The sequence below is a fragment of the Pseudorca crassidens genome, chromosome 6 (assembly GCF_039906515.1).
Source record: "Pseudorca crassidens isolate mPseCra1 chromosome 6, mPseCra1.hap1, whole genome shotgun sequence".
Taxonomy (NCBI): domain Eukaryota; kingdom Metazoa; phylum Chordata; class Mammalia; order Artiodactyla; family Delphinidae; genus Pseudorca; species Pseudorca crassidens.
In genome coordinates, this window is record NC_090301.1 from 123,932,971 (window position 1) to 124,075,997 (window position 143,027).

At 52.0% G+C, this 143,027-nt stretch overlaps 1 protein-coding gene across 28 annotated transcripts; it reads right to left on the minus strand.

Annotated features, from left to right (window-relative positions):
• Positions 1–12,257: 12,257 nt before the first annotated feature.
• On the minus strand, positions 12,258–68,012 carry BIN1 (bridging integrator 1). Of its 28 annotated transcripts, none has more exons than XM_067742222.1 (20): positions 67,773–68,012; positions 39,303–39,383; positions 33,841–33,895; positions 33,527–33,621; positions 32,971–33,066; positions 31,824–31,931; positions 30,883–30,975; positions 26,914–26,999; positions 26,642–26,717; positions 25,208–25,290; positions 23,851–23,931; positions 22,201–22,348; positions 20,822–20,950; positions 17,647–17,754; positions 17,073–17,096; positions 16,072–16,179; positions 15,230–15,319; positions 14,900–15,010; positions 14,551–14,652; positions 12,258–12,908 (listed from the first exon to the last, which is right to left on the minus strand). In XM_067742222.1, exons 1-20 carry the CDS (start codon positions 67,854–67,856, stop codon positions 12,801–12,803), a joined length of 1,866 nt encoding a protein of 621 aa, XP_067598323.1. In that variant the 5' UTR covers positions 67,857–68,012; the 3' UTR covers positions 12,258–12,800. The 28 variants fall into 28 exon arrangements, with proteins under 28 accessions (XP_067598323.1, XP_067598325.1, XP_067598331.1 ...); XM_067742224.1 differs by having other exon boundaries at positions 23,860–23,904; positions 67,773–68,010; XM_067742230.1 differs by lacking the exon at positions 67,773–68,012 and adding an exon at positions 66,453–66,720.
• Between the last annotated feature and the right edge of the window lie 75,015 nt (positions 68,013–143,027).

Sequence of the window (143,027 nt, forward strand, 5' to 3'; positions counted from 1 at the left end):
ATGATATCACATATGTGGAATTTTTTAAAATGATACAAATGAACTTATTTACAAAAGAGAAACAGACTCACAGACATAGGAAACAAGCTTATGGTTACCAAAGGGGAAAGGTGGTGGGGAGGGATAAATTAGGAGTCTGGGATTAACATGTACACACTGCTATATATAAAATAGATAACCAGCAAGGACCTACTGTATAGCACAGGGAACTCTGCTCAGTACTCTGTAGTGACCTATATGAGAAAAGAATCTGAAAAAGAATGGATACATGTATATGTATAACCGAATCACTTTGCTGTACACCTGAAACTAACACAGTATTGTAAATCAACTAGACTCCGATATAAAATGAAAATTAAATTTTAAAAACATTGGCCAAGTTCACTCCCTATGGACGAGTTGCTGCCTTTGTTTACTGACTAGCGCCTTTGTCTACAATACGAAAGGTGACTCTTTACCTTGCATGTAACCTGCCCAGATAACAGATAGTCTGGGTCTTACCATAAAAATTACTGTGCTTTATGTTGACTTTATGATGTCCTTGATTATGAACAAACAAAACACACACAAAGCCTCACTTGGGAAAGAGATGCAGCTCTTCAGAATCATCCCACCTTCTAGGTTGGCTTCACAGTTTTGTATTATTCCCAAGTAGGAGAGCAAGAATTGTTTCTCAGTGCCTGATATTCTCTTAATCACATGCCCAGATCCTCTCTGACAACTCTTTTGATTTCTCTGTCCCAAGATCAGATCCTAAATACAGAAACAGTAAAATAAAACTTTGAGATATCTTTAAAACATTCTTTGAAACTTCTCAGAGGGGCCCTAGAAACTCACAAAGATTTGTTCTTTCACCTTATGAAACAAGAGAGTGAGATGCCAGAAGGAATTGTGTGTTTGATGGGTTCCACATTCCTTCATCAGAGCTGCACTGGAGGAGCTGAAACATCAGAGGAGCCCCTCAGCCTTCCGCAGGCTAAGTTGGTATCGGTAAACGTCATCAATATAAATATTCCCGACATTGCACGCCTTATGGGAAGGCCCTGAAGGTTTGTCAGTGACCTTGCTTTTCATAATTCATTTTACCTTCAGGGAAACACTGATCAAAACTCTTATGAAATAGTTGTTTCCCAATAGAGATTTTTACTCTCCTCCATTTTTGCATTGCTAGTTGCTGTCATAAATGAACCACAGCTTTTGTCATCGACAAAACTAGTCTTTAGTTTGCTGTTGGTCTGGAAGTTCTGCTATCAGCTACAGACCGGATGCTTTGACTTCGGCAGTGAAGTGCAGCCTGAGAGCCCCGTGAAAAGACCACTGATGCCTCATGGAACCACCTCCTGGGGACAGACTGGTGAGCTGACCTCCCCTGCACAGCCATCAGACCACACCAACCCGTAGATCAGGATTTCTAGGACTCTATGTTCAGAGGAGACCGTTCTTGAAAGCAGACTGTTGACCCAGGGTGCAAGGAACGAGAATTAATTACTTAGGATTGAATGAGGCCATTTTATTGTGGGTAATTTTTTTTTTTTTTGGAAAATTCCTGACGTTGCTTTCGCCTTTTCCATTTATAGATTCTCTGACAGAGGCCTTTCTCTTCCTCCTTAACCTACAGTTTAATTCACTTTGCTTTCGTAAATTGAAAAGAGACATTTTTTTTCCAGAGATGACTTAAGTCCCTGGATAACCCCTCCCCACCTTCCTCCCTCCTCAGCGGTACTTATTCATCTAAATTTGATATATGTTACTCCCATGCATTTTTAAACACTTTGTTATATATGGATATCCATTAGCGATATATGGCATAGTTTTTTGCAAGCTTTCAATCTTCCTAAAGTTGGAATCATAACTCTCCTCTTGCAGTTTACTTTGTTGGGGAGAGTGTGGTGGACATTGTTTTTGAGATGACTCCGTATTGGTCTATATAGTTCTTGCTTATTCTTTTTCCTGTCTGTATATTCCATCGTGTGACTACACTTTAATCATTTTTTGTTGGTAGACATTTAGGTTGTTTCCAGTTTTTACCCATATATGGTACACTAAACGTCTTGTACAGGTCTGATGACCTATGTACTGAGTAGAACCACCTCAGATGGAAAACGGGCATTGTTTTTAGCTGCTGAACAGTTCATAGCTGGGCATGGAAAGAAACATTTTCATCCAATTATTTCTGACCCCCTCAACTCCAGGATTCAGAGTCTCTTGCTTAGTGCCCTGAACTTTGCATGGAAATGCAGTTATTGTCATATGTTCAATGGGAAACTGTCCTCCTTTTTCCTGGAATATAATTGGACTGTGTAGTTGGGATGTCATACTTGGGGACGATTCTCATTTCATCAGGTGTGATGAGCCACTTTATAGATACAATCAATGCCACAAAGCCCATCCCAGCCTCACAGGTGGTGAAGAAGTTCGCTTCCTGCAGATCGGGAGGATTCCCCAATCGGAGAAGCTTTGAGAAAAGAGGAAATATATCCAATCATCCAGTGGCAACAGTTCCTTGGGGTCTGTTTCCCAGCAAATAATAGAAGCTTTGAAAAACCCAGCCTGGATCATATTCCAATATGACCCAGCAATATAGCCAGACAAAACTGTAATTCAAAAAGATACATGCACCATTATGTTCATAGCAGCACTATTCACAATAGCCAAGACATGGAAGCAACCTAAGTGTCCATCGACAGATGAATGGACAAGAAGATGTGGTCTATATATACAATGGAGTATTACTCAGCCATAAAAAATTGCAATAATGCAATTTGTAGGAACATAGATGGACCTAGAGATTATCATACTAAGCGAAGTAAGTCAGACAGAGAAAGACAAATACCATGTGATATCATTTATAGGTGGAAACTAAAATATGACACAAATGAAACAAACAATCTCACAGACATAGAGAACAGACTTGTGGTTGCCAAGGGGGAAGGGGGTGGGGGAGGGATGGATTGGGAGTTTGGGATTAGCAGATGCAAACTATTAGATATAAAATGTAGAATGGATAAACAACAAGGTCCTACTGTATAGCACAGGGAACTGTGTTTAATATCCTGTGATAAACTATAATGGAAAATAATATAAAAAAGCAAGTATATGTATGTATAACAATCACTTTGCTGTACAACAGAAATTAACACAACATTGGAAATCAACTATACTTCAATAAAAAAAGAAAAATCCAGGCTGAGACTCATGAAAACTTCCCACAAAGGCTAATTCCAGGGCCTTGGCTGTTACTCGATGGCTCACAGAAAATTTAAGGAGGTCCGTAAATTAATGAACATTCTTACTGCATCTAAGTAAATAATCAGGCCAGACCTAATGAGACCGTAGTTTTGTGACCGAGAGGAATTGAAGGTGAAGCTTATGGCCCCAAAAATTGTGAGAAACTTTATTGCGCAGAAAAAAAAAAATTACTGAGTGTCCCTTCATGGCATTCTGGGTGTCACCCAGTGAGAGGGTTGTCTGATTGTAAGAGGTGCGTGCCTGCAACCAACCTGGTGCTCCCGTTCTGGGGAGACTGAGTTAGTTCATGCAGGACTGACAGAATACATGTGATTCCTGGTCACAGGGCACGTGAATTTTGTCCAGGAGAGACCGTGAATCTCTGTGAATCCAGTGCCCATTGAAACTACCTTGTAGCATCTCGCTGGTTCCTCATTAATTACGTAAAATGTGTCGCTTTTTTATTTGTATGATATGTATGTATATATGTATGTATGATTTTACCTTTTAAAAACTATTCTTTAATACTTCTTAGTTCATGCAACAACCCTGCGACTTAAGCGTTGTCACCACTCTTTCGTAGAAAACAGTCTGAGGCCCAAGGCAATGTCCCACCATCAAGGCCACATGCCTGGAGCCCAGAGGCAGGCTGCAAACCGGCCCATCACCAGCTTCCGGGGGCCTGAATGCAACCCAAACGTCTGCCCTCTCATTGCCCAGGGCCCCTGCCCCTTTGGGAACCACCCTTTCCTTTGCTCCCAAGTGGAGTGGCCCTCTGTCCTTTCCTACAGCTTTTGAACATTTCAGACCCTGCCCCACCGTCTCCTAGGGCCTCTGCGGGACGGAGGGCTGGGGGGAGATGGTGCTCTTCTCCACACTCTGCTCTCAGCACTTCCTGCTCCTTGATTTCCTCAAAGCAGATTTGACACATAAAAGGTTCAGGATCGAAGGTGGGATTTTTTCAGCCCAGCACAGAATTAGAAACAAATTGAATATTCGTCTTCAGTGTCCTACAGACTTAAGGGTTCACTGCCGGGGATGTTCTGGCCGCTGGGTCCTTGGGCCTGGCTTCTCTCCATTCTCAGGCCCCTTTCCCTCTAGACTCCTCCTCTCCTTCTCTTTCCACGACCCCACCACCACCACCACCACCACCCCCACACCTCCCACACCCCCCTCAACCCCCACACCCACACACCCACACCCCCACACCCCCACACCCCCACACACCCCTCACCCCACACCCCCACACCCCACACACCCCCACACACCCCCACACACCCCTCAGCCCACACCCCCACACCCCACACACCCAACGCACACCCCCACACCCCCACACCCCCGTCCTCCCCGACAGGCAGAGGGAAGGTATTCAATACTTCCTTCTTCAAAACAATTCACCTCTTTGTCTCCTCCCATCCAGGCCGTGATTGGGGAAGGAATCATGATTAGAACCAAACAAACCAAACGTGATCTAAAGACATTATTTTTCCAACAAATGACCTTTTTCCTCATTTAAAGGAATTTTTTGCTTCCTCTCAGTTTAATCCATTCCAACTTCAAACTGTAGACAACATTTCTGATAGAAGTCGTTTTCTTCCTATTACACAAAAAATGGAATTCCCCGACAGAAGAGGATAATCTTCCAGCACAGAAAGCTTCCACACACAGCTGCCCTGGCCTGAAGACGCTCCCCGAGAAATCCTAGAACATGCTGGACAACCGTAGTCTTTTGTTGGAATGAGGACACGTACACCAAACACACTATTTTGAAAGATAAATGTTCATTTGGAGAAACTGTTGGCTGAAAAAATAATGGACACACATCTTAAAATGCAATTCTTGGGCTTCCCTGGTGGCGCAGTGGTTGAGAGTCCACCTGCCGATGCAGGGGACGCGGGCTCGTGTCCTGGTCCGGGAAGATCCCACGTGCCGCGGAGCGGCTGGGCCCGTGAGCCATGGCCGCTGGGCCTGCGCGTCCGGAGCCTGTGCTCCGCAACGGGAGAGGCCACAGCAGCGAAAGGCCCATGTATCGCAAAAAAAAGAAACAAAAACAAAACAAAACAAAAAAATGCAATTCTTGCCTTAGGATCTCATGGGCTCTCAAGAAATTCTTGTGAACAAAATAGAGAAAGATTAGCAGCTGGCAGGACGATGGGTATTGGGAGGGGGTGTCTAACTGGGGAAACTGGCGTTCCAGAAGAGACCATCTGAGGAGAGTGGGACTCTGCAGAGGGGGCTGGTGGTGTAGGGTTCAGCAATTTTATCACAACCTCCTGACTTAAACATGGGGAAGATGTGTTCAAGGCCTCTACGCGGACTGGGGGAGGTCCCCTGAGGGCTCTGAGCAGATGGGGACTTGCTCCTGTCCTTCTGTCTGTCCACCACCCTCAGAGCCAGGCACTGCCCACTTTAGGACGTGGGCTGACACGGACGGAAGTCAGCCATGGCAGGATCGAAGCCCACTGAGGGCCAACGCGTCTCAGCCATGGTGACCAATGCTGAAACGGGAGGAAAGGGGACAGGGCATAACCTTTAAAAGCATGGCATAGCCTGAGGACATGACATATAAGCTGATTAGAACCAAATAGGTCCAAGATGGCAGATGAGTCGACTTCCAGTAGCCCCTGAGCCTCATTATACTCTCATTGTAATACATTAGCTAAGTGACACACCCCCACGTGCCGTGACAGTTCCAAGGCCAACCATAAAGGTCAAAAAGTGGGTGGTGGCACAGTTCCTGGAAACCCCCACCCCTTCCCGAAATAGCTAGAATGCTCCTCCCACCCATTAGCCTATGAAATTACCCAGCCCTATAAAAACTGACAACCCCATACCCTGGTGCCTTTCTTGCCTTCTGAGATGGCCCACACTCTGTCTGTGGAGTGTGTGTTTCTCTCTGAATAAATCCACTTCTTACCTATCACTTTGTCTCTCACTGAATTCTTTCTGCTACGAGACATCAAGAACCTGAGCTTTGGGCTTCCCTGGTGGCACAGTGGTTGAGAGTCCACCTGCCAATGCAGGGGACACAGGTTTGTGCCCCGGTCCGGGAGAATCCCACATGCCGCGGAGCGGCTGGGCCCGTGAGCCATGGCCACTGAGCCTGCGCGTCCGGAGCCTGTGCTCCGCGACGGGAGAGGCCACAACAGGGAGAGGCCTGCGTACCCAAAAAAAAAAAGAACCTGAGCTGCATTAAGTCCTGAGACCAGGTATATGATCTCAGTTAAAAGACCGTGGGTTCAAGTCCCAATCTGAGTTGCATGGTTTCAACACCACCAGCAGACATGTGGCCAAGAGAATCGCCAGTCTGCCCTGGAGTTTTAAAAACTGCAGATCGAAACAGGAAAACAGGCAAAAATGAAACAGGTGACCAGGCTGTGGTGATAGGAGTATGACTCATTTCTTCCAGTTTTACTAAACAACACCCTCTGTCTTCTGCAACAAGCAGAAGTGGTAGTCGCTTGGTAGGGACTGTGCAGAGTGTGGAGGACTGCAGCACCCTGGACCCCGAGCGGGAGCCAGGGCGGAGGAGCGGGCAGCTCCATCCCGTACATGCAGCACTAGCACCAAGCACCCCTGACAGACAGATGGACAGGGCGTGGGAGAGAGCCAGAGGAGGCAGCCAACACCTAGGGCTGAGCACGCGAGTCCTACAGGGAGCAGGGTCAGCGGAGGGGAGAGCGCATCTCTGCAGGGCGCTGGGCCACAGCAGGGCAGAGAAGTCACAGCGGAAGAGGTCAGGCAGCTCGGCTGTGTTCCAGGGACAGTAGATTCAAGGCAGGGAGTGGAAGAAGATGGGTAGAGAGACGGTCAGGATGGGAGATTTAAACAAGAGAGCGATTTAATCAGAAATGAGTTTCTGGGGCTTCCCGGAGGTCCAGTGGTCAGGACTCTGCACTTCCACTGCAGGGGGCATGGGTTCAAGCCCTGGTCCAGGAAGATCCCACGTGCTGCGGAACAACTAAGCCCGTGCGCCACAACTACTGAGCCTGTGCTCTAGAGCCCACGAGCCACAACTACTGAGCTCACGTGCCACAACTACTGAAGTCCGAGCGCCGGAGAGCCCGTGCTCCGCGGTAAGAGAAGCCACCGCAATGGGAAGCCCGCGCACCGCAGCAAAAAGTAGCCCCCGCTCGCCGCAACTAGAGAAAGCCCACGCGCAGCAACGAAGACCCAGTGCAGCCAAAAAATAATTTAAAAATAAAAAATAAATAAAATGGGTCCTTGAAATAATGAGACTTAACACTATAATCAATAAACTGATAAAAAAAAAAAGGAAGGAAGGAAGGGAGGGAGGGAGGAAAGGAAGAAAGGAAAGAAAGAAATGAGTTTCTGAAAAATTGCCCTGGCAGCCCTGGTCCACTCCAGGCATTGACTAAAGGGAGACACCACAGACAGGCCAGGACACTGTCACATTCCTGCAGGAAAAGGTGACAGGCCTGACCTGGGAGGAGGGGGAGATAAAAGGATTTAGAGCTCTTTAAGAAGCCGGTCAGAGGACTTGGTGACAGACACCGGAGCACGGAACAACCAGGACCCTTCTGGTAACAGAAACCCCATGAACGTGACGGGCTTGTTTCATTCCAGGCAAGGAAGGAGGCGAAGGCCCTGCTCTTTTTTTTTTTCTTCCGGTTGACCAAGTCGCACGGCTTGCAGGATCCTAATTCCCAACCAGGGATGGAGTCCAGTGAGAGCACCAAGTCCTAACCACTGGACCGCCAGGGAATTCCCAGGGCCCTTGTCTTAAGAAGGATTTGACTCTACGGGGAGAGGATGCCCTCCCTCTTCTCGCTGGCCAGGATTGTGTCAAAGGGTCACCCATAGCTGCATGGAAGTCTGAGTGATTTCAGTGGAGTTGATTGGTACCCTGGACAAAATCAGAGTTCAGTTAGGGGGCAGGGGCAGGTGAGTACCGGGTGAGCACGAAGTGGCGTCAGGGGGACGCCCCGGGTTTGACAAGCCCGTCTGAGAGGTGCCGCGGCCATCGGGGAAGATGGGCAGTTAGACACCTCCACCTGAAGCTTGGGTGAGGTCACTGGCCTGAAGCCATGAATTCAGGCTTGCCAGCTCATCATGAAGGGTGACCTTCTACAAACTTCCCAGCCCATTTTGTGACTCTGCCCCATAGACCTCCCAAAGTAAGAATGGGACGTCGCATCAGGCTTCCAAAGGAGGAATCCCACTGCCTCCACGCTGGGATGGTCTCTATGTGCGAACCTTGGCCCACCACGAGCTCATCACCTCTTTGGGGAAAGAGCTGGGCCTCCTTCCTGGTCACCCCGGCAGTTCACACAAGGCAGGTCACTGTGGGGACGTGAGATGAGCCTCTGCCCACCCTGGGATTCCAGGACTTGGCATCCGTCTCTGCCCACTGTGCGTTGACCTTGGCGGGCTGGGAGGCAAGGAAGGTCTCTTACCCCCTCCCCCACCAGCAGTCGGGACCCTCATCTGTAATCAGGGGCTGGCTTCCTGCCTCATTGTTAACTATCCTTCTTTATTATACCGAGAAGTGTCTTCCTCAGTGATTTGCTTGTCCGCACAACCAGAGCCGGGCCTGGAACGTTGTTGGCAGTGGCCTGCCCGTGTTGTCTGGCAGGCCCACGGCAGCCTCTCCCCAGAGCCCCGGGGACCCAAGAGCAGCCCAGGCAAGGCTGTCTTGACTGCCCTTCACATCCTCTCTGGCCTCACTGGCCACAGTGGCTTTCTTTTTTTTTCTTTTTTTTTTTTGCAGTATGCGGGCCTCTCACTGCTGTGGCCTCTCCCATTGCGGAGCACAGGCTCCGGACGCGCAGGCTCAGCGGCCATGGCTCACGGGCCCAGCCGCTCCGCGGCATGTGGGATCTTCCCGGACCGGGGCAGGAACCCGCGTCTCCTGCATCGGCAGGCAGACTCTCAACCACTGCGCCACCAGGGAAGCCCCGGTAATGTTTCGCAACTCCATAGCATTCTGTGCCCGCAAAACTTCTTCCTCCCTCCTCTTGAGGCTGTGCTCAGGCCGCACCCCCAGGGCCCTCCCCCTCCCAGGTGCCCTCGTTTCTCCCCCGGGCCATCTCCACCTCGCTGCCCCTCAGCCCAGACCTCTCTCCTGAGCTCCAGGCCCCCTGCGAGAGCCTGAGCCCTCACAGGCCCCTCCACCTCCACTGACCTCGCCCCCAGACTCACCTCCTCTTCTGCCCGCTTCTCTCTGCCTGAGGTAGGCCCCCCAGACGTCAGCTCCTGGGGACCCCCGTTAACTCTAAAGGCTCAGCGCAGACACCCCCTCCCGTGTGAAGCCAGGTGGTGGCGCCTTTCTGTCTCCAGAACCTTGGACTCACCACCGCGAGAGCACCTGTTGTGGTCTTAACTGTACCCGTCTGCTTCTCCCCAGACTGAGCACAGCGGGGTAGGAGCTGCACTGAATGATCTCTGTAATCTCCTGTGGGAGATGCGAGGAACGAATCAGTGAACGGATGAACAGTGAATGAACGGTCAGGAGACTGGATCTATGCAGACACAGGCGCATCCCCAGCCACACGTCTCCAAGCGGCTGGGGAAGGTCACAGTCTACACGGGTCTCCAGTAGTGGGACAGGTCCTATCTCCAGCGGGAGAGCGGGGGACGGTCGGTGAACATTACTCCTGGAACATGGAGGAACAGCCCTGCGTGGGTTGTGTTCACCGGTCACACACTGACCTTGAGATAGATTGGATGTGGTGAATAAAGCCAGGGTCTCCCACATGTCACACACATACACTTACGGTCTCCATCAGGTACGTTCCCTGGTCTCTCGGCCCTTTCTGGAAGCCACCATGGTGTGCACAGTCACTGGTTCCAGTTCCTAGAAACCATCCCTCTTCTCCTTGGAAGCTATATCCAAATTTTTGTTCAGGTGTCCTCTCTCCCCAGCTCCCCAGCCCAACCCCACCTCCATCTCAAGGCCTTGTAAGTTTGGGGCCAATCCTGAGGTCCCACCCCTGGCCACACGGCTGATTCAGCACTGGGGACCCGACCCAGTTCTGGCCAATGAGACAAAGGAGCTTTGCTGGGGTGTTTTTGGGAAGGAAGTCCCCCGCCGCTCTGGGTGGGGTGTGCAGACATCAAACCTGAAACCGTTGAGGACGCAGCCCAAAGATGAAGCTGACGCTCAGGGCACAGGGGAGCCGGGAGCATCTCGGAGGGCCTGAGCTGCAGCCCAACTGCCCACCCACCTCAGGCGCTGAAGACTCTACCAGCTGAGGTTTGCTGAGCCAACAAACCCAACGTTCGGTCACAGAGTCCCTGCATAGAGCCTGGTGTTTGGGGTGGTGAGGCTAGAGGTGTGAACACTTGAATTCCCAGAGGCAGAGCCGAGGGTCTGCAGGCCAGTGGAACCAAGAGAAGCAATGCCAGCCTGGTTCCCAAATCCAACCGAGGAGGAAAAACAGGAGGCCAGCCGGCAGGGGACAGCGTCCGAGTCACTGTGGAAGGCCTCCTGGGGAGCCGGTCGGAAGGAGGGGAGGCCGGGGGAGTCCATGAGATGAGCCAGGGGCGTCTGTGGCCTCGAGGATGGGGAGGGGAGGCCGACAAGGTGTGAGCTGACTGGCTCTGAGCTCTCTTGGACTGACGCACACCTGGAGATGTCCCAGCTCCCAGACACTCGGCGCAGCCCAGGCCTCGAGCTAGCTACTTATTCGCTTGGGCTGGAGCTGTCCCTGCAGGGCCGGCTCCCTCCCCACTCCCACGAGGAGCTCCCTGCAGGCCCCACCCGACACAAAGCAGGGCTCTTCCTGCCAAAGTGCCCCAGCTGCAAGGGAGGGGACCCCCTTGAGGGTCAGCCACCAGCTGATACCTCTCTGAATCTCACCTTGTGAGAAACCTAACGCAAATACTTTCTCCTGAATAATGTCTTTAAATTTCTCATCATGAAATAAAAGTGAAGCCTCTCGTGTTGGCACCGTGGCTGCACGCCTCCACAGACCCCAGGGCGCACACACCCCAGGTTTGGAAGCTCAGTGGAGCTCGCCTGGTCTGGGCTTCAAGCTTGGCTCCAACAACAATGATCTGAGTGGCTTTGGGCAAGAGAATTAACCTGTCAACCTGGAAGGGAGGGAGGGAGGGAAGGAGGAAATGCTAAAGCTTGCAAAGCAGGGGCAATAGAAATCAACTTCCTGTGCCCCACTCTCATAACTTCCTTGCTCACAGAAATTTTGGTTGACAGAGCAGACACTGTCAGACACAGGACAAGGCAGAACCACGGCAGTGACCATCCCGCCACCCGAAACAAAGCTCAGGAGTTATACTCAAAAATAAAGCTAAGACTCCAACATTCAGCCCTTTCACCTGCTTTTTCTGCAGAAGAGATTTATGCAGAGATAAATCCTTGCCACCTGGAAGTCCAGGCTGGTCCCTGGGCCCAAGAGCACAACTCCAGCGGCCCCCGGGAAGGACCCAGGCCACTGCTGCATGTGCCACATGCCACTCAGAGCAGCCCGCGTCCACTGATGGAGCTGGAGAGCCGGGCTGCGTGCAGTGGGGGCCTTGATGCCAGAAAGAGAGGCAGGTGGGGAGCGGGGGGGAGCCAGCCCGTCAGGCCTTCCCGCGCCCGGGGGCCAACTGCTCCGGTTCAGCCCCTGCCCCTACTCCCGCCCCTGTCCCACCACTCACCAGCAAAACCCCCAAATCCCTCGAGCCTGACTCCTCACCTGTGCAATGCTGCCTTGGTACCGCCCCCGAGTTCTCACACGCACTAAATAGGGTCACTGAGGGCGGCACCCAGCAGACTCCTGGGCACAGAGCTGGCTCTTCGAGCCCCTTGTCTGCCCTTCCCGTCACCTGGCCCCCATCTCCTGCATCCCCACCAACAGCCAGTGAAAACATCACGGAACAGGGCCGAAGCCCCTGCCGGGTCCGGGCCCAGGTGAGCCCCAAAGGACGCGGAGGTCACGCACGGGCAGGGGTGCTGGTCAGGGCAGAGGGCCTGCTGGGTGGGCTGTCTCAGGACAAAAGCACAGATAATCGCGGCTGCACTGCATAGCAGACAGAAATGGAGGGACACACACACACACTTTGAGTACTTTTGTCATTTTTGTTTGTTTCATTTTGTTTTGAACACTAAGATTTATTTTCAAACAGCACACAGACGTCTGCGGGGCAGGGCCAGGCCAGGCTGGTGTCTGGGCCCGAGGTCTCAGGGGACGCTGGACGCCACCCGCGGCAGCTGCCAGGAAAGGAGGGCCCCGGCCCGGGCGGCCGGCCCAAGCTTCAGGCAAGAGCGGTGCGCGGCGGCCCCCAGGACCCGCCCCGCGGCCGGGCACCCAGGCGGCGGCAGTGGCGCCACCCAGCGGGCGCGGGCGGGGGAGGCGGCCGGGAACTCAACTAGGGGATACAGCAGCTTCAGGAACACTGGCGATTCCGCCGGACTCGCCGAAACCAGGCTCTTTGGAAAACCACCTCATCTTTGGGAAGACACCTCCTGGCTTAGGTCTCTCCCCTCAATTTCCCTTTGCTTTTCAAAAGTTTAAAAACAAAAACGGAAAAAAAAAAAAAGAAACACACATTTTTCGGGAAAAGGTGCTGCTGTTCACGCATCCGCAGCACCACCAGCCGCTCTGCTCTCACTGCACCCTCGCGGTGAAGTTCTCGGGGAAGACGCCCCGGCACTTCTCCAGTTCCTTGTGCAGATTCCAGTCGCTCTCCTTCACACCCATGAGCCAGCCTTCATCCTGAGGGGAAGCCAGCGCGTTGCATGGGGCTGGGGGAGGACGACGTCCACCCCGACAGGGCGAGCCCTCCTTCTGGCCGCTCATTTCCTCTAGACCGTCACACCCGCCTTAAAGGACGCCTCCTCCAGGCAGCATTCCCTGCTCTTCTCTTGAGACCCAAACCGGGCCCCCCAGCCCAGGAGCCATCCCTCCCTGCAGCAGGTGCATTTAACTCTTTATTGTTTGGTGAGTCCTCAGGCGGGAAGGCAGCCTGACTGCTGCACTGGTCCAAACGCCTCTAAACGACTCCTTCAATCCCCCACCAAAGAGCTTCCCACCAGCTGGTGCCCACAGAGGCCACATCACCGAGGAGGACATTAACTGTTCTTCCGGCCTTCCACAAAAAATGCCAGAAAGTTATGCTGAGCACTGACCACTTGAAAGCTTCTAGAGTGACCTGAGGCCATCCCACCAAGCCCTCCGAGTCGAACCTGACCTTTGCTTTAATAGTGACCCCTCAGAAGGATCATCTACCCAAGCCGTGACAAGCCCTGACCCCTGGGCCTGCAGTGACCACACACCCCCTGCCATTGCTGCCCCTGCAGCAGGGCTATGCCTGGGACCCACCTGCAGGATTACCTGGCTTGTCCTAGACCCTGAGCCACACCCACCCACCCCAGATGGCTCCCACTGTGGGCTGGGAGGCCAGGAGTCTGCTCCTACAAACCCCACCTAGCCCGGGGCTGGCCCCCCGGGGAGATCGGCGGGGACCTGGGGCTTTAGGAAAATGGGCTGATTCAGCGCCAGGCCCAGGAAATCCTTGTTACTCAAACCTCCCAGCCCACGGTGGCCTCAGTAAGTACCTACTGTCCTCAAGCCCCAGCCCAGGACGCCCCAGCCAGGTTGGCCTCACCCCAATCCAGCCCTCCTCCCACCCTCGGCCACTCTGACAATTACACCACAGGGACATGTTGGTGACTGAACGGACTAGAGTCCCACTAGGTCTCCTCTGCACTGTGGCTGCCACCTGGATACCCATGTGGGCAGCCCCACTGGACCGCCAGCACCCCACAAACAGGGGCTCCTGCTGCGGGGCCACAGCGACCTGAATTAAGCAGCCCATCCAGACCTGGGGGGGGAGGAGAGGGGGCAGTTCTGCTCAGCAAAGCCCACTCTGAGGCCCTTCACAGCAAGGAGAGGCCACAGCAGGAGAAGGGTCTGCGAGGCACAGGGTGAGGACCAGCTGGGGACAGGGCTGTGGACTCGGGGGTCTGTCACATGGGCAGGGAAGGGCGGGGCCAGCCTGGAGGGTGGCACCTGGGGCCAACAGGAGGCTGCAGAGCGGCGGGTGGGGGGCAGCCTGGGATGCGGTCCTGGAGGAGGGGGGCCCGGGTTGGAGGGGCCTGGAAGGGAGAAGGGGCCCAAGGAACTAGGATGCAGAGAATCGAGAGAAAGGCAGAGGCTGAGGAAAGGAGGAAGCAAGAAGCAGGAAGTGAGAAACTGAGGGGGGCAGACAGGGTGAGAGCAGAAAAGGGGAACTGTGCCGGCCGCAGGGAAGGGAGGCGGAAGCAAAGGCGAGGCCGTGGGGAGAGGCCGCGGGTCGGCTGGCGTGGCTCTGCTGCCCCCTGCTGGCCGCGCCGCCTCCCTGCAGACCGGGCCTCACCTGCTCCTCTGGGTTCTGGAAGGGGATCACCAGCACCACGTCCCCAGCTTTGAGCTGCAGCTCGTCCGTGTCAGTGGCCGTGTAGTCGTGCTGGGCCTGCACCTGCAGAGGGTGGGGAGAGCTGACACCCTCTCCTCGGCAGCCTCTGTCCCACCTGCAGCCCCGTGGGCGCCGGGAGAAGGTGAAAGTAGCAGGAGCGGGGCTCGGAAGCCACCTCGCAGATTGGGGAGCAGAGGACGGGTAGTCAGGGAGGGACGGCTTTGGGCCCCCCACATAGCCTCGGGCCCAGCGTCCTCCCCCCCCCCCCACGGAGGCAGCCGAAGGCTGCGGGTCAGCAGGCCAGGCTCACCTTGAACATGAACCCCGGGGGCAGGTCCAGGCGCCCTGCCCCGCTGCCGCCCTCCACAGTGCCGTTCACAGCTGCCGAGAAGGTCTCCACCACCAGCGCGGGGAGAGAGCTCTGGCGGGAGGAGGCGCAGGTTAGCGAGGGCGGGGAGTGGGTCCCGGAGGGCGGGGCCGCGCGGGCAGAGAAGGGGGTGTCTGTGCCCAATGCCAGACCAGCCTGCCTCCAGGTTCCTCACCAGGAACCATGACCTGGACCAGCACAGAGCAAGACACGGGGCTAGGGAGCCGCGGGCGGCGGGGAGAAAAGACAGGGCCTTGGTCCCTGTCATCTTACGGAGGCTGCTTCACTTGCTGCCGTCTCCCCGGGCTCCTGGGCTCCAGCCGCAGGGTGGGTCCCACACGTCACCTCCGAGGCCTCTGCTGGCTGCAACATAAATGCCAGCATGGGGTCAGACACAGGATGGGGCGCTGAGACCGGGACAAGGAGAGGGGCCACGGAGAGCCAGTGCCTCTGCCTGGTACAGGGAGCCCCTCAAAGAAAGGCTCCGGGCACGGAAGCGGCTGGAGAAGGTGCTGGCAGACACATGGACCCCGAGTGACATGCTGCTGAGAAGCCCAGCGCAGGCCCGTGGCTGCCACCCCTGAGCCTCCCTCACAGGCCCTGCCCTCTAAGCCCAAGCCCTGGCCAAGCCTCGGCTTCCTGCCACCCGCCTGGTCCCGCTGGCCCCTCACAGGTGGCTCCCGTGGCGAGGGCCCAGACAGGGCACCCCGGACACTGCCCGGCTGCAGTCAGGCTGCAGCCACTTCTGAGCTCTGGGAGCAATCACTCGGCCCTCCCAGCCCCCACCTCCTCATCTGCAGGAGGAAATGTCTAGGTCAGGCTGCAGGTTAAAGAATTCTGGAGAGTGCCCACCATGGACCTGGAGGTGCTCGAGACATGCCTCCCTCCCACCGTGGGAGTCCTGAGCTGGGAAGCTGGGGCGGGGGTCGGCGAGCGGGTGAGGGGCTGACCTGACTGAGCCACAGCCCTGCCCCGGGGCCTCCTGGCTCAGGGCCCTAGCCTCACCCTCAGTCCCACGGTGGCCTTGTCCGTCCTGTGCCCCCTCCTCCGGGCTCTTCCTCCATGCTAGACCCCCAGAGGCCAGGGGCGGGTGAGGGGCTGGCGGGGGCACTTACTTGGGCAGGCCCCGGCTCGGCCGTCTGGCTGGGCCAGGCCACGGCAAAGGTGCCCTCGGCAGCGCTGGGCTCCCTGGAAGGCAGGCTGCCAGCTGGACTCTCTGTGGGCTAGTGATGGGCCACCAGGGAGAACAGGGTGGGAGGGGCGGGGGACGAGGGGGGGGGGCGGGAGACAAGAGAAGAAGGTCGTGAGCAGCCCAGCGTGGGCCCACGGGAGCAGATGGGCACCTGCAGCCTGGCCGCCCCACGGGGCACAGACAGAGACTCCCCAGAGGGACACCTCCTCCCACCACTGCGCAGGGGACAGGAAGGTGTGAATGTGTCACACGCAGCTCAGCACGTGGCTCTCTCTGGCCTCCTCCAGGGAAATACCCTGGAGCTTGCGAGCCCCGGAGCCTGGGCTGCAGGCGCCTTCTCGCCAGCCCCTCCTGGTCCTGCGGGAGCCGCGTCACCAGCTGTGGGGTATCCCGTGTCCTCCCTGAGGGCGTGGATGTCTGAGCCACCAGGTGATGGCAGCACCTGTCGGGCAGGCGCCTGGCCTCACTCTGTCTGTCCTGTTTCTCGAATCATCTCTCCCCCCTCCTCTGTCCCAGCAGCTCCCTGGTGCCACTGCCCTGCGGGGCCCCTGCTGACAGAAAGCTCCTCGGAGGCAAGGACCCTCCACCCCAGGGCCCCCCTACCCAGCAGGCCTTGGCCCAGCAGGGGGACACCCCATCCACCCTCGGGGACCAGTTGGTCACTGTCTACGCCACTCACAGGCCCTGACAACTGGGCTGCACCACGGGGGACTCTTCAGAGGCTAAGCTGAGGAGCCTTTTCCCACAGGGCCTGGCTGAAGGCCCAGTGTCTCCATGGGGGGGGGCGGGGGGGGAAGCAGACGAGCTGGAGGCCCGACAGCTCCCTGTGCGCGTGGGCACGGCCAGGCGTGCGTGTGCGTGTGCACCTGTGAACCAGCCAGGTGCAAGACGAGGCAGGGTGGGCACAGAGCAAACACAGCTTACCTCCCAGAGGTCCCACGGAATTGACTGAGCACAGCAGAGGGGAGAAGGACAGAGTTAGCACGGAGGTTAGAGGCGGCGGCAGGCAAGCAGTCCCCAGGGACCCCCACCCCGCACCCGTCCCAGGGCCCTCGAGCCCAGCAGGCACAGGGCAGGCAGAACAGAGCCGGGCTCTGCGGTCCCCAGAGCACCAAGTCCTGGACACCTTCCAGGCTACTGAGACCCCCAGGCCAGGGAGTGCCCGAACCCGGGGCTGCCACCACGAGAGGGGCAGGAGGGTGCTGAGATGGACCGTGTAAGCTGCCAGGTGAGTGTTCAGCTGACCTCGTCCCGAAGGTCCTCTTGCTGACCTGTGTCCGCCCTCTTCCCTTTCCCATGGTCAGGACCAGGGGAGGTGACAAGAGCTGGGGACCAGGGCTCCAGGGGAAGGGCAGTGAGTGGGCGGGGAGCCTGGTGACCCCAGGACCCCCAAAGGCCTGGGCCTAGATGGGCCCACATGGCCGGAGGGCAGACATGAACCCAGGCCCCGGGGCCCAGAGGCCGGTGGGCCCGTGGGCAGTGGTGGGCTCACACCAACCTGACCAGAGGGCGTGGGCGCCTTCACAGGGCTTGCCACAGGTGGGAGGGGGTCAAAGTCCAGGTCCAGCAGACTGGCCTGCTCCGAGAAAGGCCCCGGGGCCTCAAACTTGGCAACAGCGGCAGAGAAGGAAGGCAGTTAGTGCCAGGCTGTGAGCACTCGGCCAGGGCGGCACAGCAGGCCCCGCTCCCAGACACACCCACCAACACGAGGGCACGCCCCCCACCACACCCCCGGCACAAGCCCCGCCCACACGAGGACACACCTGGGGCGGGGCCAGCCGCCAGGCAGTCACCCGCCAGACCAAGGCCGAGCCCTCAACTGTCTCGCGTCTGTCCCATCCTGCAGGCCGAGGAGGCCTCCCCGGGCCTGCGCCCCCCAGCAGCAGCCCAGGCCAAGGCACGGGCTGGACAAGACCACACTCAGTCCCCCGGCTCCGAGGGCCCCTGGACGGGCACAGGCCTCCCCGTGCTGCCGCAGACTGAGAGGCAGTCCTGTGGTGACACCCACCACCAGCCAGCTCAGGGCCGAGCCAGCACACAGAGCCCAGGAGCCCCGTCGTAACGGAGGGGGCAGGGGGGGGTCCCCAACACCTGAGCACCCGTGTTCACACTGCACGTCCCTCCCCAGCCCCCCCAAGTTTCCCATTCAGCGGGGCTGAGTGCAGCCCTGGGATGTGCATGTAACAGGAATGGCCCCAGGAGACGGGCCGCAGTGGCCCCGTCCACACTGTGAGAAGCCAGCCCTTCAGTAAGCTGGGCCAGACGATCGTGGAAGAAAAGGGTCTTTCCCAGAGCCACCCTGGAGGACAAGCCGCCTGGCACCAGTGCCCAGCGGACACGCTGCCTTCCTGGGAGGAGGGCTTGCTCCCCTGTGGCCCCATCTCACACAAGGGGCTTCCCCGGGGACAGGGAGGGCTATGCCTGCCCTGGCTCAGCCCAGGGTCCTCCCCTCAGGCAGGGCTGGGAGCGCCACAGCCCCGCAAGCCCAGGCCAGCCAGCTTCCCTCCCCACCCCCTTGATGGGGCCCAGAACTGACGGAACACACTCTCCAGCCCAAAGCACCTGAGGTCCTCCATTTAGAAGGACCCGAGACCTGGAAGCATGGGCAGAGGTCCCCAGGGGGGGCCTTCCCACCTGAGCTGCGGCCTGTGTGGGGAGACCCAACACCCGCAGTCCTGAGAAGGGCTGGTGCCGCCAGCGCACAGCTCAGGGGATGAGGCGCAGAGCGCAGAGGGCCCAGGCCCAAGCTCAGGGGACTCACTCCCGCCCCACACTCATCCCCAGCCACAGACTCTCCTTCAAGTCAAGCCCTGTCCAACGAGCCTGGGAGGAAGGTCACTGCCATCTCTAGGGGACCAAGTGTCCGGGAGGCCGCGCAGGCTGGGCCTGGGTGCCCTCACCGGCTGCAGGCAGCATTTCTCTGCCCCTCACGGCCCCACCACCCACCCCTCTAAGAAGCCAGCCAGGCCCAGGCAGCCGCCGCCCCACCCACCAGACTCCAAGGGTACAGGGTCACCAGGCCAAGGGCAGACCGCGCACGCTCTGCTCACCTCCCAGCAGGCCAGCCTCCCACCATGCAGGCCCGGAACCGGCCTCGGGGGCAGGCACGCAGGCTACTCACCACAGCCCAGCAGAGCAGCGCTGTCGGCACAGCAGCCTAGGGGGACCAGCCCACCCCAGCCCCATGCAAAGCACCCCGGCGAGCGCTCTCCAACCCCGCTGGGCGGGGCCCCGGCTCCGAGGAGTGGGCGGAAGGACAGACGGGAGGCATGCAGAGAGCACGGAGGGGCGCAAGGGCCACGCTCAACGGGCAGCCTGGCTGCAGGTGAGGCCCTCAATTCCTCACCTGTGAAGTGGGGACAGCCCCTCCCAGAGGGGACTGAAAACCGAACCAGGCCCCGTAGGTCAGCGGCTGGCTCCACCCCCTGCAGTGTCTACTAGCCCTCGAGTGCACCCCAAGGCGAAGGTAGGCTCCAGGCGGCAAGCGTCCCAGCCACAAGCTGCCCTGAGGCCGCGGTTCCCCAAGGCCCCGGGAGTGCCCGGGGCCAGCCTCAGCCAGGCTCTCCAGGAAGGCTCCCTCCCGGTCCCCCGAGGCAGGGCAACCCCCACCCTCCCCCAGCCGCCCTGCCCTGAAAGTTCCTAGCTCCGACCCGAAGTCCTCCCATGGGGGCTTGAAGCCCACTCACCCCACGGTCCCTCATCGTGGAGAGCACAGTCCTCCGCTCCTAACTGCCTCTCCCCCGACGTGCCAGCCCCAGCCCTGCCCCTCCCTGCAGGCCTCTGAGCTTGTGCAAAGGAGCCTGCACAAGGCAGGACCCGGAGACCCGGGCAGGACAAGCCCACAGCAGTGCTGCAACGTGGGCCCAGCACAGCCTGGGACTAGCCAGCCTGCACGAATGGCGAGGCCCGGCGGGGACAGGGCAGCCCGGCTGTGAGGCCCGGAGGCCAGGCTTGGAGTGGTCGGCGCACTGCGGCCTCTGTGAGCTGACCCGACCATGTGCGGCCCACCCCCCTGCCACCACAGTGACCTCGCCTGCTCCGCCCTCCCTCCGTCCCCCTGGGGATGGGCATTACGTGCCTCCTAGGGCACGGACAGCAGGAGCCGGGCTCTGCGGCCCAGCCACAGCCCCGGCTCCAAGTCGGGTCAGCAGCTCTGGGAGCTCAAGTCTCAGCGCCTTGCAGGTGTTCCCAACCCTGCGAGTCACCTCCTCACCGCCGCCCAAGCAGTGCTCTTCTGACGCGCACGGAACTCCCGGCAGATCCTGAGCCTGTCCCTCACCCGTCCTGACCTACACGCTCGCACGCTACCACCTCTGGCCAACGCACGGTGTCTGCTCGTAGGCAAACGTCACCTGCTCCAGGAAGCCTTCCCTAATTGGCCCAGGTCCTCCGTGCTCCCTGCCCCTTTTGGCCACAGCATCAATGGAACGGAGAGGCCACTGCGCAGCTGACGGTCTCTACTAGGACTGTTTGCCCGTGTCCCTAGGTCTGGCCACGTGCTCAGAGATGAGGGATGACGGGTGGAGAGACGGAGGGACGTGCGAGAGAGAGGCCCAGAGCCGACCCCTGCTCCTGAGGCAGAGGCACCGGGGGTGGGAGGGGGGGAAGGCCATGCGCACCCTGAAAGAGCGAGAGAAGGGAGAGAGAGCTGGGCCGCGGCGGCCGCGGCTGACCTGGGAGGGGGTGGTCACGCTGATCTCAGGGACAGTTGTGTCCTCAAACAGGCTGAGGGTCTGCTGCTGCTTGACCTCCGTGCACGGGGTGTGTTTGGGAGGCGGAGGGACCGGTGGGCCTTTCCGGAGCTGGGGGTCGGCAGCAGTTGGGGGGCCGCACAGCAGAGCGTGGGGGCCAGGGAGACAGACAGAGACAAAGCCACGTTAGTCACACCCCCAGCCGCCGAGGAGGACGAAACAAGGAGAGCCACTGCTCCCCGAGACACGGACACCGAGACCACAGGGGCCCCCGGGAGGGGCCGAAGCAGGCGGTCGGAAACCCTGTGCAGAGAGAGGGGAGGGCGGAGGGCGAGGGAGCGAAAGAAGAGAGAATAGGAGAGAACAGGACAGAAAAGAAGGAAAGAAGGGCCTGCGGGGCCACCAGGGGCTGGCATCGGAGGATCTGGCCCTCACCGCCCTCGGGGGAGGCTGAGGAGAGAAACAGGAGCTGAGAGAGAGCCGGGCGTCCAGCCCCGGCCTCTGCTCCTGCACGCCCGGGCCCTCTGCCCACCCCAACCCCTGGAGGAGCTGCAGCCCAGCCTCTGGCCGTCACCCCCGAGGCCAGCACACAGCCAGGGCCCCGCAGAGGGCCACGCACCTGCCCACTCGGGGACCTCAGCAAGTCACCCCCCCGCCCAGGCCTGGGTTTCATCGCTTGTCGTTGGGGTGATAACAGCGTCTGCCTTACAGGCTGGTTGTGAGGACAATGAATGAAAATACAGAAAGGCTGGCGCGGGGTTCGGCCCCGAGCAAGTGCTCGAGTCAAGTGCAGGCTCTCAACACCCTCTTAGCGTCGCTCTCCTAATCAGCTGTCCAGCGGGCCAGGAGCCGAAGGGCCAGGGGACAGCCCAGCAGGGCTCAGATGGTCCTGCCTGGCGGACCCCACCCCTCCTTCCTCCCTTTGCAGCCCCTGGGGACGCTGCAGAAACCTGGAGAAAACTGACGGGGGGAGCGGGCTTCCCCCTCCCTCTCCCCTCACTGAGCCCCTCCTCGCGATGCCCCTTTCAGGGTCCCGCATGGCCCCCCGGCAAGGAAGAAGGCAAGGAAGAGGGGGAGGCAGCCAGCTGCACGGATCTGGATGCAGTCTCCCCTGGAGACTGTCTCGGGAGGAAAGGAAGACGGAGAAGGTCAAGCAGCCCAAAGGCCAGGGGAAAGGAGAGAAGGGGATGCTACAGCAGGTGCGGGTGGGGGGACACTTAAGGAGGAGACAGACGGTCACAGATGCCCCTGTGACCCTGGCAGGGGCCGGCAGGGACAGGGGACAGGGATGGAGGGGAACGGCGGCAGAGCAGGAGGCAGAGGAAGGAAGGGAGGGACGGGCCACCGAGACACGTTCCTACCTGAGACGGGGATTTGGGGAGGGCGGCCCCGGGGGTGGCCGCAGCAGCCGGCTCGGGCTCGTGGTTGACTCTGATCTCGGGGGTGGCGGCAGGGGAGCCATCAGGCGGAGGAGAGGGGCTCTTGTTCCCTTTCGCAGGGGCGTTGTCACTGCGGAGGCGAGACAAGAGAGGGGCCCGGATGCAGGGAGGCCGCGGCATCCAGGAAGGTGTGCGTGTGACAGGGTGTGTGCACGTGCCAGTGCCCCGGGGACCCGTGTGTGAAAATGTGCACGCACGTGTGTGTGTCCACGTAGATCCTGGGAAACTGAGGGTGCACGTGTGTGTCCAGACTCACTGGAAAAACGTGACGCCCACGTGTGCACAAGTGTGTCCCTGTGCACCCACGTGTGAAACTGCACATTCGTGTGCAGAAGGACAGGTGGAAATGAGGCGACACAGGCGTGAACACTGGGAACAGGCAGGTGTCCGCAGCAGGGCCTGCCCTGGACACAGTGACAACCACACCCGGAGCTGAGGTCTGCGGGCCCCAGGGGGGAAGCTGAGATCTGCGGGGCCCCGGGGGCGGGGGGACCAGGGCGGGAGCCGGGAGCCGCCGCCAGGGGCCGGCCAGCCTCCCTCAGGCCTCCACCAGGTGCAGGGGCGCCGAGCCCCACAGCAGGAGAAAGCCACGCATCCTAGAAGCAAGGTGAGTCTCACCCCCACGCGTCACGCAGCAGCCTTTGCGCTCAGGGCGGCCCCGCTCCTCAGCCCGAGCCCACGGGCCTCCGGGCCAGCTTGCCTGCCGTCCACCCCTCACGCCAGCGCACAGCCAGCCCCGCTCCCCAGGCCCCGAGCCTTTGCTCCCACGGGTCCTCCCGGGGAACCCGGGGAACCGGCAGAGGCAACGGGCAGAGGGGGTAAATAAACGGGGGGGGGGTCTTCACAGAGGGGACGAGAGGGTGAGGCCCCCAAGTCGAGTCTCCGTACCAACAAGGACAAACGGTGTGCAGGGCCCGCTACTGGGTGCAAAACAAAAATCTATGCTGTACTTGCCTAAAGAAACTCTAGAACAGTGCTGACTGAGACCAGCCACCAGCTACAGGTGGCTGTTTAAATTAAATAAACTAAAAATTCAGCTCCTCAGTCACCCTGGCTACATTTCCAGTGTTCGCCAGCCACATGAGGCAGGCGGCCACTGTGCTGGACCGGGCAGGTCTAGAAGGACAGACAGAAACTAGTGACCCCATCACCTGCCCGAGCATGGCGGGGGGCCAGACAATGGCACAGATGCGTGGGAGACTCGCTGGTTCCTTCTCACCTTTACTGAATGTGTTTTATGGGAACGTCTTTGCCTCCTTAAAGAATACACATACATCCAGCGTATGTACACACACGCACACACACAGAATTCCTACACACCGCGGGGCTACAGCAGCCCTCTCCCCGAGCCTCCGGACCTCCCTTCCTCCACTCCTGGTCAGGCCGCAGCCCAAGAGGAACGTGCTGAGGCGGTCTGCCCGCCCTCCGTTCCCACCGACACCCCTCTGCCCCCCAACACGCACACCACACACAGGAAGGCAAGTTAGGGGTTAGTGGCGCCCTCGGCAGGGCCAGGCGCATGCACAGGGGCCGGGGTGCTGGGCTCCGAGGCCCCCACCACACAGCACTCACTGCCGGTACCTGTTCTTCTTTCTGCGCAGCCGCGAGAACAGTTTAGTTTTCTTTCTGTGGGGACGGGCGGGACGTTGAGGCCTTTGTTTGGGGGAAATGCAGATGTGGGCCCGGCCTTTTCCCTTCCCTCATCGGCAGCCCCTCTGCTCAGAGGAGGGCTGAGAGCAGAAGCCCTCCTAACTGCCGGAGGCCGGGAAGAGGGCCCAGTCCTGCCCACGGCCCCGGCTGTCCCGTCCTGGGGCCCCCGCTGGCCTCCGTGTCCTGCCAGGCACGCTGAGGTGGTGCCCACGGAACAAGCAAAAATTGGATGCTGCCCTGAAGCAGGACCTGGCGGGCGGCAGGCGGCTCAGGCCGGGACAGCGCTGGCCACCCGCCCTGCCCGGGGTCCAGCCACAGGAGCTCTGGGGCCCAAGAAGGACCGGGGTCAGTGGGGGGCCCTGGGAGAGGTGGCAACCTGGCTGCCCGCTTTGCTGCAAAGGGGGCTCACGAGCCTCCAAGGCCCTTCCTCTCCCCTCAGACCAGCCCTTTCCCAAGGCGGCCTGGCCCCCGCTGCCTGCACTGCCTGGGTGGGCGGCGCCCTCCACCCTCCTCACCCATCCTGGACGCGCCACCATGACCTCCAGGCCAGGCGGTGACCTGGGAAACACGTTTTGGCCTTTATTGCCCCCAGGGCACCCTGTGGGCCGCCCCCTCCCTCATACATACTGTGTTTGCAGGGGACAAGAGGGACAGTGACGTTCACTGAATACTGACTGCCTTCCTCCTCCTAGGGGACACCCTAATTACCCCAAGAACCAGATGCAATCACCCCGCCTTGTAGCCGAGGAGGGCGAGGTGCATCGCTGCTCTCCACACTGTGCTGCGATGCAGGGCAGCTCACGGATGGAAAGGAAGGGGAATCTCAGACTTGCTGTGGTTTCCCACGGGCCACAGCCGAGGCCCAGGCGTTTCCCCTCCTCCCTGGAGCTCTCCCCCCAGGAAGCAGGGCTCCCCTCTGGGCAGAGGGCAGGAACAAGGGCACCCCCCCTCCCCGCCATCCGGGGCCTCGGATAAGGTTGGGACCAGGCCCCCGTTCTACGAGGAGGCTCCCTTCCCATTGGGCTGAATCATTTAGTCCCCGGGCCCACCTGCAAAGCTGCACAGATAGGGAAGCCAGGCCCAGGCAGGGGAGCTGCAGGCTGCCCGGGCAGCTCCTTCCCAGAGGGGACACGGGGTGGAGGAGGAGGGGGGCCCTCACCTGCTCCCCTGAGCACAGGGAGGCCCAGCCAGAAAGGACCTCAGCAAAGAGCCCAGCCCCAGACCTCACCTCCCTGAGCCCCCAGCGGCCCTCGGCAGGGGAGGGGGGGGCATCACACACCTGGGCTGGGCCTTGATCGTGAAGGTGTTGCTCCCGTGCTCCTTCTCCAGGCTGACCAGCACGTCGTTGAGGTTCTGGTTGAGCTGCAGGAGGGACAGCAAGCCGCTTGGCTGGGGGCCACCAAACAGCCCCCCTCTCCCTAACAACATCCCTGATTCTCTTCCTCCCCACCAGCCCCTGCCCTGTGCCCCTGCCCCAACCAGGAGCAAGCTCTTCTCTTCCCATCACTGGGGGCAGGGAACCAGCACACCTGTCCCAGAAAACCCACAGGAAAAAAGGAGGAGGCAGTGGGCTGCCCTGAGAACAGCTACTGTTTCTGGGACCACCTTTTTCTTCTTCCTACTTACGGGGCGTTTCTTAAAATGCCCCATAGAGCTTGTACTGTTTTTAATTTTTTTCAATTGTTTTGGCAAATTAACTGTTGATCCTAATTGCTGAAGTCACTTGCCAAGATGCTTTCAGGCCACGTTACAACTGCCAGAGGTTTCACCAAAAGCCCAGGCAAGACGAGGGGCTTACCCCACGCACCTCGTGATTCTCTTTACTGAGTATACTTCCCTCTGCTTTAGCCACTAGGAAGCCCAGAACTGAATTTTCCTCCCACCTTACATAAATGTTTTCTTCCCAAAACACCTCTCTCTGTTTTTTTAAATTTTTTTTACAAGTTGTCTCAAATCTTTGAAGGGAAGAAGAAAAAGTAGGAAGGAAAGGGAAGGCCTACCAGGCAAGAAACCATACTGAGGGTGGTCACTCAGGACAGGCCCCAAGCTGGCAAAAGCCCTCCTCCTGCCCTGGGCCTGGAATGCCCCACAATCACTTCATTCCTCTGGGCCCAGGAGACAAAGTCAGGTCCACCCAGGGCACAGGGAGGGAGGGAGCTGCCAACGCCACGTTTCTCCAAAGCAGCTTTGCAGCTTAACTGCCAGTTCAATCAGAATGAAGACAACACAACATAGGAATTTAAGCTAATCAGACCCAGATTAGCTTGCGCCGGATTCTGTAGGTAGAGCAAACTTAAAACATTTTCTTAATTGGGAAAATTTTAGTAATTTATTTCTTATCTGCCTACAAATTGGAAAACTGCCACCATTTTCTGACACTGAGCTCCCTGGGCCAAGGCTGCCTGAGAGCACGTTTCCAGTTTGAGGGTGGTGGGCTTCACCCAGGCAAGGAGAATAGAACTGGGAGCTGGGAGGGGGCCGGGGCTGGACCCCTGGGGCCCACTCGCAGCCTCCCCAGAGCACCCAGCAGCTCCCACTGGGCCCTGACACTCTGTTCCTTGCGGACTGGGCCCTGACACTGTTTCTCAGGGGCCCAGAGGGTCCCCCTGTGGTCACCAGCACGTGTCCAACCCCAGCAGGGAAGAGGAAGCTCGGCCCACCCATGCCTCTGACCCTGGCCCTTGGCAGGTGGAGCACAGCCCAGGGGCACTACCTTACTCATCTCCTTGTGGAAGTTCTCCTCCAGGCCTGCGATGCTCTGAAATGTGTTGACATAGAAACCCACACGGCTGCAGCGGGGAGGGAAGAAGGGCCAGGTGAACTGCAGACCAGGGCGGGCACCCCAGGAGAGCCACACGGGCTGCTTCGCCTCCACCCTCACCGGACCCAGCCCTGGGAGGGCACGGAGCAGGGCACGCAGAATGCCCATGCCGCCTCAGGAGGGGAGGGCGGCCGAGGCTCGGCCCGCCACCCCCCGCCCCTCACCTGTTCCACAGGGACGGCAGCTCCTCCTGCAGATCCACATTCATCTCCTCAAACACCTTCTGGGCTTTGACGAGCTCCTCCTCGGCCTGGAGGGCGGGACGGGTCATTCCCCTCTGCCAGGCCTCCGTCCCAGCCCACCCAGGCTAGGCCACACCCACCCAGGCTAGGCCACGCCCATTCCCAAGACCCGCCCCCCCCGCCCCAGTGCACGGGGACCAGGGCTCGGGCAAGATGGAGGTTGAAGTGGATGTGGACGCCCGGGCAGACCTCCCCATGCAGCCCTTCGGGCCCCTACAGCCAGGCCCGTCGGGGGCATTCCGGGCAGAGCAGCCACGGCCAAAGGGAGAACCCGCCCCGCCCCCCCAGCATCTGGCCCAGATGCGCCAAGATGGAGGTGAGAGGAGCACAGCAAGAAAGCATGAGACAAGGGACAAAGGGGGCTGGGGCACAGGAAGGGCAGAGGCCCCAGACCCAGCCAGGTGGGATCCTGCTCGCTTCCAGGGGAGCCTCTCTCAGGCGAGGAGTCCGCATGCCGCCAGCTCTCGTGCCGGCCCCTCTGACTCTTCCTTCCCTCCTCTCCCAGGTCTGGCCCCTACTCAGCCTCAACCACCAGCCTGACTTGGCCTCCCTGGGAGAGTCTTTCCTACCCTCTCCCGACCCCTCTCTCCTCTGTAACCCTTCCCCACCAGACTGAGGCCAGAGGCAGCAGATCGGGCACATCCATGAGAGGCAGGGGAGGAGGGAGCCGGGCTGCTGGGCAGGGGGCCTGCACCCACTCCCGAGGCCAGGGGACCGGGCGCCGGCCGGGCGCCCTCCAGGCCTGCCCACACCCACCAGGCGGTGGCGCTAAGACCCCATCACAGAGCCCAAGAAAGAAGCTTGGCGCGGGCTGAGACGAGGGTAGGGGTGAGTCACAGACCCCGGCCCCAGAAAGGGCTCGGCTAACACATTCCGGAAGGCGCTGCAGGAAACAGTGACTCAGAGGGGGGGTGACTTGGATTCAGGCTCTGAGTCACAGACCAGGAACGAACGTGGAGGCCCCGCCCAGGAGAAAACTCTCCTCCGGCAGCCTCACGTTCGCAGGCCAACTGGCCGGAACCGCCAGCTGCCACAGAGCACACCCAAGCTGCCCCATCCAACCTGAGCCCCCCCAGCTGTCCCATCCAGCTTCAGGCACCAGCATCAGCCCGAGTCAGGGCCTACCCGCCGCTGTGCCGGGGCCGAGCCGTGGTGAATGTGGGGGTGGGCTTTGGAGGGAAGAAGGGCCACCATGCCCCTGACTACATGGCCTTCAGGTTGCTGGAACTTGCTAGAGTGAGCAAGGGCTCCTCGCCTCACTTTTTAAAATCTCACTTAAAAATTAAAGGGAGTCCACAGAATACTAATAAAAACAAATATTATCAAAAAAAATTAAAGGGCGAATAGGAAATAAACGTCTCTAAGCATGCATGCCTCAGGCCACTCCTCGAATGGGTCAGATCTGCGGTGCCCTCCAGGCCATGGGCCGCATCGTCCCTGCTTTAGTCCTCTGAGAATCCCAGTGCCTGATGGGGGGCCACCACCCACACTTCCAGCCTCCAGCACCTCGCACTGTCACGTGGGCCTCCCACCCAAGTACCCACAGGCCAGCTCAAGTCCCACATCCTCCAGGACCACCTTGACCGCCCCGGCTCCTGCAGCCACAGAGACCACCACTCCGGTCCCCACGATGCTCGTCCTAACTCCCCAAATGGACAAGCGGAGCCAAGACGGTGGCGGACGGCACAGCAGCTCGTAGCTGTGCACCAAGCGCTGTTCACACACCCAGCAATGCTGCAGAGGACAAGGTGGCTCCATTTCAGAGTTCCTAGAAGTCAGGGCCTGTGTCTTTTATTCCCTTTGAGTCACATTCCTCATATCCTGTCTCTTTCAGAAACACTAGGGGTAGCAGGAGGTGGGGGGAGAGCTGTCCATTGTTGGGGAGACCCTGCAGCCCTGGCGGCTCCACTACACGCCGCTGGCGGACATGGAGAGCAGTGGGAAAGCTCGCCATGCAGCAGGGCCCCGGGGCCCTGCAGGCAGGTTTGGGGAGGCCCCAGCACACATGGAGAGCAGCTCGGAAGCAGCCCAGGGGACATCCAGAGCTGGCCGGCTCAGGAGAGCACAGCCTCAGGAGGTGGCACTGTCTCCCCAAAGTCAAGTCAGCCAGCAGGGCAGCCCCAGGACCCCAAGTGCCCCAGCTCACTGCCAGCCAAAGGCCTGAAGGCTCCCCAGCCTCCAGCCAGGCGTGAGGCAGGGTGGGGCAGAAGGAGGAGAAGCTCAAATGAAAAGGATCCAAATGGGAATGTCAATTTGGCCGGAAGGCGAAACATCTGCAATCCAACATGCAAAGATGAGATCCCAGTGCCTTGGCCTGCCCCGGCCATCCTCCAGGACCGATCCTCCAGGGCGGGGGCTTGGGGGCCCTCCAGCAGGATCCCCAACCACACCCATCCCGGGAGCCCCAAAGCGGCCACGGCCACCACCCCAAGCCCCACAGTCTCCCAGGGGCTTCTCCCACAGAACAAAAATGTTCACCTGGCAACTGTGCCAAACCCGTCTCAGGGAAAATTATGCAGAAATCCTGGCTCTGGGTGAGTGGCCCCATTCCCCCTCCAGCCAGAAGTCCTGAACTCTACAGGCAGGACAGGCCACTCCAGCCCCTCGGCCCTCCTCCACCTCCTGCAGCAGGGGAGGACACGGGCCTGTCCAAGATTCCCCCGGCCATTTACCGCAGACCCTGGAGAGGTAAGGCTGTCAACAGCTCAGTGCCTCCAAAGTCGGCCCACAGCTTTGGCCTAAAAGACATCGGGCAACAGGTAGCCACAAGCCCACGCGGAGCCCAGAGTTCTCCATATCACAGGCATTCAATACGTGTGGGCTGAAGGTGAGGAAATCAGAAGGTGGCCCAGATAAAAGGGGGCAGCTGCCCAGAGCGAAACCCCACCTCCTGGGTGGGGCCTCTGTCACCTGCCCCCACCCCAGGACCACGAAGGGGTGCTACAGCCTGGTCAGTTTCACCGGACTGAGAACCACGAGGCCACCTCTCCCAGGGCACTGCATCGTGGTCCTCGGCCACACTGTGTTCACCCAGGGCCCGGCCCATTCCGAGGTATTGCCAGGATAGTAGTCATCACTCATGACTTTCGTACAAAGAGCCTCCTCCAGGAAGCCCTCAGGGACCACTGTGACGCGGACTGTTTGCCCTCCATGAAATTCCCAAAGAGCCAAGCCTCTCGGCCCCAGGTCTCAGCATCCCAGCCAGACTGAAGAGCCTTCCCAGCGTCCCCTCCAGAGGCACCATGGGGCCTACAGGTCCACTTACAAGGGTCACCATGACTCTGGCCAGCTGTGGCAGGACCACCCACGTGGAGCCCCGGGCCAGGGAGCCAGGATAATGACCCAGGGCTTGAGTCGGGTGAGCCCCAACTCAGACACTAAGCGGCTCTGAGACCTTGGGCAGGAGATTCTGCCTCTCTGGGCAGGTTTGTCTCCTCTGTACATTCAGGGCAACCTCACAGTTCTTATGAAGCTTGAAGGACAATGCATTAAAGACACCACATCCCTCCCCGCAAAAGCCCTCACAGAGGACAAAGGTTCCGAGGCTTTCCTGGGCTCCTGGAGGCTAGGATTTCAGAGCCGGTCCCAGGACGACCAGAGCCCCGGGCACCACGCAAACAGAGGTGGGCCCATCCCAGGTCAAGCAGAGCCCCCAGCCTCTATCCGCTTCCTGCATTGGACCTCAGATCTCAGAAGCAGGAGCTCTCGCAGCAGAGACATAATGAAAACAGCCCTGCCTCCCAACCCGGGAGGAGCCCGCCCCCGCCCCCGCCCCCGCCCCTCCCCCCCCCAGGGCGTCTGGGCAGATGGGCGCCCAGCACCACCCAGCACCAAGGACAGGACGACAAACCAGAAGGCGCCAGCACGTGCAAGGTTAGAAGCCAGTGTCACCTGATTTCGGAGCAGGTTAGTTTGAGCTACGAGATGAGCCTGCAGTTTGCCTTGGCACCACTGGGGGGCGGCTTTCTCAAGCAGCGAGACAGGCTGGGGGGGGGGAGGGGAGGTCAAGGTCAAGGCCAAGGAGAGTAGAGAAACAGGAGGGAGGTGGGGAGAAAGAAACAGAGACACAGACATTAAACACCACGTCCAAACAGTCTCCAGTGCAGTGACAGACACCTGCCACCCTCCAGAGGGCCGGCCCCCCAGAGCAGGTAAAGGCCCCGAGGCTGAGAATTAAGGGGTGCCCCGAGCGGGGCGGAGAAGGGGGTGAACTCCAACTGCAAAGCAAAATGTGAGAATCGTTAGCAGGGGCAGAGGGGCTCAGCAAGCACAGTCCTGCCCCGGGCTGGGCGGGGGGCTCCGCCCGCAGACCCTCACCTGGAGAGTGTGTGTGCAACCTCCGCCCCACCCCCGCCCGGCTTGTTCCAGCTGTGGCAGGGTCGCTTGGGATCCGGTGAAGGAATTCCAGCCAGAGCGCGCCAGGCCGGGAGGGGCCGGGCCAGTGAAACCCACGCCAGGCCTGTTCTCATCTTGGAAAGCAGCCTCAGAGCAGGCGGAGGGGCCAGGGGACAGGGCGGCACTACAGGGTGGGCCAGGAGGGGGGCCTCGCCCAGGGGCCCACAAGAGCCTCTCACTCAGGCCCTGGGCCCAGTGCCGTCCCCACCCCGGCTCTTCGGCCAGACCTACCGGGACTAGTCCCCAGCCGTGAAGCCATCTGGCAAGGGGGTTGAGGATGCCCGCGGGCCAGGGTGCAGTGACAAACAAGCCCGCCAAGGGTGCGGTGAACGCAGCACAGAAGAAGGCTCCCCGGGGGAGGGCTTGGGACCCCTGCGGCCCTGCTGCCTGCCACTCCCTGAAGACTCCCCGGCAGCACCCAACACCCCCAGCCTTACCTTAGCAATTTTGGCTTCATCCTTCTTCTTGGCGGTTTGGAGGGACTCGTAATGGTGCCGGGCACTGTCGTAGTCAACCAGCTTCCGCCCACGCTTGGCGATGCGTGACTGGGGGACAGAAGGAGGAGAGGGCTGAACAGGGCCTGGCGCCCACGCTGAGATGCTGACCCGGGGAAACTGGGTCACGGGCACGGTGACCTAGATGCACCCGGAGGGCTCAGGGCAGCCGACTCCAGGCTCAAGTCCGTCTAAGACGTGCCTGCGACTGTCTCTGGGACATTTCTGGTGGCAAAGAGCTCACCCTTCGAGGCAGTCCGTGCCCTCTGCGGTCCTTTCTTCTCTGGAGGTCCTCGCAACAGTGAACCATTTTTGTCAGTTCCTGCCAGCCGCGTCCGGCGAGCCCCCTCCCTTGGCCCTCAGCTCCTTAAAGAGGCCTCCTGGGCCTCGGGCTTCTCTCCGCCCGGGCCACCACCACCTGCCTCCCTCCTACTCTCCCCGTAAGGCACCTGCGGGAGCCTGAGGCATCTGCACTGGGTGGCCGAGGTGGCCAGCGTGGACCGGGACCCCCGCACCCACCCACCCAGGGGATCGGGTCCAGCACTACGGTCACCACCTGAACTCCAGACAACTCTGCTTGCATGTCCGGAGCACCTGGGGTCCCAGTCACCTCGGCGGCGATCCTGGCACACCGACGGGTCCTAACTCACCCAGGCCCAGCAAAGGCAGCTGGCTTTTTGAACACGCGAAGTCGCACAAACACACCCAGGTGAGAGGCGACACGCACAACTATACACCTTCCCTTCCAAGCACACAGAGCCTAACACGGGGCACACATACCCAGGCCTTCCAGCCCCTTAATACACCTCGTCAACCCTACAGGCACTCCACAGGGACACGGCCACACACTTACATGCCCCATGAGGTCTCTTTCCCTAGTCTGGAGACCCAAAGGGACAGGGCTTCCAGCTCAGAAAGGCCCAGGTCTGGGGGCTGGCAGGCTGGTCTCAGAGGGAGCAGCCCTGGAGGACAAAGTGCCAGGCGAGTGGGGGAGGCCTGCCTTCAGCCCGGGGCTGCCCTCTCGCCCTCTCCAGCTCCCCGACACAGGCTGCCAGGCCACAGCAGGGTGGACAGACCAAGCGCCTCTCACCTTGATGTCAGGGAACTGGCCCAGGTACGTGTCCATGGTCAGCAGCGCCTGGTCCACCAGCTTCTGGTGGTAATCCACCCAGAGCAGGTCATTGTTCTGCGGGAGACGAGAACACAGCAGCGCGCACCAGGGGAGCCGGCCCACAGCCGGTCCGGCTCTCACCTCCCAGGGACCCAGGGGCCAGCTCTGCCCCATCGCTTCACGGCTAGGCGGCTCCTCAGAACCTCAGCCCCCTTATCTATGAAATGGGGTCACACCTCCTGCCTTTTCAAAACGTGACCCTGAGGATCAGATAGGCCCAGGGCTGGTAGGGCCAGGGAGGGAGGCTTCCCGAGCCAGGAGACACAGCGCAGAGAGGAGAGGTGCCTCAGGACCGCATCAGGAAACCCATCTCAGTGCGAGGGCTGTCAGAGAGGGAGGTGGACTTGTCCAAGAGCACACAGCACGTGAGGACCAGAAGGGCTGGTCCCAGAGGGCGCCGCAGGGTGCGACGGGCGGCCAGCTGAGGTCAGAAGGGCCCTTGGGGAACGGCCCAGGCCACCGGTCCCATACTCACCTCAGCGATCTTGTTCGCTTCATCCCTGCCAGGCCAGTCAGGCTCGTACACCTCCTGCAGACACTCGTTCAGCTTCTTGGAGGCCTCGTGCATGGCTGTGGGGCAGAAGGGCCATGCTGCAGCTAGGGCCATGGGGACCCCTGATTGGGGGGGGGGGTTACCCTTGCCCCACCCCTGAAGTCCCAGGAGATAGGTGGACATCCCTGACAGCCCTGCTGCCCCTTCCCAGCTCTGCGCCCATCAGCTCCACGTGGGGAGGGCCCCCTCTCTGCGTCCCAGGAAGCCCGCCCATCCAGGCCAGGTCTGCCCCTTACCTTTGACCGAGGCCAGGTAGGTCCGGAGATCCTTCTGCAGCCGGGTGCCCTCGGTCTGCAAAGAGGCAGACGAGAAGAAGGTGAGGGCCTGGGGCACAGCCCACACCTGCCCTCTGCCTCCTGCACCTCACGGACACCTGCCACGGATGGGCTGTCCACGGCAAGGCACTGGGGGCCTACAGGATACCGCGCCGGGGCACGGCTGCTATCTCCTCTCTGGCCACTAACACACTGAGCTCCCTCTCGGGAGCCTGTGCCCGAAGGAACATTCACCCAAGGGTGTCAGCACCTTCTCTCTCAGACAGTATTCTCAGCCCTGTAAGGAAGGCAAGAAGACAGAGACCCCTCCACCCTGGAAGAGACACTGGAGCACGGCCGAAAGACACACGCACGCACAGCCCAGGTGTAGGATGGGACCAGCGTGTGGCAGGCCTGCCCTCGGGTAACCATGAACCAGGCGACCAACAAGCCCAGGAACACGACCGGGGGCACAGGAACCACCCAGCACCTTGTCCTGAAAGCTTAGGTGGTTGGTACCTGAGGCCAGCGGACTCCCACTGCATCCCACCAGGGTCAGGAGGGTTCTGATGGGGAGAGGAGAGGTCCGGAGGGGGAGGCCTTTGGAAGGAGCGCAGAGAAGTATGGGGGTCATGTCCAGGCCTCTCGGGACACTGGCCCAGCTGAGAGGGAAGATGTAGGAGGAAAGGGTGATGAGGGAGAATGGGCCAGGGAGTGAAGCACCCTGAGCTGGGAGGGCAGCTTCCGGGGCTTCCTGGAACAGCAGGCAGGGCCAGCAGAGAGGGTGGAACCACAGGCACAGCCTCAACTCCCTCTGGCCATCAGTACCGCAGAAGGCAGGAGCAGGACAGCTGAGCTCCAGGTGCGAGGAGGGGCGAGCAGGCCGAGGCCAGCGGGGAAAGTCTGAGACCACCGCCAGGGAGATGCTGCAGTTTTCAGAAGCCGCGTGGAAAGTGGGAGAAAGCACACAGAGGCTTTGGGGCCGTGAAGACCCAGCTCTGTCCCTTACTAGACACGTAGCCTCTCTGAGCCTCGGTCTCCTTGCCTGCCAACTGGGTCGAACGACCCCAGCCTGGGAGACCACAAGCAAATGTGCGTGGAGTGCCTGCAGGGGCGCCTGGCACATCACAGGCCTTCAGGGAAATGGCTTAAGTGAGCTGGGCCGGGCCCGAGGTCGTGAAGGCCAGCCTCAGGAAGTGGGCTGTACACTGAGAACAATGATGGGGGACCTAGGGGGACACAGGAGACCGGGGCCTCTGGAGGGCCGTGACGGCAGACCTCCTGGGCTCTCCCTACCCTGACACCAGCCTACGCCTCAGTGACACCTTGTTTTGAAGTCCCTCCCCCTGGTGGAGGGTTAGATAGATGACAGCATCGAGCCACAGTCCCAGGAGACCTGAGTCCCTACAGAGCTCCACCCGGCCAGCCTGGAGCTCCCGCAGGAGACGGAAGGTGGTGGTCCACCCCCGCAGGTCAAGGCTCCAGCCGAGGGCAGCTGGAGGACCGAGGACCCAGCCCCCCTGCACAGGCTCACGCCCAGCACCCTCAAACCTCTCCTATCCCCCTGCAAACAGGCCCCCCTCTTTACAGCCAGAGCCCTTTCCTCCTGCCCTGGTGTCCTCAGAGCTCCGGGCAGCAGCTCCTCACTGGGGCCGGCACTTTCCACACACCAGCTCTCAACACCACTGTTTCCACCTAATGAAGAGGAAACTCAGAGGTTGCATGACGTGCCCAGGGTCACACAGGCACTGAGAGAGCCGGCGAGAACCTCCAATACCTGGCCACTCAGGCCCCAGTTTGCCGAATGGGTCACGAAGGGGCCGGAACAGGCAGCTGCCTATTCGTTATGACGACAGCAGAGACACTGTGCAAGGAGGGTTTCAGCACATCGCATTTAAAAGAAGGAAACCCTGGCCACATATCATTCTTAGGAACATCCAAGTTTGAGGTGTGTGCTGATTAAAGATTAAAGTACGAAACAAAAGGACAATCCACAAGCATTCAGACCTCTCTGAAATTCCCTCAGGGATCGCATGTGGACCCCATGGGACTGGGGCACGAGGAAGGGTCCACCCCATTCCTGACGCAGCCACGCCCAGTCTTCACAACTCAGTGCTTTGGTGGTAGAGATGAAGACTCGAGTATGTTTGTGATGTGATGTCATTGTGTTCATCTGATGTCACAGCATCTTCCAGACCCAGCTTAGCCTCCATCACCTCGCTCCCCTCCCCAGAGTCCCCCCGCGTCTGTCTCCAATGCACCCTGAGAAAGGGGTCGCCCGTGGGGGGGAGGGGGGTTGCCACGCTTGCCCAGGCTTCAGGCCGTACCAGGGTCCCTTGTGCTTCCCAAACAAGGCCACGCTGTGAGCAGGCACGCTGGGTACAGATGTGCAAGGCCCACCCTGTGCCAACTGCAGCTGGGCCCAGGGTCGACGCCCCCCGCCCCAGGGCCCCCAGCCAGCTGTCTCCTCAGGCGGGCGCCCAAGCCACCTCCCCTCCACGCTGGCTCTGATAAACAACTCGGCGGAGGCTCCTGGGCGCTAACAAACGCCCTGCAGAGCAGCTGGGGAAGGATGAAGTCCTGGAGCCCCTGCCCCTCGGCCTGCTCTCCTGGCTCCCGACTTGGGAGTCTCGGAAGGGCACCACAGCCTGGGACCGACGGCAGGGGCGGCTCCATGGGGCGGCCAGCAGGCAGCCCATGTCCCCCGAACCTCCCTCCAGAGGCTCTCCCTGCCTCCCTGACGTCAGCCCCCATCTTCCCAGGGAATCCAGGGGGCAGGGAAGTCCTCCCCTGCATGGACCTCTCTGGCTCCAGCTGACTCTTGCCCCTCTGCAATCAATGCCACAGGAGCTTCAAACGACAGATAGCCAGCAATGCCCCCTTGGAGCAGAGGCCTGGGTGGATCCTGGGGGATGAGAAGGAATCAGACCTGCCCCACCTCAGTGACAGATACACAGCAACGATGAGCCCTGGGGTGCAAGGTCCAGGTGGCTCCCAGGATGAAGAGCTTGGGCCACCTGGAGGACCCAGGATGGCTTCCGGGAGGGCCTGAGCTGGGTTTGAAGCACTCAGGTGGGCGGGAGTGTGAGTGGGCCCTCCAGGGTTTCACAGTGCAGGGACGGGACGCAGGGGCAGGGATGTCGCAACTAACACTGAGCAGGCCCAGAGGAGCTATGTAAACTGGGTCCCTGTGAGAGCAGGTGACAGCAAGGTGACCGACACCCTCTCCTAGGACCCACCCCCATAGGAAGGGGTGGGAGATTCACTTCCTTGAAGCCCAAACTCCCTGCCATCCTGAACTCAGCTAGGGCTGGCCCACTAGGCCTGGTGTTCCCAGGTGAAAAGCAGGGTTCCCCGTGCTCAAGCGTCACCTGGCCTTTCCCAAGCCGTCCGCCCCCGCCCCCCGCCAAGCCCTGCAGCTCCCCTGAGAATAGTGACCCTCACACCTTTGTAAATCCTGAACCCCACCCCCAGGTCCTAGTCATCTCCACACACCCATCAAATCCAGAACTGCCCAGCTGCCCTAACTCCTAAGGGAGGGTTACCCCGAGCCTCAAACGAGACCTTCAATTTGCCCGCCCTGCTTCCACCCTTGGCCCCTGAGAAGGCGACCACCCCACCCAGCCTGAGGGCAGAGCACCAGCTCAAATGACCGCCCATGTCCACAGCCAGGGAGCCACCAGCACTGGCTATCTTTAGCCCTGGCCTCACTCCCCAGCCCCTCTGGGCAAAGATCAGTGGGTGACTCCTTGCCCAGAGCCAGCGACCCAGAGGGAACTTCAGGGTTCTTGTCCAAACCTCTACTTTGCAAGTGAGAAACGTGAGGCCCAAGGGGCAAGGGCTCACGCACAGCCACACAGCCAGCAGGTGTCTCTGTTCTGGGCCTTGAAACGTTCCTGGCCTGGGGGACAAGCAGCCATGGGGGCTCCCAGCCCTGTTCTGGGGAACCCCTCAGTTCAGCTTCTCTGGCAGGTGAGGGTAGACTTGGTCCTGGGCCCTTTCCCAGCTGGCACCCCGGCCCTCTCCCAGCAGGCTCCCCAGCCCTCTCCCAGCTGCTCCCCTGCCCTCTCCCAGCATGCACCCCTGCCCTCTCCCAGCTGCTCCCCTGCCCTCTCCCAGCATGCTCCCGGCCCTCTCCCAGCATGCACCCCTACCCTCTTTCAGCTGCTCCCCTGCCCTCTCCCAGCATGCACCCCTGCCCTCTCCCAGCATGCTCTTCGGCCCTCTCCCAGCTGCTCCCAGCCCCTGGCCAGCGGGCTGTCAGAGTTTTCCAAAGGAGGCCCCTTCCGCCAGAGGTTCCATTCCAGCCGCAGAGGCTGTGGTGGGTACCTTCCGTGCTTTCTGAGGCGTCAGGTGTGGACAAGCAGGAAGAGGCCTGGGCCCTCCCAGCCCCTGTCTAGGCCCACCTGGCCCCTTTCCTAGCAGAGCTGAGACCCTGACCTCACTCCCCACAGCCATGCCCATTCCTGTGGCCTCCTCTGGCCCCCATCCCCATCTGTCACTCACTGGGGCTGGTCTGCAGAAGCCACAGAGCCGTGGCCCAGCTCTCTCTCCCTGCCTCCTTGGCCCTGCCCAGTGAGGGCACCCTTGCCAGGGTCGTTTCATCCCCTCTTCTACAACACTCAGACACAGCCACCAAAGTAGCTTATTCTAGACTTAGCAGACCTGAGCGGGGAAGGTCTCAGGTACAACCCAGTCAGGGTATTTAGAGCCCTTTGGCCAGGAAGTCCTCCCCTGGATCTAACCACTGCCCCCAGGCTGCCAACATAATTAAGGCCCTCCTGTCACCGGTCCCTGGCCTGTAAAAGGAATTGCTAAGGATGCCCTTCAAGTCCCTTGCAGTTTTTGGAATCAGACAAGTATGGGTCTGAATCCACTCCCAAAGCTGGATGGCCTTGGGCAAATCACCCAACTTCTCTGAGCCTCAACTGCTTCATCTGTGAAAGGGGCACAGTGACACCAGCTGCCTTACAGGGTTGTTACAGGCACCCACAGCCATCTACAAATGGCCAGGCCTGGAGCTTGCCACTCAGCCAGGCACGGTCGACACTTTGATCGAGGTGCCCAAGTCAAAGCCAGTCTGCTCTGCTCCCACATTAAACCCTGCAGCTACCACTCTCCTCACAAGAAGCTTCTAGAGATCCCACTTGCCTGGACATTCAAGGTTTCCCAGAGCCTGGGCACAATCTAACGCCAGCTCCCACCCCAACCTGAAGTGTTACCAAGGACCTAAGGTATACCCCTGCCCCTCCTTCCTCTCCCCCACGGTCCACACCCAGGGCCGATGCTCCCTCTTCCAAGAAGTCTTCCGTGACCTCGCCAGCCCACACTGACGCTCTTCTCAAGTTCCCCTAGCCCACAAATTCAGCTCTTGACATTTTCCACCTGGCAGCCGCAGTTCCATTTTCACAAGCTCCCTGAGGCCAAGGGCCACCCACACTCACCAGCTGCTTGTTGAAATTCTGGACGCACTGTTCAAACTGCTCATCCTTTGTCTCATCCGCCTTCCCCAGTTTCTGGAGGACCTGCCGAGGCAGAGGGGGAAAGAAAGTGTGTTACTCTGAGAAGGGAAGTGGCCAAACCAAGAGGGCCCTGTCACCGATACCGCAGACCCCTCCCCACCCCAGCCAGGGTCGGGTCTGGGAGGCCCATGGCCAATGTCACCCAGCCCAGGGCACCGGGACCTTCGGAGGTCTTGTGGCTGCTGGGACCCCCAAGGGCAGGGCTGAGACCCTCTTCATCCTCTACACAGGGCTCACCCATCAGTCAAGAGGAGGAACTTAGGACAGACTTGCTGTAGTAACCGAAACAGCAGTATGAGGGGTCGGGCGCCCCTCCTAGCTGAACTTACACTGCACCCCTGGGTGCTCCCCCCAACCCTGGCAGCTGAACATGAGGGGGCCAGTAAGGGCAGCCCCACCTCCCCACATGACTCCTTTTCCTGGGCCCAAGGCTCATAAATACCAGACCGCGGGGCAGGGAAGTGACCGCCCCAGGACCAGGAGGGCAGGGAGGGTGGCTGGGCGTCAGGCTCTTGCGGTCCCTGGGAGTCAGCTCCCAATCTGACCAGAGTTTCAGTTATGACCCATTCTAGCCCATATCTAGACTCCCTCCCACCCCTGGCACTCACACTGGCACACGTGCATTCACACACACAGGCACACAAGGGCACACACACGTGGGCTCACGGCCACACACTCTACTCCCCAAATCCCAGAGGCAGACTCGCCCCTCTGTGAGTCACAGCTGTCCCTTCTCAGCTGTGTCAGCAGAGAGGGCATTGAGGACACAGATGGGGAGGTGGGTGGGTAAAGGCAGAGAGAGAGAGAGAGGGAGAGAGACCCAAGGCCGAGAGAGGGGGGAAAGATCTAGAAAAAGAGGGAGCCAGACCAGGAGCCTGAGAGGAAGCCCTGGCCCACCAGGTTCTCCCAGACTCCCCTCTCCCAGCTTCTGTCCCTCCAATCCCAGAGTTCTCTATGAGCAGAGAGAGAATAAAGAAGCAAGGAAGGGTGAGGGCAATGGGAAGACAGCAGAGAAAAACATGAGATGGGGGTACAGGAAGGGGCTACTGAGGGAGACAGGAGGTGGGGTGTGCAGGGGTAGAGGGAGGCAAAGACGCCCCTCCACAGGCCTGGGCAGGCAAGCAAAAAGGACAACACCGCGATGATGGTCGGCAGAGACGGCGGCCAAGACCCAACAAGAATAACAAGTCAGCAGGTGGTAGTGGGTGAGGGTGGCAGGTGGAGGAGACAAACAGGTGGGCCCCTGGCAGGGATGAGTACCAGATGGGGCTGGAATGCCAAGCCAGGGTCCTAGACCGAGGGATGCCCAGTCCCAGAACACAGCCTGGACCCTTCCCACCCCTGACTGACCCTAGGATGGCCTGTGCTGCCCTGCTCCCCCTCCCCCAGCTGCCCAGGAGCCAGGGCGAGGCCAGTCAGCTCTCAGACCCTCTCTCTCATCATGCAATGCATTCGGCCATCTCTTGCCAAACGCCCGCTCTGTGCCCAGCCCTGTTCATCTCTGCTGGGTCAGCAAATCATTCAGACGTGTGCCCAGTCCCAAGAGAGAGGGAGGTACATGAGTCTGCGGGAGCCCAGGTTGGAGATCCTATCCAGTCCGGGCAATCAAGGAAGACTTCCAGGGGGAAGGGGCAGCTCAGAAGGAGGGGAGAGCTTGCAGCAAAGGCGAGGAGGACCAGAAAGATGAGGTCCGTTACCAGGGAATTTCAAGTCGCTCAAGATGACTAAAGGTCGCAAAGGATGGAGAGGAAAGGTGAGAGTGGCGGGTGCGGGGGCAGCGGCGCACACTGGGGAGCAGCCTGCCAACAACTTCGTGCTACAACAGTCAGGACACTCCATGGGTGAAGTGCAGCTGGATGCCAAGGGCCGACAAGGGACTGAGAGGAGAAAAGCAAAACCACGAGCAGGAAAACAGGCACTTGGGAATTCCCTGGCAGTCCCGTGGTTAAGACTCTGCGCTTCCAATGCATGGCGGGAGCGCAGGTTCGATCCCTGGTCAGGGAACTAAGATCCCACGTGCCGCACAGTGTGGCCAAGAAAAGATTTTAAAAAAGAAGAAAAAAGTAAAAGAAAGAAAACGGGCACTTCCCTCAATCCACAGGCTCCCCATTCCCCTGGCAGCCACATGCGGCTGGCCCCATGGGAACAGGGTGGAGCTGTGGGGATGCCCAGCCCACTCGACACTGAGCACAGGTAGGTGACTCACCCCATCAACGCCCACCCCACAGCCCCGCCACCTCCAGAGAAAGAAATGGACCACCAGGTGGGAAAGAACCTGCAGAAGTCAGCAGGGGCCACTGGAGCAAACCATCAGGCAGGAGAACTGGAAAGTGAGCCTGTCCACCCCCTGCCTCTCCTTCTCCCTGAGGAGATGCCCTCCATCAGTGGAGTCACCAGTGCCCGCCCGGCTATCAGGGCTCCTGAGAAGGCCAAGGCCCCGATGTACACACAGACATGTACACCTGGCCCCAGGCATCCAACACAGCTGTGGGTTTCCCCCAGCCAGCGGAAGCCACCAGAGAGAGCTTCAGGCCTCGAGAAAGAGGCCAGCCATGGTGAGACTACACCAGGTGGTGAGAAGAACCCTGAGAAAAGGGACTCTGACCACGTCTCTCAACCTCAAGTGCCTTGTCGGAAAATAAAAAGGACGTTAGCGGGCTTCCCTGGTGGCGCTGTTGTTAAGAATCCTTCTGCCAATGCAGGGGACATGGGTTCGAGCCCTGGTCCGGGAAGATCCCACATGCCGCGGAGCAACTAAGCCCGTGTGCCACAACTACTGAGCCTGCGCTCTAGAGTCCGCGAGCCGCAACTACTAAGCCTGCGTGCCACAACTACTGAAGCCCGCGCACCTAGAGCCCGTGCTTCGCAACAAAAGAAGTCACCGCAATGAGAAGCCTGAGCACCTCAACGAAGAGTAGTCCCTGCTCGCCGCAACTAGAGAAAGCCCGTGCACAGCAACAAAGACCCAATGCAACCAAGAAATTAATTAATTTTTTTTTAAATAAAGGACATTAGCGCCCACCTTAAGGCTCAGGTCTGTAAACCATCTCTGTACCTGGCCCATAGTAGGTACCCAAGTACAGGTGATCCCCTAAAAGACTTTCAGAACAGCCTTCACACAGTTGATGGCTGGACCTGACACAAACCCACCCTCCCAGTCCAGACAGATGGCATCCCAAGATGTCAGACAGAAGGCATGCATGTGCACACAGCAGACTCCTATTCATCCTCCAAAATCTCGCTCAGGTGACACCTCCTCTGTGAAGCTGCCCCTGCCCTTTCCCTCCTCCACCCCACTCTGTACCACTTAGGGCCTGTACCAACTCTCCTCATTGCCTGAGTGTCTGCCTCTGGCCTGGCCCAAGCCTGCACAGCCTGAGAGCCAGGACAGTGTCCAGCCCTCTCTGTGTCCCCAGCTCCGTTACAGGGCTGGGCACAGGGTCGACACAAAACTCGTTCTCATCTGAGCTTTGAACTTTGAGATCAGAGTCTTGAACTTGAACAAAACAGTCCACTTCTCAGTTTCCTGTTATGCAAAATGAGAGGGTCGTGTATGGAAAGGCCTCAGCCTGACACGCAGAGAGCTCACCATGAAGGTGGCTGTTAGGATCGGGGTGAGGTCTGGCATTCACACGAATTTGAGGTCTGGTCTTGGCTAACGTGTGTTGGCTCCAGTGGGTCCCAGCCCTGCAAAGTCAGTGTGGAGGGCGGTGACCAGCACGGCTCCATGTGACCTCAGGCTAACTGCTTAACTCGCTACACCTCAGTGCCTGCCTCTGACACGGGAGTAACTGTACCCACGGCACCGTCGAGGCTCAGGGCGTCGCCCAGTGAGTGTGTGCTGGCCTTGGCCTTGTTTATGGCTCACTGTACCCATCCCACTTTACAGACAAGGGGAGGAGGGCACACAGCCTGGGTCCTCGTCCTCAGGGGGAGCTCCCAGTGTGGCTACTGGGGGAAAAACAAGCTGGGCACCTCCTGCCCCAGGCCAGGGACCAGGACAAAATTTGTTGCAGTACAGCTCCACAGCACCGATGGCTACCTGTTTGCCACCCTCCATAGCTGGGCCTCCTGCCACGCCCCAGACACTGGGGAAGAGGCCTTTCTGACCAGCCTCTGGGGTGCCCAGACTGCACCCGATCACCCTGCCAGCTAAAAGCCGCTGGGCCATGCCCGATCTGTCCCCACCCCCACAGAGGCCCCAGGGTGGCTCTGTCCAGCCCTCACATACACAAGCTCACAGCCCTCTCCTCGCCGAGAGCGGAGCCCCAGACTCTCCTGTGTCACGCTAAGCACACGCTCATCATGCATGTCTCCCCTGTAATAAACAAAGGGGAGCCTTTTGGACGATGCGACAGATGACACCAAGGTCGCAGTTGCTCAGCCCAAGCCCAGCGGTCCAGGAAGCCTTATCGGTGCCACCCCGTCTGCTCTCACCACATCCTCAGTGCAGCTAGATAGCAGAGGGTATGGAGAGCCTCGGAAGGACCAGCCCCGGGCAGGGCAGAAAAAGGGGAGCTGGTGGCAGAACGAACCTCCCCGACAGCGTCCCTGGGTCAGCCTGTCCGGGCTGGGCCGTGACCCAGGGCCAGTGGCCCCTCCCTGGCTGGGGCAGGAGGCTCACAGGACACGGCTGAGTGCCTCTAGGTGCCAGGGCTCAGCGACAGCTTCCTGTGGCCGGGGTGCTGCAGGGGGAGGGGGGCGCCCCTTCCCCAGCCCCTCTCACGGCCCAGAGGCCTCGTCCGGGCCATCTCGCCAGGCCACCTCCTCTCCTCCTGGATGGCCAGTGGCCCCAGGGGACAGACCAGCTGTGCCACACACCCGGCCACCAAACCCAGAAGAACAGAAAGGGCACCCGGGGCCAGTCTCGTTCGAACTAGGGACCAATTATCGCTCACTGCCCACCGAGCACAGCACTTTACAGACACCACGGGCCCCCTCCTCACAGGGAAGTGTCCTTGGCTCCACGCGACAGATGGCAGGCAAATCAGGACACACAGCCTAGGGCCTCACAGTCAGGCGTGAGCACAGGGCTGCTCCCAAGCTCCAGACTGGAGGAGGGGCACCCAGCAGACCTGGCCCCCTCCAAGCCACCCCAGCCCAGCCAACACAGCGAGGGGAGCAAGCGTGCAGGCACTCACCCCTCGGCTGACCCCAGGGGTCCCGCTTGGACTCCTCCCTCCTCCCAGAGCGTGGCCCGCCCCCTGCATGTGTGGGACACATGCCCACATCTGAACATGCAGCACAGGGCTGGCGAGAAAAGCCCAGCCCAGGGGCCCAGGACGGAAGCCCTGGTCCCCAGGCTCTGGACCAGGCTAGAAAAGCCCTTCTAGAGACCAGCAGAGATGGAGACCTCCCCCCGCCTCCCCCAGCACCCGGAGCCCTCACGCTCACACACACAGAGGAGCGTTCAGCTCCCCCGGGCACCCACCACCCAGCCGCTGAGACCCCAGCAGGCCTTCACCTTCCTCATCATCTCCTCCGGCACCTCCACGGCCACGGCCTCAGTTGAGGCCGGTCACGGAATGAGCTGCGCCCGGGCGGCTGGGCCTCACCACTGCACTTCCTCCTCCGGGCAGGGCCTGCGGTCAGGGGACCACAGCGACAGGATGCACGTCCTTGCAGCCTCACAGAGGCTCCCGGGCAGGCAGGGGCACACAGACAGACAGGCAGATGGGCAGGTGGAAGGCCAGGTTTTCCCAGGGGTCACACAGCAGGGACCCATTCGGATGGAGACACGCCAAGAGGCAAAAATGAAGAGGTGGCCATCAGAATTGGGCCAAAGGCCACCTGGTGGCTGGAGCTGCCCCCTCCCAGGATATTCTGCCCCAACTTTCCACAGCCTCAGGGTCTCTGGCTCATTCCCCGACACCCTGGGGTGACCCCCTGACTCCTGCCCGACGGCTCCATCCTCTGTTCCAAACAGCGGGATGGGCCGGCTTCATGGTCCTCGAGCCCAGATGCTGCCCGGGCCCACCGGGCCCCCTGTGATGGACGCCTGTCCCCACACTCCTCCCAACCCTCTAGTAACCTAGGAGCCAGGTGGGCAGGGCCTCAGCAGAGCAAGGAGGGAGAGGGGAGAGGTAAGCCCCAGCCCACCAGGCACGGCCACATTGCATAGGCCCCCTCCTGACTTCTAGTTTGAAATATAACCCACATAAATGGCAAAACAAGTTGAAAGAAGAGTACAACAGACTGCTCTCTGCCCTTCCCCAAACTCACCAATTGTTACCACAGGCCACAATTTTTCTCTCTTTTCTCTATTGAAACAGTTTAGTTCGTTTGTTTGTACGTCAGCCCAACCACTGGAAAGTAGGCTGCAAACATCATGACCCTGTACCCCGAGTCCTTCACCCCTAACGACGTCGGCACACTTACGTCGGCACATTTCCAAGAATAAGAATGTTCTCCTAAATCCCCGTGGTACCATGGCACCCCCGATGTTTACTCTTTACTTATTACTATTACCCAATATACGTCCATATACAAACATGCCTAGTTGTCCCCCAAATCTCCCTTAGGTCTGGGTTATTTGTTTTTTGATCTGGGATCCAAACACAGTTCATAGTTCACACATTGCTTTTTTTTTTTAATTGAAGTATAGTTGACTTACAATGTTGTGTTAATTTCTGCTGTAGAGCAAATTGATTCAGTTATACATATGTATACTTTTTCATATTCTTTTCCATTATGGTTTATCACAGGCTATTGAATAGAGTTCCCTGTGCTATACAGTAGGAACTTGTTTATCCCTCCTTTATATAATAGTTTGCATCTGCTAATCCCAAACTCCGAATCCATCCCTCCCCCTCTCCACCCTGGCAACCACAAGTCTGTTCTCTATGTCTGTGAGTCTGTTTCTGTTTCGTAGATATGTTCATTTGTGTCATATTTAGATTCCACATATAAGTGATATCTCTTTCTGACTTACTTCACTTAGTACACACTTTGCTTTTTCTTGTCATGTCTCCTGTCTCCTTTAGTCTAAAATATTCCCCCACATACCTATTCCCTGTACATATTTGTTTCTCTTTCAAGATATTGACATTTTTTTTATTGCAGTACAGTTGATTGACAATGTTGTGTTAGTTTCAGGTGTACAGCACAGTGATTCAGTTATACATATATATCTATTCTTTTTCAGATCATTTTCCCTTATAGGTTATTACAAAATACTGAGTATGGTTCCCTGGGCCACACATTTTTTTAAGAGTACAAACCAGTCCCATGGAGCATGCCCTACACTCCAGATTCATCTGCTCATTCCCTCATGATTAAGTCCAGGTTAAACATTGTTTTGGCAAGCATACTACAGAGGTAATGTGTCCAACAGCATCACCTCAGGATGCCCCCTGCTTCCGGTGCTGAGCTTGACCACTTGGTCGGGCAGTGTTTGCCAGACCTCTGCCGTAGAGATGACTTGTCCCTAGATAATTGACTAGTCATCTGAAAGGCGATACATCGCCACTGTGTGACAGTCCACGGCCAATAACTTTTTACCCGATGTCTTTATGTCCATTTAATACTTTACTACTCAAAGTGGGGTCCACGGACCAGCGGCATCACAGCCCTCTGGGAGCCCGGCAGAAATACAGAATTTCAGGCTCCACCCCAGACCTGCTGGATTCCATGACGCATTTTAACAAGTCCCCTAGGGCTCTGCGTGCATTAAAGTCTGAGAAGCTCTGTGCCTCTCATCTTTGCCTGAACCAACTGTTATCGCGGGCTTCTATCACCTCCTCTATATTACCTCGCGTGCTATAAAGAAGTCCTTCCCCTGGTCTCGCCTTTATGGGGATATTGTTATGGACTCTTGCCTCCGTTTTGCATTCAATGTGCTATAGTCTATTACCATCATTATTCTTTTTCACGCTCAAACTCTCCTAAATTCTGCCAGTGGGAGCCTGTGGACACGCCTCCACTAGTCTTTGAGCACTTCCTTGCTTCCTGACACTACGAGATGCTCCAGGCTCAGCGGGTCCCTGCCCCGGCCCTAGAATCAGCCATTCCTCCAAGAAGCCCAGGGTCCCTTTAGGGGAGACGTGTGCTCACTGCTTCTGGGCGTCCGGTTCCTAGGTCTTTCTTTTCATCTTTATGCCAGGCCTAGAGCTATGTATTCTCACCACCACTTTAGAGATGAGAAAAGGAAGGAATTTGGCCACAGGGCAAAGAAGGAGCAGAGCCAGGACCCCGTGGCTGAGCAAGTGTGGCCCAGATCTCGTCTGCTGTGGAAAGTGAGCGAGACTCAAGGCCCTGCAGCTGCCCACTGGGTCCGTCCCTGCCGAGGCCAAGGCCACACCACCCAGTGACTGAGCCCTGGGGATGCAGAGGCGATGGGCTCCTCCGACAGTCGACCCTAGCCCAGGGATGCCCTGCTGGCCTGGCCGAACCCTTCTTGGCACTGTGCAGCCGTCTGGACCCCTTGGGCCTCTTCTTCCAGTGGGCCTTGGCACCCCCATTTCATGAATGAGAATGAGACAGCCTGGGACCGGGGACCCTTTGCTGCAATGCTTGCACCTGGACATACCTCTCCACGAGCAACAAAATATAAAGAAACTATATGGGACTAAAAGTAACTGCGTGCATGCACAGTTGGGGCAAAATTATGGACAAAAGATACAAAGAGACCAAAAAACCCAGCTGCCACTTTTGAAGAGCCCGGAGCAAAAGCAGGGGGTCAGGAGCAAAAGCAGGGTACTGCGCATGCCCCCTGCACACAGCACCACCAAGGGGGTGGGCAAAGCACCTCAGCCACCCCTCCGGCCAGACCCCTGGACACACCTCTACCCTCACCCCATATAAGGAACAAGCTCTCCCCCCTCAGGAAGCAAGCGAGCAAGGGAAGCTGTTGTGTGTTCTCGCTCCCACCAGCTGCAGCGGAGGGGGGTGGGGGGAGGGCCCGTAAAGCCTTGCCTGAATTTCTGGTCTGGCCCCTAGTCAGTTTCTATTGCTTGCGGAAGGCCAAGAACCCCGGTCTGTATCAAGGAGACTGTGGGCCGGCCAGGACTGGACCCAGGGCTCCTGACTCCTCGGTCCTTTTCCCTGGCTGCCGCTCCTGCACTGCAGCCCCTGCCCCCGGCTGGCCGGTGACTACACCAAGGCTGCCTCTCCCGCCGAGGGCCCGTGAACTCACTCACGCAGATGCATCAGGCACCTCTGCCTCAGAACCACAGTGCTCACGCCCAAGGCTGGCGATCTGCTGGCCAGTGTGACACGGCTACAGCCCCAGAGCGGCCGCTGCACCCTGGCGTTGGGTGGGCACCAGGCAGAGAGCGGCTAGAATGAGGGGTCTGGCCTCCTTGGCCCGGCTGTGACCGGCAGCGGTGGGGAGCGGCTCAGGCTCCTGCCTGGGAGCAGAGCCCAGGGCCCGGAAAGCTGGTCCAGAACACAAGGCTTCCAGAACGCATGGCAAGGGGCCTCCAACAGCACTCCTCAGCCCTCCTGCGGTGCCAGGCTGGCCATACATCAGGCCCAGCCTGACGACTTCCCCAACAGGCGATAACTTTTTAAGAAAGATAAATGTTAAAACGCCGGCCTTGGGCAAGAGCCAGGAACAGCATTCCAACCCCAGCAGACAAGAATGCCCCCCAACGCAGGCCCGTGTGCACACTCGCGTGTCCGCGTGCCGGTGCTCGCCCACGTGTCTGCACACAGCCCCACACACGCTCCCGGACACGGCTCCTGCCCCGGCCCTTCAGTTGCCTCCGGACACAGGAGAAAGGTGGCAGGAACCACACGGAGGCCACAGAGCCAGGCAAGAAGCAGAGCGGAGGCCAGGAGACGGTGTGGAACAAAAATCCGGAATGCAGAAGGGAGCTGGGGAGAAAACAAGAGAAAGGGAAAGCAACAGTCTCCCAGGGGGGCAAGCCAGGCTCCAGGCCCAGGAAGGGCCACCTCTGGGCCGGCGGGTCTCAGGAGAGGGTGTCCCAACTCCAGCTCCCTCTCCCCAGCCCGGCACACACGCAGGGCTGCCCCCAAGAGACAGCCCCCTTCCCTGGTTCCTCTGTGCCCCCATCTTCGCTCGGCACCTCCGTCACCCCAGGCTGGCTGGAGGAGGTGACAGGAGAGGCTGCCACCCGCCTTCCTTTCAGGGGAAGTCCGTGAGCTCAGCTCACACCCGGGGGGGGTATCCCTCACCATCGGATGTCATCTCCCAGCCATGCACCCGCCCAGCCAAGCTCCCCATGGACTGCATCTGCCCCTCCTTCGAAGCTCCACAAAGATCATAGTGTAAGGCATGACCCCAGGGAGCCCTGGCCAAGGACCCAACTTGAGGGGAGCCCACCACCCCTGACACTGCCTTACAGGTGGGCTCATATCACCAGGACATCCCAAGGTGTGACTGTTGGTCCCATGTTACAGATGAAGAAACAGGCTCAGAGAGGTCACTCAGCTAATGAGTGGCAGAGCCAGGACCCCGAACCTGATGGATTTCAAAACCGAAACCCAACTTGTGATTCTTTTTTTTTTTTTCTTTTGGCCGCACCACTGGGCTTGCAGGATCTTAGTTCCCCAAACAGTGATTGAACCCGGGCCCTCAGGGCAGTGAAAGCTCGGAGTCCTAACCACTGGACCGGAGGCCTAACCACTGGACCGCCAGGGAAATCCCTCAACTTGTGATCCATAAACAGGGATACAGAGCCGCCTGGGGGTAACAGGAAGCGTGTCTGTTTACTACAAAAGATTCCTGCTCCACTTTGCAGCATTCCAAAGATTTGACTGGTAAAGAAACCACTTTTGTGACATAAGCGGCACAGATTGTGTATTAGAATGCAAAGTTTGCAAACATTTTTGCAATGAAATACAAAACTGAAAAACATTTCCAGGTTCCCCTCCCAAGCCTCCCTGAAGCGCCAGGGCCTCACCCCACTTGGTGACCTATTTTTCTTCCCAAGTCCTCATGTTCTGGAAGTCGCTATCCCCTGACACCAGTCCACAGAGACCCATCATCCTTTCCTGTGGGCCCTGGTAGGAACGGCTGACCGACTAAGGAAGCCAATGGGCCTTTCTTGGGAAACTGTCACTCTAAAATTATCTCCTTCCTCTTTTAGTGATTCTTCCTTTCCTTTAGAAAGACTGGCGAGAGTGAAAAGTGATGTTTGGTTTTCTTTTTTTACGTCCTTAACTGGTACACAAACACTTGGCCGCCATGTATGTCAGACCCACAACAGTGCCTTGAAATACGACAGTCTGGTCGAAACCAGTTTACTTACTCCCAGGTAAGGAGTTTCCAGATGATTCCAGCCAAGAAACCCTGCCCTCCTCTCCTCTCTCCCCTCCCCTCCCTGGAAGCCTGAAATTCCAGCCTGTTCAGCAGATAAGCCAGTGGCCAGAAGCCAGAGCAGGGCCACCCTGACCCCAGAGGAAGCTGGGGTGGGCTGCGGTGGGTGCAGGAGGCTGGAACAGCCCAGAACAGAGCACCGGGGAGCAGAGGCAGCAGGGGCCAAAGTTGGGATGGGGAAGGGGTTGGGGGGTGCTGGGAGGGGCGGGGCTGGGCTGGGCCTGTGCGGGGCGGAGGCAGCCACAGATCAGACGCAGCCGCTAATCCAAAGGCGTCCGGAGAGCCTTACGAGCATTCGCTAAATCCCATGAGAGGGAGGTATTCAGATGAGGAAGCTTGAGGCCTGGGACTTCCCTGGCGGTCCAGTGGTTAGGGCTCCACGCTTCCACTGCAGGGGCCCTGGGTTCCATCCCTAGTCGGGGAGCTAAGATCCCTCATGCCACGCGGTGTGGCCAAAAAAAAGGTATTATAGATAACTATCAGGCAGTAAATTAATAAAAATCTGTTGTAGAAAGAAAAAAACACAAGAACTTGAGGCCTAATGCCCCTGGTCTCAGGGCTAAGTAAACAGGAGCTAGAATCTGAACCTGGCCATTGGTTCCCAAACAAAATGGCTCTAAAGGAGGCCCTTTCCTCTCAGGGAGGACCTGGGAGGGGGTCAGCCCACATGGGGTGCCCTGGAGCCCCAAGGGGGCACAGGAGGGGGCCCAGGCTTGGTCATGACTGGCTCCCCTCTCCTCAGGAACCACCCGCCAGTCTGAGCCCATTCCTGGATGTCCACAGAACCAGAACCAGAAGAAGCAGGCCTCCATCTGGGTAGGAGGGCTTCTGGAAGGGCCGGTGCTCCAAGGGGAAGGCGTGTCCAGTGGCGATGGAAGTCTCTGAACAAACACACAGCAGGGCACGGAGAGGGCGGGGCTCAGGGACGTGACCTCTGTGACCTGATGAAGGAGCGAGGGCACAGCAAGTGCAAAGGCCCTGGGGTGGGAAGAGCAGGCCAGAGTGTGAAAGAGGGCAAGAGGGCAGGTGTAGGAGGAAGATGCCCTGCACACAGGTGCCGAGCCCTTCGCATGGAAGGAAGTACTATTATTATCCCTACTTTGCAGACATGGAAACTGAGGCACTGCCTTAAAAACTCCCCAGGGTCACACAGCCAGCCAGCGGGGTGGTTAGGATCCAAAGCCCGAGCCTGGCTCCAGAGGCTAGACCCTCCAACCACTGCACAAACTGCCTTGGCAGCCAGGGCCAGGCCGCAGGGCTTTGAAACTCCAGCGGGGGTAGGAGGCCCTGGAGAGCTGTGGTCTGACCCACAGATCTGAGCCCAGGCGGCTGTGTGGGAACAGACTGCAGAGCAGGTTGGAGCAGGGAGCCCACTTGGGTGACTACAGTGACCCAGGTGAGAGGCAATGACGGTTTAGGGCCAAGACAGGAAATGGCGAGAAGTGCTCAAGGATGGGGGGACAGGGAGAAAACTGAGGGGGACGCCAGGTTTGAGCGACAAGAGGGAAGGAGCCTGAATCACCCGAGGTGGGGACACCTGGGGGTCACAGTGAGTCTGAGGTCCCCAGAGGTGTCGGAAGGCAGGTAGGCGGGGCCAGGGGGCCAGGGCTCACCTTTCTGAGCCCTGAGCCCCATCAGTAAACCCAGCCAAGACCTCACGGGGGTATAAGGATGAAGTGGGGCTGTGAGGCTAAGAGGGTCCAGCACAGAGCAGGGGCTGGCTTCCCCCTGTCCCTTTACCCCTGTGTCGACCTGGGATTCCTCCCACCCAAGCCAGAAAGCTCTAGCAGCCGCTCCCACCTCGTTCCCTCACCTCCACCACCCCTCCGGCCCACACATCCCTTTCCTGTGCCTGGTGCCTGGCGCCCCAAGCACCTGCTCGCCATGACTCACTCGGGCTTACACACAGCATGGCACGGCAGCCAGCCCACCTCCCGTTCCTGGTCCCACCGCCCTCAGCAGCCTCCTCCCCCTGGCTCTGCAGGGGCCCTGCCAGCCCCACCACCACTACCCTGACCCCTGGTAAAAGGGTAAACTGGTAAAGGCCCCCTGGAGCCCAAACAGCGGCTCAGAGTACTGGCCTCTGACGACCCACAAGCAGTCCTGATGGGCCTTGCTATCTGACATCCCAGCGCTGAGCCCAGGATGCCGCCCACTCTACAGAGGGGTCAGGGAGGGCTCCCAGCCACAAGGTCACCCACCGGCCACTTGCTTCCATGCTGGGTGGGGCCAGCAGAGGACGCGCACAGCCCCGCCCTGAGCCCAGCCCTCCACACCACCTGTTCTGAGACATCAGCTCCACCCACCCCAGCCACCGCCGGCCCACCTGTCCCCTCCATGCGAGTGTGGGTGCTATTCTCAGCCCCAGGCGCCACGACGCCGGCCATCAGCAGAGGGGTGGAATCTGCCCCTCCAGCCCAGCCACCTCCCACCAGCCCCTCATCAGCTGCTTGCTGGGCTCCCTGGGGGAACAGCCTGTGTGGAGAAGCAGCAAAGCACGAGCCCAGCCCCCAACTCAGCAGAGCACAGAGCCAGAGCCAGGCCAGGGGAGGTAAAGGTCTCGCCTCCACCCACCTGCCTGGGGCCAAGCAAAGGTCTGACGGGGCAGGACCACGGCCACCTCCACGACATTCATCAGGAAACCACTTCCCTACTGACGCCAGGCCAAGCCGGCCCTTCACATCACCTCCTCCAGGCAGCCTTCCCTGACCCCCACCCCAGGCACAAGGCTTCACTCATTCCTCTGAATGCCCTCGGCCCTTTGCCTATGTCTGTTTGGCCTCAACGTGCAACCAGGCTATTCATTCATTTTACCACTCGGAATCCTCCATGGCCACATCTGTGGACCTGGAACTATTAAAGAGTACCTAAAGGACATAAGACATGTGGTATTTTTTCCCAACATGTTAGTGCTTTTATTTTGGTTATTGTTGTTATTTTTGTCACTCAAAGGAGTTGATGCCCAGAGTCAGCTTTAAATAGCTCCACCCAGTCCTGCCAAGTGCAGACACATGCCCTGCCCACAACACAGCACGGGGGAGGGCCGGCTCCCTCCCCCCCGCCCCACCTCTCCCCACCCCGGCCCTGTGGACCCTCCCAGGCCCTCGGCTGCCCCGGAGCTGTCCTAAGGGCTCCCCTAACGCAGCCCTGGCCTGATTCCAAGTTGCCACTACCTGTGAGGACCCCCCACTTTGCAGATGCAGAATCAAAGGCTGGGGACTCACTGGTACAGGGCCCCAGAGCAGAAGAGGGGGCCAGGGCCAGTGCCACTGCTTTCCACTAGAGCAGGGGCTGGGGGAAGGCTGCGAGGGGGCTGGGAGGGGCGGGAGGGGAGCATAGTCAGAGCAAGGGCGAAGACCAGGGTGCGGGAAACAAGAGGGGCCCAGAGTGGGAGTCCGGTGGTGGCCCCGCCCCTGGCAGAGGCGCTGACTGTCAGCGGGCAAGGGGGCTTTCCCAGGCTCCCTCCTGCTAACCCTGCACAACTGGTCTTGGGCTGCGGCGGGGTTGAGAAATACTGTGGGCAGGGAGGGGCCTGAGGGGGAGGCACTGGTCCTCCCAGCCCAGCAGATGCAGGAAATCAGCACACGGGGGACAGGCGCTGGGGCCTCCCCCTGCCAGCCCGGAGACCACAGGGGACAATGCAGGGGCCGCCAGAGGTCTGGGCAGGTCCCCACCCAGGGTCCCACCTCTACCCTGAAAGGCGGGAGGTAAGGACCAAGTGAGCGCAAAAGGCCCCTCCATCTCTGACTTCCCAGGGTTGGGACAGAGCATCAGCCCTGGAGTCTATCTTGCTAAGGAGGTCTTCAGGGTCTGACCCACGTCCCTCCCTGAGAAGAGCTGAGGCAGTGTGGACACGGAGGGGTAGCAGAGACTCCCCACACCCACCCACAAAAGAGGGCCCTGGCCCCCAGAAATCACAGCCAGTGCCAGCTCACCGTCTGGGCCTGCTGCAGAGGTTGCTCACACCCACCTGTCCCTTTCCTCCCCCAGGGCCCGCTTTCCCAGGAGAAACACAGTTCAACAGTAAGGGAAAGCTGAGCTGGCAGTCAGAGTTACCCACTTCCTTTTTAAAAAAAAACACAGAATCTCAGCAATGTGCCAAAGGGGGAGAGCAGAAAAGAGCAGTGCAGGGCATGGCCTGGGGTGGATGCCCAGCCCCAGACCCCAGGAGGTCGGCTCCTGGCCAGCCCATGCTGCAGCTCTGGACACTTCTGGAGCATCTAAAAGCTGGAAGCACTCCTGCTGCTTACAGGGAGGCGGAATAGGGGTCGGGGGAGGCCTAAAAGTGGTGGGAAGGGGTCCACGGTGTCACCTGGCCCCTGCCGGGCCCTCTCTGGGCAACACGTTCCCCTTCCTTCCTCCCACGAGGCCTCACCATCTGGATCCCAAGCTGAGCCTGGAGGGCTCCACCACTGCTGGGCCAAGGCTGGCCCGGACTTGGGCAGGATGGCCCAGCTGGACACACACGGAGGGCATGGGCACAGCTGAACACCCCACGCCCGCCAAGGCGCCTCAGTACCCCTACCCCACCCGAGAGCTGGAACCCCAACCTTCAGTGTCCTCGGCTGTGAAATGGAGACACCTCTTCCCCCGTTAAATCCTCACATGAGGGGAAACTGAGGCTCAGAGGGGACAGGTAACTTGCCCAAGGTCAAGCGCTTGGGAGGAGCAGGGCTGGGATTTGAACGTGGGCCTTCCATCTGCCACGCTATGTAAGATGCTCCGAGAAGCCTTTTCCATCCCTGGTGCACGGGAGCCTCACAGCCCAACTCAGCGTTAAGTGCCTACTGTGTGAGGGTGTCAGGATCACACGTTCACAGCGGGACCAGCCTCCACCACTGAAGACTCGGGTCTAGCAGGGAGGACGGTCATCCCATTGTATGGAGGAGCAAATCGAAATAAGAAGGCGAGAGTAACTGGCCCAAGTCCCCAGTGGAGGGGAGGGGGCAGGAGCTCGGATCCGGGCTGCAGGATGTGGGTGTGGCCTCTCCTGGTCTCTCACCTCCACCAACAGCGCACACAGTGGGACAGCGTGACCCGACGGTGCACTGACTCAAAGCTGGGACGCAGGAATCAGGTTCTGTCCTGCTGCTGACCATGGGTTTCCCAGGGTGCTGACTCAGCTCTCCCAGGCGGCCCTGCAGCCCTGCACCCACGCCTCAGCTTCCTCAGTGCAGTACCAGGATGGCCCCCACCTGGTCCACCAGACCCACAGGAAGGGCCCAGGACCCCCCTTGGCTGTGGCCCCTGCCAGGCCCATGGTCCCCTCCACCAGGAGGCCTGGGTGGCAGGGACACACACACAAACACACACACAACTTATAAACTAGCTCCTGGCTTAGTTTATATTTCAAACAACATATTTTCATCCTGTCCCAGCTTCAGCAAATGCACCCAATTAATTGTGGATTCTATTTCTCCGTTTAGATCAACTCCACTTGTATTTCTGGCCATTAACTCCTCTTCAAGTCTCCCCTCCCCTCCCCCGCCGTGGGATTCCCCTCCCTCCCCAACTCTGTTTTCAATCTGCACCCAGGTCTCTCTCTACCTGAGGCTGCCCCTGGGAGTCAAGTCAGGACAGTTCCTTCCACATCCGACCCTGACCCTCTGGAGTCCCGTGATTCCTGCATGAAGCCAGGTTCCCCCACCTGCCTGGTAGAGTCATGGGGGATCCCAGGGGCCATGTGGAAAGTCCCAAGGTGGCTCTGCAGGGTCACCTTCTCCTCTAGCAGGCCAGCCCCCCTCCCCCATACACCCCCCCCCCCCCCCCACACACACACACACACACACACACATAACGCTCCCCAGGTGTTCGCCCCACGAAAGTAGCCCCCACCCACTGATTTTTTTTTTTTTTTTTTTTTTTTGCAGTACGTGGGCCTCTCACTGTTGTGGCCTCTCCCGTTGTGGAGCACAAGCTCCGGACGCGCAGGCCCAGCGGCCATGGCTCACAGGCCCAGGCGCTCCGCGGCACGTGGGATCTTCCCGGACCAGGGCACGAACCCGTGTCCCCTGCATCAGCAGGCGGACTCTCAACCACTGCGCCACCAGGGAAGCCCCCCACCCACTGATTATTAATGGAAAACATTTCAGCATTCACATTTGCACTACAAGAATCTCTTCCAAGCATCCTCCAACCACCCTCTCCCAGCTCAGGGATGGCGGTGGCAGCTCCCAGGAAAGGCCAACCTGGGGCCAAGTCCAAGACTGGGAGGGAGGAAATCCCAGGGCTTCCCTGAGCTCCAGTGTTCTCATCTGCCAAGTGGAACCATAATGCAGTCCCGCCGACCTCATAGGTCACTGAGAGGAACAAATGAAAAACAGCAAGTGGGAGGGTTCTCAGTAAACCGCAAAATGCCACGGAGATGCTAACCCTGACCTCCCCTCCAGAATCATCCAGACCCAGCGGGACCCAGCAGAACTCAGCTCCACCATTATCACTTACAGGAGTCCTGGAGTTCACCTTCCCTCACTGGGAGGGGCATCTCATGCTTCCCAGGTCCTGGGTGGGCAACTGAGGCTCGGTGGCCGAGCCAGCGTTCAACCCACATCTCTCAAGCCCCAGCTCTCTCTGCTGTGCATTGGGTTCCTCGAATGAACGAATGAATGAATGATGGGAGACCCCTCACCTATGTCCCCAGGTCCCTCCCCTCATTAGGCCCCTCAACCCAGCCCACCTGGAACTGTTTGCCCTCCCCCCACCCATTCAATCAAGCTCCGGCTCAGGGGGGCTCTGGCTTCCCTCCTGGGGGAGGCAACACCACCCCTCCCGATTTAGTGTTTTCAGCCTATGCAGGAAAGAAAGGAAACAAAAATGCACTGCAGTTCAATTTCAAGAATCCGGTCATCAGAACACAAAAGCCAGAATGGTCCCTACCTGCGGGTTCCCAGGGGTTCCCCAAGATGCTCCCTGGAACAGAACCTGTGCGTCCTCCCCGCCAGGCACTGATGGCATCACTTCCTCCACCACCACCAGGCACTGGGCACTGATCATGTTCCTTCCTCCTGGACCCTCTCCACAAGCCCGTGGGCAGGAACTCCCAGTCCCGTTTACAGAGGAGGAAATAGGGGCTCAGAGAGGGCGTGACTTGCCCAGGACCCCAGGGCAGGTGGGGGGTCACTGGGGTCATGCTCCCTTCTCTCTGTCCAGGTCTGTTTTTCTCCCGCACTCACCCCAACCTCCTTCCTCCCCTTCCCTTGTTCAATCTCTCTTTGACTCTTGCCCACCTGCCAGGGATCCTGGGCCCAGTTCAGCACCCTCACCCACTCCATCACCCACATCTGGCCCCGAGATAGTTATTGACAGGCTGGAGGACACGACTTGAGAGAGGTGATGCCGTCTCGGAGCAGAGAAGTAGGGGCGGCCACATGCGGCTGGGGTGGGAGCAGCAGGGAGACCCCTCAGGCCAGCTTTCCCTGGGCCAGATCTGTCCTCAGTGCCCAGCGACGGGACCCGGCTCGCCAGGGCTCCAGCATGTTGGTCGCAGTCCTGGGGAGAGGCCGAGGTGACCAAAAGGTCCAAAGAAAGTAGCAGCAGCTGTCGGAAAAAGGGCTGGCAAGGCGCTCCCGTCACCCCAGCCGCCTTCCAGCCCCACGGCCCCTGCAAAGCTCCTCAAGCAGAGGCCTGGGTGGAGCCCTGGACCCCTCACCAGCCAGCCACTGGCCCTGAGACTCATGCACACAATGCTACCTTACGGCCGTGCACTCCTCGCCCTGCAGTCTGCACTCCGAGCCAGCGTTCCCACCAGCTGGCATGACCCCTCGTCCTCTGAGGACCCTCCCCGGCTCTGATCCAAGACCTAGGGGACCCCCCACTTGGCCATCTGGTCTGGCCTCAAAGGGCGGAGCACACTGGGGTGCCTTGAACAGGGGTGAGCTGGCCCACTGACCCCTCCCAGCTGTCCAGCTCGACAGGCTTGGCAGTGTCATCCCCTCCGCAGTGTCACCTTGTGGCCTCAAAGCAGAGAGAAGCAGGTTGGCACATACTGGGAGGAGGTACAGGACGTACAGCAGCCTTTCCAGGAAGGCTGTGACCCCAGCCCTGATGGAGTGGACTCCAGGATGGCAGCCCTGCCCCAGACCCCCCCCCCCGTACCTTCCTGGGCACAGCTGGATTCTAACCTAACCCAGGTCACTCCCTCAAGAGGAGATGCCACTTCCTCCAAGCAGTCTTCCCTGACTGCTCAGGCCTGATGGGAGGCTCCTCAGGACCCCAGTGTCCTTCCCCTCACCTCCCCCCAGTGCTGTGATGAGCACTGGGTATGGGGCTGGGAGCTCCTGGAGGGCAGGGGCCAGCTCTTCTCCTCCCAGTGCCCTCAGCCCTCAGACCTCAGCCCTCTGGCCCACAATGGGCAGGCCACGAAGGAGAGAATGACAAGGGGAAGAAGAGCTAATTCAGCGCCAGAAGTCCAGGCATCTAAAGCGAGGAGCCAGCTCTGATGTCCCTACAAAGGTGCCCTGGGGGCTCCAGGATGGGGGTGGGGGCTTGCAGGGCCTCTGAGGGCCCGAGAGCCCCAGCTCCACTGGCAGTGACAACAGCGACAAGTCCCTCCCCCCAGCACTGCGGTGGCTGCTGCTGGCTGCCGCCCACTCACTCCCAGCCCCTGGGGCTCAGCCCCCGCCTTACTGCGGCCCTTGCACTGCAGAGGCAGAGACGTCTGCAAGCTCGCCCCCTGTCCACAGAGCAGGGACAGCAGCAGAGACCCAGCCGGTCACCCCAGGCACAGCATGGGGGGGGACAGGGCACAAATGTCCACTCCCAGGGGCACCATGGACAGGTCTCAGCACCCAAGGCTGCCCACCCCGAGGCTCCAAACCCACCGTCCACCAGCGCTGTGGCCCCAACCCCACCCCCTCTGCCGTGGCACTGGGACCTGGGGTCAGGGACTGGGGCTGAAGGTGAGGTCCAGGAGGCAGAGGGAAGAGGCCCAGCCCACAGCAAGCCCCAGTGGGTCTGAGGGCAGCAGCAAGTCTCAGGTCTAGCAAATCACACAGACCCCCAGGTCAGGGATCCCCGGCACCCCGATCACCTCAACGCTTTCTCAGGTCAGAGGAGGACCCCTGCAGACGGCCCAGGCCAACCCTTCTTTGGCATTCGGCCCGAAGCCAAGGAGGGCTCCCCAGCAGGGCCCCAGCCCACTCCTGAGAACTCGAGTGTCTGGGCCCAAGCACTGCAGCCCCAGGCTCAGGGTAGCACCATCACAGCCCCGAGACATTTTACCGCCGGAGAAGGTTCTAAGCAGCAATGCCCAGGGGTCCCTCGGAATGGCCTGTGCCAGGGCCGGATGCGCCCCCTGCACCTGACCCCAAGACCTGGGCTCTGATGCCTCCTGTGCTCTCGGGGGGCCTGAAATCCAGCAGCCACATCGCCCTTCCCCCTCCCACCCTACACCCTGAACCCAGGGCCTCCCGGACCTCTGCCAGCCATCAGCCTGCCTCTACCTGCCTGAAGAATCCAAGCATCCCGTCAACAAGGAAGCACTGAGCACCTACTGTGTGCAGAGCTGGGGGCACCACCGCTACTGCAGCAGGCAGGACCCACTCTTGTGGAGCAGATATTCTAGGGGGCTTGCCCCAGGCCACCACGGGCCTGCTTCAAGCCTGGACCCAGGAGAGCAGCCAACAACACCCCGGCTCCAGGCGGCCCGTCCACAGGGTGGGCAGCAAACTGCCCCAGGGCACTGGGCCCCAGACTTTTAGATTCCACACCAGGAAAATCTTCCCTGTGTGTGTGTGTGTGTGTGTGTGTGTGCGCGCGCGCGCGCGCGCGCGTGTTTTTTTCCGCCAGTGTGTATGTGTGTGTGTGTGGGCGTGCCTGCGTGTGTGTGTGTGTGTTTTGCGGGAAGGGGGGGTGCGGTCAGCATTATGACTATTTCCTCCCCCAAAACATTAAGAAACCACCAGAATTACCATCATTTCATAAAAGGAACACTGTTGCAACAATATGAACAAAAGTAGATACAATCTCAGGATAAAGGGTGTTCCTTCATATTGAGTAAAGCGGATGCAGCTTTCATATTTGGGAAAACACACACACATCACCTCATTTGTCCTCACTTGCAGGTATGAACTCCTGTCCCTAGACTTGCCTCAGGAAACCCCAGGCTGTCCCCTCACCCCAGGGCCCACCAAACACCCCCAAAACAGAAAGGCCACATCCCAAAGTATAAGCTTAGACCCCACGTGGGGACCCAGGGGCAGACAAGCAGCCCCAGATCTAATTTAATGGTGGGGAACATCTTGGGACGAAAATCTGTCAAATGACACCCCGCCCCCCGAGACAGGCCTTCCCTCCTGGATAGAGATCCGCATCTTATTTGCATGATCTGGGCCTTCCCCCTGGCCTGAGGGCCTACTCACCAAGGAAGAGGTAGCACCCCCGGACAGTGGACCAGGACAGCCCATGGGCAAGTCACACCACTGCTCTGAGCCTCAGTTTCTTCATCTGCTGAATGGGTATCATAATGACCTCCCCTGCTTGCAGTGTGGATGAGAATTTTCACCAAGCATCTGGCACTCAGCAGGTGTGCAACAAACCAGGTTTTTTGTTTGTTTGTTTGTGGTACACGGGCCTCTCACTGTTGTGGCCTCTCCCATTGCGGAACACAGGCTCCGGACCCACAGGCTCAGCAGCCATGGCTCACGGGCCCAGCCGCTCCACAGCATGTGGGATCTTCCCGGACCAGGACACGAACCCACGTCCCCTGCATCGGCAGGCAGACTCTCAACCACTGCGCCACCAGGGAAGCCCCCAAACCAGGTTATTTTTAAGCTAATATTTGACAAAGGCTTCCCTTGGGACAGGAAGACCTGCCTTTCTCTTCTCAATTCCCCAGCCCTGACCCCTGCCAGCCCTTAGCACTAAGCCAGCTTCGCTGCCCGGTCCAGAACCATGTGGCCTCTTTGGGAGGTGGCAGCCTCTTTGGGGAGGCCCCAGGAGCCCCAGATGCCAGCCAGGTCCCACGAGGCATGCCCCATCCCCGGTACAACAACCACCAGCCCTGCCCTTCACTTGTGTCCATTTAATCCACACAGCGTTCTCCGTGGCTCTCACCACTGACTTCCGCTGAGGAAACTGAGGCTCAGAGAGGTCAATGTGACCTGCCCAAAGGTAGTAACGTGTGGGAAGGGATTCAAACTCAGCTCCCTAGAGAGTGGCTGCCACCACCCTGAGTTGCTGCTTCAGTGAAAATCTTTTCAGTGGTCCTCCCCGGGATGGGCCATCTTTGGTTTCTCCCTCCTCCTCTTTTATTGGCCCCTCCCACCTCCTATTACATCCTGGGTGAGAGCCCCTGCCCACAAAGAAGCCCTGGCCTGCACTGTCAGTGCCTTCAGCTCTGGTGTCCTTTTCTTTGCATTTTTAATCCCAAAAGGAGACTTGCCAAAAAAGGAGTTTTAGTGACTTCCCTGGCGGTCCAGTGGTTAAGACTCCATGCTTCCAATGCAGGGGGCACAGGTTCAATCCCTGGTCAGGGAGCTAAGATCCCACATGCCACGCAAAAAAAAAAGGAGCTTTAGAAAACCACATAGCAGGGTGACATCAAACAGGAAGGCATCATCCCCCAGAGGCCCTCTCACCTGGAGCCAGAACCTTCCGCTCAGCCTCTGCCCAAACCAATCCCTTGCACCATGTGAGCGCCCGGCCCTGGAATGCTCAGGAAGGGCTGATCTGAGCCATCACATTCCACGGAGGAAAACCTGCCCTGCTCTTGTATCTACCTGCCACCAGACTTTTCGTTTCCTGAGTGTCTCCCCCAACGAGACATCAGGCAGGCAGCAGCTTGGTTTTGCTCAGCCCTGCAGAACCAAGATGGTGCCCAGCACACAGTGGGTTTTTCAAGTAAATGAAGAAGCAAACCCCGTGATCACTTTACAGATGGCCAGAGTGAAGCCCAGAGAGGGGGGAACACTTACCCAGGGCCACCGGACTTACGTGCATATGAGTCCAGTTCCCGCCCCAACCCCGGAACTGTGCAATTCCCTCCCCCGCCACACGCCGCTCCCCTGCACACACACACACAGACACACACACACACACACACACACACACACGCACGCACGCACACACGCACACATATCACCCTGGGCTGGGACAACATTACAAACCCTGATCCTTCAAGGGCTCAGCAGGGATTAGCTGTCTGCAGAGGCCTGTAATGGACACTCCAGGGAGAAGGGCTGGGACAAGGGCCTGGCAGGGACGGAGGTCTCTGGGTCATCGTGCGGCTCTGCCCACTGAGCACTTGCTGTGTGACGGGCAACTGTCCAAGGCCCTACTCTCCACAACGGGCGTGTGAAGGGGAACCAGTATTACTCCCACTTCACAAATGAAGAAACTGGGCTCAGGAGGGTCCTGCCATCTGCCCAAGGTCCCGGCTGGTCAGGGGAACCCAGGATCCCCACCTGCTGCCTGCCGAGCCCATGCCTGGGGTCTGTCTCTGACATGCCCCTGGGTAGGACCCAGGGATTCTAGAACCTCATGGCAAAAGCCCAGGCAAGGCCGGGCTAAGGCAGAAAGGGGGGGACAGAAGCACAACTTGGTGAGGGGCGAGCTGGGCAGAGATCGCCTCATCCAGGCGCAAGGGCCTGGGCAATGCCAGAGAGCGAAGGTGAGAAGGGGACACAGCGAGGTCATCTGCGGAAGAAGGAGGGTGAAGAGTCGAGGCCTCAGCCTCTCTGAGAGTCCACAGGATCCACAGATCCTACCGGCATTCAAGACTTGATCACATCCAACCCAAATCGACGGCCCAGGCACCCCTCTCCGCTCCCGACACACCCCACCCCTTCCCTGGGTGACCAGCGGCTCACTCCCCCACTCCACAGGCACCCTGACCCACAGCTGTTCCCCCCGCCCCCGGGGAACACCTTCCCCAGGCCCCAGACAGCCCAGTGAGCCGACCTGGGCGAAACAGCCTGCTTTGGGCCCTGCCACGAGCCAGCAGGCTCGATGGAGTGGGGTGAGGCCCAGCCCATCCCGGCCCGCCGGGGCCCGGGAAGTCTGGAGGTCACGCTTGCAACCTCCCCACACCCACAGGCCTCAGCTAAACGTCCACCGAGCCCCCAGAAACACCCCACCCAGAGATGCCGCCTAGCTCAGGAGCCTTCTCTCCAGTGCCGGCAAGATGAACCATCTACATAAATAACTCGGGTTCAGGGAGCAGCTGATCCGAGCCTGGAGAGGTGCAGAAACACTTGTGTAAGCTCAGAGGAAAGAGACACAGCGCAGGGAGGTACAGAGTGATGGAGGCAAAGCCAACATGGGAGGGGACGAGAGAGAGGACACTCAGGGGCGAGACAGACACCCCGATGGGGAGGACAGTGGGAAGTCGGGGCCGAGGAGAGCCACTGCTGACCAGGGCCCGGGGCCTCAGAGGCCGTCCAGCAGACCCGGCGGGCTCCCTGCCCCCTGCCCTCTGTGTGGCGTGGCTACTCTCAAGGCCACCGTGAGCGTAAGAGCCGGTTGCAAAGGCCTGGCCCCTACTGAGGAGGCCTCCGTGGCTGCGGCACGGGAGGCCTTGACCACCCAGATGAGCGTGGCCCCATCATGGCCATGTGTCGGGGTCCCATAGATAACTGCCACTGCACCTTCCCTCTAGGGAGCATCTGCTGTGACACGCCAGCGCTATTCCGTGCTCGGACAGCCCCAGGCCCTGCCCCTCGGGGCCAGGCCTCCCCACTCCCAGCAGCGCCGGGCCAGTGGCGGGGTGGCGGCGGGGGTGGGGGGTGGGGCAGACAGTGGGCAGAGCCTCCTCCCCTGCGCCCTCCGTGGGCCCGGCTCCACCAGCACAGGCCGGCCTCTCTCATGCATGCCCCGTGAGGACTACTGGGCAGTGGATCTCGGGGCAAGCAGGCCAGAGCATACCCCCACCTCACCTGTCCCTTCTCCCCAACCGTCCCATCACCCCTGGGACCCATCCCACCAGCCCTATTCTGCTCTGTCATCTGACCCAGGCTCCACCCCAACTTGGCTCTGCTCAGCCACCTACCGAGGCCCAAAAATGGACAGAGTCATTTATAGAGGATCCGACAAGCCAAACGCGATGGGAAGATGACCTCATGGTACCTGGGTCCGAACTCCAGGCACATGCTCTGCACCCGAGCACCCTGGGGGCAGCTGGGGATTGGGAGGTGAGCGGTGACCGTGCCATGCTTGGCTGGCGGACCCCGGGGAGCCCTCCGCTGTGGTCTCACACCCTCTCACACCCTCCTCCTCCAGAGGCCTCAGGACCTTACTACAGTAAGCTCCACGCCGGCCAGAGCCACATACACCCTGCTCCCCGCAGCACCCCGGGCTCAGCCCAGGCTCAGGCACACAGCACAGGTCCAGGCGCAGGCGGGATTCGCTGAATGAGGGAAGGCCAAGGAGCACACACGGGACAAATCAGCTCACCCAGAGCCTGCGTCAGGGCTCCCAAGCCAAGCCCCCAAACGCCCTTGTTTTTTCGTAACAGTCACTCTGCACCTGCTGGGGCCAGGTGAATGCTGGGTGCCCACACGGATCTGCCCAAGCCCCAGGGAGCACCCAGACCGGTGGTGGATGCTGCCGGGTCAGTGGGCAATGCCAGGGTCCAGCGGGGAGTCACTGAGCTGGGGGACAGGAGAGCTGGCTCCACGGGCACCAGCGGGCAAGCTGTCCCACACCTCACCGTCCCCCTCTGAATCCTGGTGGACGACTGGGCAGAGAAGACACGGGGGGAAATGGAGGGTGCGGAAAAGAAGAGGAGAGATGGGGGCCCTTCCTCCTATGCAGATACAATCTAGGCCCTCCACCCAAGCGCCTGCTTGTCCCTGCTCAGGAAATACCCTGCCGTGGCAACAGGACCACTGGAATTGCCCCTTTACTCATAGATTTGACCAAGGCAGGGTGGGGCTGGGTGCCTATGAGACCACTGCCACTGCGAGTTAGACACGGTCCTGAGGGCCACCTGAAGATGCCGAGGAGATAGCCAGGTCAGCGGCACCGAGGCGGCATCGCAGACTCTGAGCCTCCGGAGGGCAGAGGAGAGAGACTGGTGTGGGTCAAGTCATCGGGCTTCCTGGGAGGGGGCTGCAGCTGGGCCGACAGGGGAGGCTACTTCCCCAGACTCGGCCAGGACGCCCGTGGTGCCCCTCTGGCTTCCGCTGGGGAAGACCTCCCAACCAGAGCCCACGGGGCAGAGAACAGCAAGAACGCTAAGCAACTCCAGTCCCATGAGGCCCAGGCTCGGGCAGGGCCAGCCCTTGGCCAAGGCCAGCATCCACAGCTGACCAGCTGTCCGCCAACTGCCCACGGCCACAGAACAGAGGCTGGGGGGGGGGGGGCGCTCAGTGGGGTCAATGATGACCTCTCGCCATGTACACGGAGGGGATACAGCCCATGCCCACTGCCCCTGAAATTACTGAAAGATGCTGCTGCAGAAACAAGGCAAGTAGGGCAACGGGGACACAGCAAAAGCAAAGGGGAGCCGGGGAAGACTAAGGCGTCACTGGATTGGGGGCAGGGAAACTGCCTCTGCCTTCCCGAGGCTTCCCATTCATCTTCCTCAGCCCCTCGGGGGCAGGAAGCAGGCTTAGACCCAGAGCTGCCGGCTCCAGGCACCTAAATGGATTACCCAGCCGTGGGAGGGGAGCAAGGGCAGAGGCATCTGCCCCTCCCCTCCCCCCAACCTGGGCGACTGAAGCCTTCCCAGCCCCCAGCCAGCTATCTGTGGTACTCTAATCCCTCGTCCCGCCCTGGGGAGGGGAGGAGGACAGCTGGGACAGGCCAGATCTGGAGTCTGGCTGAGGGCCCTTCCCTCTACGCCACCCACCTACCTCCTTAGCCCGGGACCGCAAGGATGAGCTGCAGGACTCGGAGGGAAGCGCGGGGGAAGCTCCAGAGGCCGCCGCCGCTCTCACCCCGACCCCCACCCCCACTGTCACGTGGCTGCATCCTTAGGGAGCCCGCAGGTCTCGGCTGCAAAAGTCATTGTTTATAAACAGCCAGAAGCCTGGCGGGGGAAGGCCAGCCGGTCTCCGGGATCGGGCGGCAGAGGGGACAGACCCGGCCAGGGGAGCACTGGGGGGCCACCCTGGCAGCAGCACTGATTCTGCAATCTCAGATTTCAGAGTCGGAGTCGGCAGGGGAAGTGGCGTCAGCAGCTGGCGTGATCCAATTCAATAAACCAGAGGCGGCTAGGGATAGCAAGCCGGGCGGGCGCGGACCCCTGCCGCCCAATCCCGCGTTTCCTGCACAGTCCGAGGGCCACGGGAAGCCCCGGCTGCAAACAGTGGCTCTCCGCGCCGAGGGGTCGGGTTTCCTGCGGGGCCCTCCACACCCCCGGCGGCTTGCCGCCCCTCCTCCGGGCCGGCTCCCCACCCCGGCCGCGGGCTCCCAAAGCCAGAGCCGCCACCCTCTCCCCCCGCGGCCGGAAACACGAAGCCCCTGCTCCGGCGAGGGCACCTCTCGAGGGGTGCGCAGCTCTCTGCTCCCCGGGAGCCGGGCCGGAGCTTCCAGGCCGCAGGCACCTCTCGGGAAGGGAAACCTGACCCCTCCCTCGGCCCACGGGGACAGAAGGTGGAGCGGCGGGTGGAGAGGAGGGAACGGCGAGCGCAGGAAGCGCTCAGAGGCCTGGAGTCGGCGCGCAAGCACCCGCGAGCGGAGGGGCAGCCTCGGGATTCCCGGAACTAAGCGACCCTGGGGACAAGGGGCAGACCCCCCTCGCCCCAGCGCCGGCCCCGCCCGCAGGGCTCAAGTGGTCCCGGAGGGCTAGGGGCGCCACCTCGCCTCCCAGCCTCTGGGCCTCGGCCTCCAAGGCGAGATGAGCCTGGACCTCGCGCCCGGAGAAGAGCGGGGTCCACCGCTCCTCTGCAGAGGTGCCGCGAAGATACAAAGCGGCGGCGGTGGGGGGGGTGGGGGTGAAGGGACAGCTGCGCTCTCTCCTGCACCCCGCCGGGGGTGAAAGGAGACGGAGGACGCGGACGGCAAAGGGCACCCAGAGCGCCGGGGGGCGCAGCCTGTGTACCCCCGAAGGCCCTCGGCAGCGCTCGTCTGGAGGTGACAGCGCCCGGCCCGGGGTCAGGACCAGCCCCCGGCGCAGGGGGTTGGGGACAGGTGTCCGGACGGCGCGGCTGCAGGGTCTCGGGCTCTCTCACCTTCTCCTGCGCGCGAGTGAGCTTCTTCTGCACGTTGCTGGCGATCTTCCCGGCCGTCACCCCCTTACTGCCCATCTCAGCCATTGCGGCTCAGGCTTGCCCGGTGGCTGGCGCCGATCTACCCAGCCCCCAGCCCCGGCCCCCGGCCGCGCGTCCGGCCCGGGCTCCCGCTCCGCGCCGCGCACCAGACCGCCGAGCCGACTGGCGGAGGCGGAGCGTGCGCCCGGCAAGCGAGCTAGCGAGCGACACGGGGACCGTGGGAGGGACGGACTGGCGGAGGGAGGGGGAGGGAGGGGGAGGGAGGAGGGGCCGGGCCTCAGGCGGCGGTCAGCGCCCCCCGCCCGCCCCCTCCGGACAAGACACGGCCTTTTAAAGGGCCACCCGGGCGCCGGAACCGCTCGGCCGGCGAGGAGGGAGCGGCGGCCACCGTCGCCGCGGCTGAGGTGGCGAGCGGGACTCCCGGGACCTTCCGATGACACCGCTCCGGGGCTGGGACGAATACGACAGGCCCAGGTCCGGCGCCGCCACGGGCCGTCTTTCCTTTCCGCAGCCCCGGAAAGGAGGCCAGATGGAGGAGAAGGGTGCTTTCAAAAATCAAAGATAAAGTGTGTGGCGATCAGGGAGCCCGGGCTGGAGCGCGCAGCCCAGCCGGAGCCGCCTCTCCTTCCCGGGGCTCACCTCTGGCCCCCCCTCTCGACGCTCGGCCTCCTCCTGGCCTCTAGGTTCACCCTTCTCGACCTGGGCTCTCAGGGCGCCACCTGTGAACTGTTCCCCTTGCCTAGTCCCTTGCCAACCAGGCGCTCGGTTTTCTAATTTGCAGATAATTATTATAATAACAGCAGCCTAACAGTACTGAGCCTTCCTGTGTGCCTGGAACTCTGCTAAGTGCCTCATCGACAGGCATTATCTCGGTCCGTGTCCAAGACAGCCCGATGAAGTAGGTGCTAGTATTTCTCCCGTTTTGCAAACGAGGCACAGAGAGGCCTGGAGTCAGACCTCTGACTCCACATCCCAGGCTCTCCAACCACTATACACTGGGTGGTCTCCTATGCCCTGCTGGAAGAAAAATGAGTAATTGTCATTATTCAAAGAGAAGATATGGTTATTGCTAACCGACCGATGACAACTTTGCCAACAGACCAATGACACTTGTTCAAAATTAATAAATATGCCTTGGGTTTACTGATCCCACCCACACCCCTCCCCAAAATCATGTCAGGGCCTTGGAAGGACGCCACAGCACTTTGCTGTCCTGGAAGTCAGGGTGTGTCCCAGGAATTGTGGGCTGAGTTGAATGCTGAGGGGAGTCCTGGAGGTCCTGTTGAAGAGGACTGGACATGTCCAGCACCCAGGCAGGAGCCAGGGCAGGGGTCCCCTGGAGGCTTCTGGGAGGAGCAGGAAAGGCTCTTGCAGACCATACACCAAGCCTGCCATACTCATGGAGAAACCGAGGCCCAGGAAAAAAAGGTTTGGCTTGTGCTCCCCGGGAAGGCTCCTCTGCAACCTCTCTGGCTACTCCTCTGGTATTTCCCCAAGAGTGCTCAGGACTTCAGTCCTCCGGGCCTATTATGATTCCTTTTTGCAGAAAGACAGACTGAGGCTCTGCAGCTGCTGAAGGTCAAAGAGATAAGCAGAGATTCAGACCCAGGCCCTCCAGCACTAAGGCCCTCAGCTGATACGCAGAACTGCATACCAGGAAAAGCACCAAGCACTGCATGAGGGGAAGGCATTTTGTCAGAATTATTATTATAATAAACTCATGCCCGATTCCTGAGTTACAAGAACAAAACCTAAACAGTGCAGTTTCTAAGGCAGCTTTCTCCTAAAAGCTCATCAAGCTTTCACCTCATGGTCCCTCTCCTCCTAATTTTATGTTTGGCATTCTTCTAACCATTCTCTAAGAGCGATTTCTTCCAGTCCTCCTCTGAGGAAAGGAGGAAATGAGCAGAAGTCAAATCAGATTACAGTCAGCCTCCAGGGAACAGTGGGAGATTCTGCTTCGCTGGACTTTGGTGTTTCAAAATACCACTTGACAGAAAAATTGGAGGCAACTTAAATGGTTATCAGCAGGGTAGGGTTAGCTAGACAGCACAGTGACCAGAGAGACCATTAGAGGATCATTTTAAACAATTACAGAGATCGTGTAGCAACATGAAAACAATGCTTAAGTATAATTATGAGTGAAAAGGAGATGATAGGAAATCGTGCATGCCCTCTCCCTGCAACAACATAAAAGTAAGTGCTCATGATAAAAGACTCGAAAGAACCATGCACAAGGAAATAGAAGTGCTACAATCAAGGCATGATGGCTGATTTTTTCCCCTTAATTTCCTAAATATTCTGTAATATGCTATGTTGCCTTCATAACTAAAAAATACGCACAGCTCTTATCTTTAAAAAAGATAATTCTTTATCAGATCTCTAGATTGGAAAGACTTTTTAAAGCACAAAACCATTGGAGGAAGTATTGACTTAAAAAAACGCTTGTTTGAGGGTACGCAAAAATTCAATTTTTTTAAACCTCAAAAAATACCGTCAACACACAGGATAAAAGTTTGGAAGGAAATGCTCAAAAAATGTTAGTATAGGCCAAAGGGTAGGAATGTAGGTGATTTTTACTTTCTTCTTTATGGTTTTCTCTAGTCTTACTTTTTACCAAGATAGTCCATTGTTTTCACCATCAGGAAAAAAATTATTTCCGTTTTGAAAAGAAAGTTGACATAAAAAATTGAAGTGTAAGAAACTAAAGAGATATCTTTGAAAATAAAACAGAACTCACAATTCATAAGAAAAACATTAAGATTTCTACAAATAAATGGGCAAATGGCACAAATGGACAGTTCACAAAATTGGAAATTCAAATGATCAATACATAGGTATTAAAAGTTCAGTCTTGGGCTTCCCTGGTGGCGCAGTGGTTAAGAATCTGCCTCCCAGTACAGGGGACATGGGTTCGAGCCCTGAACCGGGAAGATCCCACATGCCACGGAGCAACTAAACCTGTGCACCACAACTACTGAGCCTGCGCTCTAGGGCCCACGATCCACAACTACTGAGCCCACGTGCCACAACTACTGAGCCTGCACTCTAGACCCCACGAGCCACAACTACCGAAGCCCGGGCGCCTAGAGCCCATGCTCCGCAACAAGAGAAGCCACCGCAATGAGAAGCCCACACACTGCAACGAAGAGTAGCCCCCGCTCGCTGCAACTAGAGAAAGCCCGTGTGCAGCAACGAAGACTCAACACAGCCAAAAAAAATAAATAATTTTTTTTAGAAGTTCAGTCTTACCAGAAGAAGGAAAAAAAAAAAAAAACTGTCCATTAAATCAATGAGATACCGTTCCTGCCCTCACTTTCATCAAATCAGCAAATCGTTTTTTAAGTTTTTTAAGTTTTTTAAGTTTTAAGTTAAAACCAGAGAGACAGATACTCTCACATACTGCTTCTGAGAGTATAACAGATACAGAATTTCTGGAAAGTAATCTGGCAGTATATATTAAGAATCATCAAAATACCCATATTCTTCAACCCTAGAATCCCAAGTATAGGAAATATAAAATTTTAGCAAAGCTTTCATCACAAAGATATGCATCCCATTGTAATAGTACAAAATTGACAATACGTTGGCTATTATTATATTGTTCTTGTTACTCTTCATGTTCACTCTCTCTTTCAGTCTCCAGACGTTTCTGAGCACCTACTGAGTACCAGTCTGGGCTCAGCTCTGCCAGTGGTGCCAGCAACGAAGCCCCTCCCTCGAAAGTTCACTGTTGCAGGGGCTTCATGGGGCCTGGGGGTGGTGGAAGGCTCTTTGAGGGGGTGATGTTAACAACCTGAAGTGGGCATTGACAGGAGAACAGGGAGGGGAGCCTGGTGCCCAGCAGAGCCCTCAAATATCGAGGCAGGAATAAACGAGCAGACAAGCAAATATCTGACGGATTATTGGTGTACCTTTCCTTCTGTCCTTTTAGCGCAGGCCTCCCAGCCCCTGCATCCCTCCAGCTCTCCAAAGCCCAACCCCAGGCCTCTGCACAAAGGCCTATTACCAGCTATGATTAAACTACAGTATGGGCAAACATGAAATGTTTACCAAAACAATAACACTTCCACTTTTTCGTGATGGGGAAATGCTCTAATGTGTTGTTAATAGAATAATACAGTATATTAAATTCTACAACAGTATAGTCCCAACTGATATTCAAATGTGGTTGGTACACACCATGCACAAAAATAAACTCAAAATGGCTTAAAGGCTTAAACATAAGACATGACAGCATAAAACTGCTAGAAGAGAGCATAGGCAAAACATTCTCTGACATAAATTGTACCAACGTTTTCTTAGGTCAGTCTCCCAAGGTAATGGAAATAAAAATGAAAATAAACAGGTTGGACCTAATCAAACTTACAAGTTTTGCACAGCAAAGGGAACCATTAAAAAAAAAAAAACTAAACTAAAAGACAGCTTATGGAATGGGAAAAAATAGTTGCAAATGATGCGACAGATAAAGGCTTAATCTTCAAAATATACAAACAGCTCATACAACTCAACAACAAAAAAACAAACAACCAATTGAAAAATGGGCAGAAGACCTTAATAGAAATTTCTCCAAAGAAGACATACAGATGGCCAGTAAGCACGTGAAAAGATGCTCAACATCACTAATTATTAGAGAAATGCAAATCAAAACTGCAATGAGGTACCACCTCACACCAGTCAGAATGGCCATCATTAAAAAGTCTACAGATACCAAGTGTTGGAGAGGGTGTGGAGAAAAGGGAGCCCTCCTACACTATTGGTGGGAATGTAAGTCTGTACAGCCACTATGGAGAACAGTATGGAGGTTCCTCAGAAGACTAAAACTAGAATTACCATATGAGCCAGCAATCCCACTCCTGGGAATATACCCAGACAAAACTATAATTCAAAAAGATACATTCACCCCTATGTTCATAGCAGCACTATTCACAATAGCCAAGACATGGAAACAGCCTAAATGTCCATCGACACATGAGTGGATAAAGAAGATGTGGTACATGTATACAATGGAATACTCCTCAACCTTAAAAAGGAACGAAATAATGCCATTTGCAGCAACAAGGATGGACCTAGAGATTATCACACTAAGTGAAGTAAGTCAGAAAGAGAAAGACAAATGCCATATGATATCACTTAATATGTGGAATCTAAAATATGACACAAATGAACTTATCTACAAAACAGAAACAGGCTCACAGAAATAGAGAACAGACTTGTGGTTGCCGAGGGGAGAGGGGGAGGGATGAACTGGGAGTTTGGAGTTGGTAGATGCAAACTATTATACAGAGAATGGACAAACAATAAGGTCCTACTGTAGAGCACAGGGAACTCTATTCAGCGTCCTGTTATGAACCATACTGGAAAAGAATATAAAAAACTGTATGTGGATAACTGAGTCACTTTGCTGTACAGCAGAGATGGGCACAACATTGTAACTCAACCACACTTAATTAAAATTTTTGTTTTAATTTTAAAAAAACAAATGTGGTTGCTATCTCTGGGTGGAGCAGTTCGGCATGGGTTTGGTCTTTTTTTCCCTTCCTCCTTTTTTATTTTGCAAATTTTTTTGTATACTATTTTTGTCATCAGAAAGAGATGCTATTAAAAACACAAATTGAAATGAGGAAACTGTTCCCTGGGACACTGGTTGGGAAACCACACTGTGAAAGAGTGTGTGCCGTATGTGCTGGTCTGCATGTCTGAACAGTGAGGTCTGGGGAAATGATTTTTTAAACCATGAAGGACTCAGGTGGGCAAAGGGAAGTCCTCCTGTCCCTTGGAGAAAAAAGAGCACTGCGTGATGTTTTCCCTCTATCCTTCAAGAATTGAGTAAGACGCTCTGCGATGGCACTATGACTCTCAGCATCACCAGCGTCATTCTGTCTTACAAAGCAAGATTTTTGCTTTATACTCTTTTGACAGTCAGAGTAATCCTGTGTTCAGTAGCAGTAGAACTTTGTGCCATTCTCTTACAGGTAGAGACTTGAAGAAGACAGGTTTACCCAAAGGCTGCTAGGTCCTGTGCTGGGATCACCTAGCATCTGGCCATCTCCAGAATGGGGAACAGACCATCTTCATACCTTCGTCCTGGGACAGCAGGCTTCATCTTTTAGAGAGGCAGGGAGGATGCAGAAGATTCTACAGGCAGAACCAAAAGGGGATATGTCTTTCCAGAAGCATTATTTCAGGCAGCATATGTGTGATATGGTGTCCAAGAAGGGCCCCTGGCTCAAATTATCCTCACTCCCTCCAAGTGTAAAATACCACCATGACATTGTAGGAGGACCAGTCAGACCTAGAGTCAGAAGTCAGCTCCTCAGTTTACCACTTGCCCATCCTTGGGTATGTCATTTAAACTGTTCAAGCATCATCTGCAATATGCAGGTATATTACACTCTTTAGATTGTTGTGGAAATAAAGAACAATATATATAAAGCTCCTGGAATATTAGAAGTGACTGTACAGTGAGTAGCAGATGCTATAAATTTACTCTGCCCAGCTAATTGTCCTTCTTTTTTGATGCTGCCTTGTCCCTTGCACCATGATGCATACATACCGCAGGTGAGCCATTCACCCAGGCCATAACCATTGGCTCAGGGATGAGCACATGACCCCAGCAGAGCCAATAAGAGTCTTCCCTGGCCTTGTAGGAAAATATGCCTGTAGGACACAGAAGTTCCTTTTTCTGCTGGGGTTGCTAATACACGAGATGTAAGTGTGGAGCCTCCAGAAGTCAGCTTGGTCACCATGTTGAAGATCCTGCCTAGCAAATGAAGTCAACAAGAGTTGAGAGTTGGAGAGACGGAGACAGAGAGAGAAACAGAGGCAGAGAGACAGACATAATGATATTGTTTGAGAACGTGGTTTCAGTCATGCTTGAATCCTGCCCACTCCCCACCTCCCACTATCCAACTAAACCAACCAATACATTTGTTTTCTTGCTAAAGCCAATGTGAGGTCACCTGCAGTTGTCATGACTGATATATCGTTATCAAAATAATGTCCTTCTGAGAGACAACCCTGGTAAATCCCTAACGCAAGTATCCTCAAGTTAGAGTTTCTCTTGAGTGCCTCTATCTGGCCCATCTGAATTAAGGTGAAATGTCCAAACTTGGATAGTTTTGAGGGAAAGTGGGAAAAAACAATGACACTGGAATATTAGACCTAAACCAGGACTGTCCTGGGCAAATTGGGACGTTCGAGTACCTAGTTAAGGAGTAGGCGTTCAGAATACAGGTGGAAAGAAGCTAAGGACATGCCATTCACAGCCTGGGCTCAAGCTGGTCCTCAGTGCTGATACCCATCTGTTCTCCCGGGCATGTCCACTATCCTGGAGGGGACCTTTGCAGAGAAAGGAAGACAGCCCTCCAGGGGACCTTCTGAAAGGGGACCTGTCTCCAGGCTCCACCTACTTGCTTCCAAACCTAATGACCCAGATGGTCAGCTCCAGTTATCATCCATTTTAACCAAGACATGCAGGAGGGGCTGGGGAACAGGCCAGTCACCGGGCCACCAACCAGCCCCAGGATATTTCCAAGGCTTCCAGCAAAAACCAGTAACTCCCTTTGGCCACCGGCAAATGAAATCTCCAAGAGCAAAAAAATGTTTAAGATAATAGAATTCCCTGTATTCCTCCCCCATGTCTTTAAACATTTGTTGACCTGTGTGTGGTCTATGGTGTGGCTGAAAGGTAATAGACCAAAAACATGACAACAGCAACATAGGCTTCAGAGCCAAAAGGCCCCAGCTCTGTGATTCTTAGTGGTGTGAAACTGGGCCAGTCACTGCTCCTTTTAATTGAAGCAAGAATATCACCAGGCAAGGCTGTTGCCGAGGATTAGAGGTAACCTAGCAGTCCCTGCCCGGGGCTTAGTGGCCTCAGCAAATGGTTACTATCATGACATCCTGTCCTGAGAGTCAGGAACAGTGTCTCTGGTTTGTGGCCCTCTTTGTTAGTGAGACAGAGTAGTCTGACCTTTGCCAGGTTTAGAGATGGGTCAACAGAGGTACAGAAAAGCAAATAGCCCTTTGCCCAGCAATCCTTCAAAAAATCATGGCTGAGTTCCTTTAGAAGTAAGATGCCAGCCTTTGGAAATGCTCACTGGAAATTTATTATAATTGTCTTTGTATTATCTAGGGGAAAAAATGGTTTACTAAACAAAGTGTCATGACAAGATTGCACATGTATGTTTTTAAGCATTTCTAAAGTTTCATTTATCTATGAACAAACTAGCAAGCTCTGGGAAGGAATACTAAGAGGACTGGCCAGTTCCTTGAAACTGGACTTCATTTACAGTGTATGAGGAACCCTTTAGGAAAGCATTTTCAGAGTGTATAACAGAAGCTTTACAAACCCTTGCACCCTAAGATGCGTCTGAGACTATCCTTGAAACAGTTATAAGTACAATGACATTCCTTACAAGAAAAATAGTGAAAAGTTGGAAACAGCCTAAATGTCCAAGCATGGGTTGGTTAAATGAGTTAATTTCTAAATTTTGGTATGTTTTAATATTAATCTACCATTAAAAATTGATAGGGCTTTCCTGGTGGCACAGTGGTTGAGAGTCCGCCTGCCGATGCAGGGGACGCGGGTTCATGCCCTGGTCTGGGAAGATCCCACATGCCGCGGAGCAGCTGGGCCCGTGAGCCATGGCCACTGAGCCTGCGCGTCCGGAGCCTGTTGCTCCGCAACGGGAGAGGCCACAATAGTGAAAGGCCCGCGTACTCCAAAAAAAAAGAAAAAAAAAATTGATAAATAGAACTTCTTTGAAATTTAAAAACTCTGCTCTTCTAAAGACACCATGACACTGTATGAAAATGAAGAAGTAATCCCCTCAGATAAAAACTACCCATGATACGTATATCTACCAAAGGACTCGGATCCAGAATATATAAATAATTACTGTAACTCAATAAGAAGAAGGCAAACAATCCATTTTTTAAAAAAAAAAAAACATTAAAGAAAAAACAGGAAAAAGAAAGGCAAATGATTTGAAGAAACCCTTGGCCAAAGAAGGTGGTAATAGGCACATGAGAAGACGCTAAACTTCATTAGTCTTTAGGCAAATGCAAATTAAAACCACAATGAGCTAACACGACACACTCCCCAAAATGGCTAAAACTAAAAAGACTGACAGCACCAATCTTTGGTGAAGATGTAGAGCAACCGGAACTCTGCCCAGAACCACCTCTTCCCTTGCCTCAGATTCCTCCTCCTTTCCTCATGGCAAATTTTTCTTTTTCTTCCTGTCTTTTCCTCCTACCTCTTCTTCTACTCAGGTTCATCGTATATGCCTAAAAGCTAATTGTGGGCACAGCTGCATGTTTCGCCTCCTGAGCATACTGGATGCAGACAGACACCTGAATGGAGAGGAGCTGCCCAGCTCATCCCACCCATGCCCGTACAGGCTCCGACAGGCACTGGAGCTTTGAATGTGTCCTTCCTGAGGACATGTACAGACATACCGAACTCTCCTAGCCTAGTTTCCTCACCTGGCTACCTGACAACCCCTCCTCACCCTTCAGACCCAGCTCACCTGTTTCCTCCTCCAGAGAGCCTTCTTCCACCCATTGAATTCAGGCAGGGTTAAGTGACCCTCCTCTAGGTTCCCCAGAATCCTGTGCTTGCCTTTCTCACACACCTAGCACCCACCCCCCAAATGTCATTCTGTAATAGTGAAGAGAAGGCACTCTGGGACCCAATTCTTCACTAACTCAGCATCCACTGTGTTCCTCCTGGCCGTGGGGATAATAGGAGCTGGGAGAGGAGTTTATGATCCTTTGGGGGGAAGAATCACTTCTTGCTCAGACCCCAGGTTGAGAAGTGACAACACCTGCATGGAATTGTGGTTGCCTTTGAGTGGACCTGATGCTCAGTTGGAGAACCACAGCCTCCAACCGAGGTTCCTGAGGGGCAGGGACTGGGTCTGATGAGCTCTGACCCCCAATGCCCTCCATCAGCTGGGCACAGATCAGTCACTCAGCGTATGTAACCAGGATGTGGCCACTGCACTTGGCCCTGGGCATGATCCCCTCCACCCCCAAGCTCAGAGAAGGCACACAGCACCAGAGGACGGAGACCTACCTGGAGAGTAGCTGGAGCTGATGGCTTATCAGTGGGCAGGCTGCACTCATTCCAAGGCACCTGCCTTTTTGTCTTTTCATATATGCCCCACCCTTGTCACCTCCTCTCTCTCTGACATTTGCTGCATTAAGTATGCTGCATTTGCTTATGGTTATACGTCGTTGACCGTGCATAATTCACTTATTTCCTGCAGACCTGTATTGCTTCTAAAGCCAGCTTCTGCCACCCCAGCCTAGTTCCTGGCCCCCAGGAGCTGGTGGAAGCGCGAAGGATTCAGCCGAGCTCTCACTGGTGGACCTATGGGGGCAGGGGTGTGGCGGGCAGACAGTGATGCACATTCACAGGGTGCAGGTGGCCAGCATCACTCTCGCAATGAAATCATGTTTCTCGCATTTTATATTTTACAGAGTGGGACAGAAAACATAATAATAGTTTTTGTTCATTCTAAGTAAACATCTGACAATGTCCAATTCAATGGGTCCTGCCCCCCACCCCCCAAACACAACAATGCTTCCTTAAATAAAAAATGGCTGAAAAGATGTGCATTCAAAGGTAGTGGGGACAGATCTCAAGCCACAGTCCTGGCTGTGCAGGAAAAACTTGACTCCCTTTACTCTTCACTCTTAAACCCTTCTTTCCCCGGCAGGTCCCTCTTGCCCCCTGCCCCCTGTTCCCATGTCTCCAGACATAGAAAGCTCTGGCCTCATGTGTGTCTCCTGGCCACTTCCACACACCATAGCATCGTTCTCCCACCCTTCTCCCCAGTCTGGGATCCTTGTGTCAGCCACCCAGCTGCATCGTGGGTCTGTTCCAGGGCATGGGAGAAATAGCCCCCTTCCCTCATGACTGGGTTTTAGGACACCTAGCTTTGGCAGCCTCTCAGAACAGACCTAAGGAATCACTTTGTTTCTCCCTCCATGTTGGGGCCTCAGGGAACCTTCTGAAGCTTCCCTAGGGCCCACTGCCCAGACAGGATGGGCAGGTTTCTCCTGGCTTACACGTGACAGCTGGGGACTCTGGGCAAGGTGTACTCTGCTCTCAGATTCTCCCAAACCCAGATTTCCATCCCTCTCCCTGTCCCCGGAGATTGGTCCTGGCAGCAGGGTCGGGGCCTCTTTCTGAACCTAGAAGAAGCCACGTTCTCTTCTCCGATTCTCCACAATCCCACCTTCAGAATAGATTTCTGATCTGAAAGGAGGCACACTTGCTCTCGACTAACTTGTCAGGTACCATCCCCAGCCTGCTGGCTTATAAACAGGTCCAGACTTTTAAAAATCAAAAGCCAACAACCTAAATGTCCATTGACAGAGGAATGAATAAAGAAGATGTAGTAGATATATGTACAATGGAAAACTACTCAGCCGTACAAAGAACGAAATAATGCCATGTGCAGCAACATGGATGGACCTAGAGATTATCATACGTAGTGAAGTAAGGCAGAAAAAGAAAGACAAACACCATATGATATCACTGATACATGGAATCTAAAATGTGACACACATGAACTTATCTATGAAACAGAAACAGACTCACAGACGTAGAGAATAAACTTGTGGTTGCCAAGGAGTGGGGGGGGGGGATTGGGAGTTTGGGATTAGCAGATGGAAACTATTATATAGAGAATGGATAAACAACAAGGTCCTACTGTAGAGCACAGGGAACTCTACTCAATATCCTGAGATAAACCATAATGGAAAAGAATATGAAAAAGAATGTATTTATATGTATAATTTCCGTACAGCAGAAATGAACACAACATTGTAAATCAACTACACTTCAATAAAATTTAAAAATTAAAAAATAAAATAAAAGTCAAAAGTCAAGAATTTGATCCATTCCTTGAAGCAAGGAAAGCAGAGAGCTCATTTGTTTGAACCAGGGAGGGTAGCGGGTAACAACTTGCCGATAAGAGAAGCAATGGTTAGCATTCCAAATACTATCCTGTGTGTGTGTATATTTACACATACACATATATATAGTTTACGTGAACCCCACTGTAACCATGGAACAGGGAGGTGTTTTTTAACAGCCTCATAAGGCCCCAGCACAGCCTGCCTCTAAGTGCAGAGACAAGGGCTGGGGAGAGTAGTTCAGCCGACCAAGCAGTGAAATCTCCAGTCAGTGTTCAGCCAGCACTGAGCCAGCCAGCCCTGCGAGCTGGGGACACACACAGGAGGATCCCGCCCACAAGGTGCCTGCCCACAAGGAGTCTTCAGTCTGGAAGGAGACTGACGACACCCTGTGAAGCACCCAATAGTCGACGATCATCCGTAACATCATGAAGTGCTGTTGCCAAAATTTCTACAAGTGGGAGAGAAACCCGAACAAGCACACACACTTTGAATGACTTTTGCATCCACACCAACGTAGACACCCTTGGAGGTGCTGCAGCTCAGGAGGGGGGGGAGGTGCGGGTCCCTGCAACAAGCATCACTCAAACAGCCTGACCCCGTGCAAGTCATCTGCAGAAACTAAGGCATTCCCAAGCAGTGAGCAGACTCCTGGCCTGGCAGCTCAGAGAAGGATAGGAGGCAGCCCAGGGCAGGGTCCACCCTGCCCCAGGGTCCAGACGGGGACAATTTGGCAGCCCAGAGGAAGCTGAGTTCCGGGCATTCTTGGAGGGGGCCTGGCCGGGGCTCTGGAACCACTGTATCTATGCTGCATCTACAAAGCCCTGGTTAACTCAGCCCCCAGGTCCACCTCCATCTGAACCCTCCTCCGCGTGCCCATAGTCTGCCCTCCTCCAGGGCCCTCACCTCCCCCCGGCATTGTCCTCTGAGTTGGACCCTGGCCTTCCCCCCCACCAACTTGCCCTCTCCACTGCCCACGGAGATTTTTCTTAAATGTTCATCAGATCATGCCATTCTCCTACCCTTCACTGCCTCCCCAGAGATTGTAGAATAAATGACCAGCGTCTCCTTCTTTGCCTCACTGCTTCCAGCTCATCTTTCTAAACCCAGTTCAAGACTCCTGACACCCAGGACACCTCCCCAAGTCCGCCAGCTGGGCCAGCGCCTTTGCTCTGGGACCCGATACCTCTTCTTCCACTGTGTTACCTGTCCCTCCAAGGAGGAGACCTCCACCTTTATTCGTCACCGTGTGCCCAGTGTCCAACAGCATTGATGCACTGAGTGCTCGGAAAAAGCAGAGGAGAGTGGGAAGCAGAGAGCACGGGATGCTACGTTACCTGGACCCTTTTGACTAGACGGCGCTCTCCTCTGGGGCGAGTACAGCTCACTTCATCAGTGCACCTGCCGGGCAACCAGGATGTATCTGCACCCAGTAGGGCTCGATCCCAGCCCCTCTGCCCCCACTTCGTGATTCTCCAATTGGGGTTGTGGGCCCTGATACACTCCATCCTAATAATTTTTTTTTTCTGAAGAAGTTTTTATTTTGCCATCATTTTTTTCTTTACTTTTCATTTTTTTCCTTAACTTTATTTTTTTTTTTAACTTTTATTGAAGTAGAGTTGATTTACAATGTTGTGTTAGCTTCAGGTGTACAGCAAAGTGAATCAGTTATAGATATACATATATTCACTCTTTTTAAGATTCTTTTCCATATAGGCCATTACTCTTTGCTTTTAATTTTGAAATAATGACAGTTTCACAGGAAGTGACAAGGTAGTTGAGATCCCATGTACCCTCCACCCCATTTGCCCCAGTGGTAATATCTTACATAACTATGATCCAATGTAAAACCAGGAATGTGCCGTCAGCCCAATATACGTGTATAGCTTTCTGTCACTTCATTACACGTGTAGATTCATAGTAACTATCACCACGGTCAAGATGCAGAATTATCCCGGCCCACAAAGCCCTCCCCGGTGCTGTCCCATCATGGTCATACCCTCCCCCAACCCTCCGCCCACTCTGGCAACCACTAATTCATTCTCCAATTCCATGATGTCATTTCAAGAATGTCGTATAAATGGAATTCATAGAGAATATGATGTGTTGAGATGGGCTTTTTTCATCCATCCATAGTTCATTTCTTGGTGTTACTGAGTAGTATTCCATGATATGGATGGACGTACCTCACCTTGCTTAGCCCTTTACTTATTAAGGGACATTTGGGTTGACTCCAGTTTTTGACAACCACAAATAAAGCTGCTATGAACAATCGTGTCCATGTTTTTGTGTGAACGTAATTTTTATTCCTCTGGTATTTATCCCAGAGTGTTTATAGCCAGGAGTGCAATTGACAGGTCATATGATAAGCGTATGTTTCCTTTTTTCAAAAACTGCCAAACTGTTTTCCAGAGCGGCTGTACCATTGTACCTTCCCACCAGCAAAGTATGAGAGATCCAGGCTTTCTGCATCCTTGCCAGCATTTGGTGTTATTTTTCATTTTAGCCATTCTGATAGGTGTATAGTAATCACTCATCATAGTCTACATTTGCATTTGCCTGATGGCTAATGAGGTTGAACACCTTTTCAGTGCTTATTTGCCATCTGTACATCCTCTTCAGTGAAATGTCTCTTCATGTCTTCTATCTATTTTCTAATCAGATTGCTTGTTTTTTCACTGTTGAATTTTGAGAGCTCTTTATATATTCTAGATCATTGTCCTTTGTTGGCTATGTGGTCTGCAAATATATTCCCACAGTCTGAAGCTAATTCTTTTCATCCATTTAACAGGATGTTTTTTAACAAAGGCTTTTAATTTTGAAATCCAATGTATCCTTTTCTTTTCTCTCAGAAATTGAATTTTTGGCGTCATATTTAAGAGCTCTTCGGAATTCCCTGACAGTCCAGTGGTTAGGACTCCACGTTTTCACTGCTGAGAGCCTCAGTTCAATCCCTGGTCGGGGAACTAATATCCTTAAAGACGCATGGCGTGGCCGAGGAAAAAAACAAGAAAAAGAAATCTTCACAAAACCCTTGGTCCCAAAGATTTCCTCCTATCTCATCTTCTAAAAGGTTGATAGCTTTATGTTTTATATTTAAATCTACAATCCATTTTGAGTTAATTTTTGTAAAAGATGTGAGGTGTTGGGTTGCCTATTGATATCCAATGATCCAGCACCATGCGTTGAAAAGACTTTCCTTCCTCCACTGAATTTTCTTACTACCTTTGTCAAAAATTAGTTGGCCATACTTGTATGGTCTATTTCTAGGTCCTCTGTTTTGTTCATTGACCTATGGGTCTATTCCTTTGCTCATACCACAGTGTGAATAAAGCTAGCTATATAACAAGTCATGACAACAGAGAGAGGGTCTCCTCATACTTTCTTCTTCCTCAAAGTTGTTTTAGCTATTATCATATAATAAAGAATTGACTAGCATCTGTCCTGGGTTCCTGGAAGAGAGAAGACATCCTTAGAATTTCCAGAGTAATAGAAATGTCTATTATTCATGAGCCCTTTCGAATCCCACCTGATTTTATGCTAAAAGATGAAATGACTCCTGATGGGGGCTGGTCACCAGAAAGACTAAGCATGTGATTAGAGGGTTGGGGCTTTGAGCCGTGTCATATCAGCCCAACCTCTGACCTCAGGGGAAGCAGAGGGGAACTGGAGATTGAGTTCAATCACATGGCCAATGATTCAATACATAACGAAGCCCCAATAAAAACTCTGACACTGAAGCTCAGTGGATCTTCCTGGTTGACGTGCCTTGATTCCACAGGAAGAGGGCACAAAAAATCTTCCCCCCAGACCTTGTCCTATGTGTCTCTTCATTTGTTTGTTCCTGATTTGTATTCTTTATAATTAAACTATAATCATAAGTATAGTGTTTTCCTGAGTTCTGTGAGATGTTCTAGTGAATCATCTAATCTGAGGAAGTGGTGGGAACCCCCGGTTATAGGCAGTTCATCAGGAGCACATGTGTCCTGGGACCCCGCTGGCAGCTGGAATCCGGAGTGGGAGTAGTCTTGCTGGTGACTTTGACCTTTGATTTGTGAGGTCTGGGCTAACTCTGGGTGGGTAGTGTCAGAATTGTATGGCAGTACATCCACTGGTGTCAGAATAGTTGGGGCTGAAATGAAAAAGCCATTCTAGTTCCTTCACATTTCCATATAGATTTCAAGAGAATCTTGTTTATACCCACAAAATTTCTTGCTGGAATTTTGAGAGGAATTGCACTGTATGTCAATTTGGGGGAGAATTGACATCTTTTCACATTAGGTCTTACAACCCATGAACACTATATGTCTCTCCATTTATTTAGGTTTTCTTTGTCTTCTTTATTCAGGATTTTCTATGTAGACAATATGTCACTTGCAAATAGGGATAGTTTTATCTCTACCTTCCTCAATCTATATGCCTTTAATTTCCTTTTTTTGTTTGTTTGGGTTTTATTGTTTTTGTTTTGATTTGGTTTGGTTGTTCTGTTGTTTTTTTTTTTTTTTTACATATTGCCCTGGCTAGATCTTCCAGTACTATGTTGAGTAGCAGTGGTAAGTGTGGACATACTTGACTTGTTCCTAATGTTAGGGGCAAAGCATTAGTCTTTTACCATTAAGTATGATGTTAGTTGTAGCTTTCTTTTAGGTGTTCTTTATCAAATTAAGGAAGTGTCCTCTCTCCTAGTTTTCTAAGAGTTTTTTTTTTTTATTGTGAATTGGTGTTGAATTTTGTCAAATGCTTTTTCTGCATCCATTAATACAATCATATAATTTTTCTTCTTTAGATTGTTAATATGATGGATGACATTGATTTTTCTAACATTGAGCCAGCTTTGCACCCCTAGAATAAACTCCACTTGGTCATGGTACATAATTCTTTTTATATACTGCTGAATTCCATTTGTTAATATTTTGTTAAGAATTTTTGCATCAACATTCATGGCACATATGATAATCTAAACATCTAACATTAGTATATTTTAAATGAATCATTCAAGGATGTATTTATATGCAAGTTAAGTTAACAGACACTGGCTTAAACACATATAAGTTTGTTTCTCCTAGATGTTAAGAAATCTGAGGAAAAGCAGTGCAGGGCAAATGCAGCTGTTCCAGGATGTCATCAAGGACACAGTTTCCTTCCATCTTCTGACTCTGTTACTCTAGTAATAGTCTGTGGGACGTGTATGCTCACAGCTGCAAGATGTCTGTTACACCTCCAGTTTTAGTGGGGGACAACAGGAGAGCCAAAGAGTAAAGGACTGAAGCCACATGCCCCCCAACTGTGTCCCTTGTACAGAGGTTACCCAGAAGCCCCACCCAATGAATCATTTTTACTTTCATCCCATTGGCCAGAACTGAGTCACATGTCATGCTTAGCAACAGGGAATTTGGGAAAGTGAGTATTAAAACTGACACAGAGCCATAATCAGTGCCCTGAATAGAATGGAGGCCCACTGGGCAGCCACCCATGTTGGTACCTGCCTTATCTGCATGACACCTTATAACTGAGACCTGTCAGCCACAGCAGACTGGAGTTTATGTTTCCATATAGGGTCATACTGTCACCAAGTACTGTATCTCATGGTAAATATAAAAGATTTTATACATCATTGTTGGCATCAAGAGACGGTCAAACAACTACATAATGCCCGGTAAAAAGGTTTGACCATAGTTTTAGTAGAGAAAGTTCTTGGAGAATTGAGTCTTCTCATGACACCGAATCCTGTGGGCACCTGAAAATTAAAACGGCAGCAAGAGCTGGCATCCAAGTGCTACCCTACAAGGTATGAACGTCTTCCATCACATTACATTTACGTTGTTATTTTGATTCTACAGTTTTTTCCAACTTTTCTTAATGGAAAATCTCACAAACAAAGAAAAATGGAAAGAATAATACTACAAACCCTCATATACCTATCACCTCGATGCAAGAGTTGTAAACACTTTGCCACATATATGTGGTTAAAAAATATACATACATTGTAGACATATAGTGTATACATCATATATTATATACAAATTTTATATATAAACCATGTATATAATATTATATATAATGTATATATTTTTTTATATATGATATATAATTTCAATATGTACATAATATATATGAACCATTCGAAATTTAGCTGCAGATATCATGACACGTCACTCCTAGAGACTTCAGTGCATCTCCAAAGAATAAGGAATTCTCATAAATTACGCTACCACTGTCACACCTAAAAATTTCAACGATAATGTGTCTAATATCATCTAATATCCAATCCATATTAAATTAAGTTTAATTTTACCAGCTGTCACAAAGACATATATGTAGGTATAAAAGTATTTATATATATATACACCTTTATATATATATGTATATATATGTGTATATATATACATATATATATATATATGGGGTTTTTTGTTAACAGGATTCAAGCAATGTTCACACCTTGTATTTGTTGCTGAGACATTTTAGTCCACTTTGAAGAGGCCCCACCTTTTGGGGGGAATATGCTATTGCCTGTTTGGAGAAACCAGGTCAGTTGTCTTATAGAATGTCCCATATTCTGAATTGTGTTTCCTTGGGGTTTGGTTTGACTTGCTTCCCTGGAGTTCTTATAAACTGGAAGCTGAGTCTAAACACTCTTTGGCAGGTTTACCTGACCCGTGATGCTGTGCACTTCACACCACATCACTACAGGAGGTGCCTCATGTCAGCCAATCCCATTGGTAGTGATATTCGGTTTGGCTAAGCTGGTGACAGCCTGCTCTTCCCACTGCGAAGGCATGTTTTTATCTTGCAATTAGCAGATGAGAGGCAGGATGGTAGTTTGGCCCCATGCGAGTCCCCGATCCCTAGCACACTCTCAATTAAGGGAGGTTTAGCATCATTGATGATCCGTTCTCAAATCAATTCTTTCATTGGGGATTGAAAAATAATTGTTTACTAACATTCTTTCTACATTCCCTGCTAAAAAGATAGTATAAATGCTTAATTTTTTCTCTTTATTTCCAGAATAAGGAATTGGTATAACAGTCATAATAGTAAATGAGGTAGTAAATCAGGTGGGCTTTTTCATCTTTCTCTCTCTTTCTTTTTAAACATTGCTATGGTCTCATGGGTCTTCATTTATTCAATGTTTTTAATCAGTTCATTCTTTATTCTTTTTTCATGCTCAAATTGTTCCAAATTTGGCGGGTGGGAGCCCCATTTAGCTGGTTCCTTGTCCTTTTGATACGTCCATACAAGTCTTTCAAGGTCAGGGTTGTCCTGAGAAACAGAACCAATAATATAGGTATTTGATTTATTTTAAGGAATAAGTTCACACAATGGTAGGGACAAACAAGTTTGCAATCTGTAGGGTAGGCCAGCAGGCCGGAAACTCGGGTGGGACTTTTATGTTATAGTCAGGGAGGTGGAATGCCTTCTGATCCATTTTTTGTTCTTAAGGCCTTCAAGCGATAGGACGAGGCTCACCCACATTATCCAGGATAAACTCCTTTACTTAAAGGCAACTGATTGTAGATGTAATTACATCTACAAGACAACTTCACAGCAACATCTAGATTAATATTTGACCAAACAACTGGGCACGATAGTCTAGCCGAGTTGACGTATAAAATTTACCATCACAAAAAGCTTCCTTTCTTTCTGGCAAGCTCACCTTGTATTTTCTCTCTCCATCCCTGGAGTCGGCCATTTCTCTGAGAGTTCTAATTTCTTTCGGTGGAAAATGGTATTAGAATCTAAAATCTGGGTGCTAGGTGTGCTCATTGCTACCGAGATATGATTGCTCCTGGGCCCTCTCAATGAGCAGAGCTAGAAAATTCACATTAAAAAAAAAAAACCAGGGACTTCCTCGGTGGTGCAGTGGTTAAGACACCACACTCCCAAAGCAGGCGGCCCAGGTTTGATCCCTCGTCCGGGAACTAGCTCCCACATGCATGCTGCAACTAAGAGTTCTCATGCCACAACTAAGGAGCCAGTGAGCCACAACTAAAGAGCCCACCTGCTGCAACTAAGACCCAACGCAACCAAATAAATAATAAATAAATAAATAAATATTTATAAATAAAGAAGTAAAAACCATATGTTCTTATTGATAGTCCCAATTCAAATTTAATATTAGAGGGCTTTTCCCCCCTCTTTGTTTTCATGTTTGTATCTTTTCCCCCTTAACTTGATAATTTTTGTTTCAATTAGTGTAATTACTTATTTACTGTCTCCTACAACATGAATCAAATAATTTCAAAATTACATTACTAGTATTACTTGGAGAACTAAAACTCTTAAAGTTTAAGGTTTATTTTTAATTTCTTTGTCCTTAGAAGTATAGCCATGCTGAACAAGACAAAAACAAAAGGAAAAACAAAATAAAGCCTTATGCCTCCCAGTCCTACTGTAAGGTTTTATTAATTTTCAGGAAAACGTCACTATCCCTCATGTTAAATTAATGTTGTTTTGAATTTTACTGGTTTTGTATGGTTTATATATGATTTCTAAATTTGTTTTGGTTTTATGGTACCCAAAAGTATAAGCGCTATTAGCATAAGAAGTTTATGCTTAATTTTATATTTCTATATAGTTAAGAAACATTATAATCAAAATAATCTAGTCCACAGTTTTAAGTAAAGAGCTCACAATGAAGTCAGTTGTAGTTTCTTCTTTCTTGGATAGCAAGGAAATGTACAAGGTTAGTGAAAAACAGCAAAAATTCACAAATTCTGTTTTTGTATTTTTCCATAATGAGTCACTTCTTTAGAAGCCTATTTCATTCTCATAAACGAAATATAGTAATTAAAAAACAAAGCTATTTTTAAAATATAATTTAGGCCCACGCCTGGGGTAAGGGAGAATTTCTTCCTTTAAGAGATGGCAAACACTGCTATAGGCCCGGACTTGGTTTTTAGAAAAAGCAGAAAACACAAATGAGTTCAATAAAGAGAAGATATTCTTATTGCTTTAGAGCTTATGATAAATAAGTGCCTCCCTAGAAGGAAGGGGCGGGAGGGAGGAGTCCAAGATGCCCTGATTCATTCTTTCCCGACAGAAAATGAAGGGCTGGTCCATGCTGCTTTCTCTGCTTCACAATCTGGTCCAGCCAGGGAGCTGGAACCATCTCTGAGGCCCAGGTACTGCCCACCTGGGGGTCCTGCCCACCTGGGGTACTGCGCACCTGAGGTTACTGCCTCCCTGGGCGTACTGCCCCCAGGGGGTACTGCCAGCCTGGGGATACTGTCACACACAATAGCCTACAGCTCTCTCACTTCTGTCTTGGCTAGCCCAGTGCTGGGGATGCTTCAATCCCTCATTTCAGTTCCCATTGCCTACAAACATGTCTACAGCTCTGCACACATATACACACATATTTGTTTCTAACTCTTTGCTTCCCACTCCGTTCTCCCTTCCTCTCTGGCCTTCACACGGTGCTCTCACGAAGCTAGACCATGAGAGCTGGAAGACCCTCAGACACCATCTTGTTCAGCCCCCTCACTAAGGAGCCTGGAAGCCCCAGTCCAGAGAGGGCCATGGTCTAGCCAACGGACACACTTCCAGTAACACAAACCTCCTGCCCCCAGGCCTGAATCCTGTTCCTGACTTTCTCTCTCTTGCACTCCAGGCACAATCCTCACAAAATACCTCTATCCCACAATCCCAACAGAGGGAGGAGAGCGGGAGGAAGAGGACGGGGGCAGAGTGCAGTTGGCTAAAATGATAAGATTTCTCTCCCCTGTTCCTTGCCGCCTCCTTTAAAGAGGCTGGGAGAGTTAAATACTTACTTTACCAGCCTTCATTGGAACTGAGTGGACATTTGACATAGAAATGAGAATTAAGTGAAAATTTTCTGGGATTGGGAAGGTTCTGCTTTTTTTGATTCAAGGGAAACATGCAGCTTTTCCTCCTTTGTGCTTCGTTGAATACAAATAAAATGTCTGGAGCCACAGCAGCTATTTTGTGGTCACAAGGCAATAAGCAAGAGACTTGCAGATAAGCTTGCACCGACATCAGGAGTTGCTAAACCAATGCAAGCAGTTACCTGATCTGAAGAATCTTGCTATATGACTAGGCCTCTATAAAGAGGATTTTCTGTTTTTCATAGCAAAAAGCATTCTTAATTCATACATACATAAACCACTTACAAACAACTTAATTCAACAGATATTTACTGAGTGCTTATCATGAATCTGAATCAGAGGATCTAGAGGTGAATAAGACATTGTTCCTGACCTCAAGGAATTCACATCCCCAGGATTACATTTTTGTTCTGTAAGTTAAATATGAATGTCCCCATTTGGCAGGTGGGATAAACGGAGCCTCAGAGAGGTTGCAGGAATTTGCTCAAGGTCACACAGTACTTGGAACTGACACCTGGCCCATACAAGGCAATCAATCCATGGGCAGGCCAGCAACCAAAGACCTGATGGGCAGTGATGGTGAACCCAAGCGACCAGAAGTATTCTGAGGCCCCTCCCCCAGGATTCTTTTTTCTTTGAATTGAGAAACCCAGGGAAGATCAGCTGGTCAGCAAGGGATGCTGAAGTGAGAAGTTGTGAGGTGGAAACCCTCCAGCAGTGAGATAACACACGTGGAAGCACAGAGAAAGAGAGACTAAGATACTGAGACACTGAGAAAAAGATTAAGAAGAAAGGAGGGGAGGGGGAGGGGAGGGGAGGAGGAGGGGAGGGGAGGAGGAGGGGAGGGGAGGGGAGGGGAGGGGAGGGGAGGGGAGGGGAGGGGAGGGGGAGGGGAGGGGAGGAGGAGGGGAGGGGAGGAGGAGGGGAGGGGAGGGGAGGGGAGGGGAGGGGAGGGGAGGGGGAGGGGAGGGGAGGGGAGGGGAGGGGAGGGGGGGGGAGGGGAGAGGAGGGGAGGGGGAGGGGAGGGGAGGGGGAGGGGAGAGGAGGGGAGGGGAGGAGAGAGGAGGGGAGGGGAGGGGAGGGGAGGGGAGGGGAGGGGAAGATCACAGGGACAAGAGCCGGAGCAGCGCCAAGGACCCAGACCCCCACCCTTGCCCACTGGCCCCAGCGAGGGGCAGCTGGACAGACAGCAGTCACAGGAGAGGCAGAAGCTGTAGTGACACCATAGGAGGCAAGAAGAGACCTGGGGCTCCCAGACCCAGAGCAGAGACACTGGGGACCCACAGCGAATATGGACCAGGCACTGTTGCCTGAAACCCAGACAACTCCTTCTAGGAGTCAAATAACAGAAACGAACTGAGGGCGACTCAAGCAATCAGGAGAGTCTGCGACACGTACAGCTGGGGATCAAGGGGCCCCCCCTGCCCCTGCGCTCACCCCAGCCGCCCCCCTGCCTCCTCCCCGCAGCCCCGCAGCCCCCACAACACTCACTGAGCAGAGGCTTGGAGGAGGAACGCTTCTGAGAGTAGGGGTCTCCAGGACCCAGTGCCCCAGGCTCTGATCCCCACGAAGACAACTTTTACTCCCTGCACTTACCCCGTGACCTATGCTGACTTTTCCGAAAACTGAGACTTCAAATACGCTTAAAAAGCAAAGAAACAAAAAATGCAACCAAGGGCTTCCCTGGCGGTCCAGTGGTTAAGACTCCACGCTTCCACTGCAGAGGGCGCGGGTCCTCCCCCCTGCCCCCCACCCCGTGGGTCGGGGAACTAAGATCCCACGTGCGGCGGCACAGCGCGGCCAGAAAAAAAGTAAAAAAAAATAACCAAAACCTTTGTTCTGCTTTTTTAAACTTCCCTTTTCGCTTTCAGCAGAAGTAAAGGAAGAGAACTAGGAAAGGAGGGAAGGGGAAGGAGGAAGGAGAGGGGAAGGGAAAGTCTCTGTCCTGGCTGGGAGCCCCTCGTCCTCCTCGTGGTCCTGGGGCCTGCGGAGGGCCAGCCGCAAGAAGCCGGCACTAGCAAGCCTGCAGGGAGCTGCCTGGGAGGGTCCTCGCTGCCGCACTGCCCCCGGGCCTGACCCTGGGCCGACGTTCACCACTGTGATGGGAAACAGCGACAACAGCCATCATTGTGGGGGGCGGGGTCGCTCCAAGGAGGCGCCGTGTGTGGCGCTTGTCTTGCGTTACCTGTTTAACCCTCATACCATCCTTGCGAGGTGGGTAGATCTCACCCCAGTTTACAGAGGAGGAGCCTGAGGTTCAGAGTGGCTGAGTGCTTTGCCCCACATCTTTCAGTTAGCCGGTGCACTAGCAGGCTCTACCTCTGACTCCAAAGCCTGCGTTTTGGATCCCATGTCGAAGGCTGCGCACTGGCGGCCCCTGCGCTGATTCCAGCCTGTACACGTTTTGCCTGATTCACACAGCTGGGGCCTATCCAGTGTTTTAAATGTGATTAGTTGTCAACACTTAACAATCAGGAGAGTGTACCTAAAAACTCACATTCCTGGATTCTCTAGAAAAATCAGGATATCAGGCCCCCCTGTGCCCATATTTCCTCTGGGCAGCAATTGGCCAAGCTGACCCCTTGGTATCAGAACATGCTCCCTGTTTTCTCTCAGTCCTTATCGAAGCCCACTGGTCCTCCTCCTGGTCTGCTCCACTGAGCTGCGGTACCCACATGTCCCGTGGACAGCTACACCAAGCTACATGGATAGATGGAGGGAGGGAGGGAGGGAGGGAAAGATGGATAGAAGGGAAGAGCTCAGTGCCTCTTAGCTGCCTGCCCAGGAAGTATCTATGGGCAACAGCCCAGCATCTTGTCCGCCACCTACCCCAGTCCAGGATGTCTGTCCTGACAAGTCAGCCTGGTTTCTCATCCCCTCACTCCTGAAACCCAGTCACCCACAGTCCCCAGTACCACAGAATGATCTGCCCCTCCTTCAGCCGTCCCTGTGGCAGCCTCACTGTGTGTCAGAACCTAGGGCAGAGACCCTGGAGAAGCCCACACCTGCGGGAAGGCAGATGTTCATTCATTCATCCGGCTGTGAGAGCATGCAAACAACACCTCCTTGGGAGTCTGTCGTGAGGATAAGGTGAGATGAGGCAAGCAGGTGCCCGGGCCTGCCCAGTGCCCAGTACTAGTCGGCTACAGAAGGTGGGGAGTCGGGGGACGGTGAGACAGGAGATAGACCACGTGAGTAGATGCCCATTAGTCCCCGACACTGGCACAGGTTTAAGTAGAGGGACCAAAGCATCAGAGAACAGAGGAGGGCTTGGGGTTGGGGAAAGGGGGAGACAGAGAGAGGACAGGACCTTGGGAGGAGGGGAACAGTGGAGGGGGATAGGTGAGGGGGCTGAATGAGTGAGGAGAAGCACGGGCCTGATGGGGATCTGATGGACGCTGGGAGTCTTCCAGGGTCTCGATGTCCAGACGGAATGGGGCTGGGAGGGGTGACGCAGGACTCAGGGGGAGCCTTGCGGTCTAGTGCCCGTGTCCATCCATTGTGGGAAGAAGGAGATGGAAGTTGACCCCCAGGTTAATGATGTAGGCACATCTTAGCAATAGAACAGGAACTCCAGGGCGTGTGGGGGGTGGGGGTGCATGTTAGCCCCCAGGGGAGGGAGAAGCGCTAGGTGGGGATGATGCGCAGAGAGGAGCCCTGCAGGGTTGGGACTCTGCTTATCAGTGTGGATGGGTCGTGAGATCAGCAAGGGAGTGGGCGTGACTAACTCCCAGGATGAGCCTGGAAGCCCCCCTGGTCCGAAAGCCGAGCCAGTCTTAGCCATGCCAGGAAGCCTCTGGCTTGCCTCTCCAAACGCCTGGCTCACACACAAGGCCCAGTTTGAGTGGAAGTTGGTCCTGAGGCTTGCGGCAATTTTCCCTTCGGTCCTGGAAGTCCCGGACACACTAGTCATGTCCTCCCGCAGAATGAGACTGAGGCTGCTCTCCTTCCAGAAAAACAGGAGACAGTTTGAGGAGACACCTGCCCCTCCATTCAAGGGCCAAAGCGCACTCCTCTTACAGAGCCCCTGCAGAACGGAGGCCTGAGCCCAGGAGAGCTGGAAGGGACGGAGCGGCCCTGGGAGCTGCTGGACACACCATGGGGAGCTGGTCTCAGCCAGGCAGGCCCAGAGGCCACCTGGTGTCACCCAGTCCCAGGTGTAAAGAAAAAAATGTTGCCAGCCGTTCCAGTTCTACAGGGATCAGGCCATCGGCCACTGCAGCTGCCCACCAATGGCGCACCCTGCGGGAGACTCAGGATGGAGAAAAACAGGAACTTTCTGTGCTTTGGTTATATTGATCCCTAGATAGTTAAGATGCGTATCTAAGGAAGAATTTCAAACGACCCTGGATCTTGCATCTTTCCATACTTAGAAAAGTGCTACTATCATCAGCTTGAAATGTCTGTTCTTAGTGATTAGTAGTAATCTTTTGCTGCTTGACTACATGTTTTTACCAGCAAAAAAGTTCATATATATCCTGACTCCTTCCTTACCCCTTTAGAGCAGTTCCTCAGAGCTACTGAGAGGCTGTCTCCCAGACTGTAGTCCCCAGTAAGGTCCCCAAATAAAACTTAAAACTCACAATTTTTACGTTGTGTGTTTTTCTTTCAGTCAACTCTGGGGACAGGTACAGGGCGCTCATCTCAGACACCAGTGCTTGAACTGACAGTGAAAATTCAGCTGCCTAGGGCCTAGGTTCCCCTCCCTGAGGCTAGCACATCCCGGCCCACTGGGGACATTGCCGTGGGAAGCCCAAGATCTTCTCATAAGTTCTGGGTGAGACTGGCTCAGCACCAAGAGAAACGGTTGGCCAAAGTCAATGGCCCTCATCCTTGACTATATCACCTGGATGCCCCTCTTAAGTGTGGTCCAGCCATGAGGACCAGGAAGGCAGGCTTGTGAGCCAAGCCCCACCCCGAGGCCACAGCCCAAGTCTCACAGGCTGATCCCCCTTTTCTAACCACCCCTCTGGGGATACACGCCTTCTCCAGCTGGGTCCCCCCGTGCCGCCCGCCTGTGGGCAGTGTCTGGGGTATGAGGCCTGGCACCAAGGCACTCACAAGTGCCTGTGGATCATTCTCAGGGGCCCCTCTCCCAGAGGCCACCACTCAGCCCCACAGGCTGCGTGTGGGTGCAGCCAGCCCTGTGCAGCCACACTTACAGATGGGCCCCCCCCCCTCGCCCATTCCAGGCTCTTCATAAGTCTGACTCAAGTCTTGGGCGGGGAGATAGGTCACTGCTCACGCTGGGTCACCAGCAGCCTACTCAGCCCAGTGAGACAGCAGCACCATCAAATGAGGAAGAAAATCTGAAACGTTTGCTCTTAGGGACTTCCCTGGCGGCCCAGTGGTTAGGACACGGCGCTTTCACTGCCGAAGGCCTGGGTCGGGGAACTAAGATCTCAGAAGCCACGTGGCACAGGCAATAAAAATAAATAAATAAAGTCAAACGTGTGATCTTAAACCCTGAGCCAAACAACCTTAAACCAGGGGCCATTTACCGTCAGCCGTAACAGAGCCCCTGGAAGCGGGATGGAGCCCGGGGGCACGTGCGGTTTCAGCGGCTCAGCCAGGCCATCTGTGACCAGCTTTGCCCCATTTTCTGCTCTACCTTCCTCCGTGTTGGCTCCTTCCTCAGGCTGCTCACAGGATCTGGGGATTCACCTCGTCTTCCCCTGACACAGAGAGGTACCATCTCTCCCAGGCACTCTCTCAGAGAACAGCTGTACTTTGCGTGTGTGTCGGGGCGGGAAAGACACACCACAGAAGTTACCCCGAGTGGCATTTCGTACACTCACGACGTGCAGCCATCAGCGCTCCCCAGTTCCAGATCAAGGTCAGCAGCCCGGAAGGAGAACCCGTAGCTATGAAGCAGTCTCTCCCATCCTCTTCCTCTCCCCAGCCTTAGGTAACCACTCATCTGCTTTCTGTTCCTATAGATTTGCCACTTGTGGATGTTCCGTGTGAGTGGTATAATACAATATGTTGTCTTTTTGCCTGGCTTTTTAAACTTTGCCTAATGCTTTGGGGGGCATCCATGTTGTCGCATGGGTCAGTACTTCATTCCTTGTTATGACTGAAGAATCCTCCGGAACTGACAGAATTTCAAACGCCTTACCCCCAAGACTTCTCACGTCTCATTGGGCAGAACTGGGTCACACGCCCATCCCTGAACCAATCACTGGCGAGGCCCATGGGTCACCCTTAGGGGATGGCTGTCTGGGCTGCACATGGGATCACGTGGGGAACTTCAGGAAACCCTGAGGCCCCAGCCCTACCACAGAGGTTTTGACTTAATTGCCCTGGGGTGCCGGCCTGGGCATTCAGATTTTCTTAAAATTCTTTGTTCCTGTCATTAAGGGTGGATACTTCAATTTAAGAAATAAAATTAAAAACCTGAAATAAATGGTGGAAATGATGAGATGATGAAAAAGCAATTAAGTCAGGAGATGGGCAAAGGGAGCGGATGATGGGGTGCCCGCAGTGGGGAGACGATGTCACACATTTCCTAGTCTGCAGCTCAGGCAGCCAGGCCCTGCTGTGGTCAGGGCAGCTGCCAGCCCTTGCCTAAGGGCCAGTGCAGCAAGAGAGGCCCAGACTCCACTTGTGCATGACTCCAGGGCAGGGTTTCCCTGCTTTGATGTACACTGGACCCCCCTCAGGAGCTCCTTGAGATGGACTCTGGAGAGTGGGGTGCCCTGGCATCTGCATTTGGTATTCCTCTATTCCCAGTGGTTCTGCGGGTACCAAAGGTTGAGAACCACTGGCTTAGGCATTAACCCTTCTGTTCCTCAGACTTTGCCCTATGCTGGGCCGTGGCTTCTGGAGACCTTGAGCCCTGGAAGGCAGAGGCCCAGAAGGAGAGGCGCTTCCCACCACAGAGAGCTGGTCCTGGGAGACCTGGCCTGTGGCTGCACCTCTGCTGGTCATTATTTAACCTCATCACTTTCTCTCTCTGATTTCCCAATCCTCTCATGGCTGGCCAAGTGCTCTTTTGTGCTGCCAACTCTGGTCCTGCCTGAAATAGCAGTTCTTCCAGAAAGAGGGAGATTCCAGGCGGCACCAAGGTTGCCCCTTTGCTGACTGCACCCTTCTTCCCATCTGCTCCCTCCACTCTGGAGAAAAGACATTCAACCAGAGAGGTTAGGGATTAAAGATGGCTTTTCTGGAGGGTTTACTTTTAAAAGGGCAGCATGGTGAAGAAAATAAGATCACTAATGATGGTTTGTGGTGGTGTTGGTGGTAGCACTTTCAACTTAATTATTGCTGGGCCATAGGAAAGACCTATGCTAGCTTGAAGCTATTATAACCTGACCAGCATGCTGAATTCTCTTATTCATTTTAACCATTTGCCAAATAACTCTCTTGGGTTACCTAGGCAGAAGGTTGTACTACCTGCCAACAAGAACAGTTTTGTCTTAAACTATAATTCGAAAAGATACATGCACCTCTATGTTCATAGAAGCACTGTTTACAATAGCCAGGACATGGAAGCACCCTAAGTGTCCATTGACAGATAAATGGATAAAGAAGAAGTGGTACATATATACATTGGAATACTATTCGGTCATAAAAAAGAATGAAATAATGCATTTGCAGCAACAAGGATGGACCTAGAGATTATCATACTAAGTGAAGTAAGTCAGACAGAGAAAGACAAATGCCATACGATATCACTTATATGTGGAATCTAAACTATGACACAAATGAACCTATCTATGAAACAGAAACAGACTCACAGACATAGAGAACAGGCTTGAGTTAATTTTCATGTATGCTTCTTAAATCCTGTAGCTTTCTCTCGGAATTATTCTCATTGTGCTGGAATGCATCCTCTCACAGGTAAGATCGAAGATGATTTATTTTATCATCCTTGGATGCCTGAAATTGTCTTTATATATTTTGCCCTCACCCTTGAATGATAGCTTGGCCGGTTCAGATAATTCTCCCTTGGACTTCTGAAGATATTCCAGCATGCAGTGTTGCAGTTGAATCTGATATTAATCTGCTTTGCTTTTCTCTGTCCTTCATGTTCTAAATTTCATCCTACATGTCTATTCATCATCTTATTTTCTATTCTGCTTGTCATGTGATGGCCCCTTTCACTATGAGAACTTTAGCCTTTCGTCAATTTGAGAAATTTCCTCCTGTATTTATTCTGGTATTCTTCATTTCCACTCTCTTTATTCCCTCTTTCTGGAACTTCTGTTTAATGGATATCGAATTTCTAAATCTAGCCTTCATATAGCCTAACTTGTAGTTCTCTCCCTCTCTCCTTCTCTCTCTCCCCACTGCATTCTAGAAGTTCTCAACTTGATTTTCTAGCTCATTTATATGCTATTATCCATAGGTATCCAACCTGTTCATAGCCCATTTATTGAGTATGCTTTGGAGTCATTTTTTATTTCTGAGCTATCAGACTGTTTCTTCTGATAACTTTCTGAGGATGTTTGTGCTTACTGTAAATGTTTAATCTATCTGCTCTGTTAGCTGTGTTTCTTTGGGTGTCAGTTCCTCTGTTTATTGTGCTCTGTGCCTGTTTCACGGCAGTGTTCTTCCTCAGTGTTTAATGACTCTTGGCTGTGTGCTCATCTTGGATTTGAGATTCTTTTTACCCCATCTATGGCTAATGTCTCCCATCGTTGTGTGGGAGGCATGACAGTGGGTAAGAAAAACGCTGATGGAAAAGTGTGCCATTACCCAGTGCCCATTCTTCCTGGGTGTTGCCTTGTCTCTATTCCTACTGCAACATCTGAAGCCATTACCCTGTCATTCACCACCACCCCCATCCACTGTCTTCAAGCTTGAAGCACCTTCAAAGCCACTCCCACCTTCTTTGGCAGGTCTCTCCTACACACATTTTAGGCAATGGTTTCTTTCTTCCAATTCCACCATCTTTCTTCTTTCAGGAATTCCTTGTGATGTCAAATCCACTGAGGTTACCACTTTGCCAGATCACTTATGGATTATACGTATTTATCTTTTCTGATGTTTCTAAGGATTTGGGATAGGAAAAAGTAGCTGGAATTCAGGCTACCATTTTGTTTGTTTGTTTGGCCGTGCCACATGGCATGTGGGATCTTAGTTCCCTAACCAGAGATAGAACCCGTGCCCCCTGCAGTGGAAGCACGGAGTCTTAACCCCTAGACTACCAGGGAAGTTCCCAGTCTACCGTTTTGAACTAATTTATAAACAGATTGTTCAAATGCTCAGAGCAACCCTAGGAGCTCAGTATTAATTATTATTCTCATTTTACAGGTGAGAAAACAAGCTTAGAAAATATATATATAATTTGCTCAAGACTTCACAGCTGGCAAACAGCAACACTGGGACTGGAGTCCAAGTCTGTTCAACCCTAAACCCAGCACTCTGAACTAGCTTCCAGTGCTGGTGAACTGAATGTAACAGAGACCAGTCTCATGATTATTCATAGCATCCATAAAAAGTTCACAACCTCCAGGTCTTCTGCCTCTGGACCACATTTGAGGACCACTGCTACATGTCATGTCTCTGAAACTCTCCCACCCACCACAACTCTTAATTCTTTTTTTCGGTACGCGGGCCTCTCACTGTTGGCGGCCTCTCCCGTTGCGGAGCACAGGCTCCGGACGCGCAGGCTCAGCGGCCATGGCTCACGGGCCCAGCCACTCCGCAGCATGTGGGATCTTCCTGGACCTGGGCACGAACCCGTGTCCCCTGCATCGGCAGGCGGACTCTCAACCTCTGCGCCACCAGCCCTCTTAATTCTCGACTCTTGTATCACTCATTAATTTACTCATTAATTCACTATTTACTGAGTAGACACTTCTAAAACAAAATAGACATTGTCCCAGGCCTCACGGGCCTTCCTGTCTACTACTCAGATTGCTCATGTTACCGATGAAGATGCCAAGACCCAGAACAAAAAGGACTTGCCCAAGATTGCAACTCAGTGGCAGAGCTGGCATCAGAGCACTGTATTTCCTTATTCCCAGACCAGTATCCCCTTTTCTTCTATCATTTTTAAATAAGTAATATGGGGGAGGGGGATGAAATAGGAGATTAGGATTAACATATATACACTATTGATACTATATATAAAATAGATAACTAATGAGAACCTATTGTATAGCACAGGGAACTCTACTCAGTGCTCTGTGGTGACCTAAATGGGAAGGAAATCCGACAAAGAGGGGATATATGTATACATATAGATGATTCACTTTGCTGTACAGTAGAAACTAACACAACATTGTAAAGCAACTATACTCCAATAAAAATTTTTTTAAAAGGGAACATCAAAATAAATAAATAAATAATACTTGGGTGTTTTGAAAATTAGAAAATTCAAGTCAACAATGAAAAAGGAAGTAGAAATCACCCATAACCTCACATTGCAAAGGCCCAAGATTAACACATTGGCCTGTATCCTTCTAGACATATTTCCATGCATGCATAATGTTCTTCTTAACATTTGTAAGGTCCTACAACATCTGTTTTAGCTTACAAAAGTGAAATCACATTATATAGACTATTTCTCCTTAAGAATATACTGTGTAGGACTTCCCTGGTGGCACAGTGGTTTAGAATCCCCCTGCCAAGGCAGGGGACACGAGTTTGACCCCTGGTCTGGGAAGATCCCACATGCCGCGGAGCAACTAAGCCCGTGCACCACAACTACTGAGCCTGTGCTCTAGAGCCCGCATGCCACAACTACTGAACCTGCGAGCCACAACTACTGAAGCCCGTGCACCTAGAGCCCGTGCTCCGCAACAAAAGAAGCCACCGCAGTGACGAGCCTGAACACCGCAACAAAGAGTAGCCCCCGCTCGCCACAACTAGAGAAAACCCGTGCACAGCAACGAAGATCCAATGCAGCCGTAAATAAATAAATAAATTTTAAAATAAATAAATAAGTAAATAAGAATATACTGTGCAAATATTCCCATGTTAATGAATACTGCAACATCAATCTTAATCATTGTATAGATGTATTACATGCTATTTAATTGTTACTCTATTGCTGGAAATCAAGGATGATTTCCAATTTTTCACAATCATACACCACCCTTCAGTTAATATTCTCATATCTCACAATACTAATCTTCAGATCAGACAGACTGTGGTCAATATTTGTTTTGCCACCTTGGACAAATATTAACCTCTTTTTTTAAATTAAATTTAATTTAATTTTTAAAATTTTATTTATTTATTTACTTACTTATTTGGCTACATTGGGTCTTCGTTGCTGTGCACGGGTTTTCTCTAGTTGTGGCGAGCGGGGGCTACTCTTTGTCGCGGTGCGCGGGCTTCTCACTGTGGTGGCTTCTCTTGTTGCGGAGCACAGGCTCTAGGTGCGTGGGCTTCAGTAGTTGTGGCACATGAGCTCAGTAGTTGTGTCTCACAGGCTCTAGAGCGCAGGCTCAGCATTTGTGGCGCACTGGCTTAGTTGCTCCGCGGCATGTGGGATCTTCCCGGACCAGGATCGAATTCGTGTCCCCTGCATTGGCAGGCAGACTCCTAACCACTGCACCACCAGGAAAGTCCCAACATTAACCTCTTTGAATCTCAGTTTCCTCATCTGCAAAATGAGGTAAAAGACACATATTACCCATGGTGCTTCTTGTTATTAAGTAAGATAAGGTACATAGAAGGCCTGGGATGGGTCTTGGTTCATTGTAGCTGCTATAGTAACAGTTGCTGTGTGACAGTGATGATTATGACTCGCCACTTTATCTCCTAGGAGTCCTGCCTAGTATAGACGGAACCCTTGGTCCACTTCAAGCATGCCCTAAAGGAACTAGCTTGTCTGAGCCTAGCGTCCAGGAGATGTTACAAAATATAGCCAGCTCCACGCTATGTGGGATCCACGGCCACTAACTTTCCCCTGCCACCATCCCTTAGGTCCTCCAAAAGCCCTCCCATCGCTAAGGAGCACCTGAACCAGTGGGATCTCCAGGAGAGAGCAGTCTGGGGTGTGGGAGGGAGAGGGACAGTCAGACTCCATCTCGCTAGAATGAATAAGACTGGCCAGGACCGGAATCTTACAAGAGCTAATTTAAGCCTTGCTATCCGGGGAATTCTACACGGAACTCACAGGAAGGCCTGATGGCTGCCCTCAAAGAGCCCAAATCCGAGATCAGGACTGAGGGACCCCAGCGCAGCAGGAGGCATCCCTAACTTACAGGAAAAGGTCCTTTTCTTTTTCTACTTTTACTGCTTTCACTTCCTGTTCCTCTTTGGTGTGGAAAGTAGGAGGCGTGGGAACGAAAGTAAAAAGGGAGACAGGGATGGGAAGAGGAGGACCAGAAGGGGAACACCCCAAGTCTTCCCGCTGTGGGCTGTTGTGCAAGCACGCGTTCACTCTGCTCTGGGGACCACGGTGAGCCCGGGACGTGCCCGCTAGACTCGAGAAAGTGGTTCAAAGAGAGCAGCCACTTATATTAATAGCCGATATCTGTGGAGTGCTGATCGCATGCCACGATGATGCTAAACTCATTTAATGCCCACTGTGAAAATAGCTATTGTTGCTGTTTTTATTATTATTTTGCAGATGATGTAACTGAGCCAGGGAGGGAGACTCTGAAACCGGGTCTTTTGGTCCCCTATGTCTATGGAATCGTACTCTTCCAAACCAGGCTTTGAAAGCAAAGGGCCGCTTGTTTCCTATATCTGCGCCCTCAGCACCCTAGGCCCCATCCCCTACTGTCATAGGGCACATCCTGGGGTGTCTGCATATCCTCTCCCTCCGCACCCCCTCAGCCTGGCCTCCAGATGCAGACCCACCCTTTTCTATGTATTTTATTGTTTGGCCCTGGCACATGGTAGCATGTGAGATCTTAGTTCCCCCACCAGGGATCAAACCCACACCCCCTGCATTGGAAGGGCAGAGTCTTAACCACTGGACCACCAAGGAAGTCCCCAGACTCACCTTTCCAGGCTCGGGCTTTAGAGATAGATACTCTTGTCTCTCAGGACTTCGAAGAAAACTTGGAAACTGGCAGGTCCTATAAACTCCTTCATTCATCCATTTGCTCATTCATTCATTTATTCAGGTCAGACTCATCAAGCAACTAATCTGGGCCAAACCCTGACTGGGTGCTGGAGAAACAGGGATGAACCAGACAAGGCACAATATTCCGGGTTATAAATCACTTTCCCCCAGAATTTTGAAGACATTGCTCCTTTGCCTTCTTCTAGTTACCAGTGCTGCTGTCTAATGTTATTAAGTCTGAAATTTAAAAAATTTTTTCAAATTATGTGTACTACTTTTTCAAACGACTACCAAATTTTTAGCACAAAAATACTTAAGTTATTTGGACCTAACTACTTAATCAACTATTAGGTGCTTCTTCTGGCCTAGGAGGAGCTGTGAAAAAATTTCTGAGACACTGAAAGCACCAAGAAGTGAGAAAGTTTGGGGAACTCTGCTCTAAAATAAATTTCTATAATTGCATTTGCTGGGTCAAAAGGTAGGCAGCTTTGGCTTTTTATACATAAATCCAAATTGCCTTCCAGAATTTTTTGATTTATGATTTAATCAACAGATTATGAGAGTGACAGACAATTTAAAAGTAACATTGATGTAGAGACCCCAAATATCTGATTTCTTCCCTCTAGGAGCCCGTGTTGCACAGTGAATCCAAAGACTTTCTTGGACTTAACATTTATTTCCATATATGCAAATTATGCATTTTAATTTGTTTTAATCTGTGGGCTTTAGGTATTTGTTTTAAAAATATTAGAAGCAAATGCACCAACAATCCCATAAGTGTTTCTTTCTGGATGAGAAATTTCCAGTAATTATTGCTTTCTTCTTTAGAACTGTATTATCTGAAATTTTTACAATGATTGTATTCAACCCTTTTAGTCAGGAAGAAAAAAAAATCTTTAAAAAAAAAAAAGGGCTCTTAATATTTGGGATTAAATTTGCACCTAAATTCCATTAGTAAGAACTAAGGACATGGTACTAAAGTATCTGCCAACTGTCACCCTCCTTTTGAGAAATGAAACCCCTGGTCATAAAACTAACCTTTGCTTGCAGTTAGAAAGGAGCGAATTTAAAAAGAAAAAAATAAAGAAAAAGAAAAAAAGCAGAAGGAAAACTGTCTGTTAGCAAGTCTAAAGTCAGACAAATGTCTGAGGGGCAGAAAGATGGAGCACGTCCAGGCCCAGCTCACCCATGGTCCCAAACCCTCTGTGGGGCAAGGAGAAGCCAGAGCCTCTAAACAAGGTGCCGATTTTAGATGTGGCCACAGATTAATTTTAGAAGGCCTGACATTCTGAGTCATCCTGAAGTGGCCTGATTGGGGCTGATCAGGGGAGCCCATTTCCACCTGGCTGTCTTCTCAGGTGTCCCAGACCCCTGGAGCTCTGCCAGCTCTTGGAATAGGAGGCCTCGTTCCCATCAGCAAAGGCCATCTCACCAAACAGGGAGCACGTAGCTCACCAGCTGAAAGTGGCAGGACCACCTCAACACATACAGAGTCCTGGCTGCTCTATTTCCAGGAGCGACTCAAAGCCAGCTAGTATAAGCACACCTGGAAAACAGACTCCGGCCCTTTCCAGGACACCAGCAGCTCTAAAGCACCTGCTGTATACAAACACAGTGGGACGATGATTCCCAAGCCTAATCATCCGTGTTCCGCAGGGACCTTATTAAAACTATAGATGCCTGGGACCAGCCCCAGATTTGCAGATTCAGTGCATCTGGGGAGGGGCCCCTAGGTGTTCCGAGGGTCCTCCAGGTCTGGGAACCGCTGCTGTCAGGGACCCAGAACTGAGTGACCCACTGCCCTGGCCCTAAAGACACTCACAGGGACCATCAGGGTGGCTGCAGGGAATGGACTATGTGACTGGCCAGTCTGAGTCATGTGTCCCATTCCTGGCTAGGGTGGGGACTCATCCCAGCACATGGGCTGAGAGCAGGAGTAGGGCGGTTCCCAAAAAGAAACTGGAGTGGTTTGTGGAATGGGAGAGAGGGTGTTGGGCAGGCAAAAAATAGTAAATGTCCTCCCCTGTTGGCTCTCTCAGCAGCTCACCCGGAACAGCTTCAGCACCGAAGAATCCAGTCACCATCATGCAATAGACATCGTTTGTTTTTCGGCCCAGTACTGCCTCCTCTAAAAAAGGCGCCTCCTTCGTTAAAGGATTGCCCCTCCCGCAGGAGCACTGAGTTTCTGCTTCCATCACCCCAGTTACTACCCAAGTTTGGGCTGGGTTTCTGTCACTTACAATCGAAGAGTTATAACTGGGAATTCCCTGGCAGTCCGGTGATCAGGACTCTGCACTTTCACTGCCGTGGCCCCGGTACAATCCCTGGTCGGGGAACAAAGATCTCAAAAGCTTCGAGGCACGGCCAAAAAAAAAAAGAGTTATAACTAACATTCGTGTTATATGTCAATTTGTCCAAAAAGAGGATTAATAGGCCCCAAAGGAGATGCTAGGGCCAGAGTCCTCCCTCAAAACCCGACAGACATCACCTATTCATGATCTATTCATCAGCCAAATTCATGTTCAGTCGTTTGAGAAATTCAATCAGAGAGGTTTGGTAAATCAAGATATGCTTCCTGGAGGAGGGGACGTTAAGGCTGAGTTTTGACGGGAGAGACCACAGGGCGTTCTCAAAGCAATACTGCAGGCTGAAGATCTCTTATTCCAGGAAGGCCTGTGAATACTCCTGACTCCATGGCCAGATCTTCAGAGGCTCACATACTGTACTCTCGCTATTCTTAGCAGCCTACCATGGTTCAGAAAGGGCTCAGGATCCCTGCGGCTACACATCCTGGGGGAAAGATGAGCTGGCCCTCAGCTGTGCTGCCCACTTAGCCTGTGAGCTTAGCAGAGGGAACTTGATTCACATGGCAGGGGGATTCCAGCCACGGGGCTCTGGGAGGCCTCTCTTGAGGGTACCTGCGTGGAAAGTGTGTCCAGCTGACAAGGCTCGCAAAGCCCAAGGGATCCGGCATCCTGACAGCTTGGAGGGACCCCTGCCCCCATGGGTCCATGAACACTAGTATCACACTAACCTTGCCTGGGATTCTGGACTAATCTCTCTTCTGGCATGGGTTACAGGACCCACAAGTATCCTCAGAGGTCTCTGCTGAAAGGTCTAGGAGATATAGATTGAATCTATATAGAAGATATAGATTGGATCTATATAGAAAATATAGATTGAAATATGGATTGACAGAGCATTACACAAGGGCACGGTTTCCCGGAGTCTCAACTTTTCTCCTAAAGCACTCGTATGCATTTTTAACACCATACAATTTAATACTATACAATTACCCAACAGTTTTTATATAGTCTCAGGGTTGTGCAACCATCACCAGAATCAATTTTAGAACATTTTCATCATCCCCCCCAAAGCAACCCCTCACCTTTTAAGCTATTACCCCCACCAGCTGCCGCATCCCTTGCAGCCCTGATTTATTTTCTGTCTCTATAGATTTGACTATTCTAGACATTTCCTACAAATGGAATTATACAATATGTTCCCTTTTGTGACTGACTTCTTTCACCAAGCATGTTTTCAAGGTTCATCCATGTTATAGCATGAATCAGTACGTTTTTATGGCTGACATTGTTCCATTGTATGAATATACCACACGTTCTTTATCCATTCATCCACTGATGGACGTTTGGGTTGTCTCTACTTTTCAGCTATTATGCAAATATTTTCTCTCATTCTGTGGGTTGGACTTTACCTTCAAAGTGCCCTTTGAAGCACAAAAGGGTTTAATTGTGATGAAGTTCAGTTTATTTACTTTTATTTTGTTTCTTGTGCTTTTGATGTCATACTTAAGAAACCATTACCAAATCCAAAGTTATAAAGGTCACCCCTATATTTTCTCCTAAAATTTGTGTAGCATTAACTCTTACTTTAATCTTTAATCCAGTATGAGTTAAATGTTATATATAGCTTGAGGTAGGGAATCAAACTTTTTTTTTTTCTTGCACGTGGACATCCAGTTGTCCCAGCAACATTTATTGAAAGGATTATTTTTTTCTTTTAAACAGATTTATGGGCTTCCCTGGTGGCGCAGTGGTTGAGAGTCCGCCTGCTGATGCAGGGGACGTGGGTTCATGCCCCGGTCCGGGAAGATCCCACATGCCGCGGAGTGGCTGGGCCCGTGAGCCATGGCCGCTGAGCCTGCGCGTCCGGAGCCTGTGCTCTGCGACGGGAGAGGCCACAACAGTGAGAGGCCCGCGTACCGCAAAAAACAAACAAACAAAAAACAGATTTATTTAGGTATAACTGATATATAAAAACCAAACATATTTAATGTATACGATTTGATGAGTTTGGATATATGCATATACACGTGAAACCATCACCACAGTCAAGGTAGTAGACATAGCCATCACCTCCAAAAGCATCTTTGTGTTCCTTTTCTTTTGTGGTAAGAACACTTAACGTGAGATCTACCCTCTCAACAAATTTCTAAGTGCCTAGTACTGTACTGATAAGTATAAGCACCCTGTTGTACAGCAGATCTTTAGATCTTACTCTTCTTGCATGAAACTTTATACAATTTCAACAACACCCTATTTCCCGCTCCCCCAGCCAACGCAACCACCCTTCTATTTCCTGCTTACACAGATTAATGGATAAAGAAAGGGTGGTGTATAAATATCCTGGAATATTATTCAGCCTTAAAAAGAAGGAAATCCTGTCATTTGTAACAACATGGATGAACCTGGAGGACATTATGCTAAGTGAAATAAGGCAGTCAGAGAAGGACAAATACTGCAAGATTCCACGTATATGAGGTATCTCACACAGTCAAACTCATAGGAAGGCAAAATATACATCAAAATGGTATTTCAAAATATTACATTTTAAAACAAATATAAATTTTTGAGACGTTCACCTAAAATGATGGTGATAACCAGATGTTTTTCACCTCTGGGAAATGGGTATTAAACCTAAGTTAAGGGTATTACAAACATAGTATGAGAAATTCCAACATGTGAACTGATGGTGCTTATTCTAGAATTCATATTATTGATGATGTTCATCACACACTCAAAAGCATCCTCTTGTTTGGGAGAAAAGAGAGCAGTAGTATACGATATAAGTCTTTCTCCTAAATAATATCATATTGCTGAAGCTGCCATCTGTAGAAATTAAACTGACTGGCATTCTGGCTGGTGTTGACATAACAAGTCGTAGCAGTCAGACTGGCATGAGCATAGCTGCTAACTAGCCTGGTCCTTCAATAGTCAAATAAATTTTATTTGACTGGATTTTTCACAAATAAAATCTCAAAGATTTTTTTTTTGAGAAAACTGATCCAGTGGCACAAGATTCCATCATTGGAATCCCTGAAACATTTTACTCTTAAGAAATTAAAATTAGCTTATTACCCCAATTTGGATATGAGGAAATTAAATGCCAGAAAGATCAAGACAGAGTTCCACAGGCAGAGGCAGAGTCCAGAATGCACATATGACCTGGTCCAGAATCCGTGCCTCTAAATGCAAACTATACCAATAATGAAACCACTATCCTTATAATAAGACCAAAGTAGGTGGAAAGGACTATTTTTTTGTCCGTTGAATTGGTTTGACACCTTTGTCAATAATCAATTGACTGTAAATGTGAGAGTTTATTTCCAAATTCTCATCTATTCCATTATCTACATGTCTATCCTTATGCCAGTACCACACTGTCTTGATTACCATAGCTTTGTAGTAAGTTTTGAAATTGGGAAGTGTAAGTGCTCTGGCACTGTTTTTCTCTCTCTCTCTTTTTTTTTTTTTTTTTTTTTTGCTTACACTTCATTTATCTGCTCTTCACAGTAACCTCTTTTGCTTTTTTTTTTTAACATCTTTATTGGAGTATAATTGCTTTACATTGTTGTGTTAGTTGGTGCTGTATAACAAAGTGAATCAGCTATACATATGCATATATCCCCGTATTCCCTCCCTCTTGCGTCTCTCTCCCACCCTCCCTATCCCACCCCTCTAGGTGGTCACAAAGCACAAGCTGATCTCCCTGTGCTATGCAGCTGCTTCCCACTAGCTATCTATTTTACATTTGGTAGTGTATACACATCAATGCTACTCTCTCACTTCGTCTCAACTTCCCCTTCCCCTTCCCCATGCCCTCAAGTCCGTTCTCTACATCTGTGTCTTTATTCCTGTCCTGCCCCTAGGTTCTTCAGAACCTTTTTTTTTTTTTTAGATTCCATATATATGTGTTAGCATACAGTGTTTGTTTTCCTCTTTCTGACTTACTTCACTCTGTATGACAGACCCTAGGTCCACCCACCTCACTACAAATAACTCAATTTCGTTTCTTTTTATGGCTGAGTGATATTCCATTGTATATATGTACCACATCTTCTTTATCCATTCATCTGTTCATGGACACTTAGGTTGCTTCCATGTCCTGGCTAGTGTAAATATTGGTTATTCTGGGTCCTGTGGGCTTCCATATGAATTTTAGGATCAGCTTATTGATTTCTACAAAGAAGCCAGCTCAGATTCCAATAGGGGTTGTGTTGAATTTGTAGATCTATTTGGGGAGTATTGCCATCTTAACAATACTAAGTCATCTGATCTACGAACAAGGCATGCCTTTTCATTTATTTAAGTTTTCTTTAATTTTTTCAGTGGTATTTTGTAGTTTTCCACGTGCAAATCGTATACATCTTTTGTTAAATTTATTCTAGAGTGTTTTATTCCCCTTAATGATATTATAAGTGGAATTGTTTTCTTAATTTCGTTTTTGTATTTTTCATTCCTAAGGTATAGAAATACAACTGATTTTTGTGTATTGAGCTTGTACTTTGCTGAACTCATTTATTAGTTCTCATAATTTTTTGTGGATTCCCTAGGATTTTCTATCCAAAAGGCCATGTCATCTGTGAACTGAAAAAGTTTTACTTCTTTCTTTCCAGTCTGTGTTCCATTTATTTCCTCTTGCCCAATTGCCCTGGCTAGAACCTCCAGTACAATATTGAATAGAAATAGTGAAAGCAGACATCCTTTTCTTGTTCCTGATCTTAGGGGAAATGTATCCAGTCTTTCACTATTAAGCATGATGTTAACTGTAGGTTTGGGGGTTTTGTTTTAGTTTTGTTTTGTTTTTATAGATGCTATTTATTAGATTGAGGAAGTTCCTTTTTTTTAACATCTTTATTGGGGTATAATTGCTTTACAATGGTGTGTTAGTTTCTGCTTTATAACAAAGTGATGTAGACCATTTTTAAAGTGTTTATTGAATTTGCTACAATATTGCTTCTGTTTTATGGTTTTGGGTTTTTTGGCCCCAAGGCATATGGGATCTTAGCTCCCCAACCAGGTATCAAACCCACACCCCCTTGCCCTGGAAGGCAAAGTCTTAACCACTGGACTGCCAGGAAAGTCCCAAGGAAGTTCCCTTCTATTCCTACTTTGCTGAGTGTCTTATCATGAAAGGGTGCTGGATTTTGTTAATGGTTTTCCTTATTGTCTGTTCTACTGAGATAACCATGTGGTTTTTGTTTTTAATCTATTGATATGGTGTATTACCTTAATTATTTCAGGATATTAAACCAATCTTGCATTCTGGGGATAAATTTCACTTGTTTATAGGATATAAATCTATTCATGTGTTGCTTGATTTGGTTTGCTAGTATTTTGTTAAGGATTTTTGTATTCATATTCATTAAAAAAAAGATTGTCTGGCATTTTCTTGTGATTTCATTGTCTTGTTTTGCTATTAGAGTAATATTGGCCTTATAGAAAGATTTGGGAGGTCCTTCCTCTTCTATTTTTGGGAAAGTTTTGTGAAGAATTGGTACTAATTTTTCTTTAGATGTTTTGTGAAATTTACCAATAAAGCCATCTAGGCCTGGGCTTTTCTTTGTGGGTAGTTTTTTGATGACTAATTCAGTCTCTTTTCTTATTTTAAGTCTATTCAGAGTTTCTCTTTCTTTTGAAGTCAATTTTGATGGTTTGTGTCTTTCCAGAACTTTATCAATTTTATCTGTTATCTATTGTCATACGTTATTTATAGTACTCCTTTATAAACCTTTTTATTTCTATAAAATCAGTAGTAATATCCCCTATTTCATTTATGATTTTAGTTATTGGAGTTTCCTCTCTGCTTTCTTTGTCAAAGTTGTTATAACTGTCCATCTTGAGGATCTTTTTAAAGGACTAACTTTTGGTTTTATTAATTTTTCTCTACTGTGTTTCTGTTCTCTATTTCACTTATATTCATTTTAATATTTATTATTTCCCTTCCTTTTGCTTGCTTTATGTTTACTTTATTCTTTTTCTAGTGTCTTAAAGTGGAAGGTTAAGCTATTGAGCTTAGATTTTTCTGTTTTTTTAGCATAGGTGTTAACAGCTATCAATTTCTCCTAAACTCTGCTTTAGCTGTATCCTGTAAGTTTGATATGTTGTATCTTTCATTTCACTTATCTCAAAGTATTTTCTAATTTCCTGCATGATTTCTTCTTTGATCCATTGGGTATTTAGAAGTACGTTGTTTATTTCCACATATTTGTGAGTTTCTCAAAATTCTATCAGTTATTGATTTGCAATTTTATACCATTATGGTCAGAAGATATACTTTGTATTATTTCAATCCTTTAAAATTTATTTAGGTTTGTTTTATGGCCTAGCAAATGGTCTATTCTTCAGAACGTTGCAGGTACACTTGAGAAGAATGTATAGTCTACTCTTGTTGGGTGGAAAGTTCTATAGATGGCTGTTAGTTCTAGCTGGTTTATAGTGACATTCAAGTCTTCTATTTGTTGATTTTTTTTTTTTGTCTAGTTCTATCCATTATTGAATATGGCATATGAAGTCTCCAGCTATTACTGTTGAATTATCTATTTCTCCTTCTAAATATGTCATGCTTCTTGTATTTTGGGGCTCTGCTGGTAGGTACATATATGTTTATAATGTTACGTCTTGCTGATGAATTGACACTTCCATCATTATAAAATGTCCCTGTTTACTTAGAGTAACATTTTAAAAGTTTATTTTGTTCCATGTATAACCATTCCATCTTTCTTCTCTTTACTGTTTGCATCACATCTTTTTCCATTCTTTTATTTTAAATCAGCTTGTATCTTTGAATCTAAAGCATGTCTCCAGTAGACGGCATGTAGTTGGGTCTCATTTTGTTTTGTTTTATTTGTTTTTTTTTTTAATCCAGTCTGATAATCTCTGCCTTTTGACTGGATTGCTTGATCCATTTACATTTAATGTTATCATTGATATGGTTGGAATTACATCTGCCCTTTTATTTTTTGTTTTCTATATTTCTTATATATTTTGTTTCTCTATTCCTCTGCCTTCTTTTGTATTAAATAGATATTTCCTAGTATAACATTTTTATTCTCTTAGTGTTCTTTTACTATATATTTTCAAAGATTGTTTCTTAATGGTTACTCTGGGATTACAATTAACATCTTAATTTATATCAATCTAGTTCAGATTAATACCAATTTAGTTTCAATCATATACAAAACTTTCTTCCAATAAAACTCCATTCCTTCCCCTCTGCTTTATGATGTTACTTTCATACAAATTACATCTTTATACATTTTGTAACCATTAACACAGATTTCTAATTATTGCTTTATACAGTTGTCTTTTAGTTCAGATGGGAAAAAAAGAGTTAATAACAATATACGTTTATAGTCTTTTTTATATTTAACTATGTAGTTACTTTACCAGTGCTTTTCATTCTTCACTGGCTTCAAGTTACTGTGCAGTGTTTCTTTTACTTTAGACTGAAGAACCCCCATTAATATTTCCTATAAGACAGGTCTCCTAGTGATGAATTCTCTCAGTGTTTGCTTGTATGAATAAATTAAATATCTTAATTTATTCTTCATTTATGAAAGACAGTTTTGCTAGATATAGAATTCTTGTTTGAGGGTTTTTTTTCACCACTTTGAATTTATCGTTCCACTGCTTCCTTCACTGTTTCTAATGGGAAATCAGCTTTTAAACTTATTGAGGATCACTTATATGTGATGAATCATCTCTCCTACTGCTTTCAAGATTCTTTGTCTTTGTCTTTTGAGAATTTGAGTATGATGTATCTAGGTGTGGATCTCTTTGAATTTACCCTACTTGAAGTTTTTTGAGCACTTGGAAGTTATATATATATATATATATATATATATATATATATATATATATATATATATATATAAAATATGAAATAATATCTTTCATCAAATTTTGGAAGTTTTCATCCAATATATCTTAAATATTTTTTTCTGCCTCTTTCTCTCCTCTCCTTCTGAGACTCCCTCTATGCATATGCTGGTATATTTCACAGTGTCCACAGGTCTCTGGAGCTCTGTGAATTTTTCTTCATTCTTTTTTCTTTCTGCTTAATCTGCTTCTCAGACTGGATAATCTCAATTGCTCTATCTTCAAATTCATTAACTTTTTTCTTCTGTCTGCTCAAATATACTGTTGAGCCCTTCTGGTGAAGTTTTCATATTAGTTATTGTACTTTTATTTTATATGTATATATATCCATATTATACTAAAGGAAAGCATGAGAATGATGTCACAACAAATAGAGAACATCAATAAAGACATATAAATTATATGTTACTTATACATATGTTTTCTTGTAGTATGACATGGTTTTCTTTAGTTCTTTCAACATATTTAAAATAGCTAATTTAAAGTCTTTATCTAGTAAGTCCAACATCTAGGTTTCCTCAGGGACAGTCTTTATTGATTGCTTTTTTCCTGTGAATGGGTTGTACTTTGTATCTTTTCATGTCTCATAATTTTTTTTTTTTTTGACCACACCATGTAGCTTGCAGGATCTTAGTTCCCTGACCAGGGATCGAACCCAGGCCCCAGCAGTGAAAGCACTGAGTCCTAACCACTGAATCAGCAGGGAATTCCCATGTCTCATAATTTTTTGAGAACATTTTGTGAAAAACTGAACATTTGAAATAATATGCTATGGCAATTCTGAAAAACAAGCTCTCCCTCTCCCCAGGGTTTGCTGTTTTTGCTGTTTGTTGTAGTTGAGTTTTTGTTTTGTTTGTTTACTGCCTTTTTTGAACTACTTCTACATAGTAGGGTATTCTTTGTCATATGTGGTCTCTGAAGTTTCTTCTCAGTTAGCCTAGTGATCAGTTAATGATTGGATAGAGATTTCCTTAAACACTTGGAACCAGTAAGTCTGCCAGTCTGTGCTGAAGGGCTGTGTGTATGTGTGTGTGTGTGTTGGATGTGCCTTCACACTCAGCCAGGCAGTTTACAACTCCTACAGCCTTCACTTCCTGCTTTCACAGAGCCTCAAGACCAGCCAGAGGTGAGAATTTTGAGCTTTCTCAGGTCTTTCTTGCGTCTGCATACAGCTCTGAGCATGCTCACAGCCCTACGCATGAAGGTGGCCTTCTAGGTTCCCAGGAATATTTTAGAGCTTTTCAACACCCCTCTGGACATCTCATTCTGCAGCTTTTCCTATTGAGCTTTTTGATTAGTCTAGTATTTAACCCAGCTGTTATCAATTGCCTGTAATTGTTTTCAACAAATGTTTCCTGGGAAAAGGCTTTTCACACTGTGTGTGTTCAGAGTCTGGTCAGATACACACAACCCTGTAAGAGGGGTCTTCCAGGGAACCACCAGCAGGTCAAACAATGACAGTTCTCTGGTGATGGGGTTTTGAAAGAGCTCCAGGCCAGGTCTGCGCCCTTTGGTGGCTGCCAGACTGCTGATGTTCACTGCAGATAGGGCTGTTATTTTCCAAAACTATCATAGTAGATAGGACTAGGACTGAATAAAATGCCACAAAGCCCATCATTTTTACCAAGATTCTGCCCTTTTTCTTGAATTAGTATTTCCCAGATTTCTGCAAGCCTGTGGTTAATTTCCAGAGTTCTAAAAAAGTTGATTCTGACCTTTTTTGCCAACTTTCTCATTGCTCTTACAGAGAGAGATTTCAGAAGTCCTTACTCCACAATTTTCGCCAATATCCACTTCATATTTTACATTCTACTCCACAATATATCCAAGTGGGTTCTGTTCCCAACTGTGGTTATTATAACATTATTTGATTTTAAATTATTTCCTGTAGAACGGAATCAACTCTCCAGAAATATACCCTGAGTCTATTCTGGGACTTCACAGCCACCAACATACTATTTTTTTTTTGGCTGCGTTGGGTCTTTGTTGCTGCATGCAGGCTTTCTCTAGTTGTGGTGAGCGGGGGTTACTCTTCATTGCAGTGCACAAGCTTCTCATTGGGGTGACTTCTCTTGCTGTGGAGCATGGGCTATAGGTGCGCGGGCTTCAGTAGTTGTGGCTCACTGGCTCAGTAGTCATACTCTTAAGAAGTATAGGTCATTATAACATTCTAATTATGTGTTGTCTCTTCCACCAGACTGTAACCTCCATTTCTGTCAGCTGTGCTTGGCACAGACCTTAAAATACAGTGATTGTAAGTGTGGGGGGGCAAAATGAATGGTCTGTGTTCTTATTTATCTGACTGTCCCAATGTTGGACAGGATAGCCCAATCATAACCCCACCAGACTGGGTTCAGTACTTATTCCAAGCTCTGACATAAACCTTGGTCATTCCCAAACTGTATGTTTTCTGCCATGGGCTCTTAAAGGTTTCCTGGTGGGAATCACCATCTTGAAAACCGACGTCAGAAGCCTCTGATGCCACCAGAAGATACATGTCTTTCAAAATGAATAAAACCAAGTAGATTAGAGAATGAGTGTTTCCACGGGTATTTCTACCACAGTTTCTTTCTTCTGAACTCAAATAGCAACAGCTGAAAAGAACAATATAAACAGTGAGCTCCAATGGCTTACCACAATCCAGCCAGTGCTTGTATACATGTTTTTGTAAGATTGGAAAAAGAGCAAGAATGATCTGTTATGTTCAGCTCTGATGATTTTGTTGAACAGTATACATATATATATATATATATATATATGTATATCTATGTATATGTTATCTACTATGTTGTATATAATTGTAACCTGTATATTAAATGTATTCTATATGATATACATATAATAATCAACAACATATAAACATACAGAATTCTTTTACCAGGCGTTTCAAATGCACGGTTAAAATAGCACAGTTTCCTGGCCCCTGCGGAGACACCTGATATTTGGCGTTACCAGCCGAGGGAGCTCGCTGCCTATCTGTCTGGTGGGAGCCAGACCTTGCCTCCCACTCTGTGGCAGGAGAAAGCGAAGCCCTCTCCCTCCTCACTCCCTGCTGGCCAAGGGCGGTTACACGACTCAGTCTCTGCTCAGGCTTGGCTGACTCCGTATTTCTGCCAGAGTCACCAAGCTGGTGAGATCATCTTTCCCAGCAGAGGAACTGAGGACCCAGGGAGGGTGGCAGTGGGTGTCCACTGACAGAGGTGCCAGGGGCGGTGCCCTCTCCAGACGGGCTCTGGACAGGGCCTGGGTGGAGATCGGGCCACCCTTTGTTCCTGCCCAGCTCTGCTCGCAGCCTCCCAGTGCACCCCTGCAGTCTGCGATGCTCTCTCCAAACACACCCCTGCTGTGTTTCAGCAGCCATGGCCGTCTGCACCGCATCCCCCTCTCAGACCTTTGGCCAGTCCCCATTTTTATTATAAACAGTCTGGTATGTTTTCTTAATGACTGGGAATCGAGAACCCACTGGTGTAGGATCTGTGACCCGAAGTTTAAGCAGTAGCTTTTCGAGCCTTTGGAGAAGGTGACCTCCAATGACACACGTATCCTCTAGTTCCAAAAGCTTTTCTCGGGAGCCCCACATGCGGGCATGACCAGTCTGTGCTTGTGCTTATTCCCCACGACCCTCCTCCACAGCTCAGGTCTGGAAGTCCTGCCCTAGAAAGCCTCGCAGACATAACCACATCCATCCACTGAATAGTCCTTGTGCTGCTAAGGGGCTGGGACCCCGGCAGGGGCGGGCGTCCTCAGGGAGAGGCCTGGAACAGGGCTGCTATCCTGGATGCAGGACACAGCCGCTCCCTGAGGGCTTGAGGGCTGCTCATAGGACTCTCCGGAGAGGAAAGGAGCTGATGGTTGGAAATGTGAGCTCCTCATGGCCCTGCCCAGCCCTGCCCACCAGGGTCCAGTCCAGGGGCAGGTCAGCCAAGCCATGACTGGGCAGGGAGGCCAGGAGCCGTGAGTCCCTAAAGGCCTTTCTGGGAACCTGGAGGACCCCACACACACACACTCCCTGAGAGGGTACACTTGTGGGAGGAGGTCGGAAGACCGTGGTCCCGGAGACACGGGTGAGCAGCAGATGCCAGAGGGTCCAGCTGTCACCAAGACCCCAGGTCAAGGGCGCATGTCCCTGCATGGATAGCATTTGTGTTTTCAAATAACAGGGCTTCTGGGCTTCCCTGGTGGCGCAGTGGTTGAGAGTCCACCTGCCGATGCGGGAGACCCGGGTTCGTGCCCCGGTCCGGGAAGATCTCACATGCCGCGGAGCGGCTGGGCCCGTGAGCCATGGCCGCTGAGTCTGTGCGTCCGGAGCCTGTGCTCCGCAACGGGAGAGGCCACAACAGTGAGAGGCCCGCGTACCACAAAAAAAAAAAAAATTTTAAATAAATAAATAATGAATAAATAAATAAAATAAAATAAAAAATAACAGGGCTTCTATTTCATTCTCATCTTACTGAATAGTACAAGCCATGGTCCCCCCACCCCATGCCATCATGCCTGATAGTGCATCTCCCCAAGGAAGACTCTGACTGCCAAGAAATTCTGCAACCCCTTCTCCAGCCACTGCTGGAACCAACTCCAAACACACCATAACGCTGCCAAGAAGACCAAGGTCCGCAATGCAAACCTCCAGGGCTTGTGAGATCTGGATTCACACAAGCACAGGGAGGGCACGGTCACAGCGAAAAACTTTAGAAATCACGTATGAAACCCCAAATCGAAAAACAGAAAGAGAAACAAGACACTCAAATATATGCCATGAGCTTAGTATAACTTACAAGTTCAATTTGTAATATTTGCTCCCCCAGACCCCGGGCCCTTGGCGGCACGTCTGGCCCAGGGCTGCCAGGGGACCCAGCTCAGCCAGGCCTGGACGCCTGACCACAGAAACTGAAAGATAACGAGGGTGTTGTTTGAAGCTGCTGTGTTTTGGCGTAACCTGTAACGCAGCAATAGATAACTAACACAGAGAGATTCTCTATTGTTGAGGCAGGAGATAGATAGGCCCCAGGTGAGCAGCTGCAACCAGTCTCCTGCTGACACTTCGAGATGACTGGCCAGAGACAACCTGGAAGACCTCCCCCCATAGGAGCAACCTAAGCCGCTGCTACTGCGTGCAACTCACTCCAAGTTCGCCTGTGCGCTCTTCCACACATACTTTGCTTCTAATAAACGCCGTCTCTATTTCACCAACCTTGGTCTCTTTGCTGAATTCTTTCTTCAAAGAAGACAAGGACTGAGGTCCTGCTTCCAACCATTCCACCGTTGGACTCATTGTGACCTTCAGGCAAAGGATTTCTTTTTAATTTTTTCAATTGTCAAATTAATATACACTCTTTAAGAAAACCTTAGGAGGAAAGACAGATTAAAATCACCAAATGTGTCACCTTGCAGCTGCCGTCACGTTAATCATTTCAGCCATTTCTTTTTTATTTTTTCTTCTATCTAGAGGGTATTTTGCCTAGTTATAATCATTCAGCATACATAACTTTTCACCTGTTTTTTAAATATTTTTATTGGAGTAGAGTTGATTTACAATTAGTAAATTGTTAGTTTCTGCTGTACAGCAAATTGAATCAGTGATACGTATACGTATATCCACTGTTTTTTAGATTCTTTTCCTATATAGGTCATTATAGCGTATTGAGTAGAGTTCCCTGTGCTATACAGTAGGTATAGCACAGGGAACTCTACTAATAACTAATAAGGAAGTAGGTCCTTATTAGTTATCTATTTCATATATAGTAGTGTGCATGTATGTCAATTCCAATCTCCCAATTTATCCCTCCCTCCCTTTGCCTCTGGTAACCATAAGTTTGTTTCTACATCTGTGACTCTATTTCTGTTTTGTAAATAAGTTCATTTTTTTAGATTTCACATATAAGCAATATCAAATGATATTTGTCTCTGTCTGACTTACCTCACTTAGTATAATAATCTCTAGGTCCATCCACGTTGCTGCAAATGGCATTATTTTATTCTTTTTTATGGCTGAGTAACATTCCATTGTATATAAGCACCTCCTGTTGTTTTTTTTTACTTAACATTTTTGGCTTTTGAAGTTCATCTTTATTAATTTTATCCCAAATGCACGTATGAGGTGTTCTGGATCTGAGACAAATTTCTCACTAACGACCTTGTAGTAAATAATAAGCACGTGGCCTTCTTCACTCTGGTCCTTACCTGGGTGATATGACAGGAGTGGATGGAAAATCTCCAGCAAGCAGGGCACTCCTGAACCAGGGCACAGAGCAGTTCCTGAGAGGAGGGAAGACACCCTTGCTCCTTGGACCTTGGATTCTCACACTTACTTTCTGCAGTATCAGTACACCCCTCCAGGGACCAGGGAACCTAGAGATGGCTGCCTCCAATTTTCTAGGCCTCACACTCCCTGTAACGTACGTAACTACATACTCCAGAGTTAGGTAAACTTCTCTAGAGTTCTCTCACTATGTTTACTGTAAATTAACTTTTAAGGCTTGCTTTTAGCCCAGTTTTATGGACTGAATATTTGTGTCCTCCCAAAACTCATATGTTGAAGTCCTAACCCCATAATGTAACGGTATTTGGAGATGGGGCCTTGGGAGGTGATTAGGGTTAGACGAGATAATGGGGTGAGGGAGCTCGTGATGGGAATAGTGCCCTTATAATAAGAGACACCCAGAGAGCTTGCTCCCTCTCTCTGCCAGGTGAGGACGCAGCCAGAAGGTGGCCAACTACAAACTAGGAAGAGAGCTCTCACCAGGAGCTGAATCAGCCAGCACTTGATCTTGGACTTCCAGACTCCAGAACTGTGAGATATAAATTTCTGTTGTCTAAATCACCCAGCCTATGGTATTTTGCTATGGCAGCCTGAGCGGACAAAGACACCCAGGATTCCAAGTTGCGGGAAAATTTGATCGTAAGCCTGTGGAAACACAAAAATGGTTTCTCTACCCTTCATGTCTTCATAAAGTAATGCTACTTTTCTTACAAGCTTGTAATGCTGTTAAGAAACTTGGTCTTCGAGATTTCAAATACCTCTTTGAAATTGATTACAGGAAGATAAACATAATCAATGAAAGTGTTAACCAAATTTCAAATACAGTCCTGGCTGAATAATCTATATATGTAAGCTACGTAGGAACGTACTGCTAGTTTTTTAAATTGCATAACCTCAGGTGGGGTTACATAGCTCTGCTTTCCACCTAGATCTCAAAAATATCTTCCCTGGGCTTCCCTGGTGGCGCAGTGGTTGAGAGTCCGCCTGCCGATGCAGGGGACACGGGTTCGTGCCCCGGTTTGGGAAGATCCCACATGCCGCGGAGCGGCTGGGCCCGTGAGCCATGGCCGCTGAGCCTGCGTGTCCGGAGCCTGTGCTCCGCAATGGGAGAGGCCACAACAGTGAGAGGCCCGCGTACGGCAAAAAAAAAAAAAAAAAAAAAAAAAAATATATATATATATATATATATATATATATATATACACACACATATATATATATATATCTTCCCTGGTTTCCTGCCGAATAGTCAATTTTAAGGAATAAATAAACAAATCAAGTTCTCTCCAGGCCATGCAGTAGAATCACCGGGGAAGCTTTTCAGACCAGTAGCCCAGGGGTTGTTCTCTGGAGGGCAGAGACAATTACAAAAAAGAAATCAAAAATATCTCCCAGAACCAGAAGAGCCTTTGTCCTCACCGGCACCAGCCACCACCTCAAAGCCACAGATATGGCCCGAGGAGGGAGGCTCATGGATGTTGATGGAGCCCATGGGGCTCTGGGCCTTGACCCCTGTGCCTGGACAGAGCGCTCGGGGCCGGGGCCACAGAGGCTGGAGCTGGGCAGCCTGTCTCGGGGTGTGACGTGGGCACAGAACTAAAGTCACGGCCACTCCAGGAAACAGTGGTGACTTACTAAGGGTCCCCTGGGGTGAAGCAGGGCCAAAGAGAGGGTTCTGGGGGGTTGCAGGTCTTTCTTAGGATGAGAATTGCAGGGAGACCCCTGATGGAGGCCTGGAGGGCAGGGCACTCACAGCTCCCCGGCCTCCTGACCTTGACCGGTGCAGCTCCAAAGCTCTGTGGCCACATCCCTTCCAGAGTCAGGAGCTGTTCCTCTGTGATTCCAATGGCACCCAGTGGTGTCAGTGCCCTCAGCCCCGCCTGGGCCCCCGAGGGCACATTCCTCAGGAGGGCCCTGGAAGCCACACAGCAACACAGCCCAGGGCCTGTGGTCGAAGGTCAAGGTGTCCCGTCTAGACTGTTCTAAGGAGAAGCCAGGGGAGCAGAGAGAAGACTGTGGCTTTGTCCCTGCAGTTGGGCTGCCTCTCTGCTCTTGGCTTCACAGCCCTGCAGTTAGTTTTCTTGTGGTAGGATTTTAAAATCATTTAAATATTTAGAAAATACCTATGCCTGGGCACTGCCCCAAACCTATTAGTCTCCAGAGAGCAGTCCCCTGGCTCTGGGCATTAACTTCTCCTTTATCCAGACTCTGTTCCCCAAACTTGCCTCACAGAGATGCCAAGCCTTCAGCCAGGGGGCATTGACGGAGCTTCTGCCGGGAGCCCAGCCCATGGGGCCTTGGGAGCCGTGCTAAGAAAATACTGAGGGAACATATCAGATGCTCCCGCCCACAGGGTTTCAAAGCACAGTCCAGGCAAGCTGGACTCCCAAGAGACCCTTAAGGGAGTCCATGAGGTCAACATTATTTTCATGGTCCCACTGAAACGTCACTTGAGTTTTGCCGGTGTTTGCATTGCGGGAGCAAAAAACAGCAGTGGGTAAAGCTGCGGGCCTTTGCATTGCTCAGGTAGCAGTGGCCACGTGATTCTCCATCGCCTGTGCCAGCTCCTCTTAAGATTCTCCCTGATGGAACCCTGCTACACTGTCGGTGGGAATGTAAATTGGTGCAGCCACTATGGAGAACAGTATGGAGGTTCTTAAAAACTAAAAATAGAACTACCATATGATCCAGCAATCCCACTCCTGGGCATATATCCGGACAAAACTATAATTCGAAAAGACACATGCACCCCTATGTTCACAGCAGCACTATTCACAATAGCCAAGACATGGAAACAACCTAAATGTCCATCAACAGATGAACGGATAAAGATGATGTGGTGCATATACACAATGGAATATTACTCAGCCATAAAAAAGAATGAAATAATGCCATTTGCAGCAACATGGACAGACTTAGAGATTATCATACTAAGTGAAGTAAGTCACGCAGAGGAAGACAAACATCATATGATATCGCTTATATGTGGAATCTAAAATATGATACAAATGAATTTATGAAACAGAAACAGACTCACAGACATAGAGAACAGACTTGTGGTTGCCAAGGGTGAGGGAGCTGGTGAAGGGATGGATTGGGAGTTTGGGGTTAGCAGATGCAAACTGTTATATAGGAAATGGATAAACAACAAGGTCCCACTGTGTAGCACAGGGAACTATATTCAATATCCTGTGATAAACCATAATGGAAAAGAATATGTAAAAGAATTTTTTAAAAGAAGATTCTCCCTGATGAAGCCATAAAAAATATCAAGTGTATGGAATTCAAGGTGGCCTAGAGCTCTTCTATGGGGCACCCCAAGACCATCGTTGTTTGGAGAGAAGCACCTACGGGGCTGTTTGTGGTGTGAGCCGATCTGGATGCTTTTTCATGCAGTAACATGTTTGAAAGTAACATTTTGAAAATAACATTTTCAATAACTTGAAAGAATGAAATCTCATTTGAATTAAAAGAATGACAAACACACAATGGTTATTCAGACTTGGGTATTTGACAGACATTTCTTCGAAAGGGAACAAAGTGAGCTTGTCATTTCAAGGGAAACAATGACAGTATTTGCCACCAATGAAAAAATCCGAGCATTCAAGCAACAATTAGAAATTTGGAAAACTCATCTCTGCCGTCCTGAGCTTGACAGCCTCCAAATAGTTGAGGATGTTTCTGTTGAGACGGGTGGCAGTGTTCTCGAATGTGATTTTTTTTTTTTTATATTGTCTGATGAAGAGCGTCAACCTTGGGGAAAACTGCGTAACTCAGTGAATCTGAGTGACATTACATGCATGAGGCAAAGAGCCATTCAAAGTACAGTTTAGAGCAGTGGTTTAAAGGTAAACTGAGGATGAAAGGTTTCAGATTCCACAGACAGGAAACAGTGGTACTAAAATTTGAGGTTCTGGAGACAGTACTCAAGCCCCACTTCTGGGGCCTCCCACCACACTAGTGGGGTTGGGAGAGTCTTTTTAAAGGCCTAGACATGGAAGAGGAGAAGCAGCTCTGAAGGGCAGAAAGAGTCCAGGAAGTTGGAGTCGAAAACTCCACAGTAACTCCCACAGGTGGGTCGAATGTTCTTTCTATTGTCACATGGCTAGAAAAGCCAGAGAGGGAGAGAAGTATTTGTCTGAGCATACCTCCTCTTCCAGTCAGGTTTTTCCTGGCAGCTCTGGGGCTGGCAGTCATTCACACTTTAGCGAGAAACACTTAGGTGACCTCATCATAGCTCACTAAGACAGCTGCACCGTAGGAGCGAGCCTTTTGCTGCATGTGCGTGCATATTGGAGGGGTGGAGGGTCCTAAAGCCTGCCGCTTCTGGGAGGAGAGCAAAAGTGACCAACGGCAGTGGACACACTTATAAGCATCTGAGGATTCTGAGGGTCAGAGAATAAAAGCACTCGGTGAAAGGTCTGAAGTGGGTCTCTTGTAGACAGCATAAATGTGGGTCTTGTTTTTGTATCCATTTAGTCAGTCTATGTCTTTTGGTTAGAGTACTTAATCCGTTTACATTTAGGATAATTATTGATATGTACAGTACGTTCTTATCGCCATTTTTGTTCATTGTTTTGGATTTGTTTTTGTAGGTCTTTTTTTCCCTTTCCTCTTTTGTTCTCTTCTCTTGTGATTTGATGACTCTCTAGTGTTGTGTTTGGATTCCTTTTTCTTTTTTGTGTCTATATCTATTATAGATTTTTGGTTTGTCATTACCATGAGGTTTTGGTATAGCGGTCTATATATATACGATTGTTTTAGGTTGCTGAGCACTCGGTGAAAGGAATGAATGGTTTTAAATTTTCTGTTTTCATTATTAAGATGCTAAATATCTATAGATATAATCCACATCCTCTAAAGCTCTTCCAGGTCTCATATAATTTTAAGAGTTTAATGAGCTCCTGAGACTCAAAAGTTAGAGAATCAGTGCTCTGTGGCAGTAGCCAGGCACCCTTAGGTGTCACTTTGGCACCGATTACTCATCAGCTTCACCTTGAGCGTGTAAGGGAGGGCTGACATTCCCAGGGTCCAGCAGTGAGTCATCTGTCTACCCCGGGAGTCCATCATGGCCAGGCCCACCAAGACATGGACCCAAGGAAAGGGTGTTACTGAATTCCCTTCTGGTCTGGCCTCACATGTGGTGGGCAAAAGTGGATGGCGGTGTGTTTGCAGAGAAATTAGGACTGGGCTGCAAAGGAAGGGGAGGCAACCAGCTGCTCCGTGTCCCTGGCTGTTTATTTCCCCAGAAATAACCCTGCCTCAGAGCACAGAGCTGAAAAGGGCACACCAGGAGGCACGGGCTTGCATCCTAACAGCATCGTCCAGGAGGACGCAAAGGTGGCCCCTTCTCCCCTCACTCTGGAGAGGAGACCACCAAAGAAAGGTCCGTCGGGACACCCGAAAGGCTGTGGGGTAGAGCACATGGACCAGAAGCCCCTCCGGCCCCTGCACCCAGGGTGGGACCAGACACCACCAAGACCCCGTCCCAATCAGTGCCAGATCAACGCCCAGTTCATGGGAGTGAATTCCTGGAAACTTTGTAATGCCTGGGTGCATTCCTGGATGTAGCTGTGCGTTCATTTTTTTTTTTTTTTTAGAACTGTGTGTTTGTGTGTGTGTGTGTGTCACTCAGACGTCATAAGGTCAGGAAACCAGGCTTGGCCTTGTGTGTGATTGAGACGGATTGACCAGGACAGGTTGGAGGGACAGAAACTCAGAGACTCCTTTCAGAGGTCACTGAACGTGTAAGCAGCCACACAGAGGGGGTCCCTGACTTCCCAAGGGCCTGCCTGTCCTCCATCAAGGCCCCAGCTGTTGTAACAGACAGCCCCATGGCCAGGGAAATGCTTAGGGTAATTGCGCCTAGAAGAATCCACTCAAGCCGGGGTCCACATGTGCTAGAGGGAACTTTTTCTTCCCAGCAAACAGCAGCTCCTCAGCCCCACCCACTCCCACTGCCATGTGCAGCCAGCTCGAGCCTGGGGTCCGGAACAGTAGGCTTCAGCCCACCTCTGTGCCCCGCCCTCTCCCCATCTTCTCCACAAAGAAAATCTGGCTCCAGACCCCCCTGTCCAGAGTTCCCACTCCCTGCTCTCTTTAAGCAGGGGCAGAGTTTAACCCCCAGCCCAGCTGTCGGATACAGAAAAGGACATTCAGCCACCATTCATTCTGAGAATCACCCTCCCAGACCCTTTGCTGGAATCCTGGGGTCAGCTGAGCCCCTTCCTGCTCCTGGAAGCTGCCGTGGGCAGGGCCTGCATTAAGAATGTCCTGGGGGGGCTTCTCTGGTGGCGCAGTGGTTGAGAGTCCGCCTGCCGATGCAGGGGACGCGGGTTCGTGCCCCGGTCCGGGAAGAGCCCACATGCCGCGGAGCGGCTAGGCCCGTGAGCCATGGCCGCTGAGCCTGCGCGTCTGGAGCCTGTGCTCCGCAACGTGAGAGGCCACAACAGCGAGAGGCCCGCGTACCGCAAAAAAAAAAAACAAACAAACAAAACGTCCTGGGCCCTGGTCTGGCACTGAGCCAGCACAGAGCTCCCACCCAGCCAGGGCCCCAGGGGCTGTCTTCTGTGAATTCACCCTCTGCTGCTGGGTCAGACACAGACCTGTCCTCAGGAACACCATGCCTAGTCCACCGTCAAGCTGAAAACTTCTCTCAAAGCAAGTGAAAGAGGGATGAAGAGGGATGAATCTTTTTTTTATTGAAATATAGTTGATTTACAATGTTGTGTTCTTTTCTGCTGTACAGCATATACACAATGGGATACTACTCAGCCATAAAAAGGAATAAAATAATGCCATTGGCAGCAACATGGATGGACCTAGAGATTATCATACTAAGTGAAGTAAGTCAGACAGAGAAAGACAAATACCACATGATATCACTTACATGTGGAATCTAAAATACGGCACAAATGAACTTATCTATGAAACAGAAACAGACTCACAGACATAGAGAACAGACTTGTGGTTTAAGATGGATAAACAACAAGGTCCTACTGTAGAGCACAGGGAACTATATTCAATACCCTGGGATAAACCATAATGAAAAAAATATGAAAAAGAATGTATATATATGTATAACTGAGTCACTTTGCTGTACAGCAGAAATTAACACAACATTGTAAAGCAACTATACTTCAATTTAAAAGAAATTTTTTTTAAATTTCTGCTGTACAGCAAAGTGATTTAACCCGGGGCACAGAGTGAACACGCAGAATCCTAACCACTGGACCACCAGGGAACTCCCAGGCATGAAGCTTTTAAACATTAGGCGTCTTAATGTTTTCACTCTTGGCAACGATATCTCACTGGAGATTTTTCAAGTTCTTAAGCCAGATACATTTTCCCTTCCTCTCTTTTCTTAAAAAGTAAAACCACAAAGAACAGCATCATGGTTAAGTGAGGGAATGGCCTTGCTTTTAGGAGAGACAAGCTGAGGTGAACTGATGGGGGAGGGGGAGGAGTGTCCTGTCTACAACTGACTTTCACGTGGTTCACACACACGCACAAGTGAGAAAGAGACCAAGCTGGTGTGTCCACATGTTAAGCGGTGATCTAGGTGAGGTAGAAATGGGTGTTCATTGTACCTTTTTTTTTTTTTTTTTGGCCCTGCTGTGCAGCATGCAGGATCTTAGTTCTCCCACCAGGGATCAAACCCACGCCCCCTGCAGTGGAAGCGCAGAGTCCTAACCACTGGACCACCAGGCAAGTCCCCATTGTACTATTTTTTCAACTCTTCTGTAGGCTTGAAACGTTTTTAAATTAAGTTTACGGGGGGGGGATGCCCCCCAAATTAACCCCAGGCTTCCAGGATTATCCCCATCGACCTCCTGCCAGAAGCTGGGCTTAGGGTCTATCCTCCAGCACCTTCCTGGGCCTTCTGAACCTTCCACAGCTGGAACTTCTGAGAAACCAAAATGCAGGAAGGAGCGGGGGAGTCTCAGAGTCCCCTCAGGCTCCAGCTTTCCACGAACGAGAACTTCTCGGGGGTGGCTTGCTGGCCTCTTTAAAGTGCTCTCCCAGCATGGCCAGGACTGTCCTGCTTTCATGAACAACGGGGCCCAAAGCGGCCGTCGGGCTGGACGCTGCTACCCCAGCACAGGCTGGGCGGCCGGGCCAGCAGCGCCATCTAGTGGTAGCATAGGGCACAGGCACCTCCCCTCGGGCCTGGCACCCACCTCCCCCCATCCCCACTCCAAGCCTCCTCCTCTGACCCGCTCCTGGGCAGCACTTTGAGAGGCAGCAGGCAGTGTAGGAAGAGCGTGGGCTTTGGATGCAGACAGCACAAGTAGGTGCTCAATAAATCCCTGCGGACTGCATGGACAAGGTGGATTCAAACCCAGACCTGGGACTCGCCATCATTACGATTTTTGAACGAGCACTGCCGTATCTCTGAGCCTCGGTTTTCTAATATGAGGAGTGGGGTAACGAGCATCCGGGGGCTGTGGTGAGGACTGAGACAGCCAAGGACTGCGAAGGTCCTGGGAAATCCCAAGTGCTTGTTCTCAAGGAGATGCAGCCAGAGACGCCCCAGGCGTTTAAGGAGACGGCTATCAGGGCTGGGGGCCGAGGCAGGAGAGACAGGAAGGCGAGAGGCTCCTATTTTCAGAGGCTCAAGGTGAGCCGACAGATTGGGCTCAGAGTGGGGGAGGGGCCTTCTCCCCATTCTAAACCAAACCTGGGCGAGCTCCGTGCGGCGGGGCAGTTGGCGAGCGGGCCCCCAAGTTCAGCAGCCCCCAAAGAGGCGGCGTCCAGGGCAGGGATACGGCAGCAACAGCCCCGCCTTGTGAGCAGTCAGCGACCCAGACAGGGTTCAGGAGAGCAGCAACCCTGAGAACCGTCTACAGGCACGAGTGAGGCCGCCTGGGAGCCTGGGAGGAGGGGCCGAAGCCCAGTCAGGGGCTCTGAGCAGTTCAGGGGGGACCCCACGTGGCAGGATCTGTTCCCACCGGGGCACGGAGCCTGCAGCAGTCCACATATGTTTTTGCCAGTGCGTCGCACACACCTAAGGTCTGTGGTTGCCAAAGTTGTGAAGCACACAATGCCAGCAGAGCCACTCAACACTGGCGACAGCAATCACTAAAAAGCCCACATAGAGGCACTGCCCTGGGTCCAGTGGTTAAGACTCCATGCTTCCATTGCAGGGGGCACGAGTTCAATCCCTGGCCAGGGAACTAAGATCCCGCTAAGCCACGTGGTACGGCCAAAAAAAAAAAATGTCCACAAATAACAAATGCTGGAGAGGGTGTGGAGAAAAGGGAACCCTCCTACACTGTTGGTGGGAATGTAAATTGGTTCAGCCACTATGGAGAACAGTATGGAGGTTCCTTAAGAAACTAAAACTAGAGTTGCCATACGACCCAGCAATCCCACTCTTGGGCGTCTATCCAGAAAAGACTAAAACTCTAATTCAAAAAGATACATGCACCCCAATGTTCACAGACGCACTATGGGACAGAGGCGGTCAAGCCATGTGCTTGGAGGGGGCCTGGAGGGGCAGCGGTGGAAGCAGGCAGTCTTGAGTCTTCCAGCTATAACATTGCATCACTCTGTGAATCTTGGATGCTCTATCTAACCTGTTTGGAAAGCCCCTACGCTTAGGCAACCCTTCCATTCCAGCATAAATTGCTCTGAACGTGTTAAACCCAAACCAGTGCAGTCAAGGGAATAAAGTGAGTTCAAGGCATGCTCCATGTGGTTGGTTCTTATAATTGATATAAACAGCAGGGAGCCCACCAAGGTGTTCCCTGTCTCTCCTTGAGAGGCTCTATAGAAAAAGCTACGTGGTCAAAGGAATCTGGACACGTCCCACTTTCAGAGATTCACAATACATCCTGTCACTACATTAAGGCTCTGCGAAGTCCTGATGGGTTTGACCGTGGATAACTTTGATACATTGATAGGGCCTCACTGACAGCCCACAGAACTAGCTTTCTACCTGCTACCCAACAAACCTGATCATTGTTGGCTGGATACATAACATAACATGATTTCTTCATTAGAATTCTGGTCAAGGTGGGTCAGAAGCCAACTTAATATCTGGATCTGTGTCATGACTTGAAGTCCTTGAGAACAGAGAACAAGCTATGTATTAACCAATCACCTGTTCTGTACCATATTCCACAGAGTTGCTCGTTTAACCCTCCCAACAATTCTGTGCCAGTGTTATTAAGCTCCATTCCACAGATGAGGAAACAGTGGCTCAGGAGGGCTGGTAAGTTACCAGCAAACAGTGGAGCCAGGATATAGGCACCAGGCCTCCTGAAGACGGTTTTCCCCAGCATCTTTTCATTTCTTTCCTCCAGAGAAGAAAATATATCATATTTATACATATATATAATACCAAAGAGGTAAATATGTGATCTATATAATTTTATTTTTTATTGAAGTATAGTTGATTTACAATGTTCTGTTAATTTCAGGTGCACAGTAAAATGATTCAGTTATATATATGTATATATATTCTTTTTCAGATTCTTTTCCCTTATAGTCATTATGAAATACTGAGTATAAGAAAAGAAATAAATATGTAATATATATAATTTTAAAATATATAAACTATACATATAATAAACTTGTAGCTGTGCTGTCCAATATGCAGCCACAGGCTACAAGAGGTTACTGAGCCCTTGAATTGGGGCTGGTCCTCGTTGACACATGCTATAAGCATAAAATAGTCACTAGATTTTTTGAATATTTTGAAAAAATGTGAAATATCTCATTAATAATTTTCACATTGGTTACATGTCGAAATGGTAATAGTTTGGGTATATTGAGTTAAATAAAATACATTATTTAAATTCATTTGGCCTGTTCCTTTTCACGTTTTTAGTGTGGCGGTTAGAAAAATTTAAATTGCCTACGTGGTTCACAGTTTCTTTCTACCCAACAGCGCTATCCTGAAGCTTTCTACACCTCTCCCTACTCATGAGCTAGCACGTCGTAGGTACTTCATCATAGTTATTGCTTTTGGGACAAACGTTGATCGATGTCTTGATTTCTGAAAATACACGGATCCAGGCTCTTCGGTGTCAGGGAGTCACAGGAGGGGAGGAGACCTCATGGGCCAGGCTGTGCTGCTGTGTGCGAGCCTGAGAACATCGGGAAGAAATTTACGAAAGGAAAGACAAGATCAGCCTCCCTGGGAGGAAAGTGTGATGTTAAGGGCTTAATGGAGCCACAAGGAAAACCTCCCCACCTGGTCCCTCAGCTGACATCCCTTCCCTGTCGCAGCAGACCCTCCAATCCTAGTGCCCACGCTTCCAGGAGCCCCAGTGAAGGCCTGTACGTAGCTGCAGCTAAAGACGAAGATTGGGGGTCATGGTTCACATCCTATGACCCATCCCATCCCGCCCCACTGGTTGGAACAGTGACCCCTGACCAGAGGCTTGCTACCAACCTTTGACCTTGACTGGAGGCAGAAGATGAGTCTGGCCTGCCCAAGTGCTCGCGCTAGGAAACAGGAGTGGGGCGCCAAGAAGGATGCCGTGTGGAGTGGGCGCTGATTTGAAGCTGAGTAATAGAGAGTTTGACTGGCCTTTGTCCCTAGTTCCTGGGGGCAGCAAGGGTTTAGAAACCCTTGGAATTTCCCAAGCCTTACCTGTTATTGTTATCGGTGATGGAGCCCTTGGACCACACCTGCTGGTTTATGCTAACAAGGTGACTCAGAAAAACCAACAATGTGATTACAGGGTTGGGACCTCCAGTGATGATGGGGGTTGGGGAGTGTGAGTAGGGGAGGGGGGATGGAGATGGAATCACACGGGCAACGATTCAATCATTCTTGCCTACTTCATGAAACCCCAATAAGAAGTCCGACACCAAAGCTCAGGGGAGCTTCCCTGGTTGGCAATACTCTGCGTATCATCACACAGGGACGTGCCAGGAAGATAGCGTGTCCCTGGGGACGACACCTTAATGCATCTCTCCCTTTGTTCTGATTTGGGTCCCTGTGTCATAAAAAAACTGTAACCCTAAGTATAGCATTTTCCTGAGTTCTATGAATAGTTCTAGCAAACGACCGGACCTGAGGGGGTGGTGAGAACCTCCACATTTGTAGCCAGCTGATTAGAAGGGAGCCTGGCCTGGGGACCCTAGAACTTGCATCTGGGACTGAAGTGAGGGCCGTCTAGTGGAGACGGTGCCTTCAACCTGTGAAGTTTGGCCCAACTCCGGGGAGTTGGCATCGGAAGTCATTGCCGTAGAATTTGCTAGTTTCCTTTGTGTAAATACTTCTGCAGTGGTTCTAAAGTTAGCTTAGAACATATGATCAGGGCTTCCCTGGTGGTGCAGTGGTTAAGAATCCACCTGCCAATGCAGGGGACACGGGTTCGAGTCCTGGTCCGGGAAGATCCCACACGTCACAGATCAGCTAAGCCCGTGTGCCACAACTACTGAACTTGCACTCCAGAGCCCGTGAGCCATAACTACTGAGCCCACGTGCCACAACTACTGAAGCCCGCGCACCTACAGCCCATGCTCCGCAACAAGAGAAGCCACCTCAATGAGAAGCCCATGCACCGCAACGAAGAGCAGCTCCCACTCGCCACAACTAGAGAAAGCCCACGCGCAGCAACAAAGAGCCAACACAGCCAAAAATAAATAAATTAAAATAAATTAATATTTTTAAAAAAGAACATACGATCAACTCCTGTGAGCCAGGTGGTGTGAACTAGCTTCAGTGTAGGACCAGGCGGGAGTCAGGGCTGAGCTGGCTGCAGCCCCAGCGGAGAGATGCCCGACAGGAGACAGGCCGTGGGCAGCATCAGGACCGCAAGGGGAGAGGGGTGCAAGGCGGAGATGCTGCATTGCAGGAGCTGCCAGTCAAAGGCAGACCCAAGGAGCTGGGGTTTATAACCTTCTTTCCATGGACCAGAGAGTAGCTGAGGACAACTCCGTGAGCTGGGGAGTCCTGGGCCTGGGAGATCCAGTCACTTCACAAAGTCCTACAGCTTGTCAGCAGCACAGCCAGGACCAAGCCAGGCATGTGCCCGACACCCAGCCCGAGTGGTTTCCAACACCTCCTGGACCTCATTTCCCATCTGGACCATGACTTCGTAATGGCTCAGTCCCCCAGGACCAAACTTAATGGTACACAGTGTTCCTGTCCTCGGCCACCACGCTGAACCGGGACTCAGAAGTCGACTATTTCCCCACCCTCACGTGGAATCAGCTGCAAATTGTATAGAGCAGTGATTTTGTGAGGCCTCTCCCTTAAGCAACGTAGGGAAAGACACGCAGAGTGAGTCCAGCTACGTGCCAGGTGCTTTGCGGACACGGTCTCATTCAATCCTCACCAAGCAAAGTGGCGATTCCTATCCCTGTGTTTATGCAAAGCCCTCAAGGTCCTTGAGTGCTCGCCAAGGTCAAGAGCTGGACAGCACTGAGGTCTGGGCAGACCCAAGCTTCTTCTGTCTGCAACAAAGCTGGGAGGCGCCCCAGGGGTCAGGAGCTTCGGGCGGGGTGAAGATGGGAGCAAAGCTGGGGGACGCCCATCTGGCAATGATGTTCAGGACGCAGGTGACAGGGGACTCAAACTCTGAAGCCCAGTGGATGCCACCTGCTCCCTAAGATGGGTCACCCTCACAGTGCTCCCCATGGCCTCCCTCCCTGAGGCAAGATTCTTTGCTCAGGGACCCCCATGCTGCTCCTCGCGAATCATCTATTTATGGAAATTGCTTCCACACCCTGGAGGAGGGTGTTACTTCTCTCCATCTCTACCAAAAGCCGAAACACTGTTTTGTTTCCTTTTTAAAAATAGAATTTTGAATGAAAAATCTTCTGGCCTTACCTTCTTTCACACAGAAGGCAATTTCGAGCCTCTGGAGGTCCCTGGGGGCTGTCTTGACATCACGTCTCAGCAGGGGTCCCCTGGACATTTCCTCTCTGGTCCCACTCAGGCCCTGGGGAACTGGGCAGGGGGGCAGTTCTGCAAGGATTGCTGTAATCCTAGGTTCTCACTGAGGCTGTAATTTAGAATCCATGTGTGGTAATATTAACAGAACCACCTACCACCTGCCTGACATGTTAAAACCCACGCTGGGTACCAAGAGCACTTGTGGTTTTATGACAGTCACAGCACGACCTGCCCTGAGGACCAGCGCTCACTTCCTCTCTCTGCAGAGACCTCTGCTCCCGCCTTCCACCCACCCGATGGCCAAAGCAGAACCGGCTCCTTTGCAGAGTCCAAGGATGAAACAAACCAGAGAGTTCTAGAGAAGGTTTTTATTATCCAAGAGCTAAATTAGAGCCTTGATATAACACAAAGCATCCGGTAGTGACTGCAATCTTCTTCCCCTCTACAATCATCCCTTTAACAGGGATGGGCCTTTAACCAGAGCAGTCATGTGTGATGCTGACCTTGGGACCCGTCAAGATCATTCTAGTTCACAGCTTCTCTGCCCACATCTGTGTCTGTTCCTAAAGGCGTCCCATGCGGAAGTGTCCTGGCCTTATGTTCCCATGACAGGAGACATTTGTGGATTGAGAATACAATGCAGGGACCCAAACAAAACGGGCCTGGGAGTAAAGATATAATGAACCTTTCCACAGTGAAGGCAGGGGCTTCTGCTTCCAGCAATGCGATAGACTGCAGAGCGAAAACACCCTGCTATGAAATACCCAGAAATGCTGCAAGAAACATAATAAATGTCCTTTGAAATACATGGATGAGTCCACAGAAAAGTAAAAAGACCTAGAGCCAAACATTTTGGAGAGTGTGTTCATTTTCTATCACTGCCATAACAAATGACCCCAAACTTAGTGGCTGAAAACGACATAAGATTTATGTACTTATAGTTTTGAGGGTGAGAAGTCCACCACTGGTCTCGCTGGGCTGCATTCTATGGGAGGATCCACTTCTGTAGCTTTTGCAGTTTCTGGAGGCCACCTGCATTCCTTGGCTCAGGGCCCGACCTCAACTTCACGGCCAGCGTTGCCTTCCTCTGACCATTTTTCTGTAGTCACACCACCCTCTGACCCTCTTCTGCCTCCTTCCCCGACTTACATGGTTCCTGTGATTCCTTGTATCAGGCCCTCTGAGATTCCCTCTTTGCCATGTCCTCTAGCATATTCTGGAGATTAAGATGCAGAAATCTTTGGGGTGAGGGACATTATTCTACCACATGGAGAACACCAAAGTCCAAAATAAAAGGGGGGGGCTAACACTTTGGCTGCCTTGGATGGGGGAGGTTAGCAGTTTCCAAAGGGCTTGCATTTCAATGACCATGAAGGCAAGAGAAGCCGGAGCACAGCAGAGGGGATTTAGAACTGAGCACCCACCCTCATAAAAAGCTAGGAGCCTTAAAGCTTTTCACTTTCAAAGAATACACAAAAATCTGTCCAGTGGCAAAAAAAACGGGGGGGCTACAAAAGAATTTGTCTCAAATTGTCTTAAAATGTGCCCATGGGGATACACAGCCACAGGCCCGCCCTCATGCATTGACCTTCCAGGAACCCAATGCTGAGAAACAAGTAAACAGCAGCTCTGTGCTGTGGACATCACTGGGGTATCTGGCAAAAGCAACTATAGAGCTCCTTTAGGGAACCCCTCCTCAGTATGGGCTGCATGTGTTCTACAGCTAAGGCCCCACCCACGGGGATGTGCAGTCCAGACCCACAGAGCAAGCAAGGAACAAGCCATTGTGAGCAAAAGCCAACAGAGATGAGGAGCCACTGAACCAGACTCCCAAGAACTGGAGACAACAGAACAGGTAGATACAGATTGTAAAGTAATTACATTGAAGATCATCAAAGAATTAAGGAAGGAGTCAGAGCATGATATAGGAGCAAGATGCTATTAAAATATATTACTAGGCTTGCTTAAAAATGAACCAAATAGTGTTTATAGGATGGAAAATAATGGTTATTGAAATGGAAAATTCAATGGACAAGTCAGCTGAAGAGGGCAATAGTGAACTGGAAAATAAGTCTGAAGAAATTCCTGAGAGTGCCAATCGGGAGAGATGGAGATGGAAATTTTGCAAGAAAAGATAAGAGACATGGAAGACAGAATGAGAGGTCCAACTTCTGCTTAATAGAAGTTCCTGAAGGAATGTATGGAAAGAAGAGGAGAAAGAACAGTTTTTCAGAGAGATAATGGCTGAGAATTTTCCATAATTGATGAAGGACATGAATCTTCTAATTTAGGGAGTAAAATGAGCTGTAAGTAAGAGAAATAAAAATAATGAAATTGGAGAACTTTAAGGACAAGGACAGCCAGAAAGAAAAGATAAATTGCTACAAAGTACAGCTAGACTGACCTCAGACCTCACAATAGCAATAACCAAAGCCTAAAGACAGCAGAATAATATCTTCAAAATGCTGAGAAAGGGGGCTTCCCTGGTGGTGCAGTGGTTGGGAGTCCACCTGCTGATGCAGGGGACACGGGTTCGTGCCCCGGTCCAGGAAGATCCCACATGCCGCGGAGCGGCTGGGCCTGTGAGCCATGGCCGCTGAGCCTGTGCGTCCAGAGCCTGTGCTCCGCAACGGGAGAGGCCACAACAGTGAGAGGCCCGTGTACGGCAAAAAAAAAAAAAAAGCTGAGAAAAAATAACCATTAATAGAGAGTTTTATACTCAACTAAATGACTCAAGAAGGAGGTGACCTCTAGCTCTAGTTACAAATGTACAGGACAAACAGAGGACAGAAGAACATGCTAAGTGAGACTGCAGGATGAGCTCAACAATGCTCAGATTGTGGGAAATTACTCAGGACAGACACCTTGGTTTCCTCAACAAATAAATTTCAAGGAAATCTTGAAAAAGAAAGAAAAAAGAGGAAGAAAAAGAGAACCCTAAAAGACACTTAAGAGACATATCAGTCAGTCTCAGTGATTGGGTCTCATCTGAATTGATTCAAACTATTTTTGTAAATTACAGTCATGAAACAACTACAAGTTTGAACACAGACTGGATATTTAATAATAATAATGAATCATTAAATTTGTATGTGTTATTATGGTATTCTGAGGTTTTTCTTTTAATAATCCTTATGGTTTATTAACAGATGTAATGATACTATGTGTGGGGTTTGCTTCAAAATAATCTAGTGAGTGAATATGCATAAGGCCAGATTGATTATGAGTTGACTTTTGTTGAGGTTGGATACATCAGGGTTCGTTATTCTATTTATGATGGTTGTTTGAAATTTTTCACAATAAAGATACAATAATAACAGTTATCATAAAATAAATTATAAAATAAATAGAGGGACTTCCATGGTGGTCCGGTGGTTAAAACTCCACGCTTCCAATGCAGGGGACACGGGTTCAATCCCTGGATAGGGAACTAAGACCCCACATGCTGCATGGTGTGGCCCAAAAATAAAATAAATAGAATTATTTTCTACTATAAAATAAATATTTTCTATTATAATTATAATTTGTATAATTATAAAATAAATTCTCTTGAAAGTCTTCTTCCAAGTTGAAAACATTATGTTTCTTAATTGTGTTTGTATTTCTGTAGGCATGTTCCTTTCTGGTATGTACTTTAACTTTCCAAGTAGTTAAATTATTATAATTAGATATACCATATTAACTAGAAATTGTAAGAGCATAACTAAAAAGAAACATCTAAATGAACCAGTTGGAACTGCTAATAGTCCATGATCCAACCAGTTATAATAGAATAATTCTGCATTCTTCTGTTGATAGGAGTCCAAGTAACAGGAAATTTCTGGATCAGATGCAGCTGTTGTTTATAATGTTGTATGTGGCTGACAAAAGTAAACTAGTTTCTAAATTTCTATTACACATTTTGTTCCTGAGATTTTAAAAATTTATGATCCTCTCTTAATTACTTCTACTGAGTGTTGGTCCCCATCTAGTTTCACAAATCTGGAAATTTTTTTTCTATTGCATTTATAAAACGTTTTTAATTGATGAAGGATAAATCAATTTTTGATGCAATTTAAAGTGGATGCATCTCGTTGGATTGTGGATGATTGTACTTCATTTGTTTGTGGTGAGTGATTATGCATGAATTTAATTTCAAGCTATGATGATTGATAGTTATAAAACTGGGAATAAATACATATTTCCTGCGATCGTAAACTTCTGCACTGTACCAGAAGAAAAAGGTAAAATTCTAAAGATATTTAAAAAAAGTCTTCTTCCAAGAGAACAGATAGATAAATTGTGCTGTATTAATATAATAAAATACTATAAAGAGTTAAAATGAAAGAAACAGAGCTACATGTAACAACATGAATAACTCACTTAAAACAACGCTGAGAGGAGAAAAAAAGCAGGTTGCAGAGTGATACAGTGTGCACTATTTATATAAAATTTGAAAACATGACAAAAATGAGCACAAAATAAAGAGACTTCCAGTAAAATATTGAGTTTACTACTAACAGATTTTTATTGCTAGAACTTCTAAGTGATGTACTTCAGGAAGAAAGAAATTAAAACCGGAAGGAAGATCCGAGATGCAGGAAATAAATGAGTATTTACTATATAAAACCATAATTACAATAATGAGTAATATAGAGGATAGGAAAGGTGAAACTAAAATACTGGACGACAAAAACATAAGACAGAAGGGGGTGACCTTCAAGAAGAAGCAGAGATACGGAGTCATTTTAGACTTTGTTAAGCATGTGTGTTAAAATTTTAGGCGTAATCATTAAAGAGTAGAACTAGAATGCATAATTTCCAAGTCAGTAGGGCGGGGTAAAGGAAAGACAACTCAATCCAGTCAAAGAGAAGTCAGGGCTTCCCTGGTGGTGCAGTGGTCAAGCATCTGCCTGTCAATGCAGGGGACATGGGTTCAAGCCCTGGTCTGGGAAGATCCCACATGCCACGGAGCAACTAAGCCCATGCGCCACAACTACTGAGCCCGCATGCCACAACTACTGAAGCCCACGTGTCTAGAGCCTGTGCTCCACAACAAGAGAAGCCACTGCAATGAGAAGCCCACGCAACGCAACAAAGAGTAGCCCCCGTTCGCCACAGCTAGAGAAAGCGCGCATGCAGCAACAAAGACCCAACGCAGCCAGAAATAAATAAATAAATTTATAAAAAAACAGAAAGTCAGGAAAAGAGTCAAAAGAGGAGGAGGAGATAAAGAGAAAGCAAAAAATAAAAAGCTAAAAATAATTTCAAATGTATCAGTGACCACAACAAAGGTTAAGAGTTAAAGGACAGGGGGTGGGGGAAGGATGGAGTGGGAGTTTGGGGTTAGCAGATGCAAGCTATTACATAGAGAATGGATAAACAACAAGGTCCTACTGTAGAGCACAGGGAACTGTATTTGATAATCCTGCAATAAACCATAATGGAAAAGAATATGAAAAAGAGTGTATACATGTGTATAACTGAATCACTTTGTTGTATAGTAGAAATTAACACAACATTGTAAATCAACTATACTTGAATAAAATAATTTTTTTAAAAAAAAGAGTTAAATGACAGAGATCACCAAGTGGGATTTTTTAAAAATCCAGCTATACTCTGTTTACAAGAGACACATCTAAAACAAAAGAAAACTATATGATTGAAAGTAAAAGACTGTGGAGATGGGAACTAATAGGAAGAGAAATGTCACGTAAATATTAACAAATAAGGTTGGGATGGCTAAATCATTGTCAGATAAAAATAGACTTTAAGGCCAAAGTACCTGGAGGGACCGAGAGCATTACCACATAATGATAAACGGAACAGTTCACCAGGAAGATAAAACAACACTCGGATACATCTAAAAACATGAACTCAAGCTATATTACGCAAAAACTGACAACTCCACAATCAGAGCGGGAATTTTTAAGACACCATTTTCAGTGATGGATAGGCAAACATTAAGAAGTATACAGATGTTTTCAACAGCACAACAGCAAGCCTGGCATAATAAGGCAGATGTGGAACCCTGAACCCAGCAAGCATCATGGAACATTTTCATAAATTAACCCTGTATGAGGCCACAGAGCAAGTCCCCACACCATGCAGATCCCAGGACAACTAAATTAGCACTTTAAAGGAAAAGCTTGCAGAACTAGAAGACACGGGGCTCTAAGCAGCTGTCAGGAACTGCTGCCCACCCCAACCCTACTCCACTCCAGGCAGGGTTCAGTGTCCATTCTACACCGGCGCTGCCCCTGGTCTGCAAGAGCCAGGAAGCCCAGGCGCATACTTCCGTGTTGGTGGCTGGCATCCAGTGGGGGCCGGTCCTATCCCTGGCTCAGCTCAAAGCCAGGCCCCAGATCTGTGGACAGGAGCAGTGACCAAGGGACCAGGATCTTCCCCCCCTACCCAGAATGTCTCTTTTCAGGTAAGCTGCAACAGCTGCAAACAGAGCAGTGGGTGGCAGGGACCCCACATTCCCCTCCCCCAGCTGAGCGAGGGGGGCTTCCAGAGACACTCAGAGGGAGCCTGATTCCCCTTGCCTGGAGTCTGCGGGCTCCCGAGACCTGAGGCCAGCTCCCACCACCTGCAAGTGAGCCCACGCAGCACTGGACACACGGGGAGGAGATGATACCCACTAGGGTGGAGACAACAGGGAGCCAGGCAGGGGGTTAGATTCTGGCCAGGAGGAGAGCTGGGAGGGGCCACGCGACCCAGGCTGGATGCCCAGGGCTGAGGGGACAGTCACGAAGCCGCCTGGAGGAGAGGCCCTGCAGCTGCAGGTTTTCATTTAGGAAGCCCCAGAGGAGTGGAGGGACACCCGCCCGGGCCGGAGAGCCTGATGCCACGTCTCCTGCATCAGACGGGAGCAAGCTTCCCGCCCTCCTTCCTCCTGACAGCTCCAAACTCAGAGAAGACAGATAGCCTGAGGGCTGCGGGGTGGGGGGTGGGGGCAACGCAGAAAAGGAAGAAGAAGACAACCTACCCCCACCCCCCGCTCAGGCTCCCAGCCGGAGCTGCCCAGAGCTGGGGGAGTGGAAGTGCCCAACTTTACACGAAGTTCTGGGATGTTTATTTACACCGGACTGGACGTTTTCATCCGTGATTGAGAGTGTTACAGTGGCTAAAAGTAACTGGAGGTTTTTTCCTTTTCTAGGAGTGATCTAAAACGTATTAAAACTGCCCAAGCTTTCATCTGAGGCTAGAAGTGACCACAGCACCGGTTTGAAGGGACGGCCGTGAGAGAGGGTATGTTGTTTTCAGTCTCACCCTGAAAATTCTGCCCAGCCAGGAGCTGGGGATGCCAGTCTGCTGGCAGCTCTGGTTTTGCCAGCTGGGCATTCCCACCGCCCCCCTCCTCCTTTGGTCAGGGCACTTATGGATCAGAAGGCAAGCCAGTCAAACGCCTTGGGGAAGGGGACCCTCCAGCTGGGATGCCGGTCACTCAGAGATCCTGCAGCCAAGGCCCTTAGACAGTGCTTCCTGGCTCCTGGCTGATCAGCTCTTCCTTCAGTTTGGTGACTGGCCCCAGCTCCCGTCCCCCCCGGGTCTGCCTCTTGCTCTTGACCACCACAGTCCCCGTGGGCACGGCTCCTGGGCCTCCGGGGGTACCCCTTGCCTTGGCCGTCTCTCAGCCTGGCCAGTTGCTGACCCCTTTAGTTTTGACCAGTACATTTTTAGAAATGGAGTTTGAAAACCTTCCTGCAGGGAGCGTACTCCGCAGGCCCTCACCACCCCCTACGGTCCCACAAACAGTGGTTTTATTCCCGGCCGACCGGCGATTCCTAGGTTCTTGTCCTCTCAAGGGAAAGAATTCAGTCAAGAGACAGAGAGCAGGTTTAGGCAGCAAGTTTTATGAAGCAAAGCATAAGTACGCTCTCCAGAAGCAGCCCTGCAGTCAGGCCAGGGCTGGGCTTATTAGAGTGGTGGCAGTCCCTCCCCACGCCCTACGTCATTTGACTGACAAGTTGATTGACAGTTTTAGGTTATATGACGTTTCTCTTACTGCGCAGGTGCTTACCACCGAGAAGCACCCAAGCGAAAAGCATGGGGGAAGGGGCGGGGCAAAAAACGCAATGCTAATTTATTATAAATACGGCATAATGGACCCTGGGTTACTTTGAGTCACCTTTTAGGTCTTGGTGCCCCTGCACCAACCTGTGTTGGCGATTTTATCCTGCTTAGTCCAGATAAGCCTGGAAACTCAGCGGTGGTCCTTGACTGGAAGAGGGAGGATCTCTGGCCGTGCTCTGATTACCAGTGGGGGGCCGGGAGAGATGACCCCCTCCAGGATGGGGCAGCACCCGCTCATGTCTGACTAGCTACCTCACAGTTTTTACCAACTTCACCCCTCCCTGGTGGCAGCACCTAGCCCTGCTCCCCTTTCCTTACTAATACCCCTGGAATTGTGCCCTGCCTTGGCTTCTCAGCTACGAGGGCTAGCTGACCCCTGTCTGGCAGGTCACTCAAATCTGAGCACAACAATTGTACTTTAGGTAGTTACATCGATGGTTTCTAACCATTATTGAAAGAGAAGGTATAGCTCCCTGAAGAACCTAATTTACAGTCAGTTTTGCTGGTTTGTAAACAGTTTGAAAAAGAAATGAACTATGAGATCATTAGTCAATCAAGTCTTTGGTTTTTGAAGACACTTTTTATTATGGAAACATTCACATGGACACAAAGCAGAGAACGGAGGCCTGAATCCTCCAGGTACCCATCACCCAGCTTCTACACTTATCAACATCGGGCCAATCTTGGTTCATCTTTTCCTCCCCCAGCCCCCCACCCCCCAACACACACACACATTACCCACCCTCCACAGCAAGCTGGGTTATTTTAAAGCAAATCCAAGATATCATAACATTCCATCCATAAACATTGCATATTTATATCTTTAAGGAAGGCCTCCAAAAGATAAGATCTCTCTTGTTAATGTAAACAACAATATGTAACAATAATCCCTTAATATCATCAAATACACATTGTTCAAATTTCCCTAATTATCCTTTAAATCTCTTCATCTATAACAGTTCCCCCTTCTTCTTTTTCTTTTTTCTTGTCACTTATTTGTTGGGGAAATAAGTTATTTGTCCTGTAGACTTTGCTGTGGGCTGGATTTTGCTGATTGCATCCGCATGCAATTTTCACATGCCCCTCTATACCCTGTATTTCCCATAAACTGGTGGATCTAGAGACTTAACTGATTCGATTTCACTTTCTTTGGCAAGAATGCTTCACAGTTGGTGCCATGCACGTCCCTCTGGTCACACCAGGAGGCTCCTAAGGTCTGGCTGCCTCTCTCTCTGTCTGTGGAGACCAAGAGGTGGGCACAGGTGCGACCCACCTGTCTGTGCCCGTCCCTGGGCAGGGCCACACATCACTAGGGGGTCACCTTGTAGAATAAGAGTTCACCTCAAGTTTCCTGGTGTCTCAGTATTTTTAAATTTCAGTCTCCAACAGAATAAAATTGTATCTAGTTTATAAAATTTAATATATATACTGCTAACTCAAAGGAATCCAACATTTTTTCAGTTCATGACATAATTTCATATTTAACTTTACATATTTTTACAGTACTCACACTAAAGTTATTCCGTCATCACGCTTTATATACTCAAACAAATACGGTATGTGAAATTGATACTATTTCTATTTTATTTAAGGATTACTTTGCAGAATGACCAACTAAAGCGTGGAAGAAAGATTTATGGTATATATTCGTAGGAAATTGATTTGAGGGTAAGGATTATGTAAAGAGACTTGTGGAATTGAGACTAAGAGGTCTCAAGCATGAAGGCACAGAGAGAATGTTATGAAATTGTGTTTTTTACTAGCGACCAACAGGTGGCATGAGCTGAGCAACAGAACGTTGGAAGGCTCCTAGGCACCCGAGGCATTCAGTCAGAGCCTTCTGTCAGCGCCAACACCTGGATCACATTTCCAGTTTGGATATTTAAAATAAGACTATGAAGATAAAAATATGATTTTGTCTAGAGAATGTCCATTTACATATTTATTTTTCCTTGAAATAAAAATGTTCTAAAGTTACACTGTTTTCTGCAGTGTCTGTTTAATTCATTTTTCTCAATGTAGGCAATGAAATTTCACGTGCTCAGATTTTCAGTTCTTGTACATCTGCTGAGTACTTAGATTCGGTTAGAAAATCTGATTATTCT

Excerpts from the sequence above, each read along its gene's own strand:
- BIN1 (XM_067742210.1), bottom strand. The coding sequence starts at position 49,520 with ATGGTGAGGGATACCCCCCCCGGGTGTGAGCTGAGCTCACGGACTTCC. Across the intron at positions 33,896-39,302 it reads AGAATTTCAACAAGCAGCTG|ACCGAGGGCACCCGGCTGCA; the intron begins GTGAGTGTGGGT and ends GCCTCTTTGCAG. Across the intron at positions 26,718-26,913 it reads CTGCCGTCCCTGTGGAACAG|CCGTGTGGGTTTCTATGTCA; the intron begins GTGAGGGGCGGG and ends TCCCCGCTGCAG.